The sequence below is a fragment of the Heterodontus francisci genome, chromosome 35 (assembly GCF_036365525.1).
Source record: "Heterodontus francisci isolate sHetFra1 chromosome 35, sHetFra1.hap1, whole genome shotgun sequence".
Classification (NCBI taxonomy): domain Eukaryota; kingdom Metazoa; phylum Chordata; class Chondrichthyes; order Heterodontiformes; family Heterodontidae; genus Heterodontus; species Heterodontus francisci.
This window is the reverse complement of record NC_090405.1, coordinates 40,212,727-40,356,905: the sequence shown is the minus strand read 5'-3', so window position 1 is coordinate 40,356,905 and position 144,179 is coordinate 40,212,727. Positions and strand designations below refer to the sequence as shown.

General features: G+C 44.7%; 3 protein-coding genes across 10 annotated transcripts; 2 read left to right on the top strand and 1 right to left on the bottom strand.

Annotated features, from left to right (window-relative positions):
* Nucleotides 1-44,883: 44,883 nt before the first annotated feature.
* Nucleotides 44,884-102,174, bottom strand: LOC137350638 (zinc finger CCCH domain-containing protein 10-like). Of its 3 annotated transcripts, none has more exons than XM_068015413.1 (2): nucleotides 102,087-102,174; nucleotides 44,884-51,061 (listed from the first exon to the last, which is right to left on the bottom strand). In XM_068015413.1, exon 2 carries the CDS (start codon nucleotides 51,018-51,020, stop codon nucleotides 50,073-50,075), a length of 948 nt encoding a protein of 315 aa, XP_067871514.1. In that variant the 5' UTR covers nucleotides 51,021-51,061; nucleotides 102,087-102,174; the 3' UTR covers nucleotides 44,884-50,072. The 3 variants fall into 3 exon arrangements, with proteins under 3 accessions (XP_067871514.1, XP_067871513.1, XP_067871512.1); XM_068015412.1 differs by lacking the exon at nucleotides 102,087-102,174 and adding an exon at nucleotides 56,343-56,422; XM_068015411.1 differs by lacking the exon at nucleotides 102,087-102,174 and adding an exon at nucleotides 56,137-56,336.
* Nucleotides 61,161-76,615, top strand: commd4 (COMM domain containing 4). 5 transcript variants are annotated; one of them, XM_068015405.1, is made up of 8 exons: nucleotides 61,161-61,226; nucleotides 65,077-65,148; nucleotides 68,019-68,084; nucleotides 69,823-69,862; nucleotides 70,539-70,658; nucleotides 72,932-73,012; nucleotides 73,209-73,385; nucleotides 74,009-76,615. In XM_068015405.1, the coding sequence occupies exons 1-8, from the start codon at nucleotides 61,224-61,226 to the stop codon at nucleotides 74,047-74,049; spliced, it is 600 nt and encodes a 199-aa protein (XP_067871506.1). In that variant the 5' UTR covers nucleotides 61,161-61,223; the 3' UTR covers nucleotides 74,050-76,615. The 5 variants fall into 5 exon arrangements, with proteins under 5 accessions (XP_067871506.1, XP_067871505.1, XP_067871508.1 ...); XM_068015404.1 differs by lacking the exon at nucleotides 61,161-61,226 and adding an exon at nucleotides 61,241-61,312; XM_068015407.1 differs by lacking the exon at nucleotides 61,161-61,226 and adding an exon at nucleotides 61,319-61,602.
* neil1 (nei-like DNA glycosylase 1) lies at nucleotides 80,985-129,365 on the top strand. Of its 2 annotated transcripts, none has more exons than XM_068015409.1 (10): nucleotides 80,985-81,045; nucleotides 87,377-87,862; nucleotides 90,152-90,271; nucleotides 96,119-96,182; nucleotides 102,100-102,199; nucleotides 103,247-103,374; nucleotides 113,242-113,269; nucleotides 117,820-117,896; nucleotides 123,579-123,792; nucleotides 128,937-129,365. In XM_068015409.1, exons 2-10 carry the CDS (start codon nucleotides 87,390-87,392, stop codon nucleotides 129,008-129,010), a joined length of 1,278 nt encoding a protein of 425 aa, XP_067871510.1. In that variant the 5' UTR covers nucleotides 80,985-81,045; nucleotides 87,377-87,389; the 3' UTR covers nucleotides 129,011-129,365. The 2 variants fall into 2 exon arrangements, with proteins under 2 accessions (XP_067871510.1, XP_067871511.1); XM_068015410.1 differs by having other exon boundaries at nucleotides 80,989-81,020.
* Nucleotides 129,366-144,179: the final 14,814 nt, after the last annotated feature.

Below are 144,179 nucleotides of genomic sequence, written 5' to 3'. Positions count from 1 at the left end.
TGGTGACCTCCAGGATGCTGATGGTGAGGGATTCAGCAATGCTAATGCCATTGAATGGCAAGGGGAGATGGTTAGATTCTCTCAGGTTTGAGATGATCATTGTCAGCACTCTGCGGCATTCGTCAGCCCAAGCCTAAATGTTGTCCAGGTCTTGCTGTATGTGGGCATGGATTGCTTCAGGGTGTGAGGAGTTGCGAATGGTACTGAACATTGTGCAATCATCAGCAAACATCCCCACTTCTGACCTTATGTTTAAGGGGAGGTCATTGATGAAGCAGTTAAAACCCTGAAGAACTCCTGCAGTGATGTCTTGGGGCTGAGATGATTGGCCTTCAACAACCACAACCATCTTCCTTCATGCTCGGTACGACTCTAACCAGTGGAATCACAATGAGATATGCTGAGGCCATGAAACCTACTATGTTACATATATAAATTCTTTCATGCTTTATCTGAAGTGCTTTTAGGTCTCTCAGCTAACATTCCTTAGGAATGTAGGAATAGGAGGAGGCCCCTTGAACCTATTCTGCAATTCAGTTAGCTCATGGCTGATCGTAATTCCATTTACCTATTTTGGTCCATTAACCAAAAGAGTGGAAGCACAGTAGGGGGTGATGTATAATCAAATATAAATGTAAAGCTAAGTCAGTCCAGAGGTCAGAGTAAATATAGATCTGTTAAGGCTCAGGCAAATAATGCAAGGCTGGATTGCATCTATTTTAATGCAAGGAGTCTTACTAGTAAGGCAGATGAATTGAGGGCGTTGATTAACACATGGGAATATGATATTATTGCTATTACTGAGACATGGTTGAGGGAAGGGCAGGACTGGCAGCTTAATATCCCAGGGTATAGAATCTTCAGACGTGATAGGGGAGGGGGTAAAAGAGGAGGTAACATTGCACTGTTGATTAAAGAGACAATTACTGCAGTAAGGAGGGATGATATCTTAGAAGGTTCCTCTAATGAGGCCATATGGGTAGAACTTAAAAACAAAAAGGGGGCAATCACTTGGCTGGGAGTGTACTACAGGCCTCCAGTCAGGCAGTGGTAGAGGAGCAGATATGTAGGCAAATCTCAGAGAGGTGCAATAATAATAGAGTAATAATAGTAGGGGATTTCAACTTCCCCTATGTTAGAGGGGATAGTATTAGTGCAAAAAGCTTAAAGATGGTTGAATTCTTCAAGTGCATTCAGGAGAGCTTTTTGAGCCAGCACGTAGAGACTCCTACAAGAGGAGGAGCGGTACTGGACATAATCCTAGGGAATGAAGCCGGAAAAGTGGTAGAAGTGTCAGTGGGGGAGCATTTCGGGGATAGTGACCATAACTCTGTAAAATTTAAGGTAGCTATGGAAAAGGACAAAGATCAGACCAGTGGGAGTCATTTAGAAGGGAAATTGTGAGGGTTCAGGTGCAGCATGTTCCTGTAAAGGTGAAGAGTAGGACCATCAGGTCAAGGGAACCCTGGATCTCAAGGGGTATAGAGGATTGGATCAGGGAAAAAAGGAGGCGTATGGCAGATTCAGAGTTCTGAAAACAGCAGAGGCCGTAGAGGAGTGTAGAAAGTGTAGGGGAGTACTTAAAAAAGTAATTAGGAGAGCGAAGAGGGGGCATGAAAAATCACTGGCAGACAAGATAAAGGAAAATCCTAAGGCATTTTATAAGTATGTTAGGGGTAAGAGGATAACCAGGGAAAAAGTGGGGCCCATTAGGGATCAAAGAGGCAATCTGTGTGTGGAGCCAGAGAACATAGGTAAGGTTTTGAATGATTACTTTTCATCTGAGTTCACTATGGAGAAGTACGATGTAGGTATAGTGATCAGGGAGGGGGATTGTGATATACTTGATCAAATTAGCATTGAAAAGGAGGAAGTATTAGCTGTATTAGAGGGCTTAAAAGTGGATAAATCCCCAGGCCCAGATGAGATGTATCCCAGGCTGTTATGTGAAGGAAGGGAGGCGATAGCAGGGGCTCTGCCACAAATTTTCAGATCCTCTCTGGCCACAGGAGAGGTACCAGAGGACTGGAGGACAGCGAATGTGGTACCATTATTCAAGAAGGGTAGCAGGGATAAACCAGGTAATTACAGGTCGGTGAGTCTAACATCAGTGGTAGGGAAATTATTGGAAAGAATTCTGAGAGACAGGATTAATCTCCACTTGGAGAGGCAGGGATTAATCAGGAATAGTCAGCATGGCTTTGTCAGGGGGAAATCGAGTCTAACTATCTTGACTGAATTTTTCGAGGAGGTGTGTAGAGGTGTAGATGAGGGTAAAGCAGTTGATGTAGTCTACATGGACTTCAGTAAGGCTTTTGATAAGGTCCTGCATGGGAGATTGGTTAAGAAGGTAATAGCCCATGGGATCCAGGGCAGTTTGGCAAATTGGATCCAAAATTGGCTTAGTGGTAAGAGGCAGAGGGTGATGGTCGAGGGTTGTTTCTGCGAGTGGAAACCTGTGACCAGTGGTGTACCGCAGGGATCGGTGCTGGGACCCTTACTGTTTGTAGTGTACATTAATGATTTAGATGTGAATATAGGAGGTATGATCAGTATGTTCGTAGACGACATGAAAATTGGTGGTGTCGTAAATAGTGAGGAGGAAAGCTTTAGATTACAGGACGATGTAGATGGGCTGGTAAGATGGGCAGAGCAGTGGCAAATGGAATTTAATCCTGAGAAGTGTGAGGTGATGCACTTTGGGAGGTCTAACAAAACAATGGAATATAAAATGGATTGTAGGACCCTAGGGAGTACAGAGGGTCAGAGGGACCTTGGCGTGCTTGTCCATAGATCACTGAAGGCAGCAGCACAGGTAGATAAGGTGATTAGGAAGGCATATGGGATACTTGCTTTTATTAGCCGAGGCATAGAATATAAGAGCAGGGAGGTTATGATGGAGCTGTATAAAAAGCTGGTTAGGTCACTGCTGGAGTACTGTGTACAGTTCTGGTCGCCACACTATAGGAAGGATGTGATTGCAATGGGGAGGGTGCAGAGGAGATTCACCAGGATGTTGCATGGGCTGGAGCATTTCAGTTATGAAGACAGACTAGATAGGCTGGGGTTGGTTTTCCTTGGAGCGGAGAAGGCTGAGGGGGGACCTGATTGAGGTATACAAAATTATGAGGGGCATCGATAGGATAGATAGGAAGAAACTTTTTCCCTTGGTGGGGAGGTCAATAACTAGGGGGCATAGATTTAAGGTAAGAGCAGGAGGTTTAGAGGGGAGTTGAGGAGGAATTTTTTCACCCAGAGGGTGGTTGGAATCTGGAGCACACTGCCTGAAGGGGTGGTAGAGTCAGGGACACTCACAACATTCAAGAAGTATTTAGATGAGCACTTGAAATTCCATAGCATACAAGGCTATGGGCCAAGAGCGGGGAAATGGGCTTAGTTAGGACGGGTGCTTGATGGTCGGCGCAGGCTCGTTGGGCCGAAGGACCTGTTTCTGTACTGTAAAACTCTATGACTCAATGACTCTAACCCTTAATACCCTTACAGCAAATCCTTACATTACAACAGTGACTACATTTGAAAAGCACCTCATTGGCTGTAAAGCATTTTGGGATGCTCTGAGGTCATAAAAGATGCTATATAAATGCAAGTCTTTCTTTTGCTAACAAAAGTCTATCAATCTTAATTTTTCAATTTCAATTGACCCCCTCACCTCCAACCCCAGGTTCAACAGCTTTTAGGGATGAAAGTTCCTGATTTTCATGACTCTTTGTGTGAAGAAGAGCTTCACCATTAAGGCGGGGCTAAAGAGTGGCAAGTTGAAGGGACTGAGCAGTTGGCAGGAAAAAAGTAAGAAGCGCAAGGACAGAGCCAACTGTGTAACAGCCCCGACAACCAATTTTATTTGCAGCACCTGTGGAAGAGTCTGTCACTCTAGAATTGGCCTTTATAGCCACTCCAGGAGCTGCTCCACAAACCACTGACCACCTCTAGGCGCTTACCCATTGTCTCTCGAGACAAGGAGGCCAAAGAAGATGGTGGTTAAGTGATTTGGGGAATCTTGAAGATGTGCAAGATGCTTCATTGAAGCAATTCCTTCCTTTCAAATAAGTGTTTGCAGACTAAAATTGATGCGTGTAATGAGATAGTGCAAAGCTTTGAACTCCATGCTTACCTGCATGTATATAAAGTTCTCTTTGTGTTTCTCCATACCCTTCATAATGTTATTCTTTCTCGTTGATCTGAAAATCCGACTTGAAAGAGATAAAAGAGTTAATGACATGTTTCTGAAGCAGGGCCAGAATCACTTCCGATATCTGGCATGTGGGCAGATGAAGTGTAATATTCTATTTCTATGTGTGGGTTATATTACAGAGAATCATAGAAAATTTATAGCACAGAACGAGGTCATTTGGCCCATTGTCTCTGTGCCAGCCAAGGAAGAGCTATCTGGCCTAATCCCACTTTCCAGCTCTTGGTACATAGTTTATGGTACTGTTTGTGCAAATCCAAGTACTTTTTAAATACACGGAGGGTTTCTCTGATCAAAGATCATCAACATGAAAAGTTAACTTTGTTTCTCTCTCCACAGATGCTGCCTGACCTGCTGAGTATTTCCCCACCCACCCCCAGATTTCTAGCATCCACAGTATTTGCTTTTGTTTCTTTCAGGTTGTGAGTTCCAGACTTCAAGCACTGTCTGGATGAAAAAAATTCTCCTTAACTCCTCTTTAATCCTTGTACCAATTATTTTAAATCTATGCCCCCTGGTTAATGACCTCTCTGCTCAGAGAAATCGGTCCTTCCTACCCACTCTACCTAGGCCCCTCATAATTTTACACACCTCAATTAAATTTCCTTTCAGCCGCCTCCATTCCAAAGAAAACAACCCCAGCCTATCCAATCTTTCTTATAGCTAAAATTCTTCATTCCTGGCAACATCCTTGTAATTCTCCTCTGTAACCTTGCTCGTGGGATCACACCCTTCCTGTAATGTGTGACCAGAACTGTAGACAGTGCTCTAGTCGTGACCTAACTAGTGTTTTATATAGTTCTCTGTTCTTATATTCTATACCTTGGCCAATAAAGGAACATCTCCCATATGCCTTCTTAACCACCTTATCTATCTGTCCTGCTACCTTCATGTGAACTTCAAGGTCCATCTGTTCCTTCTACACTTCTCAGTATCCTTCCATTTATTGAGTATCCCTTTGCCTTGTTTGTCTTCCCCAAATACAGTACTTTACACTTCCCTGGTTTGAATTCCATTTGCCACTTTTCTGTTCACCATCACATTACAAATCAAAAACATTAAGCCAACACCAAAAGTGCTAGAAAAGGATGAAAACAGATCGACCTTGCCGTTCAAAGACAAATTATTTTTCCAAGCATATCCTAATGGAGTTGATTTTCCTCTCCGGGAACGTTTATTTTCAAGGAATAAAGCAGAGACGCTGGGAATAATCCACAGATTAGGCAACACCTGGGGAGAGATAAAAATAGAGTTAACGCTTTAGGTCGATGACCTTTCATCAGAACTGGGAGAAGCTCGACACTGAATAAATAGATTTTAACCAAGTGCACAACCAGCTGATTTGGGGGGGGGGGGAATGGGGGGGAATGGTGGGGGGGGGGGGGGTTGGTTTGTGGGGCTAGGGGATGGAGAAAAATGGGGAAGGTCTATGACAGGGTGAAAGGCAGGCATGATTTAAATAATGATTAAGTAATAGAAGGGATGATGCTGTAAGGCCAAAGGGAGTGGTAATGGGACAAGTAAAGAAACAGGAAGATGTGTTGTGAGGAGGTGTAAGTAGTTCCAACAGAACCATTATCACAATTGCTATCTGAGAAAATGCAAGATTCTAAAGTTGATGAACTCAATATTGAGGCTGGAAGAGTGCAAAGTGCTTCATGGAAAGACCCATCTTTTGTTTAAAAGCAGTGAGAGACTTTTCCAGCATCTGAAGGGCATTGACAATTACCAAAATGAAACTTAAAAGAAAATGGGGCCATAGCTGGTTGCAAGTTTAAATTCACTGCCTTAACTTCTAGCACAGCTACAAGTGCTGCCTAACTGTGTCATTGAATTTTTAAAGTACTTGTCCCCCTAAAGAGAATACTTTAAAGTCAGGTTGCTGAGTCCTCACCTCATTGCAGTCAGAATAGATTGCAGTTTGCTTTAAAAGGCAGACCAAGTCGTGTCAGATGTGAGGTCGTTTCCTAAACTGGCCAAAATGAGGTCACTCAGGGTTCAGAACTCTTTCAAGCTCTCGGTCCAACCTTTTGCCTTGTAGGTCAGAAGTTGATCAGCGAGAAACATTGGAACAGGATTAGGCCATTCAGCCCCTCAAGCCTGCTCCGCCATTCAGTTACATCACGGCAGGTATGTATCTCAACTCCATTTACCCACCTTAGCTCCATATCACTTGGTGCCTAACCCAACAAAAATCCATTGCTCTTGCTGACATATAACGATTGATCAGCATTCCTGCACCTTTTAGCCAAACTGTACTGGTGCATGGATGTCACAGAGTGCGTTGTACCTGTTACTTTTTGCCAGTTAATTACAGGTTCTGTGTAATGTTAATTGATGCAACTTGATCTCTCTACAGGTGATACTGTTTGTGGGTGTGTTGTGTGCCCTTATGCAGAGAACACCAATAATTGAGATTTAAAATAAAATTCACAGGACAATGAGATGCTTTTGAATAGTAAAGAATAATAGTTGACATAACTGTGGATTCACAGGGAAAAAAAACACTGTCATTGACATGGTTGAATAACATCCAGATAGATTTGTTGCCTCTGTGTTACATTATCAGATGATCAGAAGAAAAGAGACCACATAAATCTGAAGCCAGTGCTGCACAGAATTTAAGCACAGAGAAATACCAAACACTTTGTAAAATGTTGTTACAATGTGAGGATTCACTTTTGTTGACAACATAATGGTATTATGAGGCTTATTAGGTATTTTATAAATTAGAACTGCCAGCAGAGAGCTTTTTGCATATTGGGAGCTCCCTCACAAAAATCAGTGTGCCTCAATGATCTCCTAACCCTGATAATGAAGACACGATGTTACAACCAAGGTGGGAGGAGTGCACTGTTTATTCTAGTTCCACTTCTCCAGGGTCACAACATATATACAAATTTTTCCCACTTACCAATACGGTCAATCATAGACTCTATTTTTATCTCAGAATAAAACACACCAACCAGGTTTCTTTAATAAACAATAAAATTATCAGTTTATTATAAAACAAGTCTTAGCCAGTAATGAAATAAAGCATAAACACACAAATTGAAATATTAAAGTTCCCTTTTTACCTTAGCTCCTCATGCTCACACACACATATTCTGGTTAACCAGAAAAATAAATGGATTTTTGTTTTTAGAGCTCTATTACAGACAAAAAAACCCACTTGGGCTGAATACTTGCTCATTCTTGAAGAAACAGCAGATGAGATATGTTGTGTTCCAAAGCTGGCATACAGTTTAGCAGACAGTCTGTCCTCCGCGTACACCAAGATGGGTCACTAGGATTTTATAGAACAGTTCTTTTCAGGCGGCGTTGAGAATTAATTTAGCAGGCTTTTCTTCAAAGATAGGAGATGAGATGAGTTGACACAGTAGACTGCTCAGGGTCTTTTAAAGAGGTGCTGGAAAGCTGAACTGGGTAGTGGTCTTCTCTCATTCCTTGGCAATTCTCTTCCCTCCTTGGCAATTCTCTTCTCTCCTTGGAAGTTCTCTTTTCTCCCTTTTTATACAGTTCAACCCTAACTCAAAACAATTCAAAAATGAAACCGACAACAGGAAGTCAACCTTTTGACCTCCATCAATCTTGACCTGTCACTTCTTTGTAAACAACTTCTTTTGGTGTCCAAAGTTCTCTGTTGTTTATCGAGATGGAAGTCAGGTGGTTTTTTGAAAAGGCTTGTTGTTGCTGGAAGTCGGGTGGTTTCCCAGAAAGGCTTGTTTTCAACACATGACCTCTCAGTGACCCTTTTAAAAAACATTTCCAGGGACTGTTTTTCGAAGTCAAGTGGCCCTTTACATGACCCCTTTGAAAACCCTAAAGTTTAACATTTCTTCAATCTTTCATAAATGAATCCTCAAAAAATATATTTAACAAAACATAGGACTTTCATAACAACAGAAAACCGTGGATGGTCCTTAATGCTCTGCTATGGACCCACTTGTGTATGCATGCACTCCCATCAAGTAGCATTCAATTCCTATAACACTTACCTGTCACACAAATATATTTAAAACTTCAGGAGGATGGGACAGAGTTGATAAAAACAGTAGTTGAAAGGTCCAGGACGAGGGGTCTATAGATATATGATTAAGAGATTTAGAACAGGGGCAGGAGAAACTTCACTTCTAACTTTAGTGATTGAGCAGAAAACCCCACGAAAATGCCGTTTATGTAATTTTGCAAGGGTTTCCATGGTTCCACCGTCAAGTTCTCATCTTAGTGTGGAAGCAAGATGGCAACCAAAAAGATTTTACAGAAATGCTTTGAGTGACATCCTTCTGTTTGCTTAATTGGTTATTGCTTGCTTTCTGCATAGTTTGATTGTCAAGGAAAGAACTTGCATTTGCATAGCACCTTCCACTTCCTCAGAATGTCCCAAGGTTATCACATCCAATGAATTAATATGAATTATAGTCGCAGTCTTGAATTCAAGTGCAGCAGCCAATTTTGCACATTAGACAGCAATGAGATAAACCATCTGATTTTGATGGTCTTTGTTCAGTGATGGTTGTCGACCATTTCTTATAAGTCCTGGTTGGTCATTTTCAGTCTTGCTTTTAATTAGCAGGTTCCCTATCTCAGTGGTTGTCAGACTGGGGTTCGCGGGCCCCTGGGGGTCCTAGGAGACCTTCCAGATGGTCCGCGAAATAATTGAGCAGCGGCCGGAGGCGGGTTTAGTGCGAGCGGGGAGCAGATTGCAGTCCCCATGTGTTCAGCGGGAAGTGGGCTGGGCATCTCACCTCAGAGGGGTATGCACATGGAAGAGCACTGAGGGCAGCACAGGTGAATCCACAGTTACCAAGCCTAGTGGCGGGCGCCAGGTGAGTTCAGCCTTGTTCAAGAGAGAGGATTTAAAAAAAATATTTAAGTACTACATACTGTGCAGTGATGAGCAGGCATAACCGTTTCGCTGATAACAGTGAGTAGATGCCTCTTTTCTTAAAAAACATTATTAAAATCTCTTTGCCTACAGCACTTCTATATTATGAGTGTTACGTAGTATTATAAGTTAGACGGGGTGGGGGGGGGGGGATGTTATGATTAATAATCCATTTGAAAAGAGGTCCTTCAAACAAAAAGGTTTGACAACCACTGCCTTATCTATTCATTTATGTTTTGTTGCTACTTTGTGCATCTGATATTGTGGCCACTCTGTCATATCAGATAAAACTCCATGTGCGCACATATAGTAACCCACGTGTGATGTCTAAATATGCAGTAGACGCAAGACTTTTATGCAGACACATGAACACGTACACCCACACATGCACTAGCAGGTCTCTTATGGCATTGCTCACGGTGAATTACCCTGATTTACGACAACAGGGGTACATTCAACAAAGTGTGATCAGGTTTAAGTCTGGGAATTTGATTCTTTGCCACATTTTGGCATTTGGGACCCACACATGTGGTTGCCATGGTACAAAACTAAGATCCATGCAGCTCTAGACAATGTTGGCTAACACTGCGGAGACCAATTTCCAACTAGTTATTTACAGCTACTCATCCCGGGGACTAACGCTCATTTACTTGCCAGAACGTAGCTGTTCAGAGGTCAGAAGACAGTTGTGTACAAACAAATCTCACCTGTGAGACTTGATAATAATTGTAAAAAAAAGTATTCCATTTAATCTACTTGCATACTGTTCTTGTGAAGTCATTGGAAAGTATGATTCATAATATGTTTCACATTCAGACTAGTATAACTACAGTAGGTTTCATGCTGTACACACATCCATTGCACAGTTGCCTTGCAGATGTGCACATCGATCTTCTCTTGAATGGAATACTACCAGTTAAAAATGCACCAGCTAAAGCTCTCCACTTTGTCGCCTGTGCTGCGCCTGCTCTTTCAGGGTTTCTCCAGCAAGATTCACTGATGCAGCCACAAAATCAGGATGTCAAGGGGAGCATCAGTCACATTGGTGTATAAGGAAGGGAAGATCGTGCCTCTGTAAAGACCCTTCCACATCTTCAGGCAGTCCCAGAGCACTTGGCAGCCAATGCATTACTTTTGAAGTGCAGTTTCTGTTGTTATGTGGGCAATCTACTCGTGCACATTAATGGATTAATTGGATTAATTAAAAAAAAGAACTTGCATTTATATAGCACCTTTCACGACTTCAATATGTCCCAAAGCACTTTTCAGCCAATGATGTATGTTTTGAAGTGTAGTCACCGCTGTAACGTAGGAAACATTGCAGTCAATCTGCGTACAGCAAGATCCCACAAACAGAAATGTGATAATGGCCAGATAATCTATTTTAGTGATGCGGATTGTGGGATAAATGTTGGCCAGAACACTGGGGAAATCTCCCCTGCTCTTCTTCAAAGTAGTGGAATGGGATCTTACACATCCACCTGAAAGGCGGACAGGGCTTCCCTTGATCTAATGTCAACCAAAAGACAGCACCTAGGCCTCCTCTCAGGAGACATCCATGCCACTGGGCCTATTAGGGGTTACTTGGGTGAAATTCCTAAGAAAGTCCTGGGAGTACCCCCTCCAAACTTCCGAAGCCTGTGCACATAATAACCTTGAGCAAAACTTCTCTCCCACCCCCGAGCAAATTTTGGCAAGTACATTACATGGGACGGGTAAATCCATTGTAGGCCCCAAATTGCAGCACCAAAATCTCTTGAAAGGCACCCCCAAAAGGCTAGGCTTCACACTTAAGGAGTGTGCAATCACGAAACTTACCCAGTTAGATATTAATGAAATTATATTGCAGGGTAATTTTCGAGCTTTTTCGATTTTGTATGTGCGGGTTGATTTAGGTATTTTAGCAGCAGTGAACTAAAATAAGCTGCCCGGACTGTTTCAGAGTTATTATCAACCACTGGAGTAAATTCCAATGTATCTGAGTACTTGTGAGAGGATCAATGACAGGGAATTATGGCATGCAAGCTAAAATATCACTGGGCGGAGTGATTCCTTAAAACTTGATCTGGCTTCACGTTCTTTTGATTTTCTCAAGAACCGACTCAGAACCTGCAATTAAAAACGGTTTTGTTGGTATATTGGAAATTAGTCAGGGCTGAAAAATCAGGTAATTTAACAAATAAAAGTAAGGGTGCTGTCATTTCACTGCAGACCTGTGAGTCCAACTCATCCTGTAAAAGGCAAATGTGCCGTGTTTCAGTTTCAGCCTCCTATTCCCACCTCTTCGAGTTCACCTGCTGTGTGTCAAGATTTCCAGACACCTGTTATGACACAGAGCAGAAGCTGCACCCATTTCCTGGAATGTGCGGGAGTAAATTACATCAGGGACCCAAGAGATATGAATGCTTCTTCCTGTTTTTTCATATTCCTCAGTGCTACAGCGGTCACACACGGTCACTAAAAACCTCAGATCACACTGACTCACGATGCAGGTTGAGAAATTCTCAGATGTATTTTTGGATGCCACTTTACGCAAAATGCACTGGGGAGGAATTTTCACTTCTGCGTCTTCAAAGGTCATTGATTGTGGCACAAAGATTCCAGAGCAGTTGCAGGTGCCAAATATCCAGACAGGTTGGCGTAGCAGATGAGTCGTATGTGAAGGGGATAGAAATAGCTAGTCCACGGGTTGATAGGAATGTGTGTTTTTACTCGGAGGGTGATAGCATTGCAGGTGCAAGGGAGCTCTAAACCAGAGTTGGTGGGGAGATTTTTAAACTGTTTCCACACTCTGGGATGCAAAGCTTGAATCAGGCGTGAAAAGTCATACAGGATTTTAGTGCGAAATTCAGACTAAGCTGCCTGATTTAAATCTCTGCACAAACACAGGATTGTGACTGGCACACAGGGCAGAGTGCCGTGGGAAAATGTTAAGTACATGGGGCATCTGCTTTGGTTCCCATCAGTTCAGGCAGTTTCAGATAAACTGTGCTACCTTTAGTTGTGTCTATGAGATGAAATGAAGTGCCAATAAGCCACCATAATTCATAAATCTGTGTCAATATAGTTGCTTTTGTTATCTTCGGATTCGAATACTCCAATGGCTCTCCTGGCCGTTCTCAGTCAATTTCAGCTCATCCCGCCTGTATCCCAACTCGCACCAAGTCCTCTTCACCCATTACTCCTGTGCTCGCTGATCTAAATTGGCAACACCTCAAATTTAAAATTCTCATTTTTGGGTTCAAATCCCTCCATGGCCTCACCCTTCCCTATCTCTATAAACTCCTCCAGCCATACAACCCTCCAAGATTGCAGAGCTCTGAAATGCAGAGGAATCTGGCTGGTCTAGTGTATGAATCACAAAAGGTACAGGTATGCAGGTACAGCAAGTAATTAGGAAAGTTAATATAATGTTTTCGTTTGTTGTGAGGGGAATTGAAAACAAAAGTAGGGAGGTTATGCTTCAGTTATACAGGGCATTGGTGAGACCACATCTGGGGTACTGTGTACAGTATTGATCTCCTTATTTAAGGAAGGATGTAAATGCGTTGGAGGCAGTTCAGAGAATGCTTGACTAATTAGAATTAGAATTAGAACATTACAGCGCAGTACAGGCCCTTCGGCCCTCGATGTTGCGCCGACCTGTGAAACCATCTGACCTACACTATTCCATTTTCATCCATATGTCTATCCAATGACCACTTAAATGCCCTTAAAGTTGGCGAGTCTACTACTGTTGCAGGCAGGGCATTCCACGCCCCTACTACTCTCTGGAATGGGTGAGTTGTCTTAGGAGGTAAGGTTGGACAAGACTTGTATCCGCTGGAGTTTAGAAGAGTAAGAGGCAACTTGATTGAAACATATAAAATTCTGAGGGGCCTTGAAGGGGTGGATGTGGAAAGGATGCTTCCTCTTGTGGAAGAATCTAGAACTAGGGGTCACTGTTTAAAAATAAGGGGTTGCCCATTTAAGACAAAGATGAGGAAAAATGTTTTCTCTCAGAGAGTGGTGAGTCTTTGGAATTCTCTTCCTCAAAAGCCGGTGGAAGCAGAGTCTTTGAATATTTTTTAAGGCAGAGGTAGATAAATTCTTGATAAGCAAGGGGGTTAAAGGTTATTGGCGGGAATGTGGAGTTGAGGTCACAATCAGATCAGCCATGATCTTGTTGAGTGGCGGAGCAAGCTCAAGGGGCCGAGTGGCCTGCTCTTGCTACTAATTCGTATGTTTGTATGTTCATATGATCGCTGCGCTCCTCCATCTCTGGCCTTTTGAGCATCCCCAATTTTAATTTCTCTACCATTGGTAGCCACTCCTTCAGCTGCCGAGGCTCCAATCTCTGGCATTCCCTCCCTGAACATCTAAGCCTCTCTCTACTCTAACACACTTCTTAACACCTAGCTCGTTGACCAAGTTTTTGATCACCTGTCCTAATATCTCGTCACATGATCGGTGTCAAATTTTGTCCGATAGCGCTCCTGTTACTTTTATCACGTCAGAGGTGCTATATAAATGCAAGTTGTCATTGTTGCTTTGGTAACTGGTTATTACTTATAGAATCTTGATCAACTTCTCTGTAATGCTAAACACCTTCGCAGTAAAATAATTGCCTTATTATTATTCTCCAACACATTTAGATACAATAGCCTGGAATTATGTGTCATTAATATTCGCAGATTAAGGCTTAATGTGTTCAGATGCTGCTCCTCTTAGCACATATGTTAGCACAATTAAAGTAATCTGATTATTGTCTGTGCAAACAGAGAGTGAGTATATGAATATGTTGGGGGTTGCAGGGGGGGCGGTGGATTTTATCCTGACAGGGCGGGTGGGTTTGTGAGTGGGAAGCAGGTTAAAAGGGATGAAGTTTGACACGTCAGGAAGCTGGCAGCAACTCACCAACGTTCACCTTTAACCTTGGCACAATGTGCAGTGTGCGGGAAACCCCTGTGAGTACAGGCGAGTTGGCAATTTAAATATGTTAAGCACTCATTATCAGCTTCTTTAACCCTGAATTCTGAATTTAACTGCGCGTGCACGTCTTTCCTGGGCTTCCAGGAACTGGCCTGAGAAGCCAAGGCGAAATGACAGTATGGTTTGAGGGGGCTGAACAATTTGACAGGCAAGAAATGCTTTAAATACTGAGATCTCTGCTTCCTGCCTAGGTGGAAGGCTATTACTCCCGGGTCTTGGTCTGAGAGTGTGCCTTCACTGCTTTGGAGATGATTTCCAACACTTAGGACCTTTGAACTTGGACCTTTGACAAGGAAGAAGAGGAGCAGTAGCAGCAAAACCAACAACAACAGCAGGGGCAGCCTTCTTCTCAACCAGCTGCCACGCCACAAGACAGAGGGTATGAGCACAGAGTTCCAGTTCCCAGGAGGCGATAGCCCTAACACAGGATTTACAGGCAGAGGAGAAGCTTCCTGGAGATGTTAAGCAGCAGTGCCTCAGGAGGCTTAGGGTATCGCTTCAGGAGGTCGCTGGCATTTGCAGACTCCTGGGAGAAGACCTCCTGCCAAGTGGACCAGGTGAGCACACATTGGCAGTGGCTGACAAACTCACCACTGCCTTTAATTTCTTCACCTCTGGCTTCTTCCGGGGAACAGCAGATGATCTTTGTAGAATCTCGCAGTCTTCTGCCCACCAGTGCATCTCACAGGTGACCGATACCAGGACCACCACTTACGTGCACTTCGCAACTGATGATGCCCATCAGAACGAGTGGGCACTCAGATTTGTGGCTCAGCTAGCTTTGCAGAGGTGCGGGGAGTCATCGACTGCACACACGTGGCAATCAAGGTGACCCCCGATTACCCTGCGCCAATCATGTCTCCCTGAGATAATCACACCTTGAAGCAGAGTTAGAAGAAAGCTCCTTGGAGACAGGGGCTACCCTTCGAGGACCTGGATAATGGCACCAGTGAGGAGCCCAGACAATGATGCCCAGGAAAGATACAATAGAACCAACCTGACTACTAGAGCTGTGATAGAGGAAGCAATCGGGATGATGAAGATACGCTTTAGGTGCCTCAACAGATCTGGGGGAGTGAATGTTGACGGTGGTGGATGGCGTGCCAGTCGAGTGGGTTACTTTGTGTCTTGGATGGTGTCAGGCTGCTTGAGTGTTGTTGGAGCTGCACCCATCAAGACAAGGGCGGCACAGTGGCGCAGTGGTTAGCACTGCAGCCTCACAGCTCCAGTGACCTGGGTTTGATTCTGGGTACTGCCTGTGCGGAGTTTGCAAGTTCTCCCTGTGACCGCATGGGTTTTTGCCGGGTGCTCCGGTTTCCTCCCACAGCCAAAGACTTGCAGGTTGTTAGGTAAATTGGCCATTATAAATTGCCCCTACTATAGGTCAGTGGTAGGGGAATTGAGGGGATGTGGTAGGAATATGGGATTAATGTAGGATTAGTATAAATGGGTGGTTGATGGTCGGCACAGACTCGGTGGGCTGAAGGGCTGTATCTCAAAATTAAATAAAATAAAAATAAAGTGGAGAGTATTCCTTCATGCTCGTGCCTTGTAGATGGTGGACAGGCTTTGGGGAGTCAGGAGGTGAGTTACCCACCACAGAATTCCCAGCCTCTGACCTGCTCTTGTAGCCAAATTATTAATATAGCTGATCCAATTAAGTTTCCAGTCAAAGGTAACCCCCCCCAGGATGTTGATGATGGGACAATTCAGTGATGGTAATGTTGCTGAATGTCAAGGGAAGATGGTTAGATTCTCTCTTGTCGGAGATCGTTATTGTCTGGCATTTGTGTGGCGTGAATGTTGCTTCCTACTTATCAGCCCAAGCCTGAATGTTGTCCAGGTCTTGCTGCATTTCTACATGGACTGCTTCAGTATCTGAGGAGTCGCTAATGGTGCTGAACATTGTCCAATCATCAGTGAACTTCCCAACGTCTGACCTTAAGAAGGAGGGAAGGTCAATGATGAAGCAGCAGAAGATGGTTGGGCCTAGGACTCCACCCTGAGGAACTCCTGCAATGATATCCTGGAGCTGAGATGATTGGCCTCCAACAACCACAACCATCTTTCTTTGTGCTTGGTATGACTCCAACCAGTGGAGAGTTTTCCTCCTGATTCCCATTAACTTCAATTTTGCTAGGGCTCCTTGATGCCATACTCAGTCAAATGCTGCTTTGATGTCAAGGGCAGTCACTCTCACCTCACCTCTGGAATTGAGCTCTTTCGTTCATGTTTGGACCAAGGCTGTAATGAGGTCAGGAGCTGAGTGGCCCTGGTGGAAATTGAAGGATTTTAAGTGCTTTTAACTTCCTGGTTTGTTGTGTGTGGATACTTCACCGTGATTGGTTCCCTACCTGTTTGCTGACATCACTGCCGCTGCAGGCCTGAAGATCTCCTTGACTTCATACCGGATTTAAACTGCTGTGGAGAAAGGGGAAATTCTCACCACAGAGAACTTTGTGGGCAGCTTTCTTCGAGGTCTTGCTTTGTTTGTCGCAGTTTCTACAACAGTGGCTACACTTAAAAAGTACTTTATCGGCTGTAAAGTGCTTTGGGATGGCCTGAGGTTGTGAAAGGCGCTACATAAATGCAAATCTTTCTTGCTGTCTTACTTTATGACTTCATGTAAAAAGTGGCTCATTAGCTCTATCTGTAAAGGAGTTCTTGTGTCATCACATTGGTGAAGCAGCCAACAAACAACACTGTCCTGAGACTATCCACGAGAAGCAAGTTGCCAACCAGATGCAGGCAACATGTGCACAGATTAGCAAGAGACAGAAATCTGAGCAATAGTCAATGTAGCTGGTTCTTTGACAGGTAATGTGTATTTTATTTGCAGACCAAAACAGACAGCCTGGGGGGAATTTTATGGGCCCTGCAGTAGCGGTTTTTGTGACGAGCAGGGTGACCTAATTAGGTGCGATTTGATATTTTGCATTCCCGACAGCGGGTTTTCTTTTAGATTAAGTCAGCAGTGCATTTGCATCAAGTGGGGGTTTACTCCCTCCGGTGATGGGTTCCAGCTTTCCATACATGTGCATCGCGTGAACACTCATTACCCTATAATTATTTCAAATTAAGTCCGACCTGCCAGATTAAGTCAGCGGCACGCGGAGACCTCGTGGCACCTGGTGCATGCTGTTTTAAAGGTGGCACGCCCCATGTCGGCTTTGTGCAGCTGTGTCTGAGGCCAGTGCTGCGGCACATGTGGAACGCTTTATAGCCCTGTCACTAATGGTGCTTTGCAGAGCGACGGTGGGATTCACCAATGGAAACCGTCCATGCCGTATGATCACAAGTGTGTCCCGTGCCCACTGCCAGAATATAAATTTGAATAGGCGATTGTGCGGGAACTGGTAAAAATGGCAGAAGCCGAAGGGCCGCCAATTTCCGGTTCCGCCATCGGAAACACCGCGAGATGCGCAAAGTAACGCCCCTCTAGTGTAGAACACTTGTGGTATAATCTGCCTCTTAAGGATTGGCCTTCGCAGCCATCAGCAAAGATGCACCAAGAGAAGACACCCCATCTAAATGGATTGTTTTCTGCGTGTCCATCATCTTTCGTAGATGGAAGGATGCCAGCCAGGTGTAGAACAGTTGGTCCACAGCCGAGAATGTGGCATCATTTCATCACTACATTTGAAGATTGTTCATCGAGTTACTGTTGAATTGCTGCCCCACCCATATTTAGGCCTAAATCAAACTAGATTATAGCATTTACTGTGTCTATGGTGTGGGAAACAACTGAAATAAGAGAAGTTCAGTAACATTTTATAAGTTTTGTTGAGCAATACTTCTCAGTGGTATTGGCTGTCTTGCCTGGTATTTAGCACTGATGATGAATAAACTGAGTTAGAGAATCCTTCTCTATTGCGGTCCTCTCTGTATTAGGCTTCTCATCCAAAAGGAGACATTATAGATAAAGGATATTCCCCCATGTTGCTTGCATAAAACTTCTTCTCAAATAGACCCTCTGTCGCTGGTAGTGTAGCCCATGCAATGTGCTGTCAGTGCTGCGTTTGTACCCCATGCCTTTATTGATAAAGCCCACTTTGTTTCCCCCAAAAATATACTTTATTCATAAAATTCTGTAAAAACCGCATTACCAAACAGTTCAAAACAGTACCAAGTTGACATTCCAAAAAGTGCAAAAGAAATCAGTTTTCTTCGATACAGGAGTGAGTTGCCTCACAACCCTTCTATTCCATTTTACAAGCTATGTACATTTTACAGCAAACCTATATTTTCTGGATACAGCCCGAGGGGTTCCCCATGGGTCCAGCCCCTCAGTTCACTTTGGTGGGAGGACCTTTCACAATGGTCTTTCCCCATTGAGCCTTCGCAGAGGCTGCCCCAAGCTTTAGTGCGTCCCTCAGCACGTAGTCCTGGCCCTTGGAACGTGCCAATCTGCAACACTCGGTCGTGGACAACTCTTTGCGCTGAAAGACCAACAAGTTTCGGGCAGACCGAAGAGTGTCTTTCATCGAACTGATAGTCCTCCAGCAGCAGTTGATGTTTATCTCGGTGTGTGTCCCTGGGAACAGCCCGTAGAGCACAGACTCTTGTGTTGCAGAGCTGCTTGGGAAGAACCTCGACAAAAACCACTGTATCTCTTTCTACACCTGCTTTGCAAACACACATTCCAGAAGGAGATGGGTAACCGTCTCTTCCCCACCACAGCCACCTTGAGGGCATTGTGCGGAGGGGGTGAGACACCGGGCATGCAGGAAGGATCTGACGGGGAGGGCCCTTCTTACCACCAGCCAATCTACGTCTTGGTGCTTGTTTGAAAGTTCTGGTGATGAGGCATTCTGCCAAATGACTTTGGCGATCTGCTCGGGGAATCATCCGACCAGATCCACCATCTCCTTTTCCCGTAGAACTTTGAGGACCTTCCGTGCAGACCTCTGCCTGATGGATTGGTGGTCAAAGGTGTTTTCCCACAGAAACTTTCCCACGAAGGATAGGTGGTACGGCACGGTCCAACTGGATGGAGCGTTCCGCGGCAATGTGACCAGACCCATCCTTCGTAACACCGGGGACAGACAGAACCTCAGCACGTAGTGACACTTGGTGTTTGAGAACTGGGACTCTACTCACAGCTTGAGTCAGCCGCACACAAAAGTGGTCATCAGGATGAGGGCGACGTTGGGTACATTTTTCCCACCCTTATCCAGAGGTTTGAACATCATGTCCCTCTGGACCCGGTCCATTTTAGATCTCCAGATAAAGCGTAAAATGGCTCAGGTGACCGCCACAGCGCAGGAGTGGGGTGTGGGCCAGACCTGCGCCACATACAGCAACAACGTGAGCGCCTCGCACCTGATGGCCAGGTTCTTACCCACAATGGAGAGAGATCGCTGCTCCCACATGCTCAGTTTATGCTGTACCCTGGCTACTCGCTCCTTCCAGGTTTTGGTGCACACCCCCGCCCTTCCAAACCGTATCCCTAGCACCTTCAAGTAGTCTGACCTGACGGTGAAGGGGACAAAAGAACATGGCCTCACTTTTGCCATGGTTAACTTTGGCTCCCGAGACCAGTTCGAACTGGTCGCAGATGCTCATCAGTCTGCGAACGGACAGCGGATCCGAGCAGAAAACGGCGACGTCGTCCGTGTACAGGGAGGCTTTTACCTGAGTGCCTCCGCTGCCTGGGATTGTCACCCCTCTTATGCTCGCATCCTTCCTAATGGACTCGGCAAAAGGTTCGATACAGCAAACAAACAAGACGGGGGAGAGAGGACAGCCCTGTCTGACTCCAGATTGGATCGGGAAACTTTCTGATTCCCACTGTGCTACTGAGACTGTGCTACTGATGTTTGTGTAGAGCAGTCTGATCCAGTTGCAGATTCCCTTTTCAAACCCCATTTTGGAGAGCAAGTCCATCATGTAGGTGTGCGATATTCTGTCAAAAGCCTTCTCCTGGTCCAAGCTGGTGAGGCAGGTAGCCACCCTCCTGTCCTGTGCATAGGCGATCGTATCCCTGAGTAGCGCGAGACTATCAGAGATCTTCCTGCCGGGTACAGTGCAGGTCTGGTCAGGGTGAATCACCAACCCCAGAGCAGACTTGACCCAACTGGCGATGACTTTGGACAGAATCTTGTAGTCAACATTAAGCAGTGAGATGGCCCGCCAATTTCTGATTTCCACCCTCTCCCCCTTTCCCTCTGTCTCTCTCTCGCCCTCTGAACACCTTTGAAGATAAAGAACCTCTTGATGTTCTCCTTGATCGCCTCCCACCAGTGAACTGGAGACTCAAAGAGGGGTTTCACGTTTCTCCAACCTTTGTAATTCCTTTTGAATTCCTTAACGTTCTCTGGGGTTAGCAGTGTAGCATTGAGCTTCCATGTCCCCCGGCCAACCCACTGGTCGTCCTGTAAGTGAAAGTCGGCCAGTAAGAGGCAATGGTGGGAGAAGAACACCGGCTTGAAGTCAGTGGATCTGACCGTGACAGCACGGGACACAAACAGGAAGTCAATCCTGGAACGGGCAGACCTGTCCGATCTTGACCAGGTGTATCTATGCTGTGCTCCATCTGCAGGTTTGCTGAAGACATCGTGTAGCTTGGCATCTTTTACTGTTTCCATTAGGAATCTGGACGTAGCGTCCAGTTTGCTGTCGTCACTACTGGATAGTCCAGCTGCATCGATGATGCAGTTGAAGACACTGACTAGGATGACCGGCCTGGACGTCGCCAGCAGCAGTTGGAGCTGCTGGAAGACGGTCAGCTGCTCGCTGCGTTGAACCAGGGCGTACACGTTGATCAACCGGAGCGGAGCATTGTTGTACATTACATCGGCTACGAGAAAGCAACCGCCCACCACCTCCTTAACTTCGGAGATGGTGAAGTTACCTCCCCGCAGCAGAATACCCAGGCTGGAGGAACGGGAATCATTACCCCCTGATCAGATCGATGGCCCATGGGCCCACCATCACAACCATTGCCTGTAGGTGCTGAGGTGAGGCATTCCACACTCCTGCAGAAACAGTAGGTTGGCTTTGACCTTGTCGAGGTAGTCCAAGGTTGAAACACATCGCATAGTGGATTTAATGCTACACACGTTAATTGAAGCAATCTTTATACCCATTTTTAAGTAAGTTGTTGCTTCCCACACCATTTGTCCTTGCTAGTCCCAGTCCTTCGGTATGTTCCTGCATACCCATAGTGTACACAAGCTGTTTCACATTCGTTGGGCTCAGAAACCTCTCCTGGTTTCTCATGCAGGGCTTGTTCCGCTGGGGTGACATTGGGGGTGGTTCTTGTAGGCAGCAAGGATTGGGCTGTCCTCTGCTGTTGGTGTCTTTCCCCTCTGTTCCTCCTGGAAGATGTCACTGCTCCCGGCTTCCCGGAGCTGGAGTGCGCCCAACTCTTCTTTGTTCTCGGTGTCCCGGAGCTGGGATGCACTGGGCATGTCGCTAGGTTCGGCGCTTTGGGTTTGGGGCACGTTGGGCCCATCACAGCTTCCAGTGCCCCAGAGCTGGGGGGCTTTATCTTCCAGCTCCTTTGAGTTCTGTCGCTTCTTTTGCAAGTGCCATTGTTCCGACACTTCCTCGTCCGGTGAGGAGGAGCTGCTATAGTCTGTCTGAGACGGTATCCTCCTCTTGCCACTGGTTTGGTTGGTGGCCTGTTCTGTTTTTGGAGGTTTTTTCTTTGTGGTTTTCCTTTGTACCACTTGCCACTGACCAGTTTGTCCATCTGCTGCCTCCTCCTCCATTGACTCTGTCTGTAGAGGAGGTGTTTCTGGGCACAGGGTAGGTGCTGGGTCACTGGTTTCAGCTGCCTCCCCTTTCTTCTCCTTCGCAGGTAGATTTTCCTTGCTGCAGAGAGGATTGCCTGTCTCCTTCCCAGCACCAGATGCATTCGCTGTTCCTTCTCCCGGCCTTTAGTGTTTGGGGCAGGTTTTGTAGAGGGGGCCTGCCTCACCGCACAGGTTGCAGCACTTACTCTGCCTACAGTCCTCGGTCTGATGGCCTTCCTTCTTGCAGTTCTTGCAGACGACTGTGCTGCAGTTGGCTGCCACGTGACCAGATTTGCCACAGGTGCGACAAACCCTGGGCTGCCCCGCATAGACCAAGAAGCCTCAACTTCCCCCGATAGCAAAGCTGGAGGGAGGATGGATGATGGCTCCGTTGGCATCGACCTTCAAGGTCACCTTGACCTGCCGCTTGCTGGTCCAAATCCCAAATGGGTCCTTGACATCAGTGCTGCTGCCGGCCACCTCGATGTACCTGACGAGGAAGGTGAGTACATCCACCACAGGAACATGGGGGTTGTAGAGGTGAATGGTCACCACCCGGTCACGTTGTGACAGCAGCGTGAAGCATGGCTCCACTGTGAGGATGGACAGCGACGCCTGGTTTCCCTTCTCCTTGAACAACTTCAGGTTCTTGATGCATCCCACCACGTTCTTGAAAGTCACGTTGAAATATCCACTATTAATATATTGATAAATTAATATATCAATATTTATTGATAAAGCCCACATCCCATTTCTAACAGCCTCAACAATGTCCCCTACCACCTGAATATGTGAATCTGTCTCTCTCTCTCTGCACCTCTTTTTAGTTTATATAGCCTCGCCTTGTTCTTTCTTAAATAATGAGCTGGATTTTACTGCAGGCTTCGGAAGGAAATGCAACAGGACCAGCTCGGTGATTTTTTACCACAAACAGCCTCCTAATTGCTGCCTGTGGGCCCACCGTCCAATTAACAAGGGCGAGCGGGCGGTGTCCTGAGGCTGCTGGCCCGATCACAGAGCCAGCAGCTCTGATGCCTCAGCAGCGCCATTGGGAGAGTTGGACACTGCTGAGGCAGGTAGGAGATCTCGGGGGCGCCTCAACATAGAAGCACCTTCATAGAGGCAAGTATAATGAAAATTCAAGATGGCCAAGGGCGGAAGGCCCCGCCAATTGGAGGGGAAATCCCTCCGGGTTGGTGGGAGAGGGAAATTGGTGGGGCCAAAGGGGCTGCCTTTCCTGTCCATGGCCCCACTCTGGGGAATGGAACTTCCAGCTGCAATGGCCCCCCCAGACAGCTACAGGGAAGCCTCCTCATGTGGCATGGGGCTGCCCCGCTGTCAGCAAAATACTGGCAGCCCTGTAAAATCACTCTTAGTAGTGCCTTTAATTCTACAAGTTAGCTGCCTGCCATCTTGAAGTGGGCAGCCAATCTGCCTCGCAGTCCGTCGTTGGGAAACCTCCTCTGTGGCGGGGCTGTGTGGGGGAGCCGTCTCGACGTGGCTCCCCACTATTTTACCAGCTGCCCCCCCTCTGTTCCTGTCATATTTGGCGCAATGAATCATTTCAAACTGCTCTTCATTAAATTGCATCTGCCATGTATTTGCCCATATAGGCAGTGCTCCCGAAGCTTGCTATTACCCTCCTCTGTTTATCACATCTCCACATTTTGTGTCATCTGCAAACTTTAAAATTATGCCCCCTGTACCCAAGTGGAAATTATATCGGGAGTCAGTATTTGGGAACACTCTGCCCAATTACCCAATTATAGATGGCTCGGAAAGTGAGATGGGAGATCCAGGAATGGCTCCTCCCCCTCATTTGAATACTGACTCTGGGCCTGTGCCTATTGCGTGTCTATATCCTGTTTGCTCCTGCTCTGAGTGTGACCTTTGGCCCCAGATGTGCACACCACATCTTCCTACCTAATTGTTGTTTTCAACCTATTTCAAATGCATTCAAAAAAACCTCTGCCCAGCTGGATTTCAAAACCTTCGTGGCAACAGGTGGAAAGAAATGACCACTTTGAATAATGAACTTTAAAATTGCTTCTATGTATACAGCACTCAACTTAAGAGTTGAGTTTATCTACTCTATATGGTAAACTCTTGACTGTCCCAAAGAATAAAGTGAACTATGGCCTCCACATCCCAGTGATGCTAGCGATATACTAATAGCAAGTAGAAAATACTTCGGATGCTTTACCTACTCTTCCTCCTACTGACAGAAGAGAAAGATGTTTTTCTCTGCGTTACGACCAGGTGAGCAATGTCTAGGGGTCTTTTGCTATTGTTACCTGGTCTTATTGTAACAAGGTTTAATTTTCAAACACACACTGTTTTGAGCTCCCCTTTGTGTGAATCCTTGTTCACAGTTTCCAATTATAAGGCAAAGAACTGAGCACAGACAGGCTTTCTTTGGTTTAAAGCAGAAAGATGAAATTTGTTAAATCTTAAACTTAAACTCTAATACGGTTCATACTTATGGATATATGACGTGCTCATGCTAGCATGCACATGCGATATAAACATGCAAAATAGGGACAGAAAAGAGCAGAAGAAAAGATAAGTAGAACAGTTTGAGGCAATATCTTGTTACTGTTTCTCGAGCTCACTGTAATCCTTGATTGAAGATATAGCCTTGCATTTCATTGGGGCCCAGTAATCTTCTTAAAACTTTGTTCACGTGACAAACCTTTCTCTCTTTGAGTTTCACGTGTTTTCACACGATTCAGTTCCGTGGGAAGAGATGAAGGCAGGCAGTCAGAAGAGCTGTAATTCTTGCTTCAGTTCCAGGAGAGGTGTTTACTCCATGAGCATATAGCTTTGTCTCTGAGTTCAAATCTCTTTGATGGGAGTTCAAATTTTAAAAAACTCCCAGGTTGTCCCGCAGGTTAGTCATGTGGCTAGTTCCTTATATGGAACAGTCTCTTCACATCCTTGGTTGGAGGTACCAATTTCTCTGTCACTGCCAGTTAGCCAAGTGACTAAAACTGGTCTGACCACTTCTGTGTAGTGGAGGAACAACTGCTGGATCCCCATTATTTCAACATTGTCTGTTACCATGGAAATGTCTTTCCAGTCAGAGATTGTAATTTTTAAAGTTTTAATGTTCATATAGTGAAATAATGTGTGCCTCAGTCTTGGTCGGTGGGGTTTGCCTGCCATCTGTGTGAATAATATGTTCTGGCACCGAGGGGAAGATTCGGTGCCAAGTTTTAACAACCCACTACGCTCTCAAATGTCCTCTCATTAAAACTCAAACACAATGGTTAACACAATCAGTGGTGTCACTACTCACCCACTGTAATGTGCATTATATTTAAGTCATTCACTAATCATGAATGAAAAGGCATGTTGTTACTATTTCAATAGAACTTAAGATGACAACTTGCACTGGAGAAAGTGGAACAGTGTGCAAGTTTATTGATGGTCCTTCTCAGGGAGAAGTTAATACTTGGCACACACAGTAGAAGCAACTTTCAATATCCTTCTTAATTCTTACCTTCCACCCGGCGGCAGCCTGGAGTGTGAAAGCATTTATTATGCCAAGTATTAACTTCTTCCTGAGGAGGGCCATCAACAAACTTGCACACTGTTTTACTTTCTCCAGTGCCACTTATCATCTTAAGATGCATTGAAATAGTAACACCATGCCTTTTCATTCATGATTGGTGAATGACCTAAATACATTGCACATTACATTGGGTGTCCTGGAGCTCAGATAATTGACCTCCAACAACCACAACCATCTTCCTTTGCATTAGCGGAGAGTTTTCCCCCTGATTCCCATTGACTCCAGTTTTGCTAGGACTCCTTGATGCCATACTCGGTCAAATGCTGCCTTGATGTCAAGGGCAGTCACTCTCACCTCACCTCTTGAGTTCAGCTCTTTTGTCCAAGGCTGTAATCAGGTCAGGAGCTGAGTGGCCCTGGCGGAACCAAACTGAGCGTCACTGAGCAGGTTATTGCTAAGCAAGTGCTGCTTGATGGCACTGTTGATGACACCTTCCATCACTTTACTGATGATTGAGAGTAGACTAATGGGGTGGTAATTGGCCGAGTCGGACTTGTCCTGCTTTTTGTGTACAGGACATACCTGGGCAATTTTCCACATTGCCGGCTAGATGCCAGTGTTGTAGCTGTACTAGAACAGTTTGGCTAGGGGCACGGCAAATTCTGGAGCACAGGTCTTCAGTACTATTGCTAGAATATTGTCAGGGCCCATAGCTTTTGCAGTATCCAGTGCCTTCAATCGTTTCTTGATGTCACGCGGAGTGAATCAAATTGGCTGAAGTCTGGCATCTGTGATGCTGGGGACTTCAGGAGGAGGCCATGTTGAATCATCAACTCTGCACTTCTGGCTGAAGATTGTTGCAAATGCTTCAGCCTTATCTTTCGCACTGATGTGCTGTGCTCTCGCATCATTGAGGATGGGGATATTTGTGGAGCCACCTCCTCCAGTTAGTTGTTTAATTGTCCACCACCATTCATGGCTGGATGTGGCAGGACTGCAGAGCTTAGATCTGATCTGTTGGTTGTGGGATTGCTTAGCTCTGTCTATCGCATGCTGCTTACGCAGTTTGACACGCAAGTCGTCCTGTGTTGTAACTTCACCAGGTTGACACTTCATTTTGAGATATGCCTGGTGCTGCTCCTGGCATGCCCTCCTGCACTTTTCATTGAACGAGGGTTGATCTCCTGGCTTGATGGTAATGGTAGAGTGGTGGATATACCGGGCTGTGAGGTTACAGATTGTGGTTGAGTACAATTCTGCTGCTGCTGATGGCCCACAGCACCTCATGGATGCCCAGTTTTGCATTGCTAGATCTGTTCGAAATCTATCCCATTTAGCACAGTGGTAGTGCCACCCAACACGATGGAGGGTATCCTCAATGTGAAGATGGGACTTGATCTCCACAAGGACTGTGCAGTGGTCACTCCTACCAACACTGTCATGGACAGATGCACCTGTGGCAGGCAGATTGGTGAGGACGAGATCAAGTACGTTTTTCCCTCTTGTTGGTTCCCTCACCACCTGCCGCATACCCAGTCTAGCAGCTATGTCCTTTAGGACTCAGCCAGCTCGGTTAGTAGTGGTGCTACTGAGCCACTCTTGGTGATGGACATTGAAGTTCCCCACCCAGAGTACCCCAAGCCACCCTCAGTGCTTCCTCCAAGTGGCGCTCAACATGGAGGAGTACTGACTCATCAGCTGAGGGAGGGTGGTAGGTGTTAATCAGCAGGAGGTGTCCTTGCCCATGTTTGATCTGATGCCATGAAACTTCATGGGGTCCAGAGTCGATGTTGAGGACTCCCAGGGCAACTCCCTCCCACCTGTATACCACTATGCCACCACCTCCGCCAGGTCTGTCCTGCCGGTGGGACAGGATATACCCAGGGATGGTGATGGCTGTGTCTGGGACATTATCTGTGAGGTATGCTTCGGTGAGTATGACTATGTCAAAGAGGAAGAATTGTCAATGCAACATGTGCAACTTACACTAATTCTGTTTCAATCCTAATGTTCCCTTTTTAGACCAATCTATATCTATATTAAAAAAATTGTGCCTGCACGTACCACCATTATAAAATGGCAAAGTCCACTTTTATAAAGGAAATGGTGTATTGTGTCAGCTGAACCTCATTTGATAGCACTCACCTCGTGGTCCTCAGCTATTTACAAACTATAACAATGAGTTAGATGAGGGGACTAAGTTTAATGTACCTATGTTTGCTGACGATGCAAAGCTGGGTGGGAAAATAGGTTGTGTGGAGAGTGCAACGAGGCTACAAAGGGATGCTGACAGGTTAAGTGAATGGCTAAGAACGTAGCAGATGGAATATAATGTGGAGAAATGTGAAGTTATCCACTTTGCTAGAAACAAATAGTGATAGAGTCATTTATGGCACAGAAAGAGGCCATTCGGCCCATTGAGTCCATGCCAGCTCCCCAGGGAGCTATTCAGTCAGTCAAACTCCCCCAGCTCAATCCTTGCAGCCCTGCAAGTCTATTTCCTTTAAGCAGCCATTCAATTTCCTTTTGAAAGGCAGATTATTTTTTTAAATGTTGGTATTCAGAGAGACCTGGCTGGCCTTGTACATGAAACACAGAAAGATAGCATACAACCACAGCAAACAATTTAAAAAAGCAAATGCAATTTCAGCCTTTATTACAAAGGGGTTGGAACCTAAGAGTAAAGAAGTCTTTCTGCAGTTGAGCCTTGGTGAGACCACACCTGGAGTACTCTGTACAGGTTTAGCCTCCTTGCCTAAGGAAGGATATTCTTCCCTTAGAGAGAAAGTGCAATGAAAGTTCACAAGACTGATTATTGGGATGAGGAGATTGACTTCTGAGGAGAAGTTCAAGAGACTGGGCCTGGAGTTTAGAAGAATGAGAGGTGATCTCATTGAAACATATAAAATTCTTAAGGAGCTTAACAAGGTAGATTTTGGGAGGATGTTTCTCCTGGCTGGAAGATTCTAGAACTAGAGATCAGTCTTCGAATAACAGGCTGGCCCACTTAGGACTGAGATGAGGAGAAATTTCTAAGGGTTGTTTATCTTTGGAATTATCTGCCCAAGAGGACTGGGAATGCTCAATTATTGAATATATTCAAAATATAGATCGATGGATTTTTGGACACTAAGGAAATCAAGGGATATGGGGATAGGGCGGGAAGGTGGAGTTGAAATAGATCAGCGTTGATCTTATTGAAAGATGGTGTAGGCTTGAATGGGCGAATTGCCTGCTCCTGCTCTTATTATATTATTTTAGTTTGATGATTCAAACGGAAACCACTATCGATAAAAAACACTTCTTTTTAATAAAAATTTTCCGCTTTTTTGATTTATGCACGGGAAGTGGGCATCATTGGCTAGGCCAGCATTTATTGCCCATCCCTTATCGCCCTTGACTATGGAGTGTCTTGCTAAGCATTTAAGAGTCAACCACATTGCTGTGGATCTGGAGTGACATGTAGGCCAGACCAGGTAAGGACAGCAGATTTCCTTCCCTAAAGGACATTAGTGAACCAGATGGGTTTTTACAACAATTGTCAATGGTTTCATGGTCACCATTAGACTAGCTTTTTAATTCCAGATTTATTAATTGAAGTCAAATTTCACCATCTGTCATGGCGGGATTCGAACACATCTCCCCAGAGCATTAGCCTAGGCCTCTGGATTACTAGTCTAGTGACATTATCACTACGCCACCACCTCCCCATTTACTACCTCACCACTTACTAAATAACAACCAAAGAGCAGCCACTGCATAAAAGTAACCTATCAAATCCCACAGGAAAAAACGTTGGACGTTTTTCTAAAGTTTTCCATTCCCCCTTCTCACCTAAACCAACCTCAATCATAGGAACAGCAGTAGTCCAGTCAGTCCCTTGAGCCTGCTTCAGCACTTAATTGGATCACGGCCGATCTGTGCCTTAACTCCATTTACCCGCCTTTGCCCTACAACCGTTCATACCCTTCGCCGTTTTGATTACTTTTTGTACCTGTGCACTAGGCTTTAGTGACTTGTACACCTGGACACCCAAATCCCTTTGCTCCTCCATTGTTTCTAGTGTCTCACCAGTTAGAAAATATTCTGATTTCTTCTTGGATTCAAAGCCTTACAATTTCCCATGTTAAACTCCATCTGCTACAGTTTTGTCCACTGGCTTAATCTGTCCCTTTCTAACTTCCTACTCCTACCTACACATCTTTACAGCTCTTCTTTACTTAGTCCCATCTGCAAACTAAGATGTACAATGCCTATTCCTTCATCATAGTCATTGATAAACATGGTGAGAAGCTGAGGACCAGTCCAGATCCTTGTGGAACACCACTTGTCACATGCCACCAGTGTACATCCCTTTTACCCCTACTTTCTGTCTCCAATATCCCAATCAATCTCTAACCCATGTCGTAAATTTGCCTCCAATTCCATGCACTCTCAGTTTTACTATTAATCTCTTGTGTGGAACTTTATCAAATGCCTTCTGGAAATCCATGTAGACAACATCCACAGACACTCCTTGTTCACCTGCTAATGACCTCCTCAAAACAATCAGACTAGTTAGAGCTGACCTACTCTTCACAAAAAGGAGCTCATATTTGTTCAAATATTGTCACCATAATAAATTCCAGTAACTTCCTGGACCTGATGTTAAACTGACAGGTCTGTAGCTTCCTGATTTCTCCCTCTGGTCTTAAATAATGGAGTGTCATTTGCACTTTCTCAATCCAAGGATGTAATTTCTCGGCTGCTAATATCACCTCGCCCTCACTGTCGGATCTCACACGTTCTCATTCCTATTCCTTGCTATTGTATATCTGACTATATGACACATCCTCCCTCTTGGGTCTGCTGCTGAGTTGATGAGTATTGATGTTTACTGAGCACTCATTTCCTTTCTTGTGATTCTTTCATGGGATGTGGGTGGCTCTGGCTAGGCCAACATTTATGGCCCATCCCTAATTCGCCTTGACAACTGAATGGCTTGCTAGGCCATTTCAGAGGGCAGTTAAGAGTCAATCACATTGCTGTGGGTCTGCAGTCACATGTAGGCCAGACCAAGTAAGGATGGCAGATTTCCTTCCCTAAAGGAAATTAGTGAACCAGATGTTTTCTTTTATGACATTCAATGATAGTTTCATGGCACCATTACTAAGACCAGCTTTCAGTTCCAGATTTTTAAAATTAATTAATTGAATTAAAATTCCGCCATCTGCCATGGATAGATTTCAACCAGTAGATAAAAACCTGGGCCTCTGGATTAGTGGTTCAATGACATTACCACTACACCACTGTCTCTCCTGATGGCTAAACCTGGCCTCTGCTGGCACACCACTAGCCTCATTTGGCATCAAAACTTCATTTGATGATGATAACAACAAAGTTGTAATTATTGTCAAGAAAACTCTATATGCCAAATGGGAAATATTAATTTAATTGGTGGAAACTTATCATAGACTTTTAATGGAAAAAAAACCCTACAAGTAACTTTTAAAAAGTGGCAGCCAGGATGGCCACTGCCATTTACATATGAAATACCAGGAGATTGGACTGGAGACAAAAAGGTCTAACAAGAAGCCCAGCCAGGACAATGGATTTCTAAGTGATTGAATTACCTTGAATGGCTTCATTCGCACTGCCACTCATTGACTTTGAAAGAGCCATAACCCTCCAAGTATGAATGGATATCCTGGGCATGTAGAACTTTGACTTGCCTTAGAAGATTCCAGAAAAACCTCATTAGAATCAAAGGGGATTGAGAAGAACCGTGTGACAACCTGTTCATCTCTGAAGAAGCAAGTTTTGTTACGCAGACAAGCAGACAGGCAGTAACTGAGTGTACAGCAGCACAGAAGGCTGCTGGTCCCTGTCTATCTCTCTCTCCAGAAAACATCAAGTGAAAACCTTCCAAGCCAACAGACTGCTACATCCAGTGTCAAGGGAAAGAGATCCAAATGCAATTCTGCCTTCAAGCAACCCTGAGCAAAGCAGGCCAATCAAAGTACACTTTGACCAGTGAGGATGTCAAGAATACAGCTTCAGCCAAGGACTACTGGATTTACAGACTATTTAAGTTCCATTTATTCTGGACTTTAATCCAAATACCAAATCTAGTTCCCCCCTGTAATCTATTTGTGTGTGTGTGTGAGATTCTAGTATGAATGTATGCGTGAATGTGTAGCGTTTTTTAAAATCGGGTTAGAGTGTTAAGTATAATAAATTTACCTCTTTCTTGTTTAAACTCAAGAAAATGTGTCTGATTGGTTCTTTTGCAATCACAGTAAAGGAAACGGGTAAAACACTCACAGAGGTGGTAAGCACAACCACAGTTTAAAAGAAATAAACCCTGTTGTGGTCAAACAAGAGGAAGGGGCAAGAGGGGAGCTTGAGACCCTCCCCCCCCCCCCCCCAACCACCTGACCATAACATTATGTAATGCCTTTAACGTGATAAAATGTCTCAAAGCAGGAGCATAAGACAAAATATTGAGACTAAGGCAAAGGAGATATTAGGATAGGTGTTTGTAAACTTGGACTAAGGGCTAGGTTTAGGGAGTGTTTTTTTTATTCATTCATGGGATGTGAGCATCGCTGGCAAGGCCAGCATTTGTTGCCCTTAAGTGCTTGAACTGCTGTAGTCAATTTGGTGTAGGTATATCCATTTCCTGAAACAGCTTGGCTTGGGACACAACTAGCTCTGGAGCACAAGTCTTCAGCACTACTGCCAGGATGTTCAGGGCCCACAGCCTTTGTTGCATTCAATCCCTTCAGCCTGTTCTTGATATCACGTGGAGTGAATCAAATTGGCATCTGTGATGGTGGGGACTTCAAGAGGAGGCCATGGTGGATCAACCACTGGGCACATCTGGCTGAAGGTCGTTGAAAATGTTCCAGCTTTGTCGTTTGCACTCACATGCTGGGCTTTGCTGTCATTTGAGGATGTGAACGTTTGTGGAGCCTGTTCCTCTGGTTAATTCTTTAATTGTCCACCACCATTCATTACTGGATGTGGCAGGACTGTGGAGCTTTGATCTGATCCATTGGTTTTGGGATTGCTTAGCTCTGTCTGTAGCATCCTGCTTCTGCTGCTAAGCATGCATGTGGCCGTATGTTGTAGCTTCACTAGGTTGGCACTTCATTTGTATGACGCTCCTGGCATGTTCTTCTACACTGGCACATAATTGCCTCAATGTAAGTATCTTAAGGACTTCATACCAATGGGCCTGTATTTTTATTTAAGATATAAATAATAAATTCTGAATGGGATTGATGAACATCTGTCACTGTATTGCAATTCCTTCCTTTCTTCCTCCTCTGCCTGAGTTGCTGAGTGTTTCCAACATCTTCTGTTTGCACTTTAAGTTAAAAGAAGTTGACCATCTTCTGATTCTGTTCTTCACAAAAACCATGCCTAAAAGAACACCATGTTCAATTATTAATGCTAATTTTAAAGCAGTGTTCTGGTTTTACTGGGGGAAGGGAATCTGGATATCTGGGCTCAGACACAAACACGAACAGATACTCACCTGTAGATATACGTGGAAAATATCCTGCAAATGACCTTGAACAAATGATGCCATTTTATAATAAATTATAAGAAACTCTTATTGTTAACTATAACTTGTATTTGTATCGTGCATTTAATGTAATATAACATTCCAAGGCACTTCATAGGAGCATTATAAAACAAAAAAGCACCAAAACACATAAGAAGACATAAGGTCAGATGACCAAATACTTGGTCAAAGAGGTAGGTTTTAAGGAATGTCTTAAAGGAAGAAAGTGAGTTAAAGAGGCTGAGAGGTGTAGAGGAGGTATTCCAGAGCTCAGGACCTAGGCAACTGAAGGTGTGGCTACCAATGGTGGAGCGATTCAAATCAGGCATGTTCAAGAGGGCAGAATTAAAGGAGTGCAGGTATCTTGGAGGGCTGTGGGGTTGGAGGAGATTACAGAGATAGGGAGGAGCGAGGTCATGGAGGGATTTGAAAACAAGGATAAGAATTTTTAAAATAAGATGTTCCTTGGCTGGGAGCCAATGCAGGTCAGTGAGCACTAGGGTGGATAGGTGAACTGGGCTTGTCGTGGGTTAAGACACAGACAGCAGAGCTTTGGATGACCTCAAATTTACTCCCACCCGTGACTTCTTCCCCTTGCTATTCCTTATTTCCACCCAAACTGATTCCACATCATGATCCATTGCACCTATTGACAGAGTGTGCTGATAGGCTACTTGACTGCAGGGGCATCACAGTCTGGCACAATCCTCACCTGAAATCAGCGCATTGATGCTTTCCAACAGGTAATCAACATCCTGGCTCATAACACCTAACCCAGGAAAGAATGGCAATGATCAAACCTGGCAACTTCTGGAGTCAGTTCCAGTGAAATAAACAACTGAGCCCCACTTCATCACACTAATTTATTGCACATCACGATGACCAAGCAGAATTGCTTTTCACGTGAATCCAACACGGCGTTAGATATGAATCCAACACGGTGTTAGATACGTATTACATGGAGCTTAGCATTAATTAAGGCAACACTATCCAAGTCAGTAAAGCGCATTGTCCCTAGTTGTAGTTTCTATTTTCAGTGCTCTGCCAACAAACAATTGCTCATTCATGTCTCAACACATGCAAAGGTTGTTTGATCTTTCACCAAGATGGGCCCAACCTACGCTCCAGGAATACATTGCTGCAGATTTAATCATCGCACAATCTTGAACAGGTCTTGCTAAATGTGATTGAAATGAACTTATAGGTTCCATGCTGATTCAGAAACTGTGTCAGATACCATGTGTTAATAATCCAAAGACATTTTTTTGTGTGAATAAAACACTGAATTATTCAAATAAATTGAATTAAGCAACATAAATGCAGAAAAGTTGGATTATTAAAAAAGATGAATTATAACTTGAAATCAGAATACTAGACTGCATATGAAAACAAAATGGTATTCTCGTACAACCTGATGGCCGTAGGGAATGAGAGTGATTTAGTTTCTGGAAGGCTAGTATTTTAAGATTGGGGAAATAAATACTCGTCCCTTAGCAAGGGTCTTCACTATTTGTTCTTTTACTGATAATTTCACTCTATACCCTCTCCAAAGCCTTGACATCGTCTTGTGATGGGGATTCTCTCGCATTTTTCTCACACTCCTGGGAAAGATACAAGAAAAATCACAAACAATCCCTTTTAGCTCTATCCTCCAATATCGCCCTTCCCACCACAATCGTTCCCCTCTCTCCATATTTTATTCATCCCTCTATGCTCATAGCTATCTTAACTTTCTCAGCTGCCACTCTGCTGTCCTACATAGTCTTCCTACCTATATCTTCACTGTATTGCTATGAAGACAGTTCACACAGTGCCCTACACTAATTCATTCTTTGCCAGGATCTCCAAACTATAAAGCTCCTGACCTCCTTCAATCATCCGTCCTACAGGACTAAAATTTCTGAAGCACCTAATGACCATTCCCAGATTAATTTCTTGATTAATCTGATCTTCTTTCACCCTCAGTTGGCCCAGTCTAACCTTCTTTGTGTGGGTAGTGGGACGGGGTGGAGTGGGGGGCAGTGTCTCAGTTTGCGCAAGCAGTAAGCTTGCACAAAAGGGCTGCAAGCCGCTTGAAGTGTCTCAGGATATGTTTCTAAGTTAAAGACGCTATTTAAATGCAGATTGTTGTAGAGGTTCTCCAATGGCTTCGAAAATCAACTTTAAATAAATGAACTCATTAAGATGAGAAAATTCCATGTCAGCTTAATAACAAACACCAAACAAAGCTACACAATTAGGGAGGAAGGAATAGAAGAATATGTTGAAGAGGGGTGGGAGGAGAGTCCTCTGGAACATAAACGCGGATATGAACCTGTTGGGCCAATTGGCTTGTTTCTGTGCTATCAACATTTCGTAAAGTTACATAAGGTGTATAATTTATTTAGAGATACAGCACTGAAACAGGCCCTTCGGCCCACCGAGTCTGTGCTGACCATCAACCACCCATTTATACTAATCCGACATTAATTCTTTTCTGATGAAAGGTCATCGATCCAAAATGTTAACTCTGTTTTTCGCTGCACAGATGCTGCCAGACATGCTGAGCATTTCCAGCATTTTCGGTTTTTATTTCATGCCAAAGGTTTCTTGAACCAAGATGGGCCCAACCTACGCTTTAGGAGTATATTGCTGCAGATTCAACAATTGCACATTGCTACCAAGCAATCTTGAACAAGTTTTACTCATCCTGATTGAAAAGCCTCAGACTGACTCAGAATGTGACAAATACCCAATGCCAAATACCAAACACCTAAAAATCCAATCTTTTTTTGTTAGTGCTAATAACAAACTGATTTATTCAAATAAATTGAATTAAGCAACATAAATGCAGAAAAGTTGGAATTTAATACGAAAAAAGATGAATTATAACTTGAAATCAGAATACTAGACTGCATATGAAAACAAAATGGTATTCTCGTACAACCTGATGGCCGTAGGGAATGAGAGTGATTTAGTCTCTGGAAACTGGATAGTTTCCAAACTATAAAGCTCCTGAACTCCTTCAACCTTCCCTCCTACAGAATTGAGATTTCTGAAGGCCAAGCTGGTCACCTAATGACCATTTCCTGATTAATTTCTTAGAATCATAGAAAGTTTTCGGCATAGAAAGAAGCCACTTGGCCCATCATGTCTGTGCCGCCCAAAAAAACGATCCACCCAGTCTAATCCCACCTTCCAGCATTTGGTCCGTAGCCCTGCAGATTACGGCACTTGAGATGCATATCCAGATACCTTTTAAATGAGTTGTGTGTTTCTGCCTCAACTACCCTTTCAGGCAGCGAGTTCCAGACCCCCACCACCCTCTGAGTGAAAAACCCTTTCCTCATCTCCCCTCTAATCTTTATACCAATCACTTTAAATTTATGCCCCCTAGTCACTGACCTCTCTGCTAAGGTGAATAGGCCCTTCACCTCCACTCTATCCAGGCCCCTCACAATTTTGTACATTTCAATCAGATCTCCCCTCAGCCTTCTCTGTTCCAAGGAGAACAACCCCAGCCTATCCAATCTTTCCTCATAGCTGCATTTTTCCAGTCCCGGCAACATCTTCATAAGTCCCCTCTGTACCATCTCTACTGCAATTACATCCTTTCTGTAATGAGATGACCAGAACTGCAAACAGTACTCAAGTTGTGGCCTAACCAATGATTTATAGAGTTCCAGAATAACCCCACTACTCTTATGTTCTATACTTCGGCTAATAAAGGAAAGGATTCCATATGCCTTCTTAACCACCTTATCAACCTGTCCTGCTACCTTCAGGGATCTGTGGACATTGACTCCAAGGTACACTTCCTCTACACTTCTCAGTATTCTCCCATTAATCATGTATTCCTTTGCCTTTATTGACCTCCCCAAATGCATCACCTCACACTTCTCCAGGTTTAATTCCATTTGCCATTTTTCTGTCCATTTACCAGACCATCAATATCTTCCTGCAGCCTCCAGATATCCTCCTCACTATCTACCACAAAGCCAATCTTTGTGTCATCTGCAAACTTCTTGATCATTCCCCCTACATTTGCGTCCAAATCATTAATATATACCACAAAAAGCAGGGAACCCAGTACTGAGCCCTGCGGAACAGCACCACTGGAAACAACCCTCCAGTCACAAAAACACCCATTTGAGTCCCATTTCAGAGACTTGAGCACAAAATCTAGGCTGACACTCCAAAAGCAATACTGAGGGAATGCTGTACTTTTGGAGGTGCTGTGTTTCAGATATGATGTTAAACCGAGACCTTATCTTCCCTATCAGACGGCTGTAAAAGATCTCATGGCACTATTTTGAAGAGGAGCAGGGGAGATCTCCTGGTATCCTGGCCAACATTTATCCTACCAAACTTGGTTATCTGGTCGCTATCACATTGCTGTGTGTGACGTCACTGAGGGCAAGTTGGCTGCTGCGTTTCCTACAACGGTGACTACACTTGGAAAAAGTACTCCATTGGCTGTAAAATGCTTTGAGACATCCTGAGGTTGTGAAAGGCTCTATGGAAATGCAAGTCTTTCTTTTATAACTTGCCATCCACATACTGCAATACAACTGATTGTTTCAAAGACGCCCTCGAAATCCTCAATGAAAGTACCCACAACCTATATATTTCAAGCCTTGTAATTTTTTAAATGTAACTCCATGGATTCTGTGAGCAGCTCTCTGAGGGGGTTGGGTGATCAGCAGTCCCTAAGTGCAAATTACATCAGTACCAATATGGTAGTGAATGAAGCTTTTTTTTTGAAAAGGCAAAGGTGCATTTATATATCATCTGTCATGAGCACAGGACATCCCAAAGTGCTTCATAAACAATGAAGTAGTTTTGAAGTGTAGTCACTGCTGTAATGCAGGAAATGCCACAGCCAATTTAAGCACAGCATGATCCCACAAACAGCAATGTGATAATGACCAGATCATCTGCATCTGTCTTTGTGATGTTGACTGAGGGATAACTTGCAGCCGGGACACCGGGGGGGGGAAACTCTACTGCTCTTCTTTCAAATAGCAATATGGAATATTTCCCAACCACTTGAGGGAAGAGGCGAGGCTCTCAGTTTAACATCTCGTCTGAAAGACAGCACTCTTACTGCAACAGTCCCTTCGTAACACGCTGGAGGGTCAGCCTTCATTTTTGTGCTCAACTCCTGGCATGGGACTTGAAGCCAAAAACCTCTGTCATAAAGGCAAGAGTACTAACAACTAATCCATGGTTGATAATTAAAATGCAATTAAAGTAAATTCTACATTTCAAATGTGCTTAAAATATATATTATAAACTAGACATTTAAAGTCAGCGGGAATCCTCTGAAACAACAATATAAGGATGCTGCAGAGCCCCTAAATAACTGATTCAATTACTGGAAGCATCTGTTAAACTGACTGAAACTACCTTCTTCAGCCCAGGCAATGAAAACGAATGTAATACAATGCCATCTAGAGACCAGTCCCTGACACAAACTTGACTCCAATAGTTTTAATTCCATGCAAGTTCTGCGACTTCCTTTAGTAGCAGGATTCCCGTGTAATGCAAGGTTTAAAGTCACAAGAATTTAAACATAGAAATTCTGGTGGAAATGTCACACTTTACTTTTTGCTATTCCAAAGAAACTCATTTTTCCCACTTTTAATTCCTGTTTGCAAGCCATTGGGGGGGGGGGGGGGGGGTGGGGAGAGAAATTAATTCGTAGTAGTTTGTCAAGTAATATGAGAGGTTAACAACAACTTGTATTTGTACAGCATCTTTAACATAATGTTCCAAGGATCTTCTCAGAACTGTTATCAAGCACAATTTGACACTGAGCTACATACGGAGATATTGGGGAAGACATATGGCCAAAAGCTGGGTCAAAGAGCTAGGTTTTAAGAAGCGTCTTAAAAAGAAAAGAGAGTTAGGGATGGAATAAAAGAGCTTAGATCTAGGCAGCTGGAGGCACAGCCACCAATGGTGGAGCAATTAAAATTAGGGATGTGCAACAGACCAGAATTGGAGGAGTGCAGAGATCTTGGAGGTCTGTGAGGTTGGAGGATGTTATAGTTCTAGGGAGGGGTGGGACCACGGAGAGATTTGAAAACAAGAATGAGAATTTTAAAATTGAGGCATTGCTTAACCAAGAGCCAATGTAGGTCAGCGAGCACAGCCATGATGGGTGAACAGGACTTGGTGCAAGTAAGATGATGGGTAGCAGAGTTTTGGATGACCTCAGGTTTAGGGAGGGTAGAATGTGGGAGGCCGGTTAGGAGTTCATTGGAATAGTCCAAGTCTAGAGGTGACAAAGGTATGGGTGAGGTTTTCAGCAGCAGATGAGCTGAGGCAGAGGCGAAGTCAGGTGATGTTACGAAGGTGGGAAAAGGTAGTTTTAGCAACGCCTTAGGAGACCTCAGCACATTTCAGCACAGTACGCACTGAGGGACTGCAGCACTGTCAAAGGTGCTATTTTTTGCATGAGACCTCAATCGGATACCGCAGCTACCCTCTCAGGTCAACATAAAAGATCCCATGACACAATTTCAAAGAGCAGAGGAGTTATCCTCAGTGTCCTGTTCAATATTTCTCCTTGATCCAACACGTAAAAACAGATTATCTGTTCATTATCACATTGCTGTTTGTGGGACCTTGCCATGCACAAATTGGCTGCAGAAACTACACTTTGCGTTCAGCTTTTTCAGAGCACGACTGCTGTTTCTTAAAAATTATTAAATTTTTAACTATGTGCCTGTCTTAAACTTGTTTTTCATGTTTTTGCTTTTGGACAGAGCTGTTCATTATTCTGTCATTAACCCTCTCTCTGGACTCATGCTTTGTCTTTCACTACAACTATTAGCACTCCCTTTGCCTTTAATTCTGTGACATGTGTTATTTAATCTCTCCTGCCCCCCACCCTATCACATACTTTCTCTTTTGTTCTTCTTCCCCCTTCCCCTCCCTTTTCACTTGTTCAAAGCCGATTACATTTCTAACTTTTGCCAGTTCTGATGAAAGGCTATGGGCCCTGACAACATCCCAGCAGTAGTACTGAAGACTTGTACTGTAGAACCAGCAGTACCCCTAGCCAAGCTGTTCCAGTACAGCTGCAACACTGGCATCTACCCAACAAAGCAAAAAGCTGCCCAAGTATATCCTGCCCATAAAAAAGGACAAATCTAACCCGGCCAATTACTGCCCCATCAGTCTACTCTTGATCATCAGCAAAGTGATGGAAGACGTCATCGACAGTGCTATCAAGCAGCACTTACACAGCAATAACCTGCTCACTGATGCTCAGTTTGTGTTCTGCCAGGGCCACTCGGCTCCTGACCTCATTACAGCCTTGGTCCAAATATATACTCTCCACTCGGCTGGATGAATGCAACTCCAACAACGCTCAAGAAGCTCAACACCATCGAGGACAAAACAGCCCAGTTGATTGGCACCCCATCCACCACATTCAACATTCACCCTCTCACCAACGTACAGTGGCTGCAGTATATACCAACTACAAGATACACTGTAGCAATTCACCAAGCCTCCTTTGGCAGCACCTTCCAAACCCACGACCTCTAACACCTAGAAAGACAAGGGCAGCAGATGCATGGGAACGCCACCATCTGCAAGCTCCCCTCCAAGCCGCACACCATCCTGACTTGGAACTACATCGCCTTGCCTTCACTGTCATTGGGTCAAAAACCAGGAACTCCCTTCCTCACAGCAGTGGGTGCACCTACACCCCAGGACTGCAGCGGTTCAAGAAGGCAGCTCACCACCACCTTCTCAAGGGCAATTAGGGATGGGCAACAAATGCTGTCCTAGCCAGCAACTCTCACATCCTAAGAAAGAATAAAAAAAAAATCTGATTGCTGTCTTTTGTACCCTTAACAATAGCTGCAATAATCTTTTCGTACTGCAGTGTGTTTTTTGCAGTGTAGGATAGTGTTGCAAACTGGTGCTCATCTTGAGCTGAAAGGATGACTTCGCTGGCAGCTTGTCTTTTAAAAAACAAATACAAATTCAGATCCCCAGCCAGTGGACCAAAGAAAATCATTCAACAAAACAAACTGTCATAACAACATACAGTGCATTTTTACTAAGTTTTGAATAGGCTACAAAACAAACCTGAAAACTTGCCCAACTTACTTAATAAAATTACAAGCCAGTGGAGTAACTCTGACTCCAGTTTAGGAGCTTGATGCAGAATTGTTCTGGATGCTGCATCAGCAGGAAAGAGAGAAAGACTTGCATTTATCTCGTGCCTTATTATGTCCCTCAGAGATATCTCAGAGTAGTTCAGTCTCAATGGAGTACATTACAGTGCAGTGACTGTTATGAGGAAGGCTTGATGGGCCATGTTAGAACTGCATATCAGGAAGGATATATTGGCCCTGGAAAGGGTGCAGTTCAGATTCATCAAATTGATACCAGGACTAAAAGGGTTAAATCTTAAGGAACAAGTTGCATAGAATAGGCTTGCATTTCCTCAAGTCTAGAAGATTAAGGGGTGATGTAATTGAGGTGTTTAAAGATGTTTAAAGGATTTGATAGGGTAAAGAGAGAGAAACTATTTCAAAAGTGACACGAGGAAAACAATTTTTCACGCAGCGAGTGGTTAAGGTCAGGAATGCGCTGCCTGAGATCATGGTGGAGGCAGGTTCAATTGAAGCATTCAAAAGGGAATTAGACTGTTATATGAAAAGGAAGAATGTGCAGGGTTATGGGGAGAAGGCAGGGGAATGGAACTGAGGGAATTGCTTTCGGAGAGCCAGTGCAGACACGATGGGATAAAATGGCCTCCTTCTGCGCTGTAATGATTCTGTGATTCTGAAAGGTCACAGACCTGAAACGTTAACTCTGTTTGTCTCTCCACAAATGCTGCCAGGACTGCTGAGTATTTCCAGCACTTTGTTTTTATCTCAAAAGTTCACTGGCTGTAAAATGTTTCTGGGACATCCTGAAATCATGAAAGGTGCTATGTAAGTGCAGTCTTTCTTTCACCTTGCAGTTTGTGTGGTTGAACACACTGGTGAGGAATGCATACCTGGGGAACAACAAAGGGATTTGTTTAGGATGATACATAGAAACATAGAAAAATAGGAGCAGTAGGCCATTCGGCCCTTCGCGCCCGCACCACAATTCAACACGATCATGGCTGATCATCCAGACTCAGTACCCTGTTCCCGTTTTCTCCTCGTATTCCTTTAGCCCCAAGAACTATATCCAACTCTTTCTTGAATATATTTAATGATTTGGCCTCAACTGCTTTCTGTGGTAGAGAACTCCATAGGTTCACCACTCTCTGGGTGAAGAAATCCCTCATCTCAGTCCTAAATGGCTTACCCCTTATCCTTAGACTGTGACCCCTGGTCCTGGACTCCCCCGCCATCAGGAACATCCTTCCTGCATCTAGTCTGTCCAGTCCTGTTAGAATTTTGTAGGTTTCTATGAGATCCCCTCATTCTTCTAAACTCTAGCAAATACTAGCCTAATCGACCCAATCTCCCTTCATACGTCAGTCCTGTCATCCCAGGAATCAGTCTGGTGAACCTTCGCTTCACTCCCTCCATAGCAAGAACATCCTTCCTGAGATCAGGAGGCCAAAACTGCACACAATACTCCAGATGTGGTCTCGCCAAGGCCTTGTATAATTGCAGCAAAACATCCTTGCTCCTGTACTCAAATCATGTCACTATGAAGGCCAACATACCGTTTGCCTTCTGAACTGCCTGCTGCACCTGCATGTTTACTTTCAGCGACTGCTGCACAAGGACACCCAGGTCTCGCTGCACCTCCCACTTTCCCAATCTGTCGCCATTCAGATAATAATCTGCATGTTTTTGCCACCAAAGTGGATAACCTCACATTTATCCACATTATACTGCATCAGCCATGTATTTGCCCACTCACTCAACCTGCCCAAATCACACTGGAGCTTCTCTGCATCCTCCTCACAGCTCACACTCCCACCCAGCTTTGTGTCATCTGCAAACTTGGATATATTACATTTAATTCCCTCATCTATATCATTAATATATATTGTGAATAACTGGGGTCCTAGCACTGATCCCTGCGGTATCCCACTGGCCACTGCCTGCCACTTGGAAAAAGATCCATTTATTCCTAATCTTTGTTTCCTGTCTGCCAACCAGTTCCCTATCCATGTCAGTACCGTACCCCCAATCCCATGTTCTTTAATTTTGCATGCTAATCTCTTATGTGGGACCTTATCGAAAGCCTTCTGAAAGTCCAAATGCACATCCACTGGTTCTCCCTTATCTATTCTACTAGTTACATCCTCAAAAAATTCCAGTGGATTTGTTAAGCATGATTTTCCTTTTGTAGATCCATGTTGACTTTGTCTAATCCTGTCATTGTTTTCCAAGTGCTCTGCTATTACATCTTTTAGAATGGACTCTAACATTTCCCCTACTACTGATGTCAGGCTAATTCCATTTACTCTCTACCTCCTTTTTAAATAGAGGAGTTACATTAGCTACCCTCAAATCCATTGGAATTGTTTCAGTCTACAGAATTTTGAAAAATTACCAGCAATGCATCTACTATTTCTAGGGCCACTTCCTTAAGCACTCTGGGATGTAGATTATCAGACCCTGGGGATTTATCAGCCTTCAATCCCATCAATTTCCCCACTAATACTGATTTCATACAGTTCCTCCTTCTCACTAGACCCTATGTTCCCCAACATTCTGGGAGGTAATTTGTACCCTCCTTTGTGAAGACAGAACCAATGTATGTATTTAATTGGTCTGCCAGTTCTTTGTTCCCCATTTCTGACTGTAAAGGATCCACATTTGTCTTCACTCATCTTTTTCTCTTCACATATCTATAGAAGCTTTTACAGTCAGTTTTTATTTTCTCTGCAAGCTTACTCTCATATTCTTATTTTCCCCTTCTTAGTTAATCCCTTTGCTGAATTCTAAACTGCTCCCAGTCCTCAGGTTTGCTGCTTGCTCTGACCATTTTATATTTCTCCTCCTTGGATCTAATACTATCCCTAATTTCTTTCATATACCACAGTTGAGCCATCGTTCCTGTTTTATTTTTGCGCCAGACAGGAATGAACAATTGTTGTAATTCATCCATGCGCTCTTTAAATGCTAGCCATTGCCTATCCACTGTCAACCCTTTAAGTCACGTTCCCCAATCTATCATAGCCAACTCGCGCCTCATACCTTCAGTTTTCTTTATTTAGATTCAGGACCCTAGTCTTGGAATCAACTCTCTCACTCTCCATCTTAATGAAGAATTTGATCATGTTATGGTCGCTCTTCCCCAAGATACCCCGCATAACAAAATTGTTAACTAATCCTTTCTCATTACTCAATACCAAGTCTAGGATGGCCTGTTCTCTAGTTGGTTTCTCAACGAATTGGTCCAAAAAACCATCACATACACACTCCAGGAATTCCTCCTCTACAGTATTATTGCTCATTTGGTTTGCCCAATCTATATGCAGATTAAAGAAACCCATAATTACATTCATAGGGTTGAGTCACTGCCCTGAGAAATGAATAAAATGAAGACAATTCACGTTAACTCATGGCCATACCATCAGTTGTCCCATTCTAACCTTTGCGGGGGGGGGGGGGGGGGGGGGGGAAGAGAAGAATGGGTAGGGGGCAGAGTTTGTGCAAGCAGTAAGCTTGCAAAAAAGGGCTGCAAGCCACTTTAAGTGCCTTAGGACATTTTTTCTAAGTTAAAGATGCATTTAAATGCGGATTGTTGTAGAGGCTCTCCAATTGTTTAAAAAATGTTGATTTTTGAAGATAAACTCAAATTAGGTTGAGAAAACTCCTTCTCACCTTAATAATGAACACCAAATAAAGCTACACTATTAGGGAGCAAGGAGTAGAAGAATATGTTTAAAAGAGGCAGGAGGAGGCTCCTGTGAAACATCGGCATGAACCTGTTGGGCCGTATAGCCTGTTTCTGTGCTTTAAATATTTTGTAAAGCTACATTAGGTGGATAATCAGTACAACCTCTCATTATAAACTTTACCTGAGTAATGTTTTTTGTATTTGTCCTTTATTTTTTCTTGAGACAATGCTGTAAAATTGACCACACAGATTAGCTGAATAGAAATGTCGCATTAACTTTGGCTGAATAGCACTGATGTATCCTGGGAAAAAGGGTACACTGCACAATCTGCATTCAACTTGTGTTTATATACCATCTTTAACATCTTAATACACAAGATATTTCACAAAATGAATATCAAACAAAATTTAACACCAAGCCAAATAAGGAGATACTAGGGCAAATGACCAAACGCTTGACCAGAGATAGTGCCTTAAAAGGAGGGGGGGTTTAGGAGAGAATTAGAGTTTAGGGTCAAGGAAGCTTAAAGTAGGGCCACAAATTGTGGAGCTATGAAAATAGATGATGCCCAAGAGGCCAGAATTGGAGGAGCACAGAGATCTCTGAAGGTTGTAGGGCTAGATGTAAAACAAAGGTGTGGATGAAGGCTTCAGCGGCAAATCAGCTGAGGCACAGGTGGAAGTAGGGGTCTTGATGATGACATGGATATGTTGTCACAAGTTGATCTCTGGATCAAATAGGGAACCAGGACAAGTGCATCACGACCAAACCCAGGCTTATGGTACAGGCTGAGGAGATTATAGAAATACGGAGGCGCAAAGCCAGAGAGATATTTGAAAACTAGGATGAGGATTTTAAAATAGACATTGCTGGACCAGGAGACAATGTAGGTCAGCAAAGCACAGGGATGATGGATGAACCAGACTTGTGCTGCGAGGTAGGATACAGGTAGCAGAGTTTTGGATGACCTCAAGTTTACGGAACGTGGGAGGCCAGCCAGAAGCTCACTGGAATATGTGAAAAAAGTCATGGATGAGAGTATCAGCAGCAAATGAGCTGAGGTAAAGTACGGGCGAGCAATGTTGCAGAGATGGAAGCAGGCCGACTTGGCGATGGCACAGAATGTGGTCCAAAGAGGATTTCAGGATCAAATAGGACACCAAGGCAAGCACTTCATGACCAAGCCCAGGCTTTTGGTAAAGGCCGAGACTTTCATGCAACACTTTCAATGAAGTCACACAAAGGACATTTCACTGGGTAACAATCAGACTTCAGTGAAATATGCATTTTTTAAACTTAAGTTTTTAAAAAAAACATAAGCATAATTTTCAGTTACTGAGGAAAAAGGACAATTTTTAGCCCAGAAAAGATAACAAGAACAATGCAATCGCTACAGGCCAGTGTTGTAATTTAAAACAGAAATTTGCATTCAAGAGTGCAACCTAATGATGGGACAATGTATACTACAGGAAAGTGTACACATTTCAACATTACAGTCCCCAAAGGAGATGCTTGCATAATACTTTTCAATGCAGCATGCGCCCTTTGAAATATTTTTTGATGTGATATAGATTAGTAAGCCCACATAATAGATTTGGCTCCAATTTAAACAGTGGGCCGTCAAGAACTGCACCGTTCCAACTGAAAGACGATTGTGGTTCAAGTGTGCTAATACTGAAGGCAAAAACAAGTATTTTCTTTTCTACTTTCTGCCATCCTGGTGACTAGGATGTTCCTGGCTGTTCCTCCTTCCAAAGTATAATCGAAAGACTAAGACTAAACTTTGTTTCCCCATCCCTCTTCAAAGAAACAAACACTCACACCCAGGAAAGATGATCTTGCTTTGATGTCGCATGTATGAAATTTGTGCAAGAGATCAGTTTAGGGCGTCTCCATTGTGCCTGATACAATCAGTTAATTCCAATTGCGCAAACTGACTACATCTTAATTTTGTCAGATTAATGAATAATGAAAACACTAGATTACTGAGAGGAGGTCATTAATCTGGAGCTCAGCCATCTTCATCTGTGTACTGGAAGAAAGTTTAATTAACTTTTTATTGAATAAAAACAGTATGTGAAAGTTCCAAAGAATTAAAACAGGATCAGCACTTAAATAAAATGGGTCAACATTCAGAGAGTGAACAGTGGGAAGAAATATGGTGATGAAACATAGAAAAAACTGACGGTAGATGTTACTCCATGTATTATGTACACCATTGCATCATAACTCTAGTTAAACTATGCTAGCCACTGAATGACGGTCTAATAAAATCGTCAGTGGTTCACTTTTGCACAACCAGGTAGACCGCCACTTGCAGTATATATCTGTTCATCTTATTGAGCATTTTATTGACTGGTTATATTAAAGAATATCGACAATTCATCTGATGACAGGACAGCAACTTAAAAGCTCCAATTGTTTCATTAGAATTTGAAGAAAGGATATAAATGAAGCTTAGAATATGACAAATAAAATTACACATTAGTAACACAATGCCTGGGCAATGTTATTAATGACATCCTTTATGACTTGTATTTGTGGACCTCTACTCCTTTACTGCAACCATCATTAGGTTGATACTGGGTTCCTAATAACCAGCATCAGGAGCAGTTTATCTTTCCTCGGAGATTTAGACACTCAAACACATCTGTGCCACAAAGCTGTAGTCCTTCTGGCCTACTCCTGCAATAAGCCCAGCAAGAGCCCAACAGAACAGCTGCAAATCAGGATCCCAGACTTCAGTGAGGCCTTACAAGGGAGTGAGCCTCCTGGCAATCCCAGTTGGTGCCAACGGCGTTGGGGGGAGCAATGCCGGCGAGGCACAGCTTTCAGTACTGGCCGGCCACAGTCCAATTTCCTGGGTCATGAAGATGGCTTCTGATGAATGAAAAACTGCAGACGGGTAAAGATAGGTTCACTAAAATGGTGGTGGTCCATAACCCTGTGAACTTTGGCAACATCAAGACAAAAGGTTAAGGGCAGACGCAGCCTGAAACTTATGCCGTGGGAAGTAAGTGTCAAGTTTTTTTTTTAATATTGATAATTAGCCTCTGGTTAATTACATCAATAACATTCTTGAATTTCTCTGCAGGCAAACAACTAACCTGCATAGCAAACTTCTCTGAAATGAGACACTGAATACTTTCCAATAGGCGGTTCCCCAGGACATTAATTAAAACATCGCGACTGCTTAACATTCTCAAACAACTTCACACAGAAGTAGCCAGTTTCAAATCCCTGTAATAGAAACACCTTCACATTGTTAATACGGGAGTATTGGACAGAACAGTATGTTTTCTACAATTTAAAATTACACACATATTTAAACATTGCTGCAGCAGAAGCACACTGCTCCTATGGATAAGCAAATGTTGATCAATTCCAAGACTAGTCAGTATTGATATAGTCATTCACATGACTATATATTCAAGTTTATTACAGCACCACTTGATTTAAAAGGTTGCAGCAGTTAGTTGTGTCTTATTATTTTAAATTTCCAATTAAGAAATATTAACTTTGTTGGACTAATTCAGGGAGACCACAAGGTTAATTGAGAGTTCTCAATTCAGTGGTTTCTGCACAGGACACATGCAAGTTTTGCAAATAATTGGCTGCAGTATCAACAAACTTAATTTTTCTAACCAACTCAATGCAGTTTAAGGGCTGGAAAGTGAACACTGACAGCGATGCACTTGAGACAATGGGAATGAGTGCACCACAGAATCATTGTGTAAATACCTTTATAACTGACTAATGCACATTTCTTTGTAAGTACGCATGTGCGTGCAGGCTGTACAGTTTAGTATCAATTTAATTACTGTGAATTACCCCACACCCCATGTAGGCTGATCAATCTAGATACTATGCCTGATCTTCTTGGAGTACAATAGAAAAATAAAGCACCTTCACGCGATACCTACGCACAATGGGCCAATACTCACTGCAAGTGAAGACAGTGTTGGTAGACTAATGGACCACAGGGGACACTGGATAGAAGTCAGAATTGGGAACCCTGGCTGATTTTCCCTTCATTCAGGCTATTAGACCAAATGTGGTGTCCAACTGTCACTGTGGCTAGGATGGGCAAACTCAACACAGACCGATAATCATATCTGGGTCCTTTCTGGTCTGTACAGTTCAGCAACTCACACAACAAAGTTACCATGCCATCAGGGAAGCTGTCCTCGATTATTTTAATATACAATTTGCGCACTTAAGACACTTGCAGTGTTTTACCAGAAAAGCGCAGGAGCTCTGCTTTTCTATGCTGCCAATCTAAATTTCACATTTTAGGTGGCTGGAACCTTATTGTAACCTATTCCAATGTAATCATTTTTCAATGCACCATCCCAGAAATTACTACATGCACAAAGACCAAGTAAATAAAAGGCCCATCAGCTAATTTCGCAGCCAGAAAAGAATTCAGCTATGTCTTTTCGACGATGGTCTAAAAGTTGGACAAATTGGATGGAACACTTAGAAAACATTACCTTTTTAAGCTTATCACAGGTAGTTTTTTTTTAAAGAGAAGGGAAAGAAGAAAAAGTTTAACCTTGTGGATGAAAGACACAAACAGCTGAGGTTTGTTTGCTGGTGAGGTTCTTAACCTTTAGCAGAATTTATAAGGTTAGCTCCCAAATCCTGAAATGTAAGGTTCACTTTGACATTAGTGTTTTTAAAAAGTGCTGGAATATATGCAGGTTATAAATGGACGTGCATGAGGTGTCAGAAGAGCATAAGAGCTTGCCTGTACGAGAGAGGAAATTGAAAAATAAAAATTATGGTCAAAACTTTTCACAAATGCAAAAAAGAAAACAAACACTTTGCACCTTAAAACACACTGAACTTATTTTAAATTAAACATAAAAGGGTGACAAACAATCTTTACTTTTGGAAGCTGTGTGCCAAAGATTACAATGGAACTCAAATCTATGTCATGAATTAGCGATGGAGCATTGTGTGCAGAACTTAAAAATGAAAACAGGTATGTGTGAGCTCTGCACGCCCATCATATTGTACATGGAAATCTGTTAGTCAGCTGGTTGTGATGATAGAGATGTCGTGGCAATGAGCTGAAATGTTGCTCTCTCTCTGCTAGCTGCTATCAGAGTCTTGATTAATTACATGTCCACAGTCGTCACACAGATTCAACCTCACCCCCCCAAAAGCGAGAGAGAAAAGGCAACCAGAGTGGAGGTTGATGTTTGCAGCAGTGGAAAAATTGAAGGGTGATTGAGACCAGGAATCATGGCAGCAAACATAAAACTATTGGGCACACTGGAATTCTATATATAATGGTGCAGGAATCAAAGTTTTCAATTAAGCTAGCAAGCAAACCCAAACACTTTGCAAGAAGCTGCAGCAGAAATTTTTCTGCCACCTCGGCCCTTCAGTGGGGAATTGGTGTGATCCTCATGCTCTGCGATGCAATAGCGTAGCTGACCATCGGCGTTGTGGCGTGGCTCATGGTGATGCCAGGGATTGGCTGCGTGATGGAGACGGTGACCGCCGCCATGGAAACGGGTGTGGCCATTCCCTGGGCAATTGTCTGGGCCAGGGCCAGCTCAGGGGTCAGGTGGGGCCCGGGGGGTGGGGGCGGGGCGGCGCTGGAGGGCGGCCCGGCACTGGCGGGCACCACCAGGTCCTGCCGCGGCTGCAGCGCCTGGCTGCTCAGCGAGTTGTGGGCCTGCACAATGCTGTGGTTGTAGGCGGTGACGGCGGCTACGGTGGGCGGTGCCACCAGCTGCTCGGCTGCTGTGGTCAGCGTCACCACCTTGGGTTGGTTGCGATAGTGGGCATTCTGCTCCAGGAGGATCTCGTTGGTGGCCATCAGATTCGACGCGTGCTTCTTCAGTTCCTCGACCCGCTTCCGCAGCATCAGGTTCTCCTCCTCCAGGTACCGGTAGTCGACTGGGAATGGGCGGGGAACACCGTAATCGTACGAGTCAAAGCGCATGCTCTCCATCCGCCTCCTCTTCAGCAGGTGACCGTACTCGTCGTAGACGTCAGCGTACGGGTCAAAGCGATGTACGGTGGGCGAGCGGACCTGCTCGCGGGGCACGCTGGCGCTCTCAGGCTCAAAGTGGCGGAATTTGCACCTGGCCCCACGCTGGCAATCACCGTTCAAATGGTCACGGCAGACGGGCACTTCCCCTTTGCCAACGGGCATCTCTTCAGATAAGGCGCCGAGCTCAGATGCTTCACTCACCTCAGGGTGATGGAACTTGCAGCGCTTGCCTCGCTTGCAGACGTTGCGCATGAAGTCTCGGCAGATGTCGCTCGAGCTGTGGCCAGCCTTGTCAGTGCTGCTGTTGAAGACATTATCTTTCTCTGGCATTCTGCTGAATAATTGTTGTAATTCTTCACAGAAAGGACAGTCTGAAAGAGAAACAAAAGTTTCATATTTTGTACAGAACTGCACGGTTCACAGCCGTGATAATGCTACTGATTAACTGAGATTATATCTGATAATGTGGTGGGGAATGCTGTCAATTCTCTCCTCCCCCCCCAGAGAGTCCACTCAAAACACAAACACCCAATTTTACAGAGAAAACAAGTACGGTACTTTAATCCTCTGTAGATATTTTGCTCAGATTATTAAACCATTTAAAGCCAGAACATTCTGAATTTAAATTGTGAATTTAAAGAAAGAGAGTCGAGTGAGGCGAGTTCAAATTACCACTGCCCATTTCCTACTGATACAGCTAATCAATGCCTACTTAGAGAAACTCAGTGCAGTAATCCACGGTGGTTATATGAATCATTACAGGTGCAGATTAGTGCAGTAACTTGCAAACATTTCTTCAGGAACTCCTTGCAAATAGTGACACTGGTACGTTCAGGAACCTGCTGCAAGCAGCAACAGACTTTCCTAACTTCCCCAAGACAATCGTCAGCTCCCAAGGAAAACCAGTCCTTTATTAATTAGGCGTGTGGAGCAACAAAAATAACTTTGATAGTTTGTCAAGAAATAAAACCAATACAATGAAATCTCAGTATCTTATGTTTGCAATGTAAACCGGTTTTTGGAATTCATTTTATTTCATACCCATTCTAAATGGGTTTTTTGAACGTTTGCAGCTTGTTTTCGAAGTTTGAGACATCTCCAGCCCTCCATCTTCCCAGGACTCCTTCCTCCCTCCATTCCCCCTCCCTTCCTTTCCTCCATCCATCCCTTCCCCCTCTCCCCCCTTCATCAACCCTTCCTTCCCCCTCTTTCCTTCCTTCATCCATCATTCCTTGACCCACTTCCGCAGCATCAGGTTCTCCTCTTCCAGGTACCAGTAGTTGACTGGGAACGGGCGGGGAACACTGTAATCGTACGAGTCAAAGCGCATGCTCTCCATCTGCCTCCTCTTCACCATCCCCCCTCCCTCCCACCCACCTCATTCCGTTCCTTCCCCCTCCCTCTCTTCCCATTCCCTTCAGCCCCCTCCCGCCCTCATTCTTCTCCTTCAACCCGCCCCTCTAACTCTCCTTCCCCCTCCCTCCCACCTATTCCTTTCCATCCCTCTCGATCCCTCCCACCCCCCTTCTTACTATCCCCCTCCCTCCAACCCCCATTTCCCTTCGCTCCCACCTCCTTCCCTTTCCCCATCCCTCCCTCCCTCCCACCCATTCCCCTTCCTCCCACACCGCCTTACCCCTCCCTCCCACCCACACCCCCTTCCCTTCCCGACTCTCACCCACCCCCCTTCCCCCTCCTGACCCCTTCACTTCCCCCTCTCACCCACACCCCCTTCCCCCTTCCTCTCACTCACAACCCCTACCTCCCTCCCACCCCCTCTGCCCCTCCCTCCCCCTCTTCCTCTTCCCCTCCCTCCCACCCACCCCCCCTCTTCCCCTCCCACCCCCTCCCTCCCATCCCCCTCTTCCCCTTACCCTCCCTCCCACCCCACCCCCCCCACCCACTCTTCCCCTTTCCCTCCCACCCCCTCCCCCCACTTCCCCTTCCACCCCCTCTTCCCCTTCCTCCACCACCCCCTTCCTCCCACCCACCCACCCCCCCTCTTCCCCTTCCTCCCACCCACCCCCCTCCCTCTTCCACCCACTCACCGTCCTCTTCCCCTCCCTCCCACCCACCCCCCTCTTTCCTTTCCCCTCCCACCCCCCTACCCCTTCCACCCACTCACCGTCCTCTTCCCCCTCCCACCCACCCTCATCTTTCCTTTCCCCTCCCACTCACCCCCCTCTTCCCCTCCTACCCAACCCCCTCTTTCCTTTCCCCTCCCACTCACCCCCCTCTTCCCCTCCCACCCAACCCCCCCCTTCCCCTCCCACCCAAACCACCCCCCCTTCCCCTCCCACCCAAACCACCCCCCCTTTTTCCCCCCCCACCCAAACCACCCCCCTCTTCCCCTCCCACCCAAACCCCCCCCCTTCCCCTCCCACCCATCTACCTCTTCCCCTCCCACTCACCCTCCTCTTCCTCACCCACCCCCCTTCCCCTCGCACTCACCCTCCTCCCCCTCCCACCCACCGCCCCCTCTTTCCCCTCCCCTTCTCCTCCCACCCACCCTCTTCCCCAACCCCTCTTTCCCTTCCCTTCCTCTCCGACCTACCCCCCCTTCCACTCCCGCCCCCCTCTTCCCCACCCACCCACTCTTCCTCTTCCTCACAGTGCTAGGGGCTTGGATGGGGCAGAATTTGTAAGGAGCATCCAGGAGGGCTTCTTGAAACAATATGTAGATAGTCCAACTAGGGATGGGGCCATTCTGGACCTGGTATTGGGGAATGAGCCCGGCCAGGTGGTCGAAGTTTCAGTAGGGGAGCATTTCGGGAACAGTGACCATAATTCCATAAGGTTTAAGGTACTTGTGGATAAGGATAAGAGTAGTCCTCAGGTGAAGGTGCTAAATTGGGGAAGGCGAATTATAACAATATTAGGCAGGAACTGAAGAATTTAGATTGGGGGCGGCTGTTTGAGGGTAAATCAACATCTGACATGTGGGAGTCTTTCAAAGGTCAGTTGATTAGAATCCAGGACCAGCATGTTCCTGTGAGGATGAAGGATAAGTTTGGCAAGTTTCAGGAACCTTGGATAACGCGGGATATTGTGAGCTTAATCAAAAAGAAAAAGGAAGCATTCGTCAGGGCTGGAAGGCTAGGAATATAAAGACAGTAGGAAGGAACTTAAGCAAGGAGTCAGGAGGGCTAAAAGGGGTCATGAAATGTCATTGGCAAACAGGATTAAGGAAAATCCCAAGGCTTTTTATACATATATAAAGAGCAAGAGGGTAACCAGGGAAAGGGTTGGCCCGCTCAAGGACAGAGAAGGGAATCTATGAGTGGAGCCAGAGGAAATGCACGAGCTACTAAATGAGTACTTTGCATCAGTATTCACCAAAGAGAAGGACTTGGTGGATGATGAGCCTAGGGAAGGGAGTGTAGATAGTCTCAGTCATCTCATTATCAAAAAGGAGGTGGTGTTGGGTGTCTTGCAAAGCATTAAGGTAGATAAGTCCCCAGGGCCTGATGGGATCTACCCTAGAATACTGAGGGAGGCAAGGGAAGAAATTGCTGGGGCCTTGACAGAAATCTTTGCATCCTCATTGGCTACAGGTGAGGTCCCAGAGGACTGGAGAATAGCCAATGTTGTTCCTTTGTTTAAGAAGGGTAGCAAGGATAATCCAGGAAATTATAGGCCGGTGAGCCTTACATCAGTGGTAGGGAAATTAGTAGAGAGGATTCTTCGGGACAGGATTTACTCCCATTTGGAAACAAACAAACTTTTAGCGAGGGGCAGCATGGTTTTGTGAAGGGGAGGTCATGTCTTACTAATTTGATGGAGTTTTTTGAGGAAGTGACGAAGATAATTGATGAAGGAAGGGCAGAGGATATTATTTATATGGACTTTAGTAAAGCCTTTGACAAGGTCCCTCATGGCAGACTGGTACAAAAGGTATCACATGGGATCAGAGGTGAGCTGGCAAGATGGATACAGAACTGGCTCTGTCATAGAAGACAGAGGGTAGCAGTGGAAGGGTGCTTTTCTGAATGGAGGGCTGTGACTAGTGGTGTTCCGCAGGGATCAGTGCTGGGACCTTTGCTCTTTGTAGTATATATAAATGATTTGGAGGAAAATGTAGTCGGTCTGATTAGTAAGTTTGTGGACGACACAAAGGTTGGTGGAGTTGCGGATAGTGATGAGGATTGTCAGAGGATACTGCAGGAGAAGATCGGTTGGAGACTCGGGCGGAGAAATGGCAGATGGAGTTTAATCCGGATAAATGTGAGGTAATGCATTTTGGAAGATCTAATGCAGGTGGGAAGTATACAGTAAATGGCAGAACCCTTAGGAGTATTGACAGGCAGAGAGATCTAGGCGTACAGGTCCACAGGTCACTGAAAGTGGCAACGCAGGTGGATAAGGTAGTCAAGAAGGCATACGGCATGCTTGCCTTCATTGGTCGGGGCATAGAATATAAAAATTGGCAAGTCATGTTGCAGCTGTACAGAACTTTAGTTAGGCCACACTTAGAATATTGCTTGCAATTCTGGTTGCCACACTACCAGAAGGACGTGGAAGCTTTGGAGAGGGTACAGAAGAGGTTTACCAGGATGTTGTCTGGTCTGGAGGGCATTAGCTATGAGGAGAGGCTGGATAAACTCGGATTGTTTTCACTGGAACGACAGAGGTGGAGGGGTGACATGATAGAGGTTTACAAAGTTATGAGCAGCATGGACAGAGTGGATAGTCAGAAGCTTTTTCCCAGGGTGGAAGAGTCAGTTACTAGGGGACATAGGTTTAAGGTGAGAGGGGCAAAGTTTAGAGGGGATGTGCAAGGCAAGTTCTTTACACAGAGGGTGGTGAGTGCCTGGAACTTGCTGCCGGGTGAGGTAGTGGAAGCAGGTACGATAATGACGTTTAAGAGGCAACTTGACAGGAATAGGATGGGAATAGAGGGATACGGACCCCGGAAGTGCAGAAGGGTTTAGTTTAGGCAGGCATCAAGATCGGCGCAGGCTTGGAGGGCCAAATGGCCTGTTCCTGTGCTGTGCTGTTCTTTGTTCCCTCCCACCCCCCCTCTTTCCCTTCCCTCCCCACCACCCCCTCTTTCCCTTCCCTCCCCACCACCCCCTCTTTCCCTTGCCACCCCTCTTCCACTTCCCCCCCTCTTCCCCGTTCCCCTTCCTCACCCTCCCTCCCACCTCCTCTTCCCCTTCCCCTCCCACCACCTCTTCCCTTCCCCTCCCACCACCTCTTCCCCATCCACCCTCCCAACCCACCCCCACGATCATCATACCCCCCCCTCCCACCCACTCTTCCCCTTGCCCACCCACCCCACTTCCCCCCCCCAATCACCCTCTTTTCCCATTCCCTCTGCCCCTTCCCCCCAACCACCTGCCACCCCCTCTTCCCCTCCCACACACCACCCCCTTTTCCCCTCTCTTCCCCTCCCAATCCTCCTCTTCCCCTCCCCCCTTACCCTTCCCCAGTCCCCCTTACCCACCCTCCTCCAGTAGGGTGCTGGGCTCCGCTGCCTCCCGACGACTTTCCCAACCTGGGAAGGTATTGATGAGCCGCCCCTTGTTCCTCCTCCCTTCGAGCGCTGCGGCCCAGCTCTCGATTACTCGGTTTAGCCCGGCGTTCGGACCCCTCCCGCAGCCGAATAGTGGCCCTCAAAAAAAAAGCCCTGCAAAGCGGCCCCGCGCCTACCTGCCCATCGACTCCTACAGCGCCAACGAGTTGTCTGTGGTCATCCGAGCCAAGCGTAACCAGCAACAGTCGCAAGGAACTCCACACCAAAGAGTACCAAGTTAGACCTCCCAGCCAAGAGGCACCTGACCTCCAAGAAAAGGGTTGTTGTTGTTGTTCCAGAAAATTGTTGCTCTGAGGCAGGGTGTTTTTGCAAACACTGCACTACTCGAATGGGTGGTGGAAGCTGATACGATAGTACTTTTCAAAAGGGAATTGGATAAATGCTCAAAGGAAACATTTATGGGGAAAGAGCAATTGAGCGAGATTAATTGGACAGCAGCTGAATAATGGGCCGAATGGCTGTCTTCATTCCGTGGTGGCACCTTTCGAACTCTGCTCTAACTTCCAAAAGACTGTCAGATACCCAAAGAAAAAATGTTATTAATGCAGGATGTAGTTTTTTAAAAAAAAACTAATATTCAGTCACAGAAATAACATCCCCAGTAAGTCAACAGTAACAGAAAAACTGGATAGAACACAGAATCGCTAAGGCTTGTGGTACCTGAGCATCTAAGGCCCAGAATGGCAGAAATCTGATTATCTCCCAGACCCTTTGAAGAAAAAAACACTTGTGTTTATATAGCGCCTTTCACAACCTCAGATTATCCCAAAGTGCTTTGCAGCCAGTGAGAGATTTTTGAACTGAAATCACTGTTGTAGGAAAAGCAGCAATCAAATTTTGCACAGCAAGCCCCCACAAACAGCAACATGATAGTGACCACTTGATCGGTTTTAGTGTTGTTGGCTGACAGATAAATAAATATTTGCATCCATTTGAGAGGGCAGGTGGAGTGTCCACCTAACACCTCATTCAAAAAGCAATAAATGAACAACGGCAACACCTGACCAAGAAAAACCTGAGCACGTGTCCTACAAAGGTGCAACTGAAGATAGGGCTGATGTGTCAGGCGTAGGGCAGCATGGTGGTTATGCAACTGGACGAATAGTCAGACGCCTGGACTAATGATCTGTAGACATAAGTTGAAATCTCACCATTATAATTGGAAAATTAAAATTTAGTTCATTAAGTAAACGTGGAATAAAAAGCTAGTGTCAGTAACGATAAATATAAAACACTATAATTGGGGAATTTAAATGTAATTAATTAAGTAAACCTGGAATAGAAAGCTAGTGTCAGTATTGACAAGTATGAAAAAATTCAGATGGTTGTTAACAGCCCATCTGGCCCTCTCAGGAAGGAAATCTGCCATCCTTACCTGGTCTGGCCTATATGTGACTCCAGACCCACAACAATGTGGTTGATTGTTAACTGCCCTCTGAAATAGCCCGGCAAGCTACTCAGTTGTCAAGGGGAGTTAGGGATGGGCAATAAGTGCTGGTCTTGCCACCAACACCCCACCCTGTAAAGGAGTATTTAAAAAATGTAGATCCCTGAGCGTTGTAAATTATGCTGCTTGTATGCACAACAGTTATACTGGAGGAAAGGAAACATATGTTCCTGAAAGGTTGATGTTGCAGTGCTAGGGGGCATCCCCCTGGAGTATTTTTAATTATTACGTTAAAATTTCTGGTTCATTTTGATCACTTTTATATTTCACAATTTTTTAACCTTGAAGGCAAAACATTTGGATTTTCAATCAGAACACTACTGCTCCAAAAATTACCTCAACAGTCACTCCAACCAGTTTTTTCAAGGGTGGTTCACAGAGGCATCCTCTAACCCCCACCCACCCTGGACCCCATCCAACTCTCCTTTCATGGCACACTTTTCCCCACAACTCTCCCAGTTAATACACTGTGCTCCTTCTCCCCCTCAATTGATACCGCCACTCGTTTCCCCTTGCAACCCAGTGCAAACTGAATGCTCACACTGCATTCATGCTGGTACTTTTCCCCCCTCCCATCAGTTATATTACCCACTGCATCACTGACCCCTCCCTCCCTCCCCACTCCCTGCTGTCACCCAGTCACTGCAGACAGCAGGCCCCGCTTAGCGGTGACCAGAAGTATGGGGGTGGGAGTGTACAGTCAGAGCGACAGAGAAGTGCTAGATGTGGGGCTAGGGTGAACAGTGACTAGAGGGCTGGGTATGGGAACTTAAGGAATGAGGGGGTGCGGTGGAGAGTGACAGCAGACTGGGGATGGGAAATGGCTCAATGGAAGAAGGGGAGGCGGGGTTCCGAGGATGCGGGAGTTGGGGAGGGGGGTTGTGTGGCAGACTGCAGATGTTGGGGGATAGAGGAAGACTGGGAAAATAGGTTCAAGAGAGAGAGCTCGGAGGAGAGAGGGAGTCTGGAGATTAAGGTTTGGAAGACTGGGGTTCAGGTGGGAAGGGCGAGGGAGACTGAGGGATTGAAGCTTGGGCCGGGTGGGGATCGGGGGGCGGGGGGTGCAGTGGAGGAGAGTGAGATTGGGAATTGGTTCAATGTGAAACTCAGCATTGCCTGCAGAGTCCAGAGCAGCAGCAGCAGCAACATGGTGCGGTACTGAGAAAGGAGCAATCAGTAAAGGGCCAAGTGAAACCCCCTTACTGTGGGCAAATAATGAAAGATTATTTCACTGGTGGGTAAGTGGACAATAAAGGGGACTGAAGATTCTCACTAGAAAAACCAAGGGAGAAGAAAGGTTTTTAAACAGGGTTATTACACCACAAGCAGCTACAGAGGCAGAGACTAGAACATCATTGAAAAGGGAATGCAATAAATATTTGAAAATAGAGAGATACAGCACTGAAACAGGCCCTTTGGCCCACCGAGTCTGTGCCAACCAACAATCACCCATTTATACTAATCCTACATTAATCCCATATTCCCTACCACATCCCCACCATTCTCCTACCATCTACACTAGGGGCAACTGACAATGGCCAATTTACCCATCAACCTGCAAGTCTTTGGCTGTGGGAAGAAACCGGAGCACCCAGTGGAAACCCACACGGTCACAGGGAGAACTTGCAAACTCTGCACAAACAGTACCCAGAACTGAACCCAGGTCGCGAGAGCTGTGAGGCTGCAGTGCTAACCACTGCACCACTGTGCTGCCCCTAAAAATGATGAATATAAAAGTATCTCAGGGGAATGTGGTTACAGGAGAGAAGGTCAGCACAGACCTGGAAGTGGCTTAGAAATGTTGGCGCTGAGCTGAATTTAGGACGATGTGCCCTGTGAAAAATGCCCCAAACACCAAGCCCACTGCCCTTTGTGCGATATCTTGTGGTTTAGTTCAGGTCAGTCTGTGAAGTGTGAAGCCCAAGTACAGATTGGCTCTGACTGAGGCTCCTAGTGAACTGTAGTTGAATGAATTAGTGACAGTTAAAACTAGGGTGCCTGACTGCACTTGTTCAGTGCAGGGGAGTTCTGGCTGTAGTTAAATGGGTTATAGGATTGCTACTCATTACAAGTAGGATATCGGCGCATTACCTATAGATTATCAGTGAGTTATAGTATTACAGTTGATTATGAGGGAACTCTTAGTTTTTTTATGCTTTCATGGGATTTGGGCATCACTGGCAAGGCCAGCATTTGTTGCCCGATACTAACTGCCCTTCACAACTGTCTGGCTTGCCAGGCCATTTCAGAGGGCAGCTATTGCTGTGGATCTGGAGTCACATGTAGGCCAGACCAGGTAAGGATGGCAGATTTCCTTCCCTAAAGGACCTGAGTGAACTTAGGTTTTTACAACAATCGATGATAATTTCACGGCACCATTACTAAGACTACCTTTCAATTCCAGATTTTTATTAATTAATTTTAAGTGAAATTTCTGAGAGTCGCCATTAGTTACCAGCAGAATCAAAGCTCCTCCAGCCTCTGGTTTCCTCTCCTGGGTGTCCTGCTGACAGGTGTTCTCTTGGTTCTTGGAACTTCTAGCACTTCAGTTAATGGCACAAAACTATGAGCAAAAATACCTAAACTAACAGGGAGGAACCAACATTTATTAAGTAAATGCAATTTCATCTGCAGTTGTCAAGTGACTGGACATCATGTGGTCAGATGTCACGTGATCGAACCTCCCAGAACATCTCCGATCAGACTTGCCAACCCTGCCAAATTCACCCAATACACCACTCTGGTTTTTGACTGCTTCCATTTGCCCTCCTGTTTTCCCCAACACTGCTCCAACCCAAGTCTTGCAGTTTTTGGAAAATATTCTGGCCACTGAAAACACTGTTGATTGGCATGCATACAAGAAGCATGGCAGCTACCTGACTCAGAGTTTGACAGCAGAAAGGGTGGAGATGGAATATCTATGAATAAGGGCAAATAAAACAATTACGTTCCAGTCTCAGTTCGTTACTCCATGACCGTAAACCCTTATTGGTTTCATGCATTTACAAATTCTCCAATAAATGACAAACGGGCTGCTTCACTTGTGGCCTGATTCACTATAGCAACCTCTTGACATGGCAGAGGCAAAACTGCAACTATCACGAAGTAGAAAAAACTCTGTTTGTGCATCATTTTACCTATGTTGGAATTCCCTCCTTCAACCTCTCTGCTTCTCTTTCCTCCTTTAAGACACTTCTTAAAATCTACTTCTTTGACCAAGGTTTTGGCCACCTACCCTAATAACTCCTTATGTGTCTTGGTGTCGAATATTGCTTTATAATGCTCCTGCGACGCATCTTTGCATGGTTTATTACATTAAGGGTGCCATATAAATGCAGGTTGTTGATGTTGGTTGGCTTTTAAAAAAAACTATTCTGCTGAATAGTTTCAGAGAAAGTTTAGGAAAACTTTCCCATGAAAAGCTCATAGTTGGCCAGCTGAGTGGTGATTCCCTTGGAAGGCTTGCAGTTGGCCAGTTGCAGCAGCAGTCAGGCTGAACTCAGCTGATTGACACACCAGGTTCCTGGTGGAAGTGCAGCCTGGAGTCACCATGGTGAGTGTTGCATTGCAGGGGATGGGCAGCAGCCAGGGGAAGCAGGGATGGTGCCTGGCCTTTACCTAGTTGCGAAGAGGGAGAAGGTAGAAGTGATCCTGACCCAATTATTGCTGCTCAGCTTTGTGCAGAGAAGCCCAAGTGGTAAAGGCTGAACCTCTCAGCAAAGTGACAGCTCTGCAGAAACCAGATTGGAAATCAAATGCCCTCTGTTCATTAGGGTGTGCTTGCATGACTGGGGCTCATTGCCCAACGGTGCAAAATTAGGCTGTATGGTTGGGGTGTGGGCAAGCCTGGATCGGGAACTGCTGCAGTTTAGCCTCTGAGTAGAGTAACCAGGTTGTCCCTGTTTTCCGAGAGACAGTCTCCAAATGAGGTACTGCGTCTCCAGTTCATGAAACGTGTCGCTGAATGAACTCCGTAACTATTAGCGGATTCAAATCAGGTTCCGCGGGTTCTGATTGGCGGGAGGGACGTTGGTCTCCTGCTTCCATCCAGTAGAAGGGGTGAATTCCCTGCGGGACTTCACGCGTGGGTCGCGCTCTGCAGCTGCAGTGCACGCCCGCTCCGCACCCCCGACATCGAAACCCCACATTGCGAGCAGTTTTCCTGTGAATTCGGTGAAGAGAAAACTGCCCCGGGCGCCGAAATGTCTGAGTAACTGGATGTGAATGTCCAGGGAACTGGATCAGAGGGCACTCCGCAGCCTCAGATGGTGTGGGTGCACGTCGGGTAGAGTGAGCCCAGATTCGCTTTATAAAATATTGTAGCCCTATCTTTGAGTTCAAATATATTAAATCCGATGTTCATGCTCCTAGTTTGTAACCTAACTATAGTTTATAAATGTTTCTGTGTGTTTGTATGTATAGTTATCCAGAATCTAGTTTTTAAAACATTGCCAAAATGTATTGCAACACCTTGCCTCTTTCCTGCTTGCAGAATTTAATTTTCTTTTTAACCCATCCACTTTGTCACTTTATGTAACTTTGAAAAAGGTAACTTGGAACTCTGAAGTTTAACTGCACTGGAGTCCATATAAGAGCCTGTACCAAAAACTTTTAAGTTCTGAGCAAGTTCACATGACATCAGATGTCAAGCTGCTACTGTAGCAAATGTCTTATGATTTTGAAATGCAGCCAGGATACACAAGCAGTAATCTTCAAAAGGGAATTGGATATATACTTGAAAAGTTTGCAGGGCTGTGGGGAAAGCACAGGGAAGTGGGACTAATTGGATAACTCTAAGAGGGGGCACAGGCACGATGGGCCGAGTGGTCTCCTCCTATGCTTGATGGATCACAGGTAAGCTGACCACTACCTCACCAGCAACAGTCACGGAGAACTATAGCCAGCCTCTCTCAATGCATGTGATGACTGGCCTTGAAAGAAAGACTTGCATTTCTATAACGTCTGCTTCAGAATGTCCTAAAGTGCTTTACAGCCTTTGAAATACTTTTGAAGTGTAGGCATTGTAGTAATGTAGGAAAAGCAGCAGCCAATCTACATACAGCAAGCTTCCATAAACAGAAATGGGATAATGACCACCACTGGGATACACTCCCCTGCACTCAAAATATTATCTTTTACATCCACCTGAGAGGGCAGGCAAGGGTCTCGGTTTAACATCTCATCCAAACGATGGCACCACCCACAGTGCAGCACATCCTCAGTGCTGCATTTTAGGCATTTTATCTATAACCCCTGTAGTAATCGTGCAGCTACAAAATATTAATTTAACATAGCTATTTGTACCTGAGCGATAAGAGATCAACTGAAGTTACTTGTAGATGTAGTAATTGTTGAAATGTAACTTTGTCAGTATTTGCTTGCAATGGTTATTGGATATATTTTAACAACCTTTTTTCACAGAAATAAGTAGCCTGTATTTTAAAGTTACTTGAACTATCATTGTTTTGATCTGTATAACATCAGCTGACTCGTCAGGTAAATAAATTACAAATTCTTAAAATAAGCAGTGATATTCATTAGAAAAGTACATTCAGCTCATTGGAACCCATTCTGAAGTAACTTAACTTCCCCATCAAGCTTTCAGCTGCACTTTAAGCATCTCAAATGTTTCTGCCTGTGCTGTGTCGGCTAGGCTTAGTTGGTAAATTCTGATTCAGACTCGAACACAAAATCTGCAGTACTGAAGGAGAGCTGCGGTGTCAAAGGTGCTCTCTTTTGGATGAGGCTTTAAAGCAAGGTTACGTCTCCCACTTCAGGTGGATGCAAAGAAACCCTGGCATTTTCCCAGAGCAGGCAAGGTCTCCCAGTGTCTTGGCCAACATTCGTCCTCCAGACAACAACACCTTGGGTGCGATTTAGATGTTGTCGATTTCTACACAACCATAGTGATAATGCTTCAGGAGCAATTCATCGGCTATGGAGAATTTTAGCATGTGAAAAGTGATAAATGAATGCAAATTCTTTTAGTAGCCTTGTCGCCATGAGATCAGCTAACTCTCAGTTGAACCTGGGATTTCCATGATCTTTATGGTTCATTGGATAAACTCATTGAACTATCAGGGCAGCCTGGTGTTATAAAATCAAATGGAGCTAGTCAGCGATGGTACACCAAAGGCCTTCTCTTCAGCAGCTGACATCAGTTGCACTTGCTATAATTGCGTGATTTTGATGATGGAAAGTTGTCTGTTGCTGGTTTGTACGTATGTCTCATGGGTGGTGGTTGCCACTGGCAAGGCCACATTTATTGACCATCCCTAGTTATGTTGAGAAGGTGATGGTGGGTCATCTTCTTCAACTACTGCTGCCCCCTTTTTAATGGCGTTAAGCATTGAATTCCAGAATTTTAACCTAGCACTGATGAAGATATGGTGGCATATGTATCAAATCAGCATGGCATGTGACTTGTGGGTGATGGGTCTTCTTATGATCTTCCTGTTTCTGTCCACCTTGATGGTGGAGTCATGAGCGTGGGAGGTGCCATTGGAGTCGGCTTTGTTGGGGGGGGGGGGGGGGGGGTGGGGGTGGAGGGAAAGAGTGCCAGGGTGAAAATTGACTCTGGTGTTTGAGCTGTTAATCAACTGGACTGCTTTGCCCTGGTAGGTTCCCCTTTTGAGAACTGTATCTTCATCTCTGATTTAATTGTTAATTTTCCTCTCATATCATAGAATGGTTACAGCACAGAAGGAGGCCATTCAGCCCATCATGTACCTGCTGGCTCTCTGCAAGAGCAACTTGGCTAGTCCCACGCCCCCACCCTTTCCTTGTATCCCTCTGTTGAATATTACATAGAATCTCGAGCACAAAAACAGGCCATTTGGCCCAACATGCCAGTATTTATGCTCCACACGTCTTCTCCTATCCTACTTCATCTAAGCATATCAGCATAACCTTTCTCCCTTGTATTTATCGAACTTCTCCTTAAATATTTATGCTATTTGCCTCATACTCCTTGTGGTAGCAAGTTTCACATTCTATCCACTCTCTGGGTAAAGAAATTCCTTCTGAATTCCCTATTGGATATATTAGTGACTGTCTTGTATTTATGGCTCCTGGTTTTGGTTTTCTCTACAAGTGGAAATATTTTCTCTATGTATACCCGATCAAACCCTTTCATAATCTTGTAAACCTCTATCATGTCACCCCTCGGCTTTCTCTTTTCTAGAGCAAAGAGCTCCAGCCTGTTCAATCTTTCCTGATGTGTATAAACTATAACATGTTTTTCTGTCATTTATATGCTGTCTGTTCAACATATTTTTGAATAATTACTATAAAATATTTTCATGTAGGTCTTTACATTTCAGATTCGTGCCTTTAGTTTTGTATTGTAACTTTCATGTTACTTAGAGAGGGAGATGTTGACACTGTGACCTTCTACCTTGCAGCGGTTCCGTTTCTGTGGTGATCTGGATTGCCCGGACTGGGTTCTGGCAGAGATCAGCACCTTGGCAAAAATAGTTGAGTATTCAACCTTCAGAATGTTTGAGTATTGTTATGCTGTGAGCTCTAACCTAGCAACTGTGCCAAAGGAAATAGTCTTTACACGAATGCAACTTATTCAGTAGTCGTCTAAGTTCTAATCGTGATTGGTTTAGCAAGTAGTTGATCTTTAGACATCATTTGCAATGTTTTGTCACAATCAATAACTTTACTGTCGGTTTGCTTCCAACAGGAGATTAGAGCTAGGTGCCAAAATTCAAACTTCCCTGTAGCGCTGCCTCCTTCTTTTGGAAACGTAAAGCAAAATCTCACAACCTCAGGATGTCACAAAGTGCTTCGCGACCAATGAAGTACTTTTTGAAGTGTACCACTGTTGTGATGTAGGAAACGCAGCAGCCAATTTGCGCACAGCAAGCTCCCCCAAACAGCAATGTGATGATGACCAGGCAGACTATTTTAGTTGTTGGTTGAGGAATAAATATTGGCCAGGACACCAGGGATATTTCGGCCCGCTGTTCTTCAAAATTGTGCCATGGGACCTTTTATGCCCACCTGAGAGGGGAGGCGGGGCTTCGGTTTAACACCTCATCCGAAAGGTGTCTATCTAAATCAGAGTTAAAGGAAAGACGTTGCCTCTGTGCGTTGTGTAGAGTGAAATTGTAGATTATATGGAAAGTACAACATGGGAACTGTCCTTTCAGTGCACCCAGTCTGCATTTTTTTTTTGTTTCCAGTAAGTTTGCAATTCATCCCAGTCCCACACCTTGTAATCTTCGTTCCAGCACGAATGTTCTATGGGTCTAACAGAAACTGCTGGATTGCACTAGCCATCCCACCACCAGCCCCCCCCTACCTCACCCGCCCTCATCCAGTTCTTCAGAAATCCCACGTTAATGCCCCTCTTTAGTTTCCGTTAGTCTTTCCCACATATCGTTTTTCCTGATTTTTAAGGAAACAGTGTTCCTTGATTCGTACATCTGTCTGCTGTTCCAGTGCCAGGAGGCCAAAGTATTAACAAAACACCCCTCCTGGTGAAGAACAGGGCAGCCTGTAACTATTTAGCAAGGACTCGCCATCAAGAAAAAAACAATTCTGGTGAACAATGACAAACAGTGTTGCAAACCAGTAAATGTGCAAGAGCTAGTCTGCATTTCCTGAGACCAACAAACATAAATCGACTTGGCAGCAACTTATCTTTCAGTTCATCAACAATAGGTCCTTTTCCTATTGCACAAGTGAACTAACATTATAGTGTAAGTCAGTACTATAACCTTATTGGACTGCCCTGTGTACACAAAAATACAGCCGCCGCCAATTAAAACATCCATGTTTGAAACCGGCAGACACGTACATCAGCGAAAATGAGCTGATCACCCACTTGACGATTATAGTGCCTGAAGTGTTATGTTTATTTTGGACAGAAGTGGCTGTGCTTTTTCTCTAGTTTGTAGCCCATTAAGGTGCATTGAATGAAAGAACAAGCATAAGTAAATCACATTCCCCATTCATTTAGATCAGTTCTGATGAAAGGTCACTGACCTGAAACATTAACTCTGCTTTTCTCTCCACAGTTGCTGCCAGACCTGCTGAGTATTTCCAGCACTTTCTGTTTTTATATAAATACATCGCACCTTGTTAATGTTCAATTAATTACCTTTTGTGCACCAAAGCTCTTGTCCAACACTGATTTGCTGCCATTATGCGAAATTTGCTTTGCAGTTCTTGCTTTAGTCCATGTACTTGTGTCACTTGCATATAAGGGAACAAGTTAAATGACTTTTTAATTAAACGGGTCATTAAGTGAAAACCATGCTTGCTGTATCTTCTGCATAAAGATATTTATTGGCAGGAATTTGTTTAACATAAGTCTTCATAAGTCTCCTGAGGGTTGGGCGCACAGTGTGATTAGCATGGAGAAAGTAATCTCACAGTCTCACTTGCAATATTACGTAGGATATTCGACACAGAAACAGGCCATTCGGCCCAACCAGTTCACGCTGGCGTTTATGCTCCACTCGAGCCTCCTCCCATCTTTCCTCATCTAAATCTATCATTATAACCCTCTGTTCTCTTCTTCCTTGATAGTCCATCTTAGTCAGTGATCTTAGTCATGTTCAAGCCCCACTCCAGGGAGTTGAGCAGGAGTAGTCCGTTCAGCCCCTTGAGCCGGTTCCCCATTCATTTAGATCATGGTTGATCTGTACCTCAACTCCATTTACCTGATTTTGAGCCACATCCCTTGATGCACTCACTGAATAAAAATCTATCAATCTTGGTCTTAAAAGTTTCAACTGACCAATCAACCACAGCCATGTTGGGGGAGAGATTTCTGCTGTTTGAAAGAAGTACTTCCTGTATTTCACAAAATACATTGGCTGTAATTTGCAGACTTGTACTGGATTCCTTCATCGGAGGAAATACTTTCTCTGTATTTGCCTTATTATTTTGAACATATCAATTAGATCATTCCTCAACCTTCTAAACTCACAGAAATACAAGCTAGGTTTATGCAACCTGTCCTTGGAATTCAATCCTGTAAACCTGGGTGCGGGTCCCAGAGCTGAACGTAGTACTCCAGACAGTGTCTGACCAAGGCTCTGTACAACTGAAGCACCCCTTCCTTCTCTTTGTATTCCAGACCTACTTCAAACTTAACATGATTCGTGGGGCAGACTACCAGTTAAAATGCGAACCATCCTGACAGTAATAGTATTGACAACTTCATATTGCTGGTATTTAATGGTCTGGCTCATTTCATTCCATATTTTCTGTGTCAAAGGATTTCTCATTCATGCTGGAATGGGCAATCTGTGCATGAGGCGAATACAAGATTGATTTTATGGTTGTGCTCCCCTTTCTTTTAATATCATTGATTTTTTTCTGCCAGTCTTCTGTGAAAATGAAGCTGCTGTGTGTCCAGGTACTGAAAGACCTGCTGGGAGATGGAATTGATGTAAGTAACATTTTTTTTTAAGTATTAATATAGGACCTGTGTAGGTAGCTCAGACCTTCAAGCAGCAGTGTGCCTCACCTTGGTATCACATGTGAGGGAAAGTTCCTTTTTTTTTTGCCATGATTTTCTGGCTTCTAAATACTTCCTTCTCTTGCCCCTCTTCTATGGCTATAAAACCTGTTGCATTACACCATAACCTTCTAACTCCATGGCCTCTACCACCTAGATGGACAAGGGCAGCAGGCGCATGGGAACACTACCACCTCCGAGTCACATTACACTGATGTGACATATATCACCATTCCTTCTTCATTGTACGGTCGAAATCATGAAACTCCAATCCAACAGCATTGCGGGAGTACTTGAGGACCTTCACCACGTGGATTGCAGAGGTTCAAGAAGGCAGCCCTTCTCGAGGGCAACTAGGAATGGACAATAAATGCTGGCCTTGCCAGCGTTGCCCACATTCTGAAATCATGGCCACTGACTGACTTTTATAGCGAAGGAAAGTAAAAAGAGCTGCAAGGGAGAAACTCATACTACACATTAAAAGTTTGAGGATAAGGTTCGGTATTACATTTCCCTTTAAAAATGTATCCTAGGATTTTGCCTGTAACAGCTATTGTGGCTGGGTCAAAAACCTGGGGTTCAATATCTAATGCAATTGACAATCTTTTAGATTTCAACATCTGATCCCATTTTCTCACGTTGCCCAAATTAATTGTTCCAGACGAAAGTGCAGAGTGGACCAAAGAACAAATCTTACTCGATTTGGATACTTCAACTCTATAAAAGACACCAACCTGCTCATGTTTGCTCCTTAGTTCTTGTTTATTTTCTGCACTGGTAATAATTTATCATTGAATTGCTTCAGTTTAATGGATGTGGGAAACCCATGCTTCGGGATGCAGATCAGTCAGTAACAATGGTTTCCACAACTCCAGCAAGCAGCAGGAAGGCAGGAATTTATAAAGGCCTGTAGTCCGTGTTTCTTTCAGGAAGTGCGTAAAATTCCCGCCGTTTACTCATCCTTAAGTATTTTGATTTATCCTTCAATAAAATGTGCAGTCAGCTGTTAGGCTGCAGTAACGCATCACGCCAGCATACTTCTACTGAATGTCAACACGTACTTGGTACATTCTCTGTGATCCTTCCCTGAGATGTGCTTGCTATGCTGTTATGTGGCTCTTATTTAGCAAAATCAACTCTTGGCCTGCAGCTGACGAACTCTCTCTACAATCACCCCCTTAAGGAAGGGAGGAACATTTGGATAAGTTCTGTTTCACTCCCGCTGACCCCCCGCCAGCCAGTTACAGAGTAGGCCACTTGCTGTAAGCATCCACATTATAGATTTACAAAGGTAAAGTGGTGGAGGTACGACTGCTGCCTGATCAGGGAGTACAATAATAGAAAAAGCAATCCCTCAAATGACTATAAAACAATATTCCAGTGCCTTGCAATCGCTCTCCTGCCAATAGTAAGCTTGGACATTGGTGCCTGGCTGACCACTTGGTAGCATCATGAAGGTGACAATTCAGGTGATGGGCAGCTAAATGCAGTGAGCAATGCAAATACAGTCTTTGAAAACACGGGCCTCGCTTTAGACTGTGTATTTGTTTCTGTAGTGTAGGAGGAACATCAACCGATTGGGTTTTTGAGAAGCTTCTTTGCATTAGCAACAAATCAGACTTTCGCTGCGCCAGCAATAATTTATTGCCTGTTGTCTCTCCGCTTTTAGTATGAGAAGATTACAAAACTCACTGCAGATGCCAAGTTTGGTAAGTTTATATAAAGCTTTTTCATGTATATTGTCTGATTAGTTTTGCAATGCTCAGATAAGTTTAAAAATGCTATGCACTTGCAACCATTCATTCAGTGCCATGTAACACAAATGATACCTTCATATATATTCATATTGGCCAGAGAATCTTATTACTTATATGCAGAATAAAAGACAGTCAGTTTGATATGAATATGCAAAAAGAATGGTGAGCAAAGACTATCAGGTCCACACCAAACCAACCGGAGGCCAACAACAGTGCAATCATGTACACCATTGACGAGCCTCCAACCTGTGCACCATTGATCCAGCTGCTAATCACGTAATATCCAATGAGACACTCTACCTGTGTCTGCACAGATAATGAAATTCAGTGATACACCCATAGGAAGAAACTGCCGTACCCAGCTACAGAAAAAACTGATATAAGTTGCAGTATCAACGTGGAAAAGTTTCTACTTGATGGTGGTGTCATCAGCATGCTTTCTGTAGAGTTTAAAACATTTCATTTCGTAACATTTTTCTTTAGCACTCTGAAGTCATAAAGTTAGTGTTTTTTTTTCCGCAATTGTTCTGTTACAAAATGAAAGTCTTTGTAAAGTTGCACAAAGGACATTCAGTACTCCTTAAAAAAAAAAAAATTAATCAGATCTTTTTCCATTTTTGAATTCCAGAAACCAGCGATATAAAGGCCACTATTGCGGTGCTAAACTTTATTTTATTAAGTGCTGCCAAATATGGCGTTGATGGTGAATCATTATCGAGTGAATTACAACAACTTGGTCTGCCAAAAGGTATTGTGGTTCCACCTGAATGAATAATAGTGATATTTTTGATTTGTTTAAAATCTGATTTAAGAAATTGCTAATAAATCTTATAGGAAATTCAGGAGAAACATCTTTACCCAGAGAGTGGTTGGAATGCAGGATTCACTGCCACATGGAGTAGTTGAGGCAAGTAGCATAGATGCATTTAAGAGATGTTAGATAACAAATGAGGGTGAAAGGAATAGAAGGATATGCTAATAGGATGAGATGAAGCGGGATGGGAGGAGGCTCATGTGCCGCATAGACAAGTTGGGCCAAATGGTCTGTTTCTCTGCTGGACATTCTGTGTAACACTGGATATGTACACGACTCGTCCTGTACAAAGTGGCACTAAAGGTCAGTGATAAAGCCATTCCTTTTGTTATGTGACCCAGTGCGCTGCTGTTTGTTTGTATTCCAGGCATAGTGTGTTCACCTGTTTAGGTCCCTAGATTTGCGATTGTATCTTTTTTTTACAAGATCTCCTCAAATGTTGCTCCTAGACAATCAAAGTATATGCTCTCTTGTAAGGACCCGCAGTGCTAAACCATGCACAAACAATCTAATATTCTCCTGCTAAGGTCGAGCTGCAGTCTGGCATGTCACTTTAAGGTAAATTGGCACATACAGGGGTCAGTTAGAGGCTAATTGCTAGGAAGTTTCTCCATAAGTTGGTGACTGCTTGTAAAATGGGGTACAGTAGCATAGCAGTAATGTTACTGGTATAGTAATCCAGAGGCCAAGACTAATGATCTGGAGACATGAGTTCAAATCTGACCGCAGCAGCTGGGGAATTTAAATTTAGTTGATTAAATAAACCTGGAATAAAAAAAAAGAGCTACTATCAGTAATGGTTATCATGAAAAGCCATCTGCTTCACTCATGTCTTTTTAGGAAATGTGTTGTCTTACCTGTGACTGCAGACTCACAATAACATGGTTGACTTTCAACTGCCCTCTGACATGGCCGAGCAAGCCACTCAGTTCTATTCAAGAAGGCGGCTTGCCACCACCTTCTCAAGGGCAATTAGGGATGGGCAATAAACGCTGGCCTTGCCAGTGATGCCAACATCCCATAAATGAATTTTTTAAAAATTCCCAAAATCAGAAGAAACCAGCAGAGGGATGGTACCAAAACTTAAAGAATACTCTGACCAGACAGATGAAAAGCGTTTGTGGTAATTAAACGGTCCCCGAGTAATTACTAAAATAAATTACTTTGAAGTTGCTGTCTATTTTTCCCTTCAAGTTACGAAACGTTGAGCCCATTGAGCTTTCAGTCTAACCAAAACAATTCACAAAGTAATTAGTTTTACTAATTGTGTTAATTTTAATATTGCTGTAAGTGCTTTCTCTTTCCTTATTTTTCCCTGTTTTTGATTGTATGAATCTCTTGTGCCTTTTTACCCCCATTATTTGTGCGTTCTTTTGTCCTTTTTTTATATACCTATGGCATAACATTGATGACTTTTTTATACAGTTAAGCAATTTGCAAATTATTCAACCTACTGATCATTCTCTAACATTAATTTCCAATGATTCTCTCACCTCCCCCTTGTGTTTTTTCAATTCCTCAGTATCTGTCAGTTTTCAGTTCTGATGAACAACAAAAGCAGCATCAACTTGCCTTCATTTAGTACCTTTAACATAGAAGTAGATCCTAAGGCTGAGGCATAATCAGACAAAAATGGACACTGGAGCCAAAAAAGATGCTAGGAAGAGTAACCAAAAGCTGGTGGGTTTAAAGAAGGGTCTTCAAGGACAAGAGGGAGGTGTGATGTTATAGGGAGGGAATTCCAGAGCTGGGGCTTAAACAGCTGAAGGTATGGCCGCAATGGTAGGATATAGGGAAAGAGAGCGATGCACAAGAGGAACAGAGAGAGGAGTTTTAAAGCTGGAGGAGATTATAGAGTTGTGGGAGGGATGAGGCCATGAAGGGATTTAAACACTAAGGTACAAATCTGAAGTATTATAATCTGCCTTTCCTCTTTACAGATTGCTAACAGACCCATTACTAACTTTCAGCATTTTCTATTTCACAGCCATTTTAAGTCATTATTGAAGAGCTATTTTAAATTTTGTGTCAATATGGCCTAGTTCTTATGAAAATAATTAAGAGTGTTTTGGGTTAGTGGACTGGTTTGCTTTGAACAGAGTGCTCTCATTATGAAGATTCCACTGTACTCCCTAAATGACCTTTGATAATATCTTTAATGCTGGGCCAAGAATCTCCTTAACGGCATCTCGTGCTTAACATTTCAGAACATGCTGCTGCACTCTGTAAATCTTATGAAGACAAACAGACTGCCCTTCAGGACAGATTAAAGGAGAGTAGCCTCAGGCGTAAGTGGCATTATCCTTTCTCGAGGTTTGTTGATACGTCGGTTATTTGGACTCGCTACAATTTAGTTCAATGTGAATGAGACGTTGCCAAGCACAGTAGAGATGTTGAAGTGTAGTAGGGAGCAGATAGGATTTTTTCTCCCCTTTTTAAACTGTGTGACCCTAACTATTCTTGTGGTATTTGATCTGTGTGCAGTGAACAAACTAGACTCCGTGTCATGGAGAGTGGACTACACACTGAGTTCCAGTGAGCTGAAGGAGGTGAACGAATCTATCATTCACCTGAAGATCAATGTTCGGAATGTAGACACGGGTGCTGTGGAGCCCACAGTCGTTTCAGTGACAGCCAACAAGTTCAGAGTCTTACTCGCTGGTAGGTCAGGCCTCGAACAAATGGTAGAGGGATAGGGGGTGGAGTCAGAAATTCGACTGGGCCCATTTTTGTGTTCTGTAAAATCTTATGTTGCACTTATTTCAACTGATTAAAGGCAAATTTCTTACCAATGTGCTGCTTTGCATCTCCTATTTCAGTCATAAGATATTCCGCAGAGGTTCAATGTCTGTCTTTAAAATTCTCATTCTCCTGTTCAAATCCTCTCATGGCCTTGCCTGCTCCCCATCTCCATAACCTTCTACAACCCTTTGAGAACTCTGCGTCCCTTCAACTCTGACCTCTTGGGCATTCCCTACTCCCTTTGTAATACAATTGGTGGCCGTGCCTTCAGCCGTCTAGGTCCTAAGCTGTGGAATTCCCTTCCTAAACCTCTTTGCCTCTCCACCTCTCAATATAAGAGACTCCTTGTAACCTACCTCTTTGACCAAGCTATAGGTCAGCTGCCTTAATGCCGCCGCCTTTAGCTCGGTGCCAATCTTTGACTGATTACACTCTTGCAAAGCAGCTTGGGATCCATGAAAGGTGCTATATAAATGCAAGTTGTTGGAGTAAATTGCATATTGATCATGACTGATAGCTACTCTTGTTGCTTCTTCCCTCAGAACTGAAGCAAGCACAAGCATTAATGAATGCCTTGAACTAAACAACTTTGTACAACAATGGTCAACCTTTCTGGTAGTCTTGAGCTTGCTGGATTTACAGGAGATTGGAAGGACAGAGGGCGGACATTCTGATACCTTTAAAAAAATAAATAATGACTCTTGTTGCTCTCTGTTGGAATGGTTAGTTGGGTTGTGGATCACAGAGCTTGAACATTCCATTTAGCACTTCATGCAAACATTGCAGAAGTATGTTTGTACTTTCAGAAGGTTAGAACCTGAATTCATATTTTGATGAAGCACTTTCTGGAGAATGATTTGAGTGTAATGATTTAGCTTCAGCACAGGAATATCTTGGGAATATAAATGGTACAAGCTGAATTGCCATCGAAAAATATCGATGAGAAATTAATGTCTCTGTGGCTGATTGAGTCTTGTTGGGTCAGTTTAAATGGCTAAGTCGACTGAACTAAGGTTTGGTGAGGTTAATCAGGTAGGTGCAGCGGATTAAAACATTTCCCATTCACTTCTGAGATCTTGATTCAAATCCAGCTAAGACAACACAGGTAAAGTCTCCTCTTGGCAGTGGTTGTTAAGAGCACTAAGTTAGACATCTTAATCCAGGTTGTATAATTGAGTGTGATTCCTTAATTTATGATGTCCAGAATTTAACAGTTTGACTTTGTGTCCACGAGGATGCAGGAACTGGTACGGGAAATGGAAGAGTCAGTTCATCTCATTAGTTGGCTGAGGGATTGGGACATAATTGGGACAATGGAGGTGGGCTCTTCGTTTAATGATGTGCATTACCTTTGAGAGCTTGACACTGATCAGGAGCACAGATAATTGTTTGCCAGAACTGTCATTCTTCTATTTGACCACATAACTGTCAGTATTTGATAAATGAAGAAGTTTTGAGGTTTGACCAAATATCTTTGTCCACTTTTACATTTGAATGAAGCTGGAGCTAATTGGATCATAAAACTGCTGAATCCAGGACATCAGTTCACTGCAATCTCCCAGGAATGTGTAGTTAGTTGGACAAATGAGGACCAGGGACAGTTTGATCTCCAGCTGATGTGTTTGTTGGATCTGGAAGGCTACCAAAGAATTGAGGCCAAGTAAATAAATAAATGAAATGTTAACCTCAGAGTCTGTGTACTTTCGAAGAGTCAGTTGGGTTTGTTCCTGGATATTATGCTCCTGGTGTGTGAATCAGCTGGGAGTATAGGAGCTTTGAAATGAACCTGGATGACCAGCCTTTGAGATAGTATCATCTCAGATCTAACCACTTTAGTAACTTGGAGGAAGCCAGCGCACAAAAAAGAGCGAAACAATAAATGTGATTCCTCTCATGGTTTTAAAAACGCTGGTGTCTGTTTAACCTCTGCTCTTCCCATTTATAACGATGGGTTACCACGTTGGCTTTTGAACCCTTGTGGTCTGGCGTCAGGAGCATCTAAGACTGATGGCTCCTCTGTCGCTTGGCAAAATTGGTTATCCAATTCAGAAAGGCTGCAGATCAACTGGTGTAGAAATGGGCATCTCCCTCTCGTGTTGTAGTGGGTGTCTTATGGGGCTGAGGGAACATAGCAGAGGGTGGAGTACAGAAGCTTTCCCTCTCAGCTTCTGTGAGAACATTTGACTCAGACAGTGGCTGCTTGGAACAACAAAATGTTCCCGTTCTCACCTTCACCTTGAAAAGCACAAGTATTCATCAGAATCCTTTTAAAGATTACGCTGTCTAAAATAAAATAAAATCCAGCTGGCATCATAAATTTGGGCTTGGTATGTTCTTGAGTTTTTCTTCCAGGCAGATTCCAATAGTCTGGGTGCTTTATTTTTGCTAACTTCCTACTTGCAAACTCTGACACCAGATGATAGGGTCTGCGTTGCATCGTAAATGGAGCAGAAAAATGGATCATTTTACAACCTGTTTTGAGGTTAGCCTGGAATCATTGGGCCCGCAACGTCAAAACTATTTAAAGTGGTCTGAAGCGGGGGACAATCAGAATAGGAGACTTGCCTACGAATTTCAGGAACAGTGCAACTGATAATTGGAGAATTGAGTTCTCAATGCCTATAGGATGTCGAGCAATTTGTAACCTTAACTTTGCCTTCACAGTCAGAAATGTTAATGAGAAACTAGGATGCGTGTTGTGGGTAATTGTTTACATATATATGTTGAATAGAGTTACAAAAAAGGTTTGGAAAAAAGTTAAATTTGAAGTATGTCATTTCATTTCAATTTTGTAATATTCATTATATTTTGCTTCTTGCAGAAACCCATGTTACTGTATAGCAAAGTGACATTGTACCGTTTTTTAAAATCAGGGACTATAAACAATTAAGTATTGTGACTGGGTACTATAACTATCCAGTTTTTGGAATGAGTGTGGTCACATCTGGTGACGGTTGAAGACCTTTCTGAATACTACAATTTACCAGTAGTTTTATATGCTATGTACAGATTTATTTTGGGTTTAAGCACTGAGACTAAAAAGTTTCTTTTGGGTTTTTGCATACAAGCTGGGGCAAAAGATAAGTACCGTTTAACTAATTAATTGCAGCATGTAAACTTGTGAAAATAAAGTTTAAAGTTTATCCGAACTGAGGATCTATCTTTTTATTAATCATTTCTTCGGTTCTTGTGTTAACGGCTGAAGCATTGGCCAATTAAAATATATAAGAAATAGGAGCAGGAGTGCGCCATACGTCCCCTTGAGCCTGCTCCATCATTCAATAATGTCATGGCCAATCCTTGGCCTCAACTTCACTTTCCCACCCAATCCCCATATCCTTTGATTCCTGTAGAGTCCAAAGGTCTGGCGATCTCAGCCTTAAATATTTTCAACGACTGAGCATAGTTTTAGACAAGAGTCCGATGCATGCCTTCAAAACTGGATTCCTCTCCCAACCCAGGGGCATTGACCAGTTGTACTGCCTTAGTGCTATTTGGAGTCGGCCTCAGCAGAAACAAGGGATTGAATCTGATCTCTACGGGTTAGTGCTGCGGGGTGAGAGGTTTTTTTTTTTAAAAACTCTGTTCTTCTCGGGTGGCCCAGCCAACATTTATCCCTCAACCAACAGCAGAACAGATTAACTGGTCATTCACTTCATTGCCGTTTGGAGGACTATGCTGTGTGCAGATTGGCTGCTGCACTTGCCTGTAAATCAAAAGTAGGCTCTCGGCTACTTACACACAGTTAACACGATTTACGCACTAAGTGATAGATGGTAAAACTAACTTCAACCTGCTGTAATCCCTGTGGACTCTCCTGGTCACTAGCATTCGTTCAGGATGCAGCTTCCACTCAGTTCCTATACTAGCTTGGAGAAGTGCCTTGAGGAAATACCAGCAGAGAATCGTGGAAGATGCATGTGGCTGAGAGAGAATTGTGGGAGGGAGACATAGCAGAGAGAGTGAATCTTGGGAGAGATGCCTGGCAGCACTGAGTCCTTAGAAATAAAACTTCAATACTACACATATGTAAATACAAGAGTTAAAGAGGAACTGCCTGAAATAACTGGCCTGTGTTTGGCAAAGTCACTTTTGCTTAAAAAAAAGCCTAGTCCATTCCTAATGAAAGCCCTAGTAAAGTTTCAAAATATCTTAAAGATATCTCTTGTGTCTCATTCCAGGCCCCTCCCTCTAAAGTGTCACACTTTGTTGCAGATGCAAAACAAAAGGAAAAGATGGTTCTAACTTCACAAGTAATTACAATTGATTGACCTCCAGTTTAGAAACAGTCACAATTACCTGCTATTTTGACCACTTTGCACAAGGAGTGCTTCAGCTAGAATATCGTTCAAAAGGAATTAGCATTAATTGTATTAATTATAATTATTGTATGTGTAGTCCAGATCCCAGCATATTGCTAAGCAATACTATGGAGACCCAGCTTCATAAGGGAAATGTCTCATGGGCAACCCAACCTTATGTCTGGCTGGTAAGCTGATGCTGTAAACCTCACATCTTCCTCTTAACTTTACGCCAGGTCCCAGTTATTACTCCTGTCCCTTCTCTGGGGCCTGAAGTCCTATTGCAGTTCCTGCAGTGTAAGCTTGTGCCCTCTGCTTCCTGCAGGCCCAAAGCTTTTGTCAGGCAACTGGTTCAAAGCTGCTTCCAGGTCCCAAACTCATCTCGGGGATAACGGTGATTTGGGCAACCTTGTGATGAAGATCGTACGGCCTGCTGATAGCTGCTGTAACGTGACTGTTCATTCTTGTCTGAACTGATTTTGCAGATAAATAAAATAGACATTAGTTATTAAAAGAGAAGAGCAAGGTGACTTTTGTCGAGATATCTAATTTATTTCACTAAATGGATGATAGAATGGTTCTCTGAGGATTATACAGCACTCCATGATCTCTGTGCTCCTCAAATTCTCGTTTCTCGTGCATCCCCAATTTTAATTGTTTCACCATTGTTGGCATGTTTTCAGCTGCCTGGATCCTAAGCTCAAATCCCACCCCCCCCCCCCCCCCAAACCTCTCCGCCTTTAAAATGCTCCTTAAAACCTACCTCTTTGACCAAGCTTTTGGCAACCAATTCTAACATCCCTTTATGTAGTGCGGTGTTAAATTTTCATTGATAACACTCCTGTGCAGCACCTTGTGACCCTTTACTATGTTAAGTTCCTATATAAATGCAAGTTGTTCACTGATTCATGCCAAAACTACAAAAAAGAATATATATTTTGCTCATAGAGTTGTTCAGTGGATATTATTGTATGTAGAAAAGAAATCTTTCCACAATGTGCCAAATGAGACTTTAAAATGGACATTTGCTGGAGAACATCTCTTCACTGTCTTGACACCCAGATGTAGAGTGTGCACCGTTCTAAAACTGCTTCTCCTACCATGATTCATTACTGCTGGGGTAAACATGCGCGAGTTTATGAAAAAGTGCCTTTCACTTCCTCAGGATGTTTCAAAAGCATTTTACAACCCATTAATTTCTTGTTGAAGTATAGTCGATTGTGTAATGTGGGCAAACATGGTAGCCATTTTTGCACACAGAAAGATCCCACAAACAGCATTGAGGTGATTGGCCATTTGGGATAAATGTTGGCCAAGACACCAGAATCTTGTCAAATAACGTCTTGTCTAGAGGGTGTTATCGCAATTGTTCTGAAGAACCCAGGGATTAAAGATCAAGTTCCCAGAAACTGCTGCAAGCAACCTTTTGTGATAATCTGTACGCTGCGCTCCTGGCACCATTGGTTCCCTGATGGTGAAACCTCACCCCTTACAGTTCAACAACTCGGCATGGAATCATAGCATGATACAGCAGAGAAGGAGGCCATTCAGTCCATCATGCCTGTGCTAATGCTTTGAAAGGACATGTTCTGCTTTTTTGCACTGTTAAACTGCAGAACGAGCGGGTGCCCAGGGACGGTCCCTGAGTCAAGGAGATTCCGAGTGCAGAGCTCTTGCCGGCACTCTGTCGGCCCACCTCACAGCGATGTGTGGTAGATTGAGTGATGGAGCTGATCGCATCCTGCTGCTTGTTGACTGGTGGGATTAGGCCCCTCATGTTCCTGATTCCCCGAGGCATGGCTCCTGGCGTCTTTTCCTGGCAAGTTTCTCATTGCGAAAAGTCATGTGACACAACATGCTGGAATACGTCCAAGGATTGTTGGCAACGCTGACACCCAACAGCATAGGCAGATAGTCTGGGGGAGGGGACGGTGGTTTAACATCTCAGCGGAAAGGCTTATGACAATCCAACACCTCCCTCCAAACTGCTCCAAATTATTAGCCTGGATTAAGTGCTCAAGTCCTGGCTTGAACTTTCTAACTCATAGTTCCAGCACTAAGCCAAGCTGACATGTAGGAACAGGAATAGACCAGTCTACCCTTTGGGCCAAATCTCCACTGAATTAGATCATGGCTAGGGTTGCCAACTCTGAATGTATTCCTGGAGGTTTCAACACATGACCTCCCACCTCAAACCACCCCGCCCCCGCAATCTTGCCATTGGTCCATCCTCCAGGCCAATTAGAAAAGGATCAGAGTCTTTGTTGCCCAATTGGATGATTCTTGACTGTTAGCCTTTTTCTCCATCTCCCAACATTTTTATAACCAATAAATAAAAGTCTTCAAAGAAATTTTTTTTAAAAAGCAAAATTTGGTTAATGCTGTAGAATTTTTCTCCAGAGTTGATCATAGCAGTGTCCTGGAGATCAATCTTCAGTCCTTGAGGGTTACAATGATAATTATGGGCTGATGTGTACTACAATTCCATCTTTCTTTGCTCCATATTCCGAGGTACCCTTGCTTCACAAAAATCTGTGCCTCAGTCTCGATAGCTCCAATTGATACAAAGTCCACAGGGAGAGAGAGAGTTCCAGATTCCAACCCTTTTTGTGGAAAAAGTGCATCACAGGAGCAGGAAAACTCAAAATCCTTTTTTTTTAAAAGGCGCATTTTGTTTTAATATTTAAATACTGTCAGCGGTGGTTCAGTTAGTCGCACTCTCACCTGAGTCACAAGGTTGTCCTACTCCAGTGACATGAATATAAAAATCAAGGCTTACACTCCAGCGACAGTACTGAGGGAGTGCTGCACTGTCAGAGGTGCTGTCTTTCAGTTGAGACATTAAACTGAGGCCCCATCTGCCGCCTCAGGTTGGTGTAAAAGATCCCATGGCGCGATTTTGAAAGAGAGCGGGGGAGTTATTCCCACCGTCCTGGCCAATATTTATCCCTCAATCAACATCATAAAAACAGATTATCCAGTCATAATGACATTGCTGTTTGTGGGAGCTTGCTGTGCACAAATTGGCTGCTGCATTTCCTACATTACAATACTTCAAAAGTACTTCACTGGCTGTAAAATGCTTTGGGATGTCCTGTGGTCATAAAAGGTGCTATATAAATGTAAGTCTTTTTTGTAACAAAAGCAGAAATAAAGTCTGCCCCTTTAAGACTGACGTCAGTACTGTGAGAGGACTACAGATCCCAGATTGCATCATTGAGAACGGTGAGGAAGTGAAACTCACATTGAACAGGCAAGAGGCAGTGATATTTTTCGGGGTTTGTCCATACTAAACTTTGCATTCCAAACTCAGCATTTAGTTTTAACTGTAGCAGTCTTTTCTCGTGTGTGTGTGTGTATATGCATGCTTTGTTCCTCATCATTCTGGTCTTGTTACAAAGCTTTGCACAATGCATTGAGTGGTTCCCAGTTGTTTTGTAACAGATTTGCTCACGTGTCGGACCCGACAATAAATCCCCATTTAATGAATGCACCGAGGAGCACTCGCTGCATTCCTGGCTGAGAAAGGAAACCGAATGAGATCTAAACAGTTTCACTTTCCAGCAGTCGTGTGTTCAATCCAACCCCTTGTTGTGAGGCACCACTGCATACGTAGGGTCACTGCCCTGCCTCCAACAGGCGAAGCAGTGCTGCGTTATTCTGTGTTCAGCATGATGTTTTGTGTAAATATATGTGGATAGATTAAGCACATCATAATATTGATACGTTGATGCCATATTTGCCAGGTATCAGCTGTAGCTCAATGGGTAGCACTCTCACCTAAGAGTCAGAAGCTTGTGGGTTTAAATGTTTGCTCCAGAGATTTGAGCGCACAATTTAGGCTGATACTCCGCGATACCGAGGGAGTGCAGCACTGTCAGAGGTTTCAGCCGAGATGTTAAACTGTTGTCCCGTCTGCTCTCTCATAAATGATCCCCAAACTCTATTTGAAGAAGAGCTCTGGCCAATATTTATCCCTGGACCAAGTCCATAAACAGATTGCTGACCTGCTGAGTATTTTCAGCGAACAGATAATCTGGTAATTTATCTCATTGCTGTTTGTTGGGCCATACAACCAGGCTGCCCTGTTTCATAAATTATAAGATTAGATTAGAGATACAGCACTGAAACAGGCCCTTCGGCCCACCGAGTCTGTGCCGAACATCAACCACCCATTTATACTAATCCTACACTAATCCTCAGTACCTCAGTACCTTGCTCTACGGCAGCGAGGCCTGGACAACGTATGCCAGCCAAGAGCGACGTCTCAATTCATTCCATCTTCGCTGCCTTCGGAGAATACTTGGCATCAGGTGGCAGGACTATATCTCCAACACAGAAGTCCTTGAAGCGGCCAACATCCCCAGCTTATACACACTACTGAGTCAGCGGCGCTTGAGATGGCTTGGCCATGTGAGCCGCATGGAAGATGGCAGGATCCCCAAAGACACATTGTACAGCGAGCTCGCCACTGGTATCAGACCCACCGGCCGTCCATGTCTCCGTTATAAAGACGTCTGCAAACGCGACATGAAATCCTGTGACATTGATCACAAGTCGTGGGAGTCAGTTGCCAGCATTCGCCAGAGCTGGCGGGCAGCCATAAAGACAGGGCTAAATTGTGGCGAGTCGAAGAGACTTAGTAGTTGGCAGGAAAAAAGACAGAGGCGCAAGGGGAGAGCCAACTGTGCAACAGCCCCAACAAACAAATTTCTCTGCAGCACCTGTGGAAGAGCCTGTCACTCCAGAATTGGCCTTTATAGCCACTCCAGGCGCTGCTTCACAAACCACTGACCACCTCCAGGCGCGTATCCATTGTCTCTCGAGATAAGGAGGCCCAAAAGAACACTAATCCCATATTCCTACCAAACATCCCCACCTGTCCCTATAACAGTGGGTTTACTTCAGAAAATAATTCTTTGGCTGTAAATTAATTGCTTTTGGACATCCTGAAGTTGTGAAATATATATGTAAATGCAAGCCCTTGTTTACGGACATAAATTTTCAACTTGGACTTAAAACTGTAATTGTGGATTATCCGCTAGTTATAAAAAACTGTCGAATTTTAATTTCCACTGATTTTTCGAAGTGAGAATGAGTCACCAGAGTTCAGGGGCTGAATGAGATCTGTAAGTGCATGTGAAATACCCTGCTGCATAATCCTTAACCATGTGCATTTATCTAGCACCTTTAACATGGTAAGTGTTACTTATTTAACTTTTCATGGTATCAGTTCCACAGCCACAGCTCCAGCGACCCGGGTTCAATTCTGGGTACTGCCTGTGCGGAGTTTGCAAGTTCTCCCTGTGACTGCGTGGGTTTTCGCCGGGTGCTCCGGTTTCCTCCCACAGCCAAAGACTTGCAGGTTGATAGGTAAATTTGCCATTGTAAATTGCCCCTAGTATAGGTAGGTGGTAGGGGAATTGAGGAAAGGTGGGGATGTGGTAGGAATATGGGATTAATTTCTCTTTGGCCTCCTTGTCTTGGGAGACAATGGGTAAGCGCCTGGAGGTGGTCAGTGGTTTGTGGAGCAGCGCCTGGAGTGGCTATAAAGGCCAGTACTAGAGTGACAGACTCTTCCACAGGTGCTGCAGGTAAAATTGGTTGTCGGGGCTGTTTCGCAGTTGGCTCTCCCTTTACGCTTCTGTCTTTTTCCTGCCAACTGCTAAGTCTCTTCGACTCGCCACACTTTAGCCCCGCCTTTATGGCTGCCCGCCAGCTCTGGCGATCACTGGCAACTGACTCCCACGACTTGTGATCAATGTCACAGGACTTCATGTCGCGTTTGCAGACGTCTTTAAAGCGGAGACATGGACGGCCAGTGGGTCTGATACCAGTGGCGAGCTCGCTGTACGATGTGTCCTTGGGGATCCTGCTTGGGGATTAATGTAGGATTCATATAAATGGGTGGTTGATGGTCAGCACAGACTTGGTGGGCCGAAGGGCCTGTTTCAGTGTTGTATCTCTAAAAATAAAAAAAATAAATTCACTGGGGGCTCCTATTACTGTATGGTGCACTGTTTTGCAGTTTCTGTGTTATATTGTGCCATTAGGTGGGCAGTGTATCCACAGTTACATACAATCTGAGAGGGACACCAAGTATATGTGACAAATGGGCAATATTTGGAGGCTGTTCCAAATGCAAGCTACCAGGGGGAGTTTTATTTGCTGACTGCATATATCGGAGATTAAGAAATTGTGATTGTTTTCCTTAGACCAGAGAATGTTAAGTGGAAATGTAATAAAGGAGTTCAAAAATTATGAATGGCAATCAAATAAGATGGATTTAAGATAATTGGCAAAAAAAAATCCAAGGGAGAAATATTTTTACGCAGTCAGATATGATCTGGAAAGCACTGCCTGAAAAAATAGTGGAAGCAGATTCAATAATAACTTTCAAAAGGGAATTGGATATATATGGTTTGAAAGAAATTTGCAGGGCTATGGGGAAAGAGCAGGGGAGTGGCAAAGGTACAATGGGCTGAATGGCCTCCTTCTGCGCTGCCTCATTCTCTGATCAGGGAATCACGGGCAGGGCAGCACGCCTGTGATTTCCCACATCTCCCGGTTCACCAGCGGATTTGGAAAATCGGTTCCATTGCCTCAAAATGTTCCCTGGCACCACGGTCGCGCACTGGACGTAGTTTGGAGCTGCCAACCAATCATCTACACCACCCATACCAAAAAAAGGTTTACGTTTAATTGTACTGTAATTTGAGAAACAATAATATGGAGCTGCGGTGACCGAAACTAGGATTAATATAGGTAACCGAAAATATAATAATCTTTCAAGAAACCTCGGAACGTTTCAGACATCTGGTAAATGGTGCGAATTGTATTGGGATTAGAGCATTGAAGAGTCTTGAATCACTTTCATATTCCAACGCCATTCTTTGTAAAATCCAGAAAGTTATTTTGATGTGCTTCAGTTCTCCTATGTGCTGATTTTAGTGGCATCACAGTGACTTAGAGCAGCATGTTAGATTTTTTTTTTAAAAATTCAATGTATGTACATGCATCAGCTTTTTCTGTTGAAACCCTACTCTGTGCCTTTGTTGCCTCCTAGACTCGACTGTTACAGTGCTCTCCTGACGAGCCTTCCATCTTGTACCCTCCGTAAACTTTAGCTCGTACAAAACTCTGCTGCCCATGTCCTAAATCTCACCAGGTCCCGCTCACCCATCAGTCCCTGTGCTCGCTTGACTGATATTGGCCCCTAGTTCCTCATTGCCCCGATTTTAAAATTCTCACCCTTGTTTTCTAATTCGCCCATGTCCTCAGCCCTCCCTAACTCTAACCTCATTCAGCCCTACAATCTTCCGAGATCTCTGCACTCCTCCAATTCTGTTCTCTTGCGCACCCACCGTTGGCGGCCGCACCTTCAACTGCTGAGGCCCTAAGCTCTGGAATTCCTTCCCTAAGCCTTTCCGCCTCTAACGTCTCGCCTCTTTTTAAGACACTCCATGAAACGTACCTCTTTGACTAAGCGTTTGGTCACCTGACCTAATATCTCCTTATGTGGCTTGTTCTCAATTTTTAGCGGCCAATGCTCTTGTGAGGTGCCTTGGGATATTTTAACCGTGTTAAAGGCGCAATATAAATGTAAATTGTTTTTGTATGATTATATAAACAATAGACGCAAACAGATACATATACACTGAGGCAAGTTGATGTGAAACTCCCTTATCCCAGTTGTTGGTGTTGATGAACAGATCGAGAATATCTCTTGACTGTCAGTAAGAGATGTTCCATGCTTTTGGATATTTGGTTGAGTTGACTAACTAAAATCTGTCTATCTCAGTCTTGAGAGCTCCAGTTGTCTCAATATTCACAGCCTTTTTGGGACAAAGAATTCCAGATTTCCACTACCCATTGTGTGGAAAAGGTGCTTCCTGATTTCCCACGGAAATGGCCTAGCTATACTTTTAAGATTATGTCCAATGTTCCCGCTGTGCCTTTCAGGTTGCGCAAAAAAAACTTAAAGGGACTGCCCACTTAAATTGCCCTTGCACTCCAAAAAAAAAAAAAAATTTTAGAGGGTATGTTGATTATGTCTCTAAGTTCTTGATTTCCCCTCGGGTAGATGCAGAGAAACTACCAAATGCTTTCACCTCGATCAGATCAGCCCTCAATCTCCTATACTCAAAGGAATACAAGCCAAGTAGGCAAACTCTCCTCAGAATTATACCCGCTAAGCCCTGCTGTCTTTCTGGTGAATCCATGCTACACCCCCTCCAAGGCAATTATATCCTTCCTGAAGTGTGGCACCCAAAACTGAACGTAGCACCCCATTTGGGGTCTGACCGAAGCTCAGTACAACAACAATCATCACTTCCTCACTTTGTGTTCCTTTGTAATTTCATTGGAATGTATTGTCACTTCAATTATGCATGCCGCCATTGCAAGGAAAATGTTTCAGCTTGGCTCAGTTCTTGGCATTCCTAGCTCTGGGTCAAAGGTTATAGGTTCAAGTCCCACACCAGGCCTCAAGCTTATTATTTAGACACATGCCTCGAGTGTGAAGCTATGTTGCTGCTAAAAACAAGGCTGGGCCTTGTTAGAAGGTCAGATGAAGCATTCTTCAGAGGGACACGAAGTTCTGATGTAAAACAAGAAATGCTGGAAACACTCAGCAGGTCTGGCAGCATCTGTGGAGAGAGAGAAGCAGAGTTAACGTTTCAGGTCAGTGACCCTTCTTCAGAACTGACCTGAAACGTTAACTCTGATTCTCTCTCCACAGATGCTGCCAGACCTGCTGAGTATTTCCAGCATGTCTTGTTTTTATTTCAGATTTCCAGCATCCGCAGTATTTTGCTTTTATTTTAACGAAGTTCTGATGCCCTGGTCAACATTGTTTTCTGAGCCCCCCTCCCCGCAAAAAAAAAGCCCTGATCGCTTATCTTACTGCTGTTTGTAGAATGTGGCTGCCACTTTTGCCTAGTGACAGCAGTCACTGCTCTTCCAAAGTAATACATTTGAGAAGTTTTAACATGATACAGTGCCGAGTAAATGGAAGCAGCATTTTTGGAATAAAATAACCCAACAGCTTTGCATTGTAGGATTTGTTGGTGTCTTTTTTTTCGTAATGAGGCATAAAAATACTGGTTCAAAAATTATAAGCTGAACATGAAGTATTGGTATTTCTACTGATATTTGTTTAGAATGTGAAAAGAGGAGGTATAAATTTGTCTCCGCAATGAAGGCATGTGTATTTTAATCTGCCAGAAGCCTTTCTGAAAGAATGCCACTTCTTGGTAAACCGTGTGTGTTTGTGGAGATTCCGCTGTGCTTGCTGTTTCCACAGACAGTTGAGGCAGAAAGAGTCGATCTCGTCACAAGATAATTAGCGGGCTGTCACACGTTAAGAGCTTTCATTCTGCCTCTGATCTGGTCTCCTGAGAGTGCTTGAATACGTAAGCTACAAGCCACTTTAGTTTGCCAAATGTGGGAATGCCATAGTGCTGTTTGGCATAAATGATTCAGGACTTTTGTCAATTCTTCTTCATCCCTGAGGTGGAAACAGTGCTTCTTCAAGATTAGTTCCCAACCTGCCCGCAGTCCACTGTCATTTGTCCTGATCATTGTGTTTTTTAATTACTACTATTCTAGATTGCCGTCAAAAATGCCTGAAGGTCCCGAACTTCACTTGGCAAGCAGGTTTGTTAACCAGGTCTGCAGGGGCACTGTGTTTTCAGGGCACGTGGAAAAATCTGCAGTGAGCAAAAACTGTGACGTGCCTTTCAAGTGTGACGCCTACCTCATCTCTGCAGTGTCAAGAGGGAAAGAGGTCAAGCTGACTCTTGCCCCCATCAAAGAGGAAGATGGGAAGGAGGACATAAAGCCAAACACGGTGGAGCATCAGAATGAATTACCAGCTCCAATGGACATAATCTTCCGCTTTGGAATGTCTGGGTCCTTCAAACTGACTACTGAGGAAGAGGTCCCTAAACATGCTCATCTCAAGTTCTTTACCAAAGAGAAGCCCAAGCAGGTACTGTGCTTTGTGGACCCAAGGAGGTTCGGGAGTTGGGAGGTCAATGGGACCTGGCAGTTGGACAGAGGACCCTGTGTGATGTTTGAATACGAAAAGTTCAGGTATAAGTGTGCTTCCTCTTTTCTCATCTGCTTTCCAGTTTCTGTGAGAGGTGGGGGTGGGGTGTGGTTTTGGGAGTGGTGGGTGGCTTGGGGAGGCTGAACTCGTCCACTTGCTGTACCCTGTTGTCCAGCTGAACTGACATGGTTATCTGAGCTGATACCTTCTCCAGTTGTGATCTGTCGGCCGAGTGGGCCAACTTGAGCCTTGTTAGTTTTTGTAGCTTTGAGAGTGAAAGCTTCACTCTTGTGATTTGCACAGCAGCCCCGCTGAGTAGACTGTTTTTGACCAAAGGTAGGTAAATCAATAGGGAATTGGTCAAATGTATTCATTGAGAGCCTAGTACTCCGATCTAAATTGAGTAGGGCAATGCTTGAATTTACGGTGCCTGCTAAACAGACACCTGACAATATAAACTGCCCAGTACATCGCTGAACACGTTCTGTCCAATATTAGCCGACTGCATTATACTCCCCCGTGCAGGAAGCTTGGCACGGAGTGTCAGCCATGAGAGTCAGTCGGTAGCTCTTTCGCCACTAAGTCAGAAGGTTGAGAGTTGAAATCCTGCTCCAGAGATTTAAGTACAAAATTGAGCTTGACACTACAGTGCCGTACTGAGGGAATGCTGCACAGTTGGATGTGCAGTCTTTTGAAAGAGACGTTAAGTGGAGCTGGACGCACCAGATCCCATGGCACTGTTTTGAAGAAGAGCAGGGGAGTTCTCCCCGTTAAACTGACCAATATTCATCCTTCAACCGTCATCACTAAAATCAGATTATTTGACCATTTACTGATCTGATTGTGGGAGCTTGCTGTGTGCAAATTGGTTGCTGCATTTCCTCCATTACAACAGTGACTACACTTCAAAAAGTACTTCATTATCTGTAAAGTGCTTTGGGACATTCTAAGGTGCAATATAAAAGCAAGTCATTCTTTCTTGGCAATTTTCTCAATTTCCATCCTTTTCTGATGCATTAACTCTTTGTGGGGTTATAGTTACAGGCACAGTTTGCATGGGTGCTGGGCATTTATTCAGATGTGAGTTCTGACTGTGAATGTTGCAGACTATTATCAGTGTCAGACCCGCTCTTATCCACACACACACATGTCCAGTTCCACCCACGGAGCCCAGTACGTCATTTGTTCACTAAGGCAAAGTTGCTGAGGCTATTGAGTGAGTGTCCTGACTGAGATTAATTAACGCTGCACAGCCCAGAAATTTGAATCTGGGGCCATCATGGTCAGATGGCTCAGCTATTCGCTGGCTAAATCTGCTGAGACATGGGAGAGGGAGTCGGGGGAGGTATTAGGTGAGCTCTGTGCAACATTTTCTTTTGAGCTCCAGTGGAGCATAAACTCCGGGTGAACCAGTTGAGCTGAGTGGCCTGCTTCCGTGCTGTACAGTCTATGTAATATTGGTGGACCAGCCTCTTTCCTACAGGAACTAGGTGTAACATTTGGTCTTTATCTGGCTTTCACCTTGAGCTCTGTAAGCTCTGCTCTTTTGTTTTTTTTCTGTCCATTAATCCATTCCTGCATCAAGGAGAATTTGGACATAGGCCCAAAAGAGGTCCCCATAATCTTGGTTGTTGTGGGCTCCAAATTTACTGGTTCAAATCTTTTTATTTTCAGACCATTGTTTGATGATGTTGGACCAATATTTCCAGGGACATCTCTTTCTGCAATTGTCCATCCGCAATAGCCCACATGAGCTCTCCACCCCTGGCGTGAACTATATGGCTGAGCTATGTTCCTTTTTTAGTGCAGTTATTTTCCCTCTGTGGCAATGGGTAGAAATAAATGATGATCCTTGTGCCGTTAACTTTGCTGTCTTGTGATTCCCCTCCATCCCATTATTGGTCGCTGTGCCTTCAGGGCCTAGGTCCCAGTCTCTGGAATTCCCTCCCTAAATTCCTGTGCCCCCTCCATCTGCTCTTCAAAGACCATCTTTAATGAGCTGTTGGGAAGCCCTCCTCATCTCTTCTCCTTTTGGCTCAGCATCCATTTACCTTGCATCGAATGTACAGCGCAGAAACAGGCCATTCGGCTTAACAGGACCAAGCTGTTTATCTGCCACACGAGCCTCCTCCCATTCCCTCTTCATCCAACACTATCAGCAAAATCTGCTGTTCCTTTCTCCCATTGTGCTTAACTAGTTCTCATTAGATTACGTCTCTGAAGTGCCTTGGGGCATTTTTCAGTGCCAAAGGTCGTTGATATATGTAAGGTGCTGTTAGTGATGTTGGCTGTGATGTAACTACAAGTTTAATTTTTAACTTTGCATTTATCAGATTGAACGTGTTATCAAATCTGTCTGACAAAGCCTTTGACAAGCCAATCTGCGAGGTGCTGTTGAATCAAAAATATTTCAATGGCATTGGGAATTATCTCCGAGCAGAGATTCTATTCAGGTGAGGAAGATTTCATTCTATTTTAACTCTTCCCCAACACTGACTTGTGTCTTCACCAGGAGTGTTTGAGTGGGATAGTCTAGGCTTGTAGCTGTCTTTGTGGCCACTGGATAAACCCTGCCAGTGTCCCACCCTTGTGAGATGGGGGCACTCTCATCCCACCCTGTGTCATGCTTCAACTTGGCTCGCAAGTGCTTGGGTGGTGTTTGCACAAGGCTTAAAGTTCAACTGCTTATCCCCTGGTTCAAAGTTCAGCCGTTGAGTTCCGTATCTGATTTTTAAAAATGTGTTTGTTTATTTTTAAAGGCCAGCCGTGCTACAGAGGGAGATGTGGCTCAGTGCCATACTGCCTGTAAGGCTATCATCTTGGAAAGAGTACAGCGTAGAAGGCCAGGATGATTCATTGGTTTGAGAAGTTTGTTAGGAGGAAAAGTTTGAGGAAATTGGGCCTGTTTTGTTCGGAAGGAAGAAAATTTTGAGGTGGCCTAATTGAATTTTTTTCCAGAAGTAAGACAGGAATGAACCAATTAATCCAGATATTTACTACTTATGTTAAAGAGTTCATAACCCAGGACTGACCAATTTTTTAAAAAGGCTGCATTTGCTGACATTGCAACCATTAGGCGGTGCAGTATTTGCACATGCGCAAATGCAACCTCATGCACTGAAACATCACAGTCTGCGATGTTTTTGGCAGCTACCAGTGGTAAAGATGGTGCTGCTCAATTTATCACAAAAACAAATGAAACCCAAATGGCCACAATGGCTGCGATCGCCACCTCCATCCCATCCTCAACAGTACCCCGCTCCCTCCTGCCATCACGTTTCTCTTTGCCGCTGCCTCCCGCGCCCGTTTGCTTGCCACTTGCTCCCCGACTCACCACTTCTTCCCCCTCAGCCACTCGCACTCCGCTTCACGCCAGCCCCCACCTGTGGACCTCTCGCTCCCAGCCTCTCCGCTTCATCCCCTCTGCTCTGCCTCCGCTCCACGCTCCGGCCCGCTCGCAGTCTCCCTCCCATCTCCTGCCTATCTTGTCATTCTTACTCCCCTGCTTCCCCCATGCGGGGAAGAGAGGCAGCGCTCGCGGGAGGGAGCAGAAGTGGGATGGAGTGGGAAAGCAGAGGGGAGGAAGCGGCAAGGCCGGGAGCCAGTGGCCCTCGGGTAGCTGGGGACGGGGGACGTGGTAAAGCGGGGAGCGAGCGGCCGAGGGAGGAGAAGTGGCGAGGCGGAGAGCGAACAGCGAGCAGACGTTGCAGTACGCGATGATGTACTGGCAAGCCGGGTGCGGATGTAGGCTGCGCATGCGCAGCACCATACTGACAGCAAGAGTCCGTTCTGCGCGTGTGCGAAGTTGGGAGTGCTCTGATGACGTCGGCGCTGGGCTGCGTTGTCAGGAGTCACTTTGTTTAAAACAAAATCAGAAAGGTAGGAATGAGAAGGAAGCCAGTCAGCACGTTTTCAGCTAAACACTAATAGAGTTGGCAGTATTAATGGTTTCAAGAGGTAAGCAATGTTTTTGGAAAGAAGAGATCGAGGGATATGGTGAGATGGCACTTAAGTCGAGTAAATCATAGAATCACAGAATTGTTACAGCACAGAAGGAGGCCAATCAGCCCATCGTGCATCCACAAATCTCCACTCAGCCTTCTCTTCTCCAACAGTCCTAACTTCTAGAATCTATCTTCATAACTGAAGTTCCTCATCACCATTCTTGTGAATCTTTTCTGTACTCTCTCCAATGCCTTCGCGTCTTTCCTGAAGTGCGGCGCCCAGAATTGGACGCAATACTCCAGCTGAGGCTGAACTAGTGTCTTATATAAGTTCAGCATAACTTCCTTGCTCTTGTACTCTATGCCCCGATTAATAAAGCCCAGGATGCTTTATCAACTGATCTCTCAACCTGTCCTGCTACCTTCAATGACTTATGCACATATACACCCAGGACCCTCTGCTCCTGCATCCCCTTTAGAATTGTACCCTTTATTTTATATTGTATCGCCATGTTCTTCTTACCAAAATGAATCACTTCACATTTCTCTGCATTGAACTTCATCTGCCACCTGTCTGCCCATTCCACCAACTTGTCTATGTCCTTTTGAAGTTCTACATTATCCTCCTCACAGTTCACAATGCTTCCAAGTTTCATATCATCTGCAAACTTTGAAATTGTGCCCTGTACACTAATGTCCAGGTCATTTAATATATATCTGGAAAAGCAAGGGTCCCAACACTGAACCCTGGGGAACTCCACTACAAACCTTCCTCCAGCCTGAAAAACATCCATCGACCACTACTCTTTGTTTTCTGTCACTCAGCCAATTTCGTATCCATGTTGCTACCATCCCTTTTATTCCAGGAGCTACAAGTTTGCTCACAAGTCTGTTGTGTGGCACTGTATCAAATGCCTTTTGAAAGTCCATGTACACCACATCAACAGCATTGCCCTCATCGACCCTCTGTTACCTCCTCAAAAAACTCCAGCAAGTTAGTTAAACATGATTTTCCTTTAAGAAATCCATGCTGGCTTTCCTTAATTAACTCACATTTGTCCATGTGACTATTGATTTTGTCATGAATTATTTTTTCTAGCGGTTTTCCCACCACTGAAGTTAAACTGACTGGCTTCTAGTTGCTGGGCTTATCTTTACACCCTTTTTTTAACAAGGGTGTGACATTTGCAATTCTCCAGTCCTCTGGCACCAACCCCGAGTCCTCGGAAGAGTGAAAAATTATGGCCCGTGCCTCTGCGATTTCCACCCTCACTTCTCTCAGTATCCTTGGATGCATCTCATCTGGCCTTGGTGCCTTATCCACTTTAAATTCAGACAGCCTATCTAATACTTCCTCTTTATCAATTTTAAACCCCTCTAGGTCTGACCTACCGTCTCTTTCAACATTGCCTGGGTTGCATCTTCTTCCTTGGTAAAGACAGATGCAAAGTGTTCATTTAATACCTCAGCTATGCCCTCTGCCTCCATGTGTAAATCCCCTTTAGGGTCCCTCATTGGCCCCACTTCTCCTTTTACCACTCTTTTTTACTATTTATATGCCTATCGAAAACGTTGCAATTTCCTTTAATGCCAACTGCCAGTCTCTTTTCATGCTCTCTCTTTGCTTCTCTTATTTGCTTTTTCATTTCCCCTCTGGACCTTCTATATTCAGCCTTGTTCTCAATAGTATTTTCTACCTTGGCATCTGTCATAATCACACTTTTTCTTTATCTTAATCTCTGCCTCTTTTGTCATCCAGGGAGCTCTGGATTTGTTTCCCCTACGAGGGAACATATCTTGACTAGGCTTGAACTATCTCTTCTTTGAAGGTAGCCCATTGTTCATCTACTGGTTTTCCTGCCAGCTTTTGACTCCAATTCATTCGCCCCAGCTCCATTCTCACCCCATTGAAGTTGGCCTTTGCCCAGTTAATTATTCTTACCCTGGATTGCTCTTTGTCCTTTTCCATAGTCAGTCTAAACTTTATGATACAATGATCACTATCCCCTAAATGTTGTCTTACTGATACTTGATCCACTTCATTCCCAAGAACCAGGTCTAGCAGTGCCTCCTTTCACTTTGGACTAGCAACATACTGTTGTAGAAAATTTTCCTGAACACACTCTAGGAACTCTTGCCCCTCACTGCCCTTGACACTACTGTTATCCCAGTCTATGTTTGGATAATGAAAGTCCCCCATTATAACTACCCTATCATTTTTGTACCTCTCTGTAATTTCCTTGCAAATTTGTTCCTCCAGGTCCTTCCCACTAGTTGGTGGCCTATAGACAACACAGAGCAATGTAACTGCACCTTTTCTGTTCCTTAACTCTAGCCAAATTGATTTGGTCCTCAACCCCTCTGGGACATCCTTTTTCTCCAGCATCTCAATGCTGTCCTTAATCAATACTGTCACTTCTTCCCCCTTTTTTCCCTTTCCTATCTTTCCTGAACACCTTGTATCCAGGAATATTTAACATCCAGTTACACCCTTCTTTGAGCCAGGTCTCTGTTATAGCCACAACATCGTATTTCCACATGGCAATCTGTGCCTGTATCTCACCAGTCTTATTAACCACACTCTGTGCATTCATATGCATGCACATTAAACCCAATTCAGACTTTATTACTTTCAACCTTACTCTGACCCCACCTAATAACATACTATTCCCTACTCTTGTGCTATCTATCTCCCCAGTATTCTGTGCACCTTGGTATTCCTCACTGATACTTGCTTCTGGTTCCCACACCCCAGACAAGTTACCAGTTTTGCTCCCCTCCAATCTGAGCTCCCTCTAAGGTTCCCATCCACCTGACAATTTAATTTAAACCCTCCCCAACATCACTAGCAAATCTCCCTGCAAGGATACTCACCCCAGTCCTGCTAAGATGCAACCCGTCCATCTTGTACAGGTCCCACCTGCCCCAGAACCAGTCCCAATGTCTCAGAAATCTGCTGCCCTCCCTCCTACACCAGTTCTCTAGCCACGTGTTCAATCGCTGAATTTTCCTATTCCTATGCTCACTTGCATAGTGGGACTGGGAGTAATCCTGAGATTACTGCTTTTGAGGTCCTGCTTTTTAATCTCATTCCTAGCTCCCTAAAATCTGCTTTCAGGACCTCATTCTCCCTTCTTCCCTATGTCATTGGTACCAATGTGGACCATGACCTCTGGCTGTTCACCCTCCCCAGAAGAATGCCCTGCAGCCTTTCCGTGACATCCTTGACCCTGGCACCAAGGAGGAAACACACCATCCTGGAGTCATATTTACTGCCGCAGAAACGCCTGTCTGTTCCACGAACTGATGAATCCCCTATCACTATTGCTCTTCCGCTCTTCTTCCTCCCCTCCTGTGCAGCTGAGCCACCTGTGGTGCCATAAACTTGGCTCTGACTGCACTCCTCTGAGGAACCATCACTCTCACCAGTATCCAAAATGGAAAACCAATTAGCCTGGTTCTCTTAGACTGCCTGGCAGTCACCCATTCCCTATCTGCCTGCATGCTCCTAACCTGCGGTGTGACCACCTCCCTAAATGTGCTATCCACTTCAGCAAGTTAGTTAAACATGATTTTCCCTTGATGAATCCGTGCTGACTTTCCTTAATTAACCCGCATTTCTTCATGTGACTATTAATTTGGTCCCGAGTTATTGCTTCTAGAAGTTTCCCCACCACCAAAGTTAAACTGACTGGCCTGTGGTTGCTGGGCTTATCTTTACATCAGTTCTAAATGGCTGGGCTTGGTGAGTTTAATGCCCTTTTCCTGTTCTTAAAAGTTCTTAATCTATCTAAAGTGCTGAAAAGAACCCAGAAGTCAGGAAAAGACGCTCTGAAAAAATAACATGGCTTTCATTATTGAGTTCTGCCTTCTGTAGGGCTGCATCATTTCACGTATGCCGTTGTTTATTCTATGTGGGATGTTTGAACAGTAACTAAATACCTTTAAAAATATTCAAATCTTTAGAAGTAGAGAAGAAGACTGCATTTTCTTTTGAATGAAAAAAAACCTATTCTCATTGTTACTGATCGTGTTCCAGTATTTCACACAACTGTGCAAGTCTAGCACTGGCACCAGCCATTTAAGAATTGGTGTAATGTGTTCTCACAGCAACAGCAGGCTTCTATGTGAAAATCCGGCTCAGTAATGGCTTTGAAAGGTGGACAGACCAGGATGTTGAAAATATTTTCCATGCGCTGATGTGTCGTCTGCAGTCAGGCCGGTGGGATATTTAAGTCAGGACATATCCAGAGGGTTTTACCTCTGTGAGGTGGACATCACTGACCGATGCCTGGAGTGAGTAATCTCTCTCTCTCTCTCTCTCTTCCTCATTCTCTCTCACCATCTTTGCTTTAGGTTGAAAGTTCCCCCATTTGAGAAGGCGAGGACTGTGTTGGAACCTTTGCTGCACAAAGAAACGGTAAGATGAAAAATCTACCGCCAGGCGTTCACAGACACAAGGCTGGACTAGAGTGTCTGTAGCTCTGACCACTTGCACCATGCAATTAACTCCAAATAGGATCTGGCAAAGGCTCCATCTTAATTTTAATGAGCACACATCCATTAGGTTGTATGACTGCTGTGCATTCGATACAGTTTGTCCATGACCAATCCCTACTAGGCAAATAAAACCAGCAGGGTCTTTGTTATTTACTGGTAGTGTCTGCATGCCATTTACTAAGTCTCAGTCTTTGCATTAAACATCCCTAAACCATCTTCTGAAAGGACTATTGTGACAGGAAGGGTTAGAACATAGTCTGTTAACTCTGGGACCCTGGTTTTTCTTATATTTTGTGGCAACGATTTTTTTTTTTGCCTATCCCTCACTGCCCTGAGAAAGTGATTGGGGACCTTCTTGAACTGCTGGAGTCCTTGTGCTTCCCTCATGGTGTTAAGCAGGGGATTTCAGGATTTTGAACCAGTGCGGGACTTGGAGGAGAATCTGATGGTGATGGTATTCCCATGACATTGCTGTTCAAGTGGACTGCAGGCTGAATGCAATGAAAAGCCAGTCTCTTGATGGCAGCAAGGCCTGTACAAGAAGTGGCCATGCACAGCCCAGCCCTGTTGCTGATGGATGTGGGTTCACAGCCGTGAAACTGCTTGCCTCAAGAGAAACTCGCAAGGACACTGGAATGGACAGTGGCAATATCACATAGTGTCGATTCAATGTCTGCCGTCACAAATAAGGGTTTGTGAAACTCTCCTTTAACGGAGCAATTTTTTCCCCTTTATCTCTTGCAACAAAAATGAAGGGAGAAGTAGAATTAAGAAGGAAAGAAAAAATGGGAATAAAACATACTCCCAAAGAAAGATGTAATCATGAGGGTATCACACTAAATTGAAACTACTAAAATCTAGTGTTTCCAGTAGCAACAGTAAGTGTTGTTGGGCATTTGGGCAGAATGTGAAATATTTAATTTGACCGTTCTGATTCTGAAGCTTAAATATAACTCCGATTTACTGATTGGTGGGAAAACTAGGTGCAGTTTACAATTGTGTGGGCTGATTATGCTTTTTGCCTTTTGAAACTTAACTGCGCCTGTTTCGATTGGACCGTAAGGGTGACACATAGTTGTCCCTTTTTTTAAAAAAACGTCAACTTAATGATTTGAAAAAAAAATTCCACTACTTTGGAGCAAAGCCACACTTGCCGTCGGAGATTACAAAAACCACGGGATTACACTTCATGACCGAGCACTAGCTTTTATCTATCGGGAGGACTGACCAGTGTTTTAAAGGCTGCAGATTTCTGAACAGCAAAGCCAGTGCATTGAAGTGTTGATTCTGGATTATGGTGTTTACTCTCAGCAGCAGCTCATTTATATCAGCTCTGCATTAAAAGCCCGTATTCAGGAGCAGCTTCAATCAAAAAGGGACTTCAAAGGGGTACGCCATCTGCCATTTCTGCTTTCTGGCATATTTAACCCCTTTTGTGCCCGTGCTTTTTTCCACAGAATATTTTGTTGTGATGTTTCATTCTGTAACATCTCACTGTAGCATTGGATTCTATTTAGTTGCCTTTTAAATTTTTTATGTTTGCATCTATTATTGTAGAATTATGTGGTAATTAATGTCCCATTGCTCTGCGTTTTTTTTTGTGCAGTTCAGTGGCAGAAAGCGGGACCATTGTGAGAATTGTTTTGTTTTGTAATTGTCCTCAGGGGTGCCGTCGCAAACCGCTTACGTTACCGGATTAGTAAGCTGGAGCGCGTGAGTTCAAATCCCACCACGGCGGCTGGGGAATTTGAATTCAGTTTATTAAATAAAACCTGGAATAAAAACTTAGTAATGGTGGCCATGCAACTACTGGATTGTTCACTTTGGGGATGGAAATCTGCCATTCTTACCCGGTCTGGCCTGCATGTGACTCCAGTCCCACAGCAACGTGGTTGACTCTTAACTGCCCTCTGAAATGGCCTGACAAGGCAATCAGGTCTATTTTGAGAGGACTAACAAGGCAAGGGAATAGACAATGGATGGTAGGACCCTAGGAAGTACAGAAAGTCAGAGGGATCTTGGTGTAATTGTCCATAGATCACTGAAGGCAGCAGCACAGGTAGATAAGGTGGTTAGGAAGACATATGGGATACTTGCCTTTATTAGCCAAGACATAGAATATAAGAGCAGGGAGGTTATGATGGAGCTGTATAAAACGCTAGTTAGGCCACAGCTGGAGTACTGTGTACAGTTCTGGTTGCCACACTATAGGAAGGATGTGATTGCACTGGAGAGGGTGCAGAGGAGATTCACAAGGATGTTGCCTGGGCTGGAGCATTTCAGCTATGAAGAGAGAATGAAAAGGCTAGGGTTGTTTTCCTTAGAACAGAGAAGGCTGAGGGGTGGACATGATTAAGGTATACAAAATTATGAGGGGCACTGATAGCTTAGATAGGAAGCAACTTTTTTCCTTAGCGGAGGATTCAATAACAAGGGGGCATAGATTTAAGGTAAGGGGCAGGAGGTTTAGAGGGGATTTGAGGAAATTGTTTTTCACCTAGAGCGTGGTTGGAATCTGGAACGCACTGCCTGAAGGAGTGATAGAGGCAGGAACACTTACGACATTCAAGAAGTATTTAGATGAGCACTTGAAACACCATAACATACAAGGCTACGGGCCAAGTGCTGGAAAATGGGATTAGAATAATTAGCTGCTTGATGGCCGGCACGGACATGATTGGCCTGTTTCTGTGCTGTATAACTCTATGACTCTATTTAAGAAGGCATATCACAACTACCTTCTCAAGGGTAATTAGGGCCTTTCCAGTGGCACCCACATCACATAAATTAATTTTTTAAAAGTATGCCGTAGTAAAATGGGTTGGTATCTGAAGTGTGTTCTCATTTAAGAACATAAGAAAAAGGAGCAGGAGTAGGCCCTCAAGCCTGCCCTGCTATTCAATAAGATCATGGCTGATCTGCCAAGACCTCAACTCCTCTTCGTGCCAGTTCCTCATAGCCTTCAACTCCCCAATATTTCAAAAATCTATCTACCTCCTTTTTATTTTATTTTATTTATTTAGAGATACAGCACTGAAACAGGCCCTTCGGCCCACCGAGTCTGTGCCGACCAACAACCACCCATTTATACTAACCCTACACTACCCCCATATTTTCTACCACACCTCCACCATTCTCCTACCACCTACCTACACGAGGGGCAATTTATAATGGCCAATTTACCTATCAACCTGCAAGTCTTTGGCTGTGGGAGGAAACCAGAGCACCCGGCGGAAACCCACGCAGACACAGGGAGAACTTGCAAACTCCGCACAGGCAGTACCCAGAATCGAACCCGGGTCGCTGGAGCTGTGAGGCTGCGGTGCTAACCACTGCGCCACTGTGCCGCCCCCTTTAAATACTTTCAGTGATCTAACCTCCACAACTCTCTGGGGTAGAGAATTCCAGATATTCACTGCCCTCTGAGAGAAGAAATTCCTTCACATCTCAGTTTGAAATGGGTGTCCTCTTATTCTGTAACTACGTCCCCTAGTTTGAGATACCCCCACTAGTGGGAACATCTTCTCAACATCTACCCTGTCAAGCTCCCTCAGAATCTTGTACGTTTCAATAAGATCACCCCTCATTCTTCTAAACTCTCATGAATAAAGGCCTAACCTGTTTAGCCGTTCTTGATAAGTCAACCCCTTCATCCCAGGAACCAGCCTAGTGAATCTCTTTTGAACCAATGCCAGTATATCCTTTCTTAAACACGGGGACCAAAACTGTACACAGTACTCCAGGTGTGGCCTCACCAACACCCTGTACAGTTGTAAAATCCAACCCCCTCGCAATAAAGGCCAAAATTCCATTTGCCATCTTAATTACTTGCTGCACCTTTGTTTCTGGTTACGCACGCACATTGTCCTATTAATCCTCCTCTTCCTTGTGCCTGTTGTCATTTGTCTCCTTGTTGTTCTTTAGAAATGAGAAGAGAGAAAGGACAAGTAGATTGGAGTCGCGGGGCAAAGCTTTTTTTTAAAAAAGTGGAAAATCCTTATTGGGGTCTTGAAAGGAGGAAGCTAAATGGTGGGATTTTGGGAGGCAGTTCCAGAGGACAAGGGTACGTTGGCTGAAAGCATTCATTGGGATGGGAGGCAGACAGGTGACCTGATCTCATGCCCTCTGACCCTGTCCTGGAAGCAGCATGGTGGGGCCTCATTTTGGTTGCCCAGCTTTGTAAGTAGATGTCTAACTCCAGCTGACTCGAACCAAAAGCTATAGAATGGTAGGGGTGTGACTCAACTCCACCTTTGAACCTGAAGTATTTTACATGAAATCATTTCTGTCAATCCAACAAAAACGGTGGGTCAAAGAACGACAACTTGAATTTAAGTAGCGTTTTTTAAATCTAGAAGAATGTCCTGAGGCACCTTGCAAGAGTGTAAGCAGACAAAAATTGACCAGAAACATTATTGAACAGAAAATGGCCAATTCGCTTGCGTAACTAACCCCTGAAAAAAGTCGATATATTGTACAAATCGTTCCAGATTTGTGTAGGGTTGTCTAAAAATTTTAAATGATATTGCTCCATGTCATGAGTTTCTTTGTGTTATCTTAAGCAACACAATGAGGTCCGTGGATTCCAGTTCCTTGAAGATCTCTAGAAGGTTTGTTTACAGCTAAACTAATACACACAATACAGAGCAAACTATATACAGAACCTTTGTCCAGGGTGTACAGTGCAGTAAAGGCCTGCTACGCGACAGGATCCGATGACGTGTCAGGTTTGGTTTGGGTAGGGTTGCGCTTCCACGTCCGGCATTCGGGCTCGGGTCAGGTCGGGTCAGACGTGCTCTATCACAGGTAAGTAGCTCCAATGTTAATTTAATTTTTGGACTAGAAAGGTGGTTTTGTTATTTTAAGATTGTGCAGATCAGCAACAATGTGAAAAATGGAAGGTAAGTTAACTGATGATCGGGCACGGGAAAAAATGGAAGGACTCTCACTGGGTCGGGCTCGGGTCAGATGTGGTTCTGTTGGGCTGGGGCCAGGTTTTTTTTTTTGCAGACCCGAGCAGGCCTTTACAGCGCAGAGATACTATGTCTTCTAGTCATATGGCTACATCCTGGTACTTAGCTCATTAGTGTACTTAGTTCTTAAAGGGACATCACTCTTAAAGCGACATTCCATTGAAGTAACTGCAATGCGCAATGACTGCATACATCTTGTTAGTGCAGCAAAAATGTAAAGGCAAATCTTCCAATTTAGCAAAGCTTCATACCACAAGTGTGTATATCTGTGTAGTGCAGAGGAACTGTCTGCCCCAATCGGCAGCCCACACAGTTTCAGTTGTTTAAAATAATGGATAATTATCAAGTTTAAGGGAAGTGCTATTTGCTTTGTTCACTTCTTCGGATTGACCCAAAATGGTTCACTGCTAATGAATTACATTTGATGTGATGGCACTGTTGTTTTGTTGCAGTCAGATAAATACCCATTTGGCTTATTTTGGCGACTGACTCAGAAACCAGAATGCTACCAACTGAGCCAGGCAGATACAGTGCGCAGGATGTTTTAGCCCTTTAAGTGTTCCTTGCGCTGCAGTATTGTACCTTTTAGGGTCTGTATCATAAATTAACAACTAATGGGAGAGGGAGAAGTGTGGGAAAGGGAGTCAGCTAGTCTTGGGATGTATGACACGAGAGCAGGATGAGGTAAGATTGGGGCAGAAAATTGCTTGAGGGAGCAAGATGGCAACTGAGACAACTGGGAAATGGATCAAAGATTTTAGAGCACACAATGTTTATAAATCAGTAGATTCCTCCCAACACATTGTTGCTCCGGAACTAAGTCACTGTGCAGCTCTTAACAGTTTACCCACCTCTCTCTTTAAGACTGATGAGTTGACTCTGAGTAAGAAGATAAAGATGAAGCTGGAGAATCCCGATCTTCTTGAGCTTTGTCACATGCTACCTATGGAGGTCATAAATTTGGGTAAGTCAGTCACTTTGTCCTTCTGCACGGTGTCCAGTGCCATCCTTAACACAAATGAGGCCATTGTGCAGGCAACCCATGCAGATCCAATAATGCTACTTCCTAAATCAATTGCAATCTGCTTATCCCAATATCTGTTGGATTCAGCGCCTCTGAGGGAACGCTATTGTAACTTGCCATAACGCTATATAAATCCAAATTGTTGCAACTCCCTTAGTGACAGGAGGGCAAATGATACTAGTAGCGAGGCTGCAGGGATCTTGGAGGGTGGTAGGGCTGGAGGAGGTTACAGGGATTCGGGTGGGAGGTGCGGCTCCATGAAAGGATTTGAAAATTGAAGTAGACCATAAGACACAGTCAGTTGGTTATCTGAGTTATCAACTATCGCAACTCTGCTGTGGGGAGATTACATACCAAAGGCCGAATAGGGGTTACAGTAGCATTCCCTCACATGTAGTGTCTGGCCTACATGTGACTCCTGTCCCACTCTATATTGTTGTCTCTTCTTGAGATTGAGGTAAAGTTGGCCGTTTCCCTTCGCTATTAAGCGTTAGTGAACCAGTTTTAAAACAAACCAACTGTTTTCATGGTCATTTAGTCTGGTGCTGGCCACAATTTACTAGATTTATTGAATTCAGTTTTACAAATTGCCGCGGTGAAATCTGAACTCTTGATCTCTTGAGTTGTTAGACGAGTACCAGAACCACTACCCACATTGAGTGGCTACACATCTACAGATTTTAAGCAAGGGCATGGATGTTGATTTGATGGAATCATCCTTCCACTTTGCATCATGTAAAACTGATCCTTGCCAGCACGTGGAGAGACAAACAGAGTTAGCGTTTCAGTTCGATGACCTTTCACTCAAAACGTTAACTCTCCTCTCTGTCTCTGTCTCTGTAGATGCTATCTGACCTACTGAGCGTGTCCAGCACTGTCTGTCTTTATTGAAGAAACTGTAATCTGTGTCAAAGGAAAATAAAATGGTGGTTTCCTCTGCGTTAGTTGAACGGTTTAACGCTCGCTGTACCTCTTGCCCAACTACAGGCAGTGGCAAGGGTTACGATCCAGAGCATTCGGACGATTCCTCCGCTTTCGAAGCGTGGCTCCGCTGCTACTACGTTGCTGGGATGCAGTTGCTACGTGACAGTAACGGAAGAACCATTTGGTTCCAGGTAACTTGAGAAGCTTTACTGCGAGTTCACGAGCCCCCTGAGTGTCTCAGCGTGATGAGTTTTATATGATTTTGTGGCGAGGTGATGAGATTGTCTGCTGATTTTTATGTCAGAATTACTTAAAGTGGCTTAATTGAATCTTACAGCACAGAAGTAGGCCATTCAGCCCATCATGCCTGTGCCAGTGCTCTAGCTGTCCAATTAGTCCCAATCCCCCCTGCTCTTTCCCCGTGGCGCTGAAGATTTCTCCTTTTCGAGTAATCTAATTTTCTTTAGGAAGTTCCTATTGAAACTGTTTCCATCACCCTTACAGATTGTAACAACTCACTGAGCTGAATTTCTAGGCCTCATTGGGGCGAGCACGGATGCGGGCCGTAAGTGCGTAAATTCGCGCGGCTGGACAGCATGCCAGTTTCCTGGCACCATCCCACCCCTGGGCCATTTTCCTAGAGGTGGGATTGATGGGCGGTGATTCAGCTCGTTAAAGGCCTGTTAAGGCCTAATGTCGGAGGCCGACTGGAATTTTCCTCTCCACAATGGTGGCCAGGCTGCTGAAGACATTCTTTTATTGAACAGTTTAAAAGGTTGCAGAGAGGGTGCCTCCAGCTTGGGGCAGTCACTGTCTCACCTGAACAGGCAGCCTGCTGCTTCTTCAATGCTGAAGGGCCTCCTATTGGCCCTCCAGCCTTGAGAGCCCAACCGCTGTCCTTTAATTGGACGGCGGGCCTGCCCTCTGGCCATTAATTGGACAATTCGTGGAAAATCACAGCTGGATGAATGTTCTGCGTGCAGCCTCCAAGAGCTACCGGCCAATCACAGGGCCGGCAGCTCAGCAGTGCCAGCGGGAGCGGTGGCCACAGCTGGTAGTGCAGAGGCCTTGGACCCAGGCTCAGCGCTGGAACCCCAGAACTCGGGAAAGTGAGGGAGGGTCGCCGGGACCAGTTCAGAAGGCCCCAGTGGGGCCGGTGATGGGGGGTGTTTGGGAGGGTGGGTGTGTGACGTCCAGGGGTTCAGGAAGGTGGAGGTTTTGGTGGCGGGGGTCCTCCGTGGGTCTCAGATTGCACATGGAGGAGAGATCATACCCATTCCAACCCCCCCCCCCCCCACGTCCCCCGCAAACACGCAGAGAGGGCGTCTCATATCACAAGCCGCCCTCCAGACGTGGCGGAAGCATCCCCCATCACTGGTTCAATACCTGCAGCAGTGGGCAAGGGGGTGGGGGGTGGCAGCGAAGATCCCTTAAGGGGCGGTAATAGCCACTTAAGGTCCTCAATTGGCCTCTGGCCGGAAGGTGGGCCTATCCTGCCCCCCCACAAAATTGCTTGACGACAGGGCGGCAACGGCCCCCACCCCCCCCCACCTCCCCGGCCTCCTGTCGCAATTCTATGGGCCCCCCCCCTGCCTCCGACCCTGCCTTGGGGGGGGTGGGAGAGGCCCATAAAATTCAACCCACAGTGTGGGCTTCTGACCCTCATTTGACCATGACAGTCGGGCCTCAAAGCCTGTGGGGAAATCCTGCCCCACCGTAAAGAATTTTCCTTATCTTCCCTCTCTGGTTCTTTCACCAATTATCCTAAATGTTTTGAACAAAGCAATTATTTTCTGCTTTGTGACTTAGAGTGGATAGAGTTTGGATTCTCTCATTTTGTATTCTAATGAGAGCCGGCATCATGAGTGGCATGACCAGATAGTCCATGCATTTGTTTATCACCGAATCAATGGAATCCTTTCTGTGTAATTTTGATGTAAAATCGTTGACAATAGCGTGACTTCAAATCCTCTGCTCCCGATGTGTGACCTTAATCTAATATAGTTTTTTTTTGTTTGGAGAACCATGCATTTATATTGTTTACATATTTTTATTTTTCCTGCAAATTTTCAGTCCGTTTGTATCAGATTCAGAATGACACAGAAGGAGGCCATTCGGCCCATCACAGCCTCACCATGTTTCCACATGGATAGACTCAGGCAGATTTGAAGGCAGCTACACCACTCTACCCGTGATCCTAAAGTTCTTTTCTGAATAATAAATCTGCAGTATTATTGGTGCACTACACTTAGTGTAGAAAGAGGCCATTTGGCCTATCATGCCGATGCTAGCTCTCTGAAAGAGCGGTCGTGCTCAATCCCACACTTCTGCTTTTTAACCTTAACCATGTAACTTCCTCAGCTTCAAGTACGCGTCCAGCTCCCTTTTGAGATTATTTGTGGAATCAGCTTCCAGCGCCTTTTCAGGTACGGCATTTCAAATTGTTTAGTCTGTATTTGAAATGCACTTGCAGGTTCATCTTTCTCCCCTTATAAGGCAGAACATTTCTTCGTGGCACAATCATGAATCCTGCCACACTATACATTGAGTTAATCGCCACTCCATCAGACCCTGGCAGACTCTCCTCAACAATCCCCTCAAAATTGTGAATTTAAGGATGGCATTTTTTTCGACCAGTTTCTGAAGATCAATAAATTATAACATGTCATGGCAGACAAAAGGAACTTCAGTTTCTGAAGCTAGTAACTGGTAAAGGGATGACCGATATGTCTGTTACAATGGAATGATCACAATGTTGTAGCTGTGTTTAATGTTGCATAAATCCAACTAAAATAACACTCCTGATCTGGGAAGCTAAGCAGAGTCTGGCCTGGGTAATACTTGGATGGGAGACTGCCTGGGAACATCATGTGCAGCAAGCTTATAAACTAAAACCTACCTCTCCACACTTAGAAGCCCATATTTGCACTTGCTTCCGCATACCAATCGCCTTTCCCTTTCTGCGTCCTATATGTTCCTAGTTATCCCGAGCCAACTGCGTCCTAGCTTTTATACACAAACCCACAGCAACGCAAGGCAACGCTGCAATCAATAAGACCTGACGTCAAGCCTTCAATGGACAACTACTGCATTGCTCGGGTGCTTGAGTTGGTGTTTTAAGCAATGTTACTATTGTTACAGCCAGGTGAGGAGGGGGTCTCGGGCTCCCCTTTCGCCCCTTCTCTGGTTTGACCACCTGAGGGAGCGTTTGCTCCTGTTCCTCTAATGTAATTCCAAAAAATCCAAATCACACAGGTTTTCTTGAGTTAAACAAGAAAGATGTAAGTTTATTACACTTAACACTCCACCCCAGTTAAATTACTAAAATACGCTACATATTCACGCACATTCACATGAGAGTCACACACACACACACAAATGGATTACAGAGGGAAAACAGATTTGGTGGTTGGAGTAAAGTCCAGAATAAATGGAATTTAGATACAGTTTTAAGTCTCAAGTCCTCAGCTGAAATGGTATTCCTGAAGTCCTTGCTGGGCCATGAGTACGGTTGTGGGCTTGCTTCTCTCAGGGCTCCTGAATGCAGAAGAGGGGTTTGATTCTTGTCCCCTGGTTGCTGGCTATGGCCGTCTGTAGGCTGGAGGGACTTTACCAATTGCAGCCGGGTCTTCTCTTAATCTTTACTAGGGAGAGACAGACAGACAGACAGAGAGAGCTGGCTTTTCAGTTACTCCTGTCTGCTTTCTGGGTGACAAAGCAGGCAGACAGTCACGTGACATTATCAAGCCCCTTTATTGTTTTCATGAAGTCTTTCTGGAATCTTCTGTGAGATTCAAGGCGCTACACCTCAAGCTGTCCAATCACACTAGGAGGGCGTTGACTCTTTCAAAGTCAATGGGTGTAAATGGCCCTCTGACGACTGTGCTGATAAGGCCATTCCAGGTAATTTAATCACCAAGAGCACCCCATTGTTCTGGCTAGGTTGAGCCAGTTGTGTCGTCTCCAGTCTGATCTTTTGGTGTTTCAAGTGTAAATTGCAGTGGCCATCTTGGCTGCCAGTTTACTTTTTAAAAAGGTTACTTGTAAGAATTTCAAGTAAAAGTCTAATGCAAGGTTCCAACTGATGCAATTAATATTTCCGATTTGGCACATACTGTTTTCATGACACTATTGGAAAACCAGCTGACTGCTATTTTCACGCAGTGAGGAGAAACCTAGGGGCTGCCAAAAGGACCTTGTTAGATCCAACAGCAAGTGGTTCCCGATGTATATTGTACTGATACAGCAGCTCTGCCTGTTGTATTTTCCTTCATTCTATAAATACTTGCATTTATAATGCACTTTTCATGACCTCAGGACATCCCAAAGTGCTTTACACCCGATGAAGTAATTTTTGGAATGTGTAATGTAGGAAAATTACATATAGCAAGCTCCCACAAACAGCAACACAGTAATGACCAGATTTTTTTTTCTATGTGATGTAGATTGAGAGATACATATTGGCCAGAACACCAGGGAGAACTCCTGCTCCTCTTCCAAATAGTGCTGTGGGATCTTTTACGTTCACCTGAGAGGGCTTCAGTATTTTCCTCTGACAGTGCAACACTCCCACAGTACTGCACTGGGAGTATCAGCCAGGATTATGTGCTCAGGTTTCTGGCGTGGGTCTTGGACCCCCAGCCTTCTGACTCACAGCTGAGAGTGTTACCGACTGAGCCACCTTATAAAATGACTTGCCCAGTGTTGGATGTAAGGGAACAAGGAAACTTGTGTATCAAAAGCATTTCTGTAAAAGGCACTGGCTGTCTTCCTGAGATAATTTTGTGGAAAACCTGTATTTGGTTTGCAAGCTGAGCTTCTGGTTGCCAGTCATTTTAATTCTCCGTCCCAAGCCCACTCTGACCTCTCTGTCCTCTGTCTCCTACACTATTCTAATGAAGGTCGATGGAAGCTCGAGGAACAGCACCTCATCTTTCAATTTAGGCCCTTTACAGCCTTCTAGACTCAACATTGAGTTCAATAATTTCAAACAATAATCACTGCTCGCATTTCTTCAAACGGCTGCTGTTGGTGATAATTCCGCTGTTGGCATTTACACTGCTCTGGACCATCTTTCGTTCCTTTACTTGTCCCATTACCACTCCCTGCTGCTTTGCACCATCATCCCTCCTGTCATTTCATCTCTACTGACTGCCAACCTATCACACACCTCTTTACTCTCACCACTGCCACCCCTTTTCCCTGCCTCTATTTGCTTAAAACTTGTTGCATCTCGAACTTTTCCCAGTTCTGATGAAAGGTCATTGACCAGAAACGTTAACTCTGTTTCTCTCTCCACTGATGCTGCCTGACCTGCCGAGTATTTGCAGCATTTTCTGTTTATATTCCTGAGATTGTGTTACAATACACTATTGTTGTGGACAATGCATTTCAATATCACTTCTTTATAAGTGCTAGAAAGTCACAATTACAAACTAGTCAATGGAGCACCTACACTGCTTTGAAAAGAGCCTGCCACGGTTCCTGTGTCTCTACTGTTGTTTTCTGTTTTGAAGACCCTGCTTTGGTCACTGGGGTCTTGAGCTGGGAACAGAGGGATTATCAGCCAGGATTTCTGTGTCAGAATGGCTTTCATTGGTCACTGCGTACATGTATAGATGATGGGAAAGGTCAGAATAGGCTATAGCTAGGACACCCCCTGGAAGTTGCCCTTCACCCATCGACTCTGTGCTCGCTGACATTGGCTCCCGATCCAGCTATGCCTCAAATCTACAATTCTCATCCTCATGTTCAAATCCTTGCCTCACACCACTTCCCTACCCCTGTGACCCCCTTCCGGCACTGCATCCCTCTGACAGCTCTGTGCTCATTCCAGTTCTGGCCTCTTGCGCTCATGTATTCACCAAAGTGCTGCATCTCAAATGAAATCACTGGCACGTCCTCTACAGGGTATCCACGCCTGCATGGGTATTGTTACGACCGCGGCGGGAGTAATGCACTGTCAGTTCAGTCCCGTCACTCCACAGGTCACAGCATATTATGAATGTTTTCCCACCCAATTGGAAAAACAACCAAATTAAACACTCTAGTAACCCCCGGAATAAAACCGACCAAACCAGGTATCTTTAGTCAACAACAAATTAAGTATTTATTAAAACTAAGTCTTAAACGCTATTAAGATAAACCTATGTCTAAAGACCTTATAAATTCTTATTTTAACCTAACTTCCCCATTCTCACACACACACTCAAAAATAACAGTAGTTAATCATTTTTTAAAAGTGGTGTTTTTAAAATTAGCTGTTTCTTAAGAATAAATAAAGAAGTAAGTCTTTGTGGGTTACGTTACGATGGATGAGGTATTCTAATGTGGAAATAATCAAATGCTACTTGAAGTCTTCACTTGTATTTGATGAAGCAGTCTGTTTTGATAGGCAAACTCTTCAGCTGCAGCAGGCATCAAGAGTTCCTTCAGCAATACCAAATGGTCTCTTAAAATAAAAGGCTTTTTTCTTTCCTTAGGGAATTAACTTGACCTTTAGCTCCTTGTAGAATTTCTGCTGAGAGAGAATGAACAGCTCTTTTCTCTTCAGTATGCTTCACTGGTGAGTCCAGTTCAGACTGTTTTTTGCCAGTTTTACACACAGTCAAATTGAAACACTATACCATGTGGCCTCTCTTTCCTTCTGTTGCATAGGTAACAAAGTGCAGCTGTGGCACACTGTTCCCAGAAATCCAAAACTTCTCTCCCTGTCTTAAAGGCACACTGTTTTAATCCGAGTAGAAAATTAATACAAGTGGTGACCAATGTGCAGAGACTTTGACTGAGAGCATCTATATTGCTAGTAATTCTGTGCTAATGAGATGTGATTGCATCGTGTCCATGTAATGCTGCCAATTACTGGACTCGCTCAGATCAAACTAATTCTACACCACTCGCTCCTCGCGGACCATTTAAACAAAAATAACGCTGCGTATTTTCTTCCCCGCCAGCTTTAATATAAAAGCAGTCAAGATAAAAAGAGAGACTTCAAAGGGCTTGTCTCTCAGGGAAAAGTGAAATAAGACGAGACACTTTTCTGCTGCCTTTCTGATGCATATGACAGCTCATTCCCATGTCGTCTTGCTGATGGTGTCGTCATAGCAACTTCTTGGCAGTGCTGTTACACCTCTGATCTTGCAGGCGGCTGGACACCATGTTACGTTTCAGTTTGATTGTCTCCAAAGGCAGGTTTGAACAGGATTCTACCGAGGGATTTACTCTTTCTGCTTGGAGCCCTCGCTTTCTCTGTGTGAATTATGTAGGTGATGTCTTGTAGCTTTCATCCACGCTTTGCCACAGGCACAAGCACTTTATCATAGTAAGTCCTTACAAAAAGGATTCAGGCAGATCAGGCGTTGAAAACTGCTTCTGTAACAACTGCGGGGGACGTTACTCGTTACTGGTCAATACTGAGTGCAGAGCGACTGTTTTTAAAAACAAAGTGACTCCTGACAACGCAGCCCAGCACCAATGTCATCTGAACGCTCCCAGCTTCACACATGCGCAGAACGGACCCTGGTTGTCAGTATGGTGCTGCGCATGAGCAGCCTACATCAGCACCTGGCTAGCCAGGACTAATGCGCGCATGTGTGCGCAAACGATATTCGCGTACTGCAACATCTGCTCACCACTCGTTCCCTGTCTCGCCACTTCTCCCCCCTTGGCCACTCGCTCCCCGCTTCACCCCTCTCCACCTGCCTGTGGGCCACTTGCTTCCGGCCTCGCTGCTTCCTCTTTGCTCTGCCTCTGCTTGCTCCCACTTCTGCTCCCCTCTCCCTCCCGTGATTGCTGCTTTTCTTCCCCGCATAGGGGAAGCAGGGAGGGCAGGGGGGGGGTTGGGAGGGAGGAGAGAGAGATCAAGAGAGAGGGAGAAAGTGACAAGATAGGCGGGGGAGGGGAGGGAGACTGCAAGCGGGAGGGAGCGGGGAGGAAACAATGAGGCCCGGAATGAGTGGCCCACCGGTAGGGTGGGCTGTCGGTGGGGACTGGTGGAGCAGAGAACAAGTGGTCAAGGGAGGAGAAGTGGCGAGGCGGGGAGTGAGTGGCGAGCAGACGGACGCAGGAGACAGCAGTGAAGAGAAGCACAATGACAGAGGGAGCGGAGTACTGTTGGGGGTGGGATGGAGGCGGCAAGCGCAGCCATTGTGGGCATTTCGGTTTCATTTGTCTTTGTGATAAATTGAGCAGCGCCATCTTTATGACTGGCAGCTGCCAAAAACGTCGCAGACAGTGACGTTTCAGTGTATGAGGCTGCATTTGCGCATGTGCAAGTACTGCGCCACCTAGTGGTTGCGTTGTCAGCAAACGCAGCCTTTAAAAAAAAAATTGCATTCCTAAAGCGCCTTTCACATCCTCTAGATGTCCCAAAGCATTTTACAGCCAGCGAAATACTTCTTGAAGTGTAGCCAGTGTTGTACTGTAGGAAATGCAGCTAATTTGCACACAGCAATGTGGTAATGACTGGATAATCTATTTTAGTGATGCTAGTTGAAGGGTAAATATAGGCCAAGCCACTCTCCTGTTCTTCAAACTAGTGCCCTGGGATCTGAAAGGGCAGACAGGGCCTTGTTTTAACATCTCATCCGAAAGAAGGCACCTCCGACAGTGCAGCACTCCCTCAGTATTGCACGAGAGTGTTCGCTTAGATTAAGTGTTCATGTTCCTGAACTGGGTACTAAGACACACAGTCTTCTGACTTGGAGGCGTGAATGCTACCACCTGAACCACAGCAACTCGGAAGTATGAACACCTTCAGGTCGATGAGTGCTTGGCAGAGCAGCATGGGATTGCTAGGAAAAGCATGGAAGAGCTAATTGTTGAATCAGCCAACCATATCCACGGCTTGCAAGCATCCGTACAGAACAGGTCAGTGATAGAGCAACCATGGCCAGTCCTGAACACAACAGCAGGGTTCAGGACCCTGCTGTATAAAGATGTCTGGAGGGCCATCACAGGAGGTCCAACAGTTGACTGATGATCATAGAATGGTTACAGCACAGAAGATGGCCATTCGGCCGGTAGTGTCCATGCTGGCTCTCTGAAAATGTAACTCAGCTAGTCCGACTCCCCCGCCTTTTTCCCCGTAGCCCTGCAAATCTTTTCTCTTCAGATAATTATCCATATCCCTTTTGAAAACCCCTCATGATTTTGAACATCTCAAACAAATCTCTTTTCAACCACCTTTTCTCTAAGGAGAACAGCCCCAGCCTCTCCAATCTATCAACGTAACTGAAGTCTCACATCCCTCATGAATCCTTTCTGCATCCTCTCTAATGGCTTTGCATCCTCCTTAATGTCTGGTGCCCAGAATTGGACACATTATTCCAGGTGAGATTGAGTCAGTGTTTTATAAAGGTTCATCATAATTTCCTTGCTTTTGTACTCAATACCCCTATTTATAAAGCCCGGGATCCCATATACCCTTTAAACCACTTTCTCAACCTGCCCTGGCACCTTCAATGATTTGTGCACATATACCCCCAGGTCTCTCCCTTCCTTCATTCCTTTAGAATTGCATCCTTTATTTTATATTGCCCTTCCTCGTTTTTCCTTCCAAGATAAATCGCTTCACACTTCTCTGCATTATATTTCTTCTGCCACTTATCCATCTTTTCTACCAGCCTGTCTATGTCCTCTTGAAGTTTATCGATATCCTCCTCACTCTTCATAATACTTCCAAGTTTGGTGTCATTTGCAGATTTTGAAATACACCCAAGTCTAGGTCATTAATGTAGATTAACAAAAGCAGTGGTCCTAATACCAACCCCTAGGGAACTCCACCTTCCTCCAGTTCAAAAAAACAACCGTTCACCACTGCACTCTGTTTCGTATCACTCAGACAACTTCGTATTAGCCATCTTAAAGGGATTTAGTTCGCTGCCTGGCCAAGAGGAATATTGAAGGATTTGGAGGGTGAGCAGGAATTTGAGAACGAGACTAGGTGGGTCATGCAGAGTAAGATATCAGTAAATAGTTGATGGTTTGAATGACCTGTTTCTGTCCTGTCACATTCTTTTTAACAAACTTCAAGTTCATGTCTCTCGATTTTATTCCAGGGCAACCCAGGGCCAATGGCACCGAAAGGTGAGTATGACTTTATTTTTTAGTTTAGTCTTATTTCTGCTTCACGGCCATTATTTAAAAAAAATCATGATTCAAATCCCCTGAACTGGCATGGAGACGCTGCCAGTCATAGCCTTTTGTCGCACCTCACGACCCACACTTACAAGCCTCTTCCCCATGATTAGTCCTTATTGTGTGGGTACTTCATTTTTCCAATGTCACTAATCGGGATCTTGGGTGCCCGGTTTAGTACGTCCGTTTCACAGACGTCCTGATTTTCCAACCTTTGAAAAGACTAACACGCCCCAGAGAAAAGAACTTCAGTTATGTGGAGAGTCTAGAGAAGCTGGGACTTGCTCCCCTTACATCAGAGAAGGTTAAGGGGAAGTTTGATGGAGGCGTTATTCTGGCCTCGATTTTCATCGCTCCACCATTGGCAGCCATGTTGTCAGCTGCCTCGGCCCAAAGCTCTGGAAGTCCCTCCCTAAACCTCTCTGCCTCTCTAACCTCCTTTTAAGATGTTTCTTAAAAGCTACCACTTGGACCAAGCTGTTGGTCACCTCCCCTAATAACTCCTTATGTAGCTCGGTGTCAAATTTTATGTGATGTGGTGCAGATGGACTTCCAAAAAAGCATTTGATGAAGGGCCACGTAATTGGCTTGTCAGCAAAGTTGAAGCCCATGGAATAAAAGGGAGAGTAGCAACATGGATACGAAGTTGATTAAGTGACAGGAAACAAGAGAGTAGTGGTGAACAGCTGTTTTTTGGATTGGAGAACAGTATATAGTGGGGTTCCCCAGGGGTTGGTACTACGGGCCCCTGCTTTTCCATTCTAATGACCTAGACTTGGGTGTGCTGGGGACAACTTCAAAATTTGCTGATGAGGCCAAACTTGAAAGTGTAGTGAACTGCAATGAGGATAGTGGTAAACTCAGACTGGTGGAATGGGTGGACACTTGGTAGAGGAAATGTAATGCAGAGAATTGTGAAGTGATGCATTTTGCTCGGAAGATCATGCAGAGGCAAGATAAGGTAAAGGATGCAATTCTAGGGCAATGCTCCTGTGAAGCAATTTCGATGTTTCATGACGTTAAGGACGCTATATAAATGCAAGTTCTTGTTGATGTGGATTCTGAAGCACAAAATTAGGCAAAAGGTGACTTGAGAGAAGCATCCAAAATCAAGAGGTGGTTTCTTAGTCCCTATGAAGGTGTCAGCTATGGCTCGGTGGGTAGCACTCTGACCTCTGCGTTAGAAGGTCATGGAGTCAAGTTCAACACCAGAGACTTAAACCCATAATTTGCTGCAATGCAGTACTGAAGGAGTGCTGCACTGTCGAAGGTGCCGTATTTTGCATGAGACTGTAAACTGCTCTCTCGGGTGGATGTAAGTATATAGCACGACAGATAACAAGTGTTTTCAGGCCACCTTCCTCATGGTGTTCAGTTATAAACCCACAGAACTCTGTTCTCACCTCTTCTCACCTTTTGTGATGTCCTGAGTGAGATTGTGACAGCATTATTCTGCGGTGGGCTCTTTTTATTATCTCCACTCATGGCCCTCCTGCCTTGGGCACTATGGCGTTGGAAGGATGAATGAGAATGGGCAGAGACTGCTTGAGTTGTGTACCTATCATAACCTCTGCATCACCAACTCATTCTTTCACACTAAACCCTGTCACCAGGTTTCATGGAGGCACCCAAGATCGCGTCGTTGGAACCAGCTAGAGTTCATTGTCACAAGGCGAGCCTCCTTAAGCAGTGTTCAAATCACATGCAGCTTCCACAGTGCGGACTGCGACACCGACCACTCCCTGGTGTGCAGCAAGGTTAGACTCAGACCAAAGAAGCTGCATCATTCCAAGCAGAGGTGCCACCCGCGCATCAACACGAGCAGAATTTCTCATCCACAGCTGTTACAAAAATTTCTAATTTCACTTGTGTCAGCCCTTCAAAACACTCCCACGGGGATGCTGAGACCAAGTGGGCCCACATCAGGGACGCCATCTATGAGTCATCTTTGACCACCTACGGCAAACGTGCGAAGAGGAATGCAGACTGGTTTCAATCTCATACTGAGGAGCTGGAACCTGTCATAGCCGCTAAGCGCATTGCACTGTTGAACTACAAGAAAGCCCCCAGCGAGTTAACATCCGTAGCACTTAAAGCAGCCAGAAGCACTGCACAAAGAACAGCCAGGCACTGCGCAAATGACTACTGGCAACACCTATGCAGTCGTATTCAGCAGGCCTCAGACACTGGAAACATCAGAGGAATGTATGATGGCATTAAGAGAGCTTTTGGGCCAACCATCAAGAAGATCGCCCCCCCTCAAATCTAAATCGGGGGACATAATCACTGACCAACACAAGCAAATGGACCGCTGGGTTGAGCACTACCTAGAACTGTACTCCAGGGAGAATGTTGTCACTGAGACTGCCCTCAATGCAGCCCAGCCTCTACCAGTCATGGATGAGCTGGACATACAGCCAACAAAATCGGAACTCCGTGGTGCCATTGATTCTCTAGCCAGCGGAAAAGCCCCTGGGAAGGACAGCATTACCCCTGAAATAATCAAGAGTGCCAAGCCTGCTATACTCTCAGCACTACATGAACTGCTTTGCCTGTGCTGGGACAAGGGAGCAGTACCTCAGGACATGCGCGATGCCAATATCATCACCCTCTATAAAAACAAAGGTGACCGCGGTGACTGCAACAACTACCGTGGAATCTCCCTGCTCAGCATAGTGGGGAAAGTCTTTGCTCGAGTCGCTCTAAACAGGCTCCAGAAGCTGGCCGAGCGTGTCTACCCTGAGGCACAGTGTGGCTTTCGAGCAGAGAGATCGACTATTGACATGCTGTTCTCCCTTCGTCAGATACAGGAGAAATGCCGTGAGCAACAGATGCCCCTCTACATTGCTTTCATTGATCTCACCAAAGCCTTTGACCTCGTCAGCAGATGTCGTCTCTTCAGACGACTAGAAAAGATTGGATGTCCACCAAAGCTACAATATGAAAGGCACAATTCAACATAGCAGCACCTCATCAGACCCCTTTCCTATCCTGAGTGGCGTGAAACAGGGCTGTGTTCTCGCACCCACAATTTTTGGGATTTTTTTTCTCCCTGCTGCTCTAACATGCGTTCAAGTCTTCAGAAGAAGGAATTTTCCTCCACACAAGATCAGGGGGCAGGTTGTTCAACCTTGCCCGTCTAAGAGCGAAGTCCAAAGTACGGAAAGTCCTCATCAGGGAACTCCTCTTTGCTGACGATGCTGCTTTAACATCTCACACTGAAGAGTGTCTGCAGAGTCTCACCAACTGGTTTGCGGCTGCCTGCAATGAATTTGGCCTAACCATCAGCCTCAAGAAAACGAATATCATGGGGCAGGACGTCAGAAATGTTCCATCCATCAATATTGGCGACCACGCTCTGGAAGTGGTTCAAGAGTTCACCTACCTAGGCTCAACTATCACCAGTAACCTGTCCCTAGATGCAGAAATCAACAAGCGCATGGGAAAGGCTTCCACTGCTATGTCCAGACTGGCCAAGAGAGTGTGGGAAAATGGCGCACTGACACAGAACACAAAAGTCCGAGTGCATCAAGCCTGTGTCCTCAGTACCTTGCTCTATGGCAGCGAGGCCTGGACAATGTATGTCAGCCAAGAGCGACGTCTCAATTCATTCCATCTTCGCTGCCTCCGGAGAATACTTGGCATCAGGTGGCAGGACCATATCTCCAACACAGAAGTCCTCGAGACGGCCAACATCCCCAGCTTATACACACTACTGAGTCAGCGGCGCTTGAGATGGCTTGGCCATGTGAGCCGCATGGAAGATGGCAGGATCCCCAAAGACACATTGTACAGCGAGCTCGCCACTGGTATCAGACCCACTGGCTGTCCATGTCTCCGCTTTAAAGACGTCTGCAAACGCGACATGAAGTCCTGTGACATTGATCACAAGTCGTGGGAGTCAGTTGCCAGCGTTCGCCAGAGCTGGCGGGCAGCCATAAAGGCGGGGCTAAAGTGTGGCGAGTCGAAAAGACTTAGCAGTTGGCAGAAAAAAGACAGAAGCGCAAGGGGAGAGCCAACTGTGTAACAGCCCCGACAAACAAATTTTTCTGCAGCACCTGTGGAAGAGCCTGTCACTCTAGAATTGGCCTTTATAGCCACTCCAGGCGCTACTCCACAAACCACTGACCACCTCCAGGCGCTTACCCATTGTCTCTCAAGATAAGGAGGCCAAAGAAGAAGAAGAAGAAGACTCGAATCATCCACTGTAATTTTCCCAAGACTAAACCTCGCACAAGATATTAAAACTGCAGGCTTTATTTTTTTGTTGAGCATTTCACCAGTTCACGGTGAATAAAAAGGATTTTGTTTCTATTGTGATTCCCTGATTGTGAAACAGTTTGTGCAAAATGTGGGGTCACTCCATTATCTACCAATTTCTATCAGTCAGCTCCATGTGTATGGGGCTCACCCCTTTTTCTTATGGAAGGGAGTGGGACTCCGCGGTATTACAAATGTGAATTTATTTTTAAAACCAAATCTTCTCTCTCTCCTTAAAGGATCCAAAACTCCTAAACCCAAGTCCCGGAGAAGAAAGGAAGCAAATAAAAATGGAAACAAGGCATTAACACCCGAGGTGAGGTTCACTTTAAGATCAGAGGATGAGGGGGTATCACGAGCTCTGCCCTATAAATTTGATGGGTGGTTACATACATCGTCCTCTCTAGCTTGACCAGTTCCCCTCCAAGTCACACACCATCCTGACTTGGAACTACATCGCCGTTCCTTCACTGCCACTGGGTCAAAATCCCAGAACTCCCTCCCTAACAGCACTGTGGGTGTACCTAGCTCACATGGACTGCAGCGGTGCACCACCACCTTCTCAAGGGCAATTAGGGATGGGCAACAAATGCTGGCCTCGCGAGCGATGCCCATATTCCAGGAACAAATAAAAATAAAAGCTATCTACCAATCCAGGAAGGGGTCGGAGGGTGTGTGCTCCCCTCCATGAGGGAAGACACAGTGGGTTGCCCTGTAACAACTTCTTCCCTGCCCACCTTTCTTTTTGGGGCGGCACAGTGGCGCAGTGGTAGCACCGCAGCCTCACAGCTCCAGCGACACGGGTTCAATTCTGGGTACTGCCTGTGTGGAGTTTGCAAGTTCTCCCCGTGTCTGCGTGGGTTTCCTCCGGGTGCTCCGGTTTCCTCCCACATCCCAAAGACTTGCAGGTTGATAGGTTAATTGGCCATTATAAATTGACCCTAGTATAAGTAAATGGTAGGGAAATATAGGGACAGGTGGGGATGTGGTAGGATTATGGAATTAGTGTAGGATTAGTATAAATGGGTGGTTGATGGTCGGCACAGACTCGGTGGGCCGAAGGGTCTGTTTCAGTGCTGTATCACTAAACTAAACTAAAAGGCATTTTGAAGTGAAAGAGTCTATCATTTCCTTTCTTGCAGATTTCTTAGTTTTATTTCCCCTTCATCAGCCTGAGTTTTTTTTTAAATCAAGTTTCTCCTCTCCCTGCAGATGGCATGGCTTTAGGGTGAATAGATAGTGTAGATGCACAAAGCATCGCAACTGTTTGGACAAGCCAAATAGACCAATTTGACTTTTCCTGCTTGTCATTTTTCATCTGTTTGCCTGCTGTGCATTTCCAACATTTTCCGTTTTGCTTTTTTCCCACATTAAATGTGTGACCGCTGTACTTTTAAGAGGACCATTTTGTCTGGTAAGGCAGCATCTGGTATGACTTGTAGCTCTTGGAATGACCCCATGTCCTGACTCAGCTGTTTTATAGTTGTGTCAGCTGTGGCTCAGAGGATAGCACATTTGCCTCTGAGTCAGAAGGTCGTGGGTTCAAGTCCCCCTCCAGGGACTTGAGAGCTCTGCACTGTCAGAGGTGCCACTTATCAGATAAGACGTTAAGCCGAAGCCTCTGTGTGCCCTCTCAGGTGGATGTTACAGATCCCATGGCACTATTTCAAAGAGGATCAGGAATGTTCCCTGTTTCTCCCCCGCTCCCCAGCCCCACCCCAGTTCCTGGTCAATATTTATCCCTAGACCAACATCAATAGGTCAATTACCTCATTACTCTCTGTGGGATCTTGCTGTGTGAAAATTAATTGCCATATTTCCTACAATACAGCAGTTGACTACACTTCAAAAGTACTTCATTGGCTGTACAGCGCTTTGGGTTGTCCTGAGGTGGTGAAAAGCGCCATGGAAATGCAAGACTTTTTGTAAAAAAGAGATAGCTGTCAATAATAACAAACTTTGACTTTTAAATCTGAAGGAAAAGTGCGAGTTAATTGAGAGGCCCTTATACCGAACCCTATTAGTGTTCAGAGCCAAACCCCTGGCAAAGGGCGTCTCATTCATATATTTTTATTCCTCAATTTCAACACATCTTGTGTGTGTGGTGGATGGGTGACTTCACCTTATCCTTGAGGTTTCTGGTTTGTTTTTAAACAAATATTTCACGCCACTTTAACCAATCTTTTGAGGGATAATGGCTCCCAGACGCTGTTCAGATGCCGCCAGATTTATTAGCAAAACCAAGAGCTCCCACATGTTTGTAAGGCAAAAATGTACAAAATAATCCCCAGTGGCATTTAAATGTTTATTTGTCCTTTCGGTTTGTCTTGTGCTGATGAATTTTGATGTGGAGTGTCTTCTTACACAATGTGTATTTTTTAAAATTCATTCTTGGGTATCACTGGCAGGACTGGCATTTATTACCTAGCTTGTTAGCAATATTAAAGCCATATTAATGGGGGACAGTGGCAGTGTGGATATGAAATTGGCTAAGGGGCAGAGAAAGCAGGGAGTCATACTGAACAGTTGCTTTTCAGACTGCAGTGAGGTATACATTGGTGTTCCCAAGAAGTCAGTATTAGGACCACTGTTCTTTTCGGTACGTGTTAATGAACTGGACTTGGGCATTCACGCCATAATTTCAAAGTTTGCAGATGGCACGCAACTCGAAAATGTGGTGAACAGTGAGAAGCATAGAAACAGACTTTAAGAGGTCATAGACAAACTGAAATGGACAGACACAATTTTAAATGGGAGTGCAGGAACAGAGATACCTGGGGGTGTATGTGCACAAATCTTTGAAGGTGTTGGGACAAATTGAGAAGGCTGTTTGTTCAGCATTATTAATAGAGGGATAGAGTATAATAGCAAGGATGTTCTGCTAAACCTTTACAAAACACTGGTTAGGTCTCAGCTGGAGTAGTGTGTTCAGCACACTTTAGGAAGGATTGGCCTTAGAGAGAGTGCAGAAGAGATTTCCTAGAATGGTGCCAGGGATGAAGAAATTCAGTGATATAGAGAGACTGGAGAAGCTGGGATAAAAACAAAAAGTGCTGGAAATACCCAGCAGGTCTGACAGCATCTGTGGAGAGAGAAGCAGAGTTAACATTTCAGGCCCGTGACCCTTCATCAGAACTGGCAAAGGTTAGAAACATAATAGGTTTTAGGCAAATAAAGTGGGTTTGGGGGGGGCGGTGGGTAGAGAACAAAAGGGAAGTTGTTGATAGGACAGAGAGATTAAGTGACAAGGAGGTTATGGGGCAAAGGCAAGGAGAGTGCTAATGGTGTGGTGAAAGACAAAGCATTAGTGCAGAGAGGGTGTTAAATGACAGAATAATGAACAGCCCTAGTCAAAAGCACAAACATGAAAACAGTGGGCAGGCACATGGTAAAAAAAAATGATGAAACAAAATAAAATAAAGTAAAAATATAAAAAAAGGGGCCAGCCATGCTCTGAAATTATTGAACTCAATGTTCAGTCCAGTAGACTGTAGCGTACCTAATTGATAAATGACGTGCTGTTCCTCAAGCTTGCGTTGATTTTCACTGGAACACTGCAGCAATCCCATGACAGAGATGTGGGCATGAGAGCAGGGGGGTGTTGAAATGGTCAGCAACTGGAAGCTCGGGGTCATGTTTTCGGATTGAGCAGAGGTGTTCCGCAAGGGGTCATCCAATCTGCGTTTAGTCTCCCCAATATAGAGCAGACCCCCGCATTGTGAGTAGCGAATACAGAATACTAAATTGAAAGAAGTACAAGTAAACTGATGCTTCACCTGAAAGGAGTGTTTGGGGCCTTGGATGGTGAGGAGAGAGGAGGTGAAAGGGCAGGTATTACACCTCCTGTGATTGCATGGGAGGGTGCCGCGGGAGGGGGGCAGGATGTCAGGGGTAATGGAGGAGTGGACCAGGGTATCGCGGAGGGAACGATCCCTACGGAATGCTGATGGGAGGGGAGGGGAAGCTGCGTTTGGTGGTGGCATCACGCTGGAGGTGGCGTAAATGGTGGAGGATGATCCTTTGGATGTGGAGGCTGGTGGGGTGGAAAGTGAGGACAAGGGGAACCCCGTCGTGGTTCTGAGAGGGAGGGGAAAGGATGAGGGCAGAAGTGCGGGAAATGGGTTGGACACAGTTGAGAGCCCTGTCAACCACAGTGTGGGGGGGGCCGGGAAATCCTCGGTTGAGGAAAAATGAACATCTATCAGAGGCATTGTTGTTGAAGGTGGCATCATCAGAGCAGATGCAAGAAATTGGGAGAATGGAATGGAGTCCTTACAGGAGGCAGGGTGTGAAGAAGTGTATTCAAGGTAGCTGTGCCTCAGTTTACCTCATTTACCAATTATGCACACTGCAGCCTACCGGACTGAACATTGAGTTCAAGAATTTCAGAGCATGACTGGCCCTTTTTAAATTTTTTTTCTATTTTAACTTTATTTTGTTTTGTTTTTTTATAACCATGTGCCTGCCCACTGTTTTTTTTTCATGTTTGTGTTTTTGACTAGGGCTGTTCATTATTCTGTCATTAACACTCTCTCTGCACTAATGCTTTGTCTTTCACCACACCATTAGTACAATCTCTTTAACTGACAAGGAGGTCATGGGGCAAACGCAAAGGCAATCTCTCTGGCCCTCTGTCCTATCAACACCTTCCCTTTTGTTCTCTTTTTTTTCTCCCCCCCCACCCCTGCTTTATTTGCTTAAAACCTATTACGTTTCTAACCTTTGCCAGTTCTGATGAAAGGCCACAGACCTGAAACGTTAACTCTGCTTCTCTCTCCATAGATGCTGAGTATTTCCAGCACTTTCTGTTTTCATGTTAGAAAAGAGAACCTGTTTCCAGTGGCAGAGGGTTAGGTAACTATAGGACACAGATTTAAGATGATTGGCAAAAGAACCAGAGGCGACATGAGCAATCATATTTTACACAGTGAGTTGTTGTAACGTGGAATGCATTGCCTGAAAGGGCAGTCAAAGCAGATTCAGTATTAGCTTTCAAAAGAATACTGGATAAAGACTAGAAGGGAAAAAACGTTCAGGGCTTTGGGGTAAGAATGGGATTAATTGGACAGCTCTAGAAAAGGGCTGGCACAGGTGTGATGGGCCAAATGGCCGTCTCCTATGCCGTATCAGTCTATGATTCTATCCCTAGTTGCCTTTGAGTGGGCGCTAGTGGACCATTTCCTTGAACTGCTGCAGTCTGGGTGATGTAGGTAGATCCGTAGTGCTGTTAGGCCGAGAGTTCCCGGATTTTAATGCAGCGACGAGGAAGGAAGGGTACTGTTTGTTCACAGAATCACAGAATTGCTACAGCACAGAAGGAGGCCAATCGGCTCGTCGTGTCTGCACCGGTTCTCCCAATGACAAATTCACCTAATGCCATTCCCCCTCCTTCTCCCCGTAACCCTGCACATTCTCCCTTTTCAGATAACAGTGTAATTCCCTTTTGAAGGCCTCGATTGAACCTGCCTCCACCACACTCTCAGGCAGCACATTCCAGACCTTAACCACTTGCTGCGTGAAAAGGGTTTTCCTCGTGTCACTTTTTTGCTTCTTTTGCCAATTACTTTAAATCTGTGCCCTCTCATTTTTGATCTTTTCATGAGTGGGAGCAGTTTCTCTCTATCTATTCTGTCCAGGTTGCTCATGATTTTGAGTACCTCTATCAAATCACCTCTCAGCCTTCTCTACTCTACGGAAAACCGTCCTAACTTCTCCAATCTATTTTCATAATTAGTTCCATGGATGAGGAACTTCATTCGTGTGAATCTTTCCTGTACTTTCTCCAATGCTTTCCCATCTTTCCTGTGTAATCTTTGTGTACAAATTGGCTCCTGTGCTTCCTACGGTACGACAATGACTTCCAACAGCACTTAATTGGCTGTCAAATGCTTTGGGACATGCAAAGGACGTGAAGAGTGCTATGCAAATGCAAGTTATTTCTTGCCAATATGCTCCTGCCTTAAATGGTCACAACTGTACAATTTTCTTTTGTCACTAGAATTCCGAATCCAAGAAAGGGAAGAGGAAATCGGAGCCGCGGAAAACTCCAAAAATCCCAAAGGAGTCTTCCCAGAAGACGCCCCGGAGTGCCAAAGCAGTTGCAAAGCAAACTGCTGGGGCGTTGCAGAAGTGTGAGGAATCGAGGAGGACGTCTGTCCGCAACAGGAAGAAAATGGCAGCAGAGGTGTTGCCTCTTGCAGAAGCTCCAAAAGGTAACGGAACAGACTGTTAAAAGTCGGGCAAAAAGGCAACAAAGCCAGAAGGATAGCCAGAAGCAGCAGGTAACCTGTAAATACTTCAGTGGGCCAACGAGAGAGCTAAATCTTAACATTAACTTAAAGATCAAAAAAAAATCAAATTGTCCTAAAACGGATAATAATCTCTGAAAATGCCTTAGGTTTGAATGCACACAGTACCATAACACTTGCATTTGGAGCGGATCTCTCCTCCCGGCAGAAAGGATTGTTTGAAGTGAGCTTTCATTTAACATTTTGATTATTTAAAGTGCTTCTGACAAAGGTCCTTTATTGAACGAGATGACTGGGGAGCACAGCGGGTTAGTGCTGTGTACTTTCATCTCTGAGACTGAATGGGGTTGATTCCAGCCTGGGATGAAAGACTTCTCTCTGACACACTCGAGAAGGGAGTGAGATCTGTTTGATTGGTCTCCTGGCAGATTGCCGCTAAAAATATTTTGTACCAAAATACATGGAAGTCAGATGTGCCTTTTTTTTAAATCCTTTTTTTTGATCAATTGTCGGTATTATTTGTACTTGCAGCAGTGCCTAGTTCCAGATCACTAGAGAGCAGCCTATCACTCAGTGTTCAATGTCGCAGGTAGTTACTGAATCTATTTTACTTCAACCTGATCCTTTTGCAAAAGCTCTCTTCCCCTTCAGTGTGGCACTTTGAGTAAGTACTGTCACTTCAAAGTTATTTCGCCAAACTAGGCAGGGATGTTCCAAGGCCACCCTTTTAGAACAAGCTAGGCCGCATGTATGGTTGATATAAAGATTTGAGGTCTTCCAGGGCCTGTACTGTTTACTGTAGCACTTAAAATAAACCTCCTTCTAGTAACTAGGGAGCCAAGAATTAGCCATGAAAGTGTTGTGGCGAGGCTGGAGTAGCTGGGATTGTTCGACTGAGAGCACGGAAGGTTCAACGGAGATTTGATGGAGGTGTTCAAAATCATGAAGGGGTTTTGCTAGAGTAACTGAGGAGAAACCTCCAGAGGCAGGAAGGCCTGTAAACAGAGGACACCGATTTAAGGTGATTGGCGAAAGAACCAGAGGCAAAATGAGGAAACTTTTTTTTGTAGAACGAGTTGTTGTGATCTGTCTGAAAGGGTGGTGGAAGCAGTAACATTCAAAAGAGAGTTGGAGAAATACTTGGAGGGAAAACAATTTCAAGACTAAGGGGAAAGGGCAGGGGAGTGGGACTAATGGGATAGCTCTTTCAAAGAGCTAGCATAGTCACAATGGGCCGAATGGCCTCCTTCTGTATTGTATCATTCTAGGATTCTAAGTGACAACAGAATTTAATGCTTCCCAGTGAGCTGGAGTCCAGGACTGCAGTTCTGGCCCAGTCGGCAATAATGCAATCTTCACATTCAGGAGGTCAAGGAGGAAGTGGGGTCGTGGAAAATATAACCATGCAATGGTGGCACCTGCAGCTGGGAGAGAGCAGGGATGCTGTCAGGTCAGGCTAACATGAAGCCTAACTCCCTGTGCTCACTGAGCTACCTTGGCTCCCAATCCAGCAACACCTCGATTTCTAAGATTTTCATCCTTCTTTTCATCTCCCCCCCCCCCCCCCCACCAATGGCCTCGCCCCTCCTGATCACTGTTACTGTCTCCAGCCCCACAACCCTCTGAGATTTCTGCATCCCTCCAATTCTGGCCTCTTTGTGCACCTCTTGTTTTAATCGCTGCACCATTGATGGTCCTGCCTTCAGCTATCTAGGCCCAAAGCTCTGCAACTCCTCCCTAAACCACTCTGCCTCACTCTCTCTCTCCTTTCTAAAAGTGCTCCTCAAAACCTACCTCTATGGCCAAGCTTTTGATCATCTGTCCTAATAGTTCCTCAAATGGATTGGTGTCAAATGTGGTTTGTCAACGCTCCTCTGAAGCCCCTTGGGACTTATGTTAAAAGGTGCTAAATAAATGCAAATTGTTGTTGTAGATTCATTGCATGATCACCCTCGATGCCATGACCAGACGTGAGATCGATCTCCTCAACTGTTGGTCCCAGGGCTCTCAACACAAGACTATGATTTTAAACCAATTGCTATTGACTTGAGGTGTTGCCCTGTGGCACAGGTTAAAAGGAGTAACGGCTTTAGATGACAGACACAGGGCATTAATCTATCTTCTCCCCTTTCTTATCTCCCATGGTCTGATTTTATGAGTGTTCTCTCCAGCAAGACACAACAGGGATGTATTCGGGAGTCGAAGCTGTCCCAGTGTTCATGGTGGTAGTCAAAAGCCCTCTCTTAAAGCTGTAGCTGTATAACTTGAATTTTTGTAAAGTGCGTTAATGTCGGGCTAGCTGTGCTTCAGGCCAATAAGCTATTTTAAAATTGGTTGTGTTTGCTGACAATGCAACCACTAGGTGGTGCAGTACTGGCACACGTGCACATGCAGCCTCATCCACTGAAATGTCACTGTCTGCAACACCTCAGGCAACTGCAAGTAATAAAGATGCCACTGCTCAAATTAACACAAAAAAAGAATTGGACCCAAACCCCCTCACCCGTCAATGGCCACGATCGCCACCTCCACCAGCACCCCCCTCAACAGTACCCTCTCTCAATAGCTGCTTCCTCCCGCCGCTTCACACTGCTTGATGCTCCCACCTGCTCGCTGCTCCATTTCGTCGCCCCCAACTGGTCACCCCTCCATCCTGCCGCTCGCTTTCCGCCTTGCCACCCGGAGAAGCGGTAGATTGGGGTGGTGGGGGACGGGGAGCGAGCGGGGTGCTACTGGCGAGGCGGGAAGCGGGCAGCAGGATGGAGGGGTGACCAGTTGGGAGCGATGAAATGGAGCAGTGAGCAGGCGGGCATGGGAGAGAACGGCGGGAGGGAGTGGGGAAGAGAAGCCGCGATTGAGGCCACTTTCCAAAACTCGCGCTGGAGGCTGACGTCCCTTTGCGTGATGACGTATTCGTGCGCATGCGCGCATTAGTACTGGTAAGCTGGCTGCATTCTGCGCGTGCGCAAGGACGTATGCAGTCCACGATTGTGCGCAGTTCGGACCGCAGTGATGACGTCGCGCTTGGCTGTGTTGTCAGGAGGCACTCTGTCTTAAATTTCTTGTTATGTAGGCAAATATGGCTGCTTATTGTGCACAGCAAGATCCCACAAATGACAATGAAATAAATGACCAAATAATTTTACATTGGTGGTATTGGCTGAGGGACGATTATTGGCCAGGCGACTGGGAGACAGCTCTTATTTAAATAGCTCCATGAGGTAGTTTTAATTTGCTTGATCACCAGTCTGGTTTAATGCCCTGTCTAAAGGCTGGCATCTCTGAAATTACAGTCCTCCCTCAGTACTGAGTTTTCAGTCAGTCCTATGGCCTCTGACTCAGGCATTGGCTTGGACTGAGAGAAGCTGGCACCCTATCATTCAGGTCTTTCATTACTGCTGTGAATGCTGGGATAGGCTGGCCTCTATTGCATTCTCTCATGTTTTCAATTTCTACTGAGCTGAAGGGACAGCGTTTTCCAGCTCGCATCCTTATACATGTGAGATCGCAATCCTGCTGGGAGGACGTATTTCAGAGTCACTTCACGAGGTTAGGCCTCAGTTCCCCATCCCTACCTCACACTTTGTATAAATCTAATTGAGATGACTGAAGATCCTTTGCTTTGTTAGCAAGGCAGACTTGCTTTCGTTTCGACCCTTATCCCTTCTCTCAAAACGTGAATTCATCCCAATGAAGTCCAGCTGGCACAGCAGCTATTTTGTGCTCGGTAAGGTCTCATGAACTGCCACGTTTTAACTGGCCTGGACGCTTCTCTTTGGCGGCATTGGCTGAGGGAAGCGTTGGAAACAGTCGGGCAGCCGAGATGGCAAGAGGAGAATGTTGAACCCTGAGAGTAATCCCCGCTCTTCAAGAGGTTCTCTGGGATCTTGTATTTTTCAAAGAACAATCACTGGGCTTTAGCATCAATCCGTCCCGACTTCCATTTTTTGTTGGGGGCCAGAAGGCCAGTGGTATCTGATCAGCTGCCCATTACTCCATTCCAGAAAGGGAAGATCGGGTGGGGGTGGGGTGTCTAATGGGTGGCTGATTCAATACCCCTCCCCGACCTACATCAAAAATTACCTCCAGTGTGCCCAGGTCCTGGAATGGGAAGGGAATAAGCAGAGCAACTGAACCAGGCTGGAAAACATTTGGCTGATTTTAAATCGAGCATTAGGTGGGAAGGATGGAATTGGTTTGGTATCTTGATTGCGGGGCCCTTAGTCCAATACAGAGACAATGATTGCAGGAGCAGTCGACTTCTGCCCAGGCTGCTTTTTTCCCCTGCCCCTTAAACCCTACCCTCGCACACTGTTTGAATTCCCGTTACTTTATGGATGATGATGATGTGGGTGTATATGTGCATAAGTAATTGAAGATAGCAGGACAGGTTGAGAGAGCAGATAAAAAAGCATACAGTATCCTGAGCTTTATTAATAGGGGCATAGACTACAGGAGCAAGGAAGTTATGTTGAACTTGTATAAGACACTAGTTCGGCCTCAGCTGGAATATTACGTCCAGTTCTGGGCACCGCACTTTAGGAAAGACGTGAGGGCATTGGAGAGAGTACAGAAAAAATTCTTGAGAATGGTTCCAGGGATGAGGAACTTCAAATATGAAGTTAGATTGGAGAAGTTAGGACTATTTACCTTTAGAGAAGAGAAGGCTGAGAGGTGATTTGATCGAGGTATTCAAAATCATGAGGGGTCTGGACAAAGTCGATAGAGAGAAACTGTTCCCACTCGTGTGAGGATCGAGAATGAGAGGGCACAGACTTAAAGTAATTGGTAAGGGAAGCAAATGTGACATGAGGAAGCGAGTGGTTAAGGTCTGAAACGCGCTGCCTGAGAACGTGGCGGAGGCAGGTTCAATTGAAGCATTCAAAAGGGAATTAGACTGTTTTATGAAAAGGAAGAACATGCAGGTTTATGGGGAGAAGGCAGGGACGTGGCACTCGGTGAATTGCTCTTTTGGAGAGCTGGTGCAGACAAGATGGGCCGAATGGCCGCCTCCTGCGCTGTAACAGTTCTGTGATATGTGTTGCTTCTGATATTATATCTTTCTCTCACACTCTCTCTCTCTCTCTCTCTCTCTGTCTCTCCCGCAGAATCGGAAACCCCAAACAAACGACCTAGGAAATCCAGGACCAAATCGAGAAAGGAGCAGCAACCATCACTTTGAAGTCCGAGAACAGATCCGAGAGAATCTTCAGATTAACACAACTTTATTAAGCGTCAGGCATAAAAGAATCGGATAAAGATGGACAGCGAGGGGGAAAGGGTATCATCGAGCAGTGGAAGAGCTGCTGTGACTCCTCGTGACTGTTGCATTAGAACCCACGAGACGGCAACGCCTGAAAATTGGTTTCTGTTGCATCTTGCCAGTCGTCTCTTGGAATGCACGGAGAATAAGATGAATCTCATTATGTAACGGAAATGGGTTTTTTAAAGGTATTTTCTATTTTTTTAAACGTAGGCCTAGCATTTTTTTTTTACTGAAATAAAATCTGATCAACATTTTAATGAAAGAAATAGTCCTGTTTCTAATGTGAATGGGCTCACTGGTCAAAGACCTGCTCAGTTGAGGATGAGCAAAAGGTTTTGTCGTGAACCTTTAAGGGGAAATGTTCAGACATTGGGGTTACCACTGATTTTGAAGTAGGCTGAAGTGCAACTGGGCTCTGTTTACTTGGCCTCTCAGCCTAGCTACAATTGTAATTAAGGTGGAAGTTCCAAGGGTATTAGAGATTATTTCTTTAAATGAGGACTGCAATGTTTCGAAGAGAAGACCCAACACCACCTTTTCACGCACAGGTTAGAAGAAGATGGGGGGTTCTCTGCCCCAAAGGGCTGTGGATGCCCAAGAACAAGTTGGAGTTTTCAGGACCAAGCTCGGTAGACTTTTGTCAGGTGAGGATATCGAGGGATATAAAGATAAAGGGTCGGCGCTCTGGTTAGACTGCATTCTGTTCTGTAATTTGGTAAGGATATATCGATCTTTAGCACAGATACACCAGAATGATACTGGGGCTCAAAAGGGTTAAATTGGGAGGGCAGGTTACATAGACTAGGCTAGCATTCCCTTGAGTATGGAAGATTAAGAGCTGATCTAATTGAAGTAATTAAGATGATTAAAGAATTTGATACAGTAGATGGAGGGGAACTATTTCCTCTGGTGGATGAGTCAAGAACGAGTTAGGCCATTCAGGAGTGATGTCGAAGAGCACTTCTTCACACAAAGGGTAGCGGAAATCTTCCTTCCAAAAAGCTGTTGAGGCTGTGGGAGGGGGGAGGGGGCCAATTGAAAATTTCAAAACTGATCAGATTTCTGTCAGGGTACCGGGTATTTAAAGTTATTGAACGAAGGCGGGTAAGTCGTTAAAATACTATCTAATTGAATGGCGCAGCAGCTTGAAGGGCCGAATGGCCTACTGCTGCTCCTGTTTCTTGTGTAAATGTGACTGCCGGTCAGTCGTAGCGTGAGAACAAATTTAACCAAAAAAAAATTTAGGTCTGTTTCAAATTTTTAAAGCACACCTGCAACATACCAAGTGGAATGTATCACAATGTTGAAAAAAAGGAATAGTCAGAAAATATCTTCTAAATGAACCGAGAAATCTGCACCTAACTGACCTCTAAATGTCCCTGCATTCAGCCCTTGTGCCCTGAGCAGCAGAATAATACATGGCCACACATTCTTCCCCTCTGACTAAAGATTTGTGCTCTGAAAGTTGGCAAAGGATTTTAAGGTTGACTAGGTTCAGCCAGAAACATTGGATGCGCAAATGATTTGTTCAACAGTGCAACACATTACCTTTCACCAGCATTATCCCAAATTGCTCCTGCACTGAAGTCTCACCTACGATGTGATGTTTAATGAAGCTGAAAGAGTGCCAATGCGATCTTTTTACGTCCACCTAAGGGGGCAGACGGGATTTCAGTGTAATGTCTCATCCGAAAGATGGCACCTCCAACAGTGCAGCACTCCCTCAGTACTGCACTAGGAGTGTTGACCTAGATTTTGTGCTTAAGTCTCTCAAGTGGAACTTGAACCTGGAGTATTCTGAGTCAGAGGTGAGAGTGCTACCATCGAGTCAGGACTAATTCCACCCTGGTTAAACCCTAGCGGTACCCTGTGTAACTCGGGGGTTACCTGAAGTTTTGACTTTTGCCAATTTGTGCCTGAGGCTAGTGGACTTTGTTAAGATGAGCATGTCCCTGCAGGAAGGGCACATGCACTCTATATCAAACAGAAATTGCAATTATTCTCCGTAAAGATTTGGAGACTACAGGGAATGGGTTTGCACATGTGTCATGCATCCAGCTGACTCCGCCCCCCTCCCCCCCCTCCCAAATTAAATTGTCTGTAAACAGAATCTCGGGCAATGATGTGATGTGACTTAAAAAGAGAAGACAGCAATTTAAAAAAAAAAACTGCAAACATGAATTCAAAGTGATTGTACACAACTTCCGGAGATGAAACAATTCTTTTCTCTTGAGATATCTGTGGCTTAACTCAGTTTGTAGTTGGACACTTCAAAGATCTCAGTAGGACGGTGATTGCAATAGATCCTTTCAAATGCTAATACCTCATGAGTTTAATATATGGTGCCACTCAAATCATTGACTGCAGAAGGTAGATAACAGGATACGCAGTTTCCACTAATGATTTGGGATCTCAAAAGCAGAACAACACTTATTGCTGTGCAAAGCAGTAGGAAGCTTCATTACCCAGCTCTGCTTTTCTGCTCTTATAGCGAAACTCCTTATACGATGAAAGGTCACTCGACTGGAGTTAAATGTGGTTTTAAAGAATTATACAGAGCCTTTCCCGACCTCAGGATGTCCCAAAGCACTTTACAACCAATGAAGTATACTCACAGTTGCACTGCACAGCAAGATCCCACAACCCCCCCCCCCACCTTGTTTGAAATAGCGCCATGGGATCTTTTACATCCACCTGAGAGGATGGATGGAGTGTAGGGACTGCCTGCTGTGAGGGAAGCCTCAGTTAAACATCTCATGTGAAAGATGGCACCTCTGACCAGTGCTGGAGTGTCAGCCTGGATTTTGTGCTCAAGTCTCAAGTGGATTGGGACTGGAAACCTTCTGACTCCGAGGCAAGTGTGCTACCCACTGAACCCCAACTGACACTTGTGGTAAACGATTTCAAGAGCGATACCACAAGGTAACCATGATTGAGGGTGCTGACTTGGTCCATCTAGAAGAGCCTACAGTTCCTCAACCACCATGTCCAGGAGTTTCCTAAATACCTCCACTGCTCCACCTGAACGTCAGTTCCTACTGCCAATGAACAAGGACTTCCTAACATTAATAGCACGTTTATCTCTCACCAGTTTGAATCCACCTTCGTGGCAAATGAGTTCATCTAGTGTAAGGTTGCAGCAAGTAATATCAAAGGTTTTTGTGTTGTAATTTCTGAAGTAAAGAAGGAAAACTGGAGGCTTGGTAAATAAATAATCCCAGGTTCAATTCTATGCTCAGTTGGCTGATCTTAACCTTACCCCAGTGGTACCACAATAGGTCACCTTCATGTCTCAGATTGGAGAAAGTGGGCACCAACAGTTAAGGTTCCCCACTCCCGCCATCCATTAACCTGCTCCACACGTGTCCGTGGCCAAGCATAGCATGCAATTCCCCTCCACCTCATTGTTGAATCAATTGATCGTCTCAGTCCAGGACCATACACACAGGGTGGTGGTCCCCCAGCTTTTGAAAGCTATTCAGTGCCTTCCCCTTTGAAAGTGTCCCTGATAGAATTACCAACTTCAAAGTGACGCAAGCACGACAGGCTGAATGGTCGCCTTCTGTCTTGTATCATTCTAAGCTGCTGTGAGAGAATATGTGGGGCGGGGGAAGAAAGGGGGATTGGCTCTCCCTTGTTTCTAGGAAAAGATGAATGTGAGGACTTCCATCCAGAACTAGCGAGCACAAAAAAAAACCAGACCTGATTTTCTCCTGCACGCATACTTCATTAACAAAGTAAATGATCTAAAACTGTGACTAACAGTGTGCAGCTGGACACTTCGAATTGTGCTCCAGGAATATAATGAGGCTGTAATGGAAGAGTTCTTATTTATTCATGGGTTTAAATGAAACAGTGCAAGAGTGGAGGAAAAGTCCAGAGTTAAAGTGGAGGCAATGGGGAAGAGGTTGTTTTCAGTCTGATTTGGGTGAGGAGAGGGCCAAAGCGAGCTGAACGCATTCTGAAGGCCCGCAGTGCACCCGGAATTGATCCTCAGTCCTCCAATTTAATAATTGCGGCAAGTTGCTGGTGCACATCACACCTCTGGGGGCAGGTCACCTGTCACCATTGGAATAATATGGCTTGTCATGGGCGGAGTCACTCGGTTAAGTATTGAGAGGACAGGGTTGGGGAGAAAGACTAGTGCGTGCCAGCAGTGCCCTGTAGTACTGCAGGGGAGTTGGGAGGAGTACACCTGTTGCTGCCGGCTTCTTCACATGAGGCAAGTATAAAAAGGTTGGGGCCTCTAATGGGCCACTGGCTAGGCAGCACCTGGAAACGATAATCCTGAGCAGAGCAGAGCCTGATGGGTACTGGGCAGACGAACTTCTGGCAGGGATCCTCAAACTGGTGTAAGGCTCCTGGTTTGCAAGGGGCCCTAGTGCCTGTTTCAGGCAGGCGGCAGAGACACCTGTGACGTTGCCTTTACCAATATGGCGGCCAATCGGGCACGACGCGTTATGTCTCAAAATTGGTCCTCGTTGCCCCCCTTTTTCCACCTGAAAATGAATGCACTGAGGACTGATTCCTCTGTCTGTGAGACAGTACCCATCATGGTGCAGAATACTCAATCTCAGTATTTGAAAAGTGCCTTGGGATCTTTCATGCCCAACTGAGAGAGCAAATGGAAATTTGCTTCGTCGCAACATGCAGCGGAGAGATCCACTAAGGCGCAGGATGTGACTTGTCAACTGTGCTCAATCATTAGCAATTTCACCTGAAATGTTCATGGGCTCAAGCTCCATCTCTGGACTTAAGCTCCATCTCTGGACTTGACCCAGGCCGACCCTTCACTGCAGTACCGAGGGAGTGCTGCACTGTCGGAGCTGCTGTCCTTTGGATGCGATGTTCAACTGTGGAGTTCAGATGGTGTTAAAGATCTGAAAGAAGGAGGAGGAATTCTTCCAACATGCTGGCCTACTTTCCTTCCATCCAGAAACAGGTCATTGCTGATCTGGGACCTTGCTATGTACAAAATAGCAACTGCACTACATATGTGAAGTGTTCTGAGAGGCATAATAAGGAGTGACATAAATGCACATTTGTCTTTACCCCCGTTTATTTCTTTCAGTCTCTGTGTTATTCACTTCCTCTCCCTGTGCTATTTGCTTCCTGGTTACCAATCCATCTCCTTCCCATCTGTGCTCTCTGCTGTTGCCCATGTTCTGTGTGACATTCCGTTGGATGTAATCCAGTCCAAGGGTAATCCATGATCAGCCCGAGGATTCGTTCCTGCAGCCGGCTTCCTACGTTGCAGCTGGTCCATTAAGATGGTCACCTCCCTTCAATAAACACGGGTGGTAGTTGGATTATTTTATGAACTATATCTCGACTAGCACCCCTAAAACTCTCTGGAAAAGCACCATATGACCATATAGTATAGAAGGATAGAGTCTGCCCACTGAGTATGTCAGGGGAGGTGTGTGATTTGATTTCGAAAACAGCCAGTTACAAGTCCCTACACCTCTATAGGCGATGCCTAATCTCATCAGTATATGGAGAGGCAAAGTTAATCATGTAAAGTGGAACTTGCCTTTTTTCAGGCCAGTTTTGCGGTTCCATATTTTTGGTATCTTTTATCAGTTTTCTCAAATAGTTTCCAAGCATAGTATGGAAAATTAATTCAGTAATATGAGCACAATGTGTGATTATCAGTAGATATAGTACAGCTAAAGTATGTTTAGTTGATGAATGAAGTTAATCTCTTTTCCATCAGTATGCAAGGTAATCTTGCAGAAAGCCACTCATTGAAATCACGGCATTGTGTGTCAGTATATGAGACAAACACACGAGCCTAGGTTGTGAATGTTGGCAAACTAGTTGACTGAAAAGAAAGACTTGCATTTATTCGAAGAGCTTATACCTATCAGGAAAGACTGAACAGGCTGGAGCCCTTTCCTTTAGGAAAGAGGAAGCTGAGGGGTGACCTGATAGAGGTCTTTAAGATTATAGAAGGTCTTGTAAGGTAAACGTAGCGAAGATCTTTCCACATGTGGGGGAGTCCAGAACTAGGGGCCATAGGTATAAGATAGTCACCAATAAACCCAATAGGGAATTCAGGAGAAACCTCTTTACCCAGAGAGCAGAAAGAATGTGAAACTCACTACCAAAAGAAGTAGTTGAGGCGGGAAGGATAGATCTATTTAAGGGGAAGCTGGATAAGCACATGCAGGAGAAAAGAATAGAAGGGTATAATGATAGGGTTAGATGAAGAAGGGTGGGAGGAGGCTCGTGTGGAGCATAAACACTGGCATGGACCAGTTGGGCCGAATGGCCTGTTTCAATGCTATAAATACTTGCCAATATATAGCACCTTCCATGACCACAAGATGCTAAAAATTATTTACAGCCAATGAAGTAGTTTTGAAGTGTAGTCACTGTTGTTATGTCGGAAATGCTGCAGCCAATTTGCACACAGCGAGTTCCAATAACCAGCGATTAGCACCAGCACCACACAGATTGTAATATTTCAAGGAGAAGGCCCACCACCACCTTGTCAGGGTAAATAAGGATGGGCAATAAATGTGACCTTGCTAACATTATCCACAACTTGGAAACAAATGTCCATATTGTGGTGGAATCTGAGTGTGCAGACTGCTACCTGAACAGTTGACCTGTTGAATGTACTGCTTGGTGCTCTGACTTTGGATTCAAAACTTGTATTTTTTTCTGAGACAGTCCTTTACTGCAAAAGGAAACAGAAAGCTTCAGAATTCTGGGCAAGACGGAACTGGTTAGGACAGTTAAAACAAACAGTCATATGATCTGACAAGAGAGATGCGACTGGACCTCAGGTTTCAGTTTACAAGGTTGCTGAATTGAAACAAGCTGGGACTTGTGTTTCTGGGAACTGGCCCTTGGCAAATACAAGTTGCTACAGCTGTTTCAGTGACTTGGAGTTACTTAAAGTGTCACCGGTAGAACTATGCCATTACGTCTGTGATGAGCAGGACCGGGGATATTCAAGAGGTGACAAGACCGAAACATTGAAGGGAAGACTGCAATGCTCGCTATCGATGGGAAGGCCTCACTTCTTTGTCTACCTCTTGGAAGATGGGATCTGGAGATCAACCTGAGCAGTTAAGAGGTCGGAAGGACTTTGTGGCTGTAACTGGTGCCATCTTTGTGAAGAGGACTGCCCAAAAGACTTATGAGATCTACCTTTGGGAGGACCAACAAGGCAAGGGAATATACAATGAATGGTAGGACCCTAGGAAGTACAGAAAGTCAGAGGAATCTTGGTGTACTTGTCCATAGATCACTGAAGGCAGCAGCACAGGTAGATAAGGTGGTTAGGAAGGCATATGGGATACTTGCCTTTATCAGCCGAGGCATAGAATATAAGAGCAGGGAGGTTATGATGGAGCTGTATAAAATGCTAGTTAGGCCACAGCTGGAGTACTGTGTACAGTTCTGGGTACCACACTACAGGAAGGATGTGATTGCACTGGAGAGGGTGCAAAGGAGATTCACCAGGATGTTGCCTGGGCTGGAGCATTTCAGCAATGAAGAGAGACTGAAAAGGCTAGGGTTGTTTTCCTTAGAACAGAGAAGGCTGAGGGGAGACATGATTGAGGTATACAAAATTATGAGGGGCATTGATAGGTTAGATAGGAAGAGACTTTTTCCCTTAGTGGAGGGGTCAATAACCAGGGGGCATAGATTTAAGGTAAGGGGCAGGAGGTTTAGAGGGGATTTGAGGAAAAATCTTTACACCCAAAGGGTGGTTGGAATCTGGAACGCACTGCCTGAAGAGGTGGTAGAGGCAGGAACACTCACAACATTTCAGAAGTATTTAGAGGAGCACTTGAAACACCATAACATACAAGGCTATGGGCCAAGTGCTGGAAAATGGGATTAGAATAGGTAGGTGCTTGATGGCCGGCACGGACACGATGGGCCGAAGGGCCTGTTTCTGTGCTGTATAATTCTATGACTCTACCTTTGTTGCATTTGATAGTTGACGTATAATCTTTAAGCTATATATATTATATATATCGACTGTAATTTAACTGTTCATGTTTAATTTTTGTTGATTTTGGTTTTGAGTGTTAACATAAAATTTATAAAAGTGAAAGCTTGTCCGTTCGGATTTTCTTTCCCTAAATTGGGGTCGGTCGGTGGATTGGATTCTTTTGGTTTGTGATCGCCACAGGGATCATAATAATATATCTATATATGTATTAAAAATTGAATCATAATGTTATGGGTAAATGGAGGACACAAACTGGACTGCCTGAGTTTATTTGAGAAAATTCAGTATTCTAACATATATCGAGAAAGTGCATACATCTTGTGGGTCAGCGTGTGATGTTTGAACATGATATTAATATTGGGAATGGTCTCAGTTAATCTAAGGCCAGGGATGCCCCAACTATTGGCTAGCTGGGCGGCACAGTGGCGCAGTGGTTAGCACTGCAGCCTCACAGCTCCAGCGACCCGGGTTCAATTCTGGGTACTGCCTGTGTGGAGTTTGCAAGTTCTCCCTGTGTCTGCGTGGGTTTCCTCCGGGTGCTCTGGTTTCCTCCCACAAGCCAAAAGACTTGCAGGTTGGTAGGTAAATTGGCCATTATAAATTGCCCCTAGTATAGGTTGGTGGTAGGGAAATATAGGGACAGGTGGGGATGTGGTAGGAATATGGGATTAGTGTAGGATTAGTATAAATGAGTGGTTAATGGTCGGCACAGACTCGGTGGGCCAAAGGACCCGTTTCAGTGCTGTATCTCTAAACATAAACATAAACAAAGGCACATTCTGACACCCAGGAGATGTGGAGTTAAAAAAAATACAGGAAATGGCTTGACAGATCAGAACTTGGTACTATTTCTGGAGGAAATTGTTTACTCTTTAAGGCACAGAGAGAGAGAGAAAGACACAAGCTTTTAGGTTTTGGAAATCCTTGTTCTATTAGTGCTGGAAGAACCCTCAGAATCACTTGGAGTCTACAAAAGCAGCCCTAAGTAGTACACACAGTCCAAACCATTGTCAGCATTAGCTTCTCCCTGTTCCTTTCCCTCTCCTGACCTCACCCAAAACCTGCTCCAGGTACATCCATGGCCCAGTGGTAGCAGTAGAAAACAGTGGGTTCAAGCAGATGATCTAGGCTGGTATTTGGTAAGTACTGAGGGAGAAAACTGAGACCCTCACTCCCCCCAAGGGGGATATAAGGATCCCATGACACACTTCAAATAAGAGCAGGGGGAGTTCTCCCAGTGTCCTGCACAATATTAATCCCTCAACTAACATCACTAAAACACAGATTATCTGGTAATTTATCTCATGGGAGCTTGCTGTGTGCAAATTGGTTGCCATGTTTTCTTATGTTACAACAGTGACTATAGTTCAGATGTATTTCATTGTCTGCAATGCACTTTGGGATGTCTTGAGGTCACAAAAGGTGCTACCTAAATAGAAGCTCTTTGTTCAATTCATTACTGATCCCACTCGCTTTAATTTGCACCTGTTCTTCGAATGGCTTTCTTGGAGTGAATAAAGTTTTATTTCTTTGGTACTTGAATCTTTTATGAAGTCAGCTTTCTCTATACTCCTTCATCTGCTCCATATTATTTGAAGCTGCACGGAGCTCCAGTCAATTGCTTGTAGATTAATTAGTCCAGTTATAAACATATATATATATATTTTTTCATTCTTTCATGGGATGTGGGCGTCGCTGGCCAGGCCAGCATTTATTGCCCATCCCTAATTGCCCTTGAGAAGGTGGTGATGAGCTGCCTATTGAACCACTGCAGTCCATGTGAGGTAGGGACACCCATAGTGCTGTTAGGAAGGGAGTTCCAGGATTTTGACCCAGCGACAGTGAAGGAACGGAGATATAGCTCCAAGTCAGGATGGTGTGTAGATTGGAGGGGAACTTGCAGGTGGTGGTGTTCCCATGCATCTGCTGCCCTTGTCCTTCTAGGTGGTAGATGTCACGGGTTTGTAAGGTGCTGTCGAAGGAGCCTCAATGAGTTGCTGCAGTGCGTCTTGTAGATGGTACACACTGCTGCCACTGTGCGCCGGTGGTGGAGGGAGTGAGTGCTTAAGGTGGTGGATGGGATGCTGATCAAGTGGGCTGCTTTGTCCTGGTTGGTGTCGAGTTTCTTGAGTGTTTTGGAGCTGCACCCATCCAGGTAAGTGGAGAGTATTCCATCACACTCCTGACGTGCCTTGTAGATGGTGGACAGGCTTTGGAGAGTCAGGAGGTGAGTTACTTGCTGCAGGATTCCTAGTCTCTGACCTGCTCTTGTAACCACAGTATTTATGTGGGTGGTCCAGTTCAGTTTCTGGTCAATGGTAACCCCCAGGATGTCGATAGTGGGGGATTCAGTGATGGTAATGCCTTTGAATGTCAAGGGGAGATGGTTAGATTCTCTCTTGTTGGAGATGGTCATTGCCTGGCACTTGTGTGGCCCGAATGTTACTTGCCACTTATCAGCCCAAGCCTAGATGTTGTCCATGTCTCACTGCATAAGGATATGGACTACTTCAGTATCTGAGGAGTCGTGAATGGTGCTGAATTTCGTAAAATCAGTGAACATCCCCACTTCTGACCTTATAATGGAGGGAAAGTCATTGTTGAAGCAGCTGAAGATAGTTGGGCCTCGGACACTACCCTGAGGAACTCCTGCAGTGATGTCTATAACAAAGTAAAATATTGTATGAAGTGCACACTTCCCTTAATTCTTGCATTTACTTCCCGTATCACTTTATCAATCACACCTAAAACACACCTATTGTTATGCAGCTGCATACCCTCTGATGTACTGTGAGAAAAGCCGTGAGTAATCCCTAGTGATTTACAGGCCTTACATCTAACATTTGTGTTGTCTTGAGCATAACTACTACAAGAGACAAGAGATTCCCTGTAATAAACTTACAACAAGATTGAAAGGACAATTCTGGCCACACAGCAGATTCCACACAACAAATATCGCTGACCAAACCTTAGCTATCGGACGTCACACCAGATGTCACGCACTAGACGTCAGACGCCGGCTGTCAGACACTAAACATCACACACCAGGCATTACACACCTGGAATAACACATTAGACGTCAGACTCCACATTTCACATACCAGACGACATCACATCCGATGTCACACAGCAGACACCACACAGCAGACTCATACACCTAAATCATGCACCAGATGTCACCTCAAATGTCAGAGACCCAAACATTGGACACCAGACACCAGGCACCACACACCAGACAACATACTTTCTTTTTTACATCGGCAAAATAATCTTTTATGAAAGAGGAGAAAAGCGAGTCACTAAAACCTACAGCCTGAAATTTACAACCAGTTGCAACTCCTGTCTCCTGTTTGACCTCAGTAATTAATAAATAGCTACAATTCTATGGATTGACCTATGTAAAGCAGTGGACCTGATGCTTCAAGTCATATTGGTAAATAGAGATGAGAACTATGCTCCAGACCTGAGACTGCTAATGAGCATTATCACGGGTGATCCACCAACATAAAATCAACAATGGAGCATTGCTTCCAGTAGTATGAGGTAGAGGCCTGCTACCTGACCCAAACCCAATGGGACCCGACGACATGTGTTGGTTTCGGGTCGGGTCGGGCCCATCTTCAGGGTACGGCTTTCAGGTTCGGCTCGGGTCAGGCCGAATCCAGGTCGGGTCGGGCCGGACACACACGGTAAGTGCTCTGCTGGTAAGTACCCGAAATTAAAAAGCTTAACCAGAGCTGGGAGTTCGGGACAAAACTGAGTCTGTGCAGTGAGCGAGTGACGTCGCTATGACATCATCACGCATGCGCTGCAGCTTCATGTAGCTTCCCAGTTGGAAGGTAAGTAAAGGGATGGTCAGGTCGGGCTCGGGTCGGGTCAAGTCCGGGCGGGTTCGGGTCGGGTCAGGCTCAGGGCTAAACCAGAGGGACTCGGGCCGGGTCGGGCTTGGGTCCGCTGTGGTTCCGGTTAGGTTCTTTTTTCTCGACCTGTGCAGGCCTCTAGTATAAGGGCCTGAAAGGGTTAATATTTGAGACAGTGAGAGTAAACCCCTCCCATTGTGGTGATGATGATGTAATAGTCACATGGTATTAGGGCGGAGAAGAAGCTGGAAGCAGCACAAGGTGTGCTGGCTAGAGAGGCTTGTGGAGAGTGTAAATAGTTAATATCTGTTTCTGAAAAGGCGAGGGTTGTTTTCCTTAGAGCGGAGAAGGCTGAGGGGGGAACTGTTTGAGGTATACAAAATTATGAGGAGCATTGATAGGTTAGATAGGAAGAGACTTTTCCCATTAGCGGAGGGGTCAATAACCAAGAGGCATAGATTTAAGGTAAGGGGCAGAAGGTTTAGAGGGGATTTGAGGAAAAAAATTTTCACCAAGAGGGTGGTTGGAATCTGGAACACAGTGCCTGAAGGGGTGGTAGAGGCAGGAACCCTCGCAACATTCAAGAAGTATTTAGATGAGCACTTGAAACGTCATAGAATACAAGGATACGGGCCAAGTGCTGGAAAATGGGATGAGAATAGTTAGGTGCTTGATGGCCTGCACAGACATGATGGGCCGAAGGGCCTGTTTCTGTGCTGGATGACTGTATGACAATAAATGAGTTATTCTTTAGCCCTACGCTACAACAATACACAACACTTCCAGGCTCTAAAACATTATTGTGTGAAACATTCCACTCCCTACGTTCCATGATTGGCCTGAATAATGATCTCTTCTGTATAAAATGTAGCCAAGCACTAGCTTGTGATAATGTTGCAAATCTTTTTTCTGACCACTGACACAAACCAGATGGTCTGAGGTGGCTAAAGTCCAATCGCCAATGAGTAATCCACCAGAACTGAGTAGAGAGTAATGTAACTGGAGCTGGTGCCCAACACTGCAAAGCACAAGGCTTAGGACCAGACAGCCAAGCAATAGCCATCATTGTCCTTGCAATCTTCTTGTAAGTTTATTACAGGGAATTAGTTGACCAGCTGCAGCTAAAGCATGTTTCGTCTTTGCTTTCAAATTGGTGTGGTGTTGATTTTAATGCAATGATGAAACAATGTTCCTTTAACATTGATTTTTTTAAAGCATAATTGTATTGCCTTGATTGTCATTTACTCACCAATATGTGAAGCTTACAATATTCTATGAATACTTTCTGCATTTTCAGTCAATACCTTTTCAAAATTTCTTGAGAGCATTTTTTTCCCCAGAATTTAATCAGCCCACACAATCTTCTTCATTCAAAAGAGGTTGAATCATGTAGGAGAGGAAGAGGCCATTCAGCCCATTGTACCTCTGCCAGCTCTTTGGAAGAGCTATCCAATTAATCCTGCTTTTTCCCCAAAGCCCTGCGCATCTTTCCTTTTTCAGTATTTGCCTAGTTCCCTTTTGAAAATTACTATTGAATCTGCTTCCACCCATTCTTTCAGGCAGTGCAGTCCAGATCTTAGCAACCTGCTGAGTAAAATTATTTCCCTTCATCAAACCCTGGCCTATTTGCCAATTACCTCAAATCTGTGCCCTCTGGTTACTACCCCTTCTGCCACTGGAAACAGTTTCGCCCTATTTACCCTATCAAAACCTTTCACAATTTTGAATACTTTTATTGATTCTGCTCTTAACCTTCACTGCTCTAAGGGGAATATTCCCAGCTTCTCTAGACTGAATGAAGTCCCTCAGTCCTGGTACCACACTGGTAAATCTCTGTACTTTCTTCAAGGACTTTGACATCATTTCTAAAGTGAGGTGTTCATACTTCGGCATAATGGTCTAGTGGAGGTCTAACCAGTGATTTAGAGAGGTTTATAAAGATGGTCCATGCTCCATAGGCATCGCTATAGACATCTCCACAGGAACATTTGCTTCCAGTTGGATAATGCTCCTAAAGCTGCTTTTATTATACGGGGAAGGGTCTCTCAACAGCCATTTTCTTTCTCTCCCTTCCCACAACTAGGAAGAGACAGGTCCCCATGGGAAAACCAGATTCTGAAATTCATCCACAACTGGTGTGGCAGATATCTTGATGTCAAAGTATAGCTATTTTAGGGAAACTAGTACCAGTTTCTGGCTGGGACTGGTGTCTGGGTGGCACACTGGGTAGCATACTACTTGTGGTCTCTTTAAAATGGGTTTGAACCCAATAAAATTGCTTGAATGAAATTCTCCTCTTCAGGCCAACTGCACATTTTAGTTTGGGAAGGCTAAATCTGCCAAACAAAAACCCAGAAATTCACAGCCCAAAAGGTAAATGCCCACAATTTGGTTCCCATTGCTACTAAATAATGATCTCCGGGAAAAGCCAGAATATACAAACATATAAAATAAAAACAAGAAATGCTGGAACCACTCAGCAGGTCTGGCAGCATCTGTGGAAAGAGAAGCAGAGTTAACGTTTCGGGTCAGTGACCCTTCTTCGGAAGTGACAAATATTAGAAAAGTCGCAGGTTATAAGCAAGTGAGGTGGGGGTGGGGCAAGAGATAACAAAGGAGAAGGTGCAGATTGGACCAGGCCACGTAGCTGACCAAAAGGTCATGGAGCAAAGGCAAACAATATGTTAATGGTGTGTTGAAAGACAAAGCATTAGTACAGATTCGGTGTTAACGGACTGAATATTGAACAGCAGCAAGTGCAAACCTGAAAAAAAACAGTGGGTAAGCAAACTGAACAAACTAAGATGAAATGAAATAAATGCAAAAAAAAAGATTGTAAAAAAGAAAAAAAGAAAAATATAACTAAAAATGAAAGTAAAATGGGGGGCTGTCATGCTCTGAAATTATTGAACTCAATGTTCAGTCCGGCAGGCTGTAGTGTGCCTAATCGGTAGATGAGATGCTGTTCCTCGAGCTTGCGTTGATGTTCACTGGAACACTGCAGCAATCCCAGGACAGAGATGTGAGCATGAGAGCAGGGGGGAGTGTTGAAATACAAACATATAATGTTGACAAGCAGGAAAAGACCAGCTCCTAATGTTGTTCTGTGGCCTTGCCCATATTTCCTTATAGATTTTGTTTTGTTTCATTTGTAGAATATGGGCATCATTGGCAAGGCCACTATTTATTGAGCACCCCTAATGATCCTTGTGAAACTGGTGATAAGCCACCATCTTGAACCGCTGAAGTC

Excerpts from the sequence above, each read along its gene's own strand:
- LOC137350638 (XM_068015413.1), bottom strand. The coding sequence starts at position 51,020 with ATGCCAGAGAAAGATAATGTCTTCAACAGCAGCACTGACAAGGCTGGC.
- neil1 (XM_068015409.1), top strand. The coding sequence starts at position 87,390 with ATGCCTGAAGGTCCCGAACTTCACTTGGCAAGCAGGTTTGTTAACCAG. Across the intron at positions 102,200-103,246 it reads TATGGAGGTCATAAATTTGG|GCAGTGGCAAGGGTTACGAT; the intron begins GTAAGTCAGTCA and ends GCCCAACTACAG. Across the intron at positions 103,375-113,241 it reads GAAGAACCATTTGGTTCCAG|GGCAACCCAGGGCCAATGGC; the intron begins GTAACTTGAGAA and ends ATTTTATTCCAG.
- commd4 (XM_068015403.1), top strand. The coding sequence starts at position 61,898 with ATGTCCAGGGAACTGGATCAGAGGGCACTCCGCAGCCTCAGATGGTGT. Across the intron at positions 68,085-69,822 it reads TGCTGGGAGATGGAATTGAT|TATGAGAAGATTACAAAACT; the intron begins GTAAGTAACATT and ends CTCCGCTTTTAG. Across the intron at positions 73,013-73,208 it reads AAAGGAGAGTAGCCTCAGGC|TGAACAAACTAGACTCCGTG; the intron begins GTAAGTGGCATT and ends ATCTGTGTGCAG.